This window comes from Alligator mississippiensis, chromosome 3, assembly GCF_030867095.1.
Source record: "Alligator mississippiensis isolate rAllMis1 chromosome 3, rAllMis1, whole genome shotgun sequence".
Lineage (NCBI taxonomy): Eukaryota > Metazoa > Chordata > Crocodylia > Alligatoridae > Alligator > Alligator mississippiensis.
Genome location: NC_081826.1, coordinates 55,151,804 through 55,295,982, shown reverse-complemented (window position 1 = coordinate 55,295,982; position 144,179 = coordinate 55,151,804). Strand labels below are relative to the sequence as shown.

At 44.0% G+C, this 144,179-nt stretch overlaps 1 protein-coding gene across 2 annotated transcripts; it reads left to right on the top strand.

The window, feature by feature from the left end:
* The first annotated feature begins 45,208 nt into the window (after positions 1-45,208).
* Positions 45,209-128,383, top strand: PKIA (cAMP-dependent protein kinase inhibitor alpha). 2 transcript variants are annotated; one of them, XM_014606811.3, is made up of 3 exons: positions 45,209-45,315; positions 118,438-118,615; positions 126,693-128,383. In XM_014606811.3, the coding sequence occupies exons 2-3, from the start codon at positions 118,465-118,467 to the stop codon at positions 126,770-126,772; spliced, it is 231 nt and encodes a 76-aa protein (XP_014462297.1). In that variant the 5' UTR covers positions 45,209-45,315; positions 118,438-118,464; the 3' UTR covers positions 126,773-128,383. The 2 variants fall into 2 exon arrangements, with proteins under 2 accessions (XP_014462297.1, XP_014462296.1); XM_014606810.3 differs by lacking the exon at positions 45,209-45,315 and adding an exon at positions 45,620-45,788.
* The last annotated feature ends 15,796 nt before the right edge of the window (positions 128,384-144,179 follow it).

Genomic DNA, 144,179 nt, shown 5'->3' with positions numbered 1-144,179 from the left:
CAGGTTCAGAAATTTGTCTAGAGAGAAGAGAGAGAGAGAGAGAGAAAGAGTACTGAGATCTCACCAATCCAAGGCACTTGGGTCTCAAAGCTGACAGGTGAAGTTCCTAGCACAATCCTTGAAGGGAGACGATATGTTCTTCCAGCGTCCCGAGAACAACAGCGGATGGTGTCAGCACACGGTTTTTCTTCTTGAAGCACACACACTGCTGCTTTTTACAGATTTTTATACCCTCAGTTCAACTGCTTCGAAGCATTCTCAATAGTGTAAATCATTGTCTTTTCTCTTGACAAGGGGTTATCTGGTTTGGAACATCTCAAGAAATTGATTGATAATCAGGAAACACATACGGTTAGGGAGTAACCAGATACTTGGGAGCCAGCTTGAAATTCCTATGGATAGCAGATATACTGATGGGATATCTTATGGTTTCTTCAGAAACAATAGATAGCTTGCAGCATCAAGATTTTGGATTTTTACTTGTTGTGAACAAGCCTCAGCTTAGCATGACTTTTCCAGATCTTACTATAGTCTTTTAACAGACTTAAGGCAATTATTGGAGTGTTTATAACCTTTGGGCAGGAGGACTTCCACCAGTTGTCCTGGGAAAAGTGTAACAATGCCTGTGGTTAGGGCTCCAATGGGCTGGACACTGTGATGAACCCCTTTACCATTGTTCAAATGTTGCCCATACCCCCTCTGACTCAGTCTCTTGCCTCAGCATTCCCTAACCCGGCAACCGAGTTTTAGTCAATCAAGTTTAAATAGGCCTCCCATAGTGGGACCGGGGAATGTACGGCCCTAGATGCCTATTAAACTTAGAGGTGTGTGTGTGTCTGGGGGGGGAAAGTCCTTTGTAAATCCAGATTAGAACTGGTCTGATAAATGCTGAGCTGGGTGTGTGAACATGGGTTGATTAGCATTTGAAGCACAGATTCCCCATCATGCAGTGCTCCCCTGCTTCTCTGATCCCAGAATTCACTGCAGTCTCTGCTTCAGACTTTCTGTTCTCCATCTCTCATGTAAATGAATGGTCATCTGGTTCCATCTCAGATGCAAATGAGACCTAGGGCAGTTGTTTCACTCTTGTCACCCTTATCTGGAGGGTCTTAGGTGTGTCTCTCACTGCATCTTAATCAGTTTAATTTATGTAGGGGGGGGGGTCAGTCCTTTGTGAGTCAGACAGGCTGTGTCCTGTGCCAGGGTTGCCCAAGAACACCGAGCTGAGATGTAACAACACATATCTGGGATTTCCATTTTTTCTAGGCAATGTGCATTTGTTTTGAATTGAAAGTAGGATACACTCCTTACCAAACTTTTTGAACATCATGCAGGCATAGATGGTAGGTTAGCAAGTCAATGTGAAATCCAGAATAATCAAGATAAAATCACAATTCTCAGGCTTCTGTTTGGTACCTTATGTGATACAAAGGAATTAAATCCACTCCACATCCAAGTTATTACACACTGTGGGCATGGTCTCCTGGTAGTCTCAATTCAAACAGTCTTTATTCCAATAATTTATTATATTAAATATCATGACATAGAGTAGCCCTAGTCTTCATAGTACAATGGCAAACTCCTTTAAGGCATGCTATAAATCTGCCCCTCCCTACTTCTCTCATCTAGTTTTAAATTGCTATTACCAGCTCCACCTTGCAAATACTGTTGCCATTTTCATGCAGAAGTCTTTCCAACAATTGTTCTTGATTCAAGGGTTAATAAGCAAGGTACTATCATATGCAAAGGTCAATATTCTTTCCACTCTTCAGCACCTTTTAAAAATCTTCTGCCATGCTAATTAGGCTGAAAGTTGATTTGCCTAGGAAATAAAAATCACATTTATTGTTCCCTTTCCTTGACTGCTTTGTCTCTCCTTAGAGTATGAGCTCCTCAAGACATAAATACTCCCTGCTTGCATGTGTGAACCTTGCCAAACCAGCAATTATTCATTAACATATTTTTAATTTCCTATAGTCCGAGGTTTGGCATTAAGTTTTTAACCTACAAGTACATCAAATCAATTACTCTTTTGTTAAGTACAAAGCTTACACTTGATCTGAGCCTTCACGAGGTTGAGAAGCGGTTTGAGTGAGGACATGGAAGTGGAGGGCTTTGTGGGGCTGGGGGAACCACATGGGAGGGGTGGGTCCTCTACCCATCCCCTCATGGTATACAGCCCCTGCCACCAGATGCAGCAGCAGACCCTTAGGGCACTCATGGCGCAGAAGCCTCCAGTGGCACCTGGTGCCTCCTGAGACCCAGGGCCTACATGTGGTGCAGAGCCAGCCCAGCTGATGACTATGAAACTCATGCTAAACTGGGGCCTATGCATAAAAGTTAAACTATAAAATAGTGATAATAATTGCATAGTGCAAGAGGATTTGAGTTCATGACTAGGCCATCTGAGAACAAATATTGAGGTATCACTTCCAGCTTATCTTTCTATCTTCATGATAATTTTAAGCAGACTCCTAGTTGCCTAGTATGTAGCTGTGCAAAATGTTTTTCCTTGATTAATTAGTATGGTAAATATTTTCTTTTGCAATTAACTCATGTTTATGTGCAGGAAGAATCATTCTCTATATGTAATAGATGTCTCCTCCAGATTTAGTTTTGTTTTGCTTTAGTGGTTCCCTTGATCTTTCAAGGACAACTCAAAAAATGTGTTTTTCCTGGTTGTTACTCAGTTTCTTGATACATTCCAAACTGAGTAATAATTCATTCTAATTGGAACTTTCTGATAACCAATAATAAACAGTTTGATTAACAGGATTTTCTGCCAATTACTGCTTGGGACTCGCTCATGATTTACATAACTACAAGAATGCTTTGAAGATGCTAAAGGGTATATGAAGAGGAACAAAACAACTAACAGGAAGCACTTCAAAAATGAAGGATCCTTCTGACAAGAACTGCTGCTGCGCCCAGCTTCCTTCTAGGTGAGAGGATCCACACCTAGAGAAGCTGCCAAGAAAACAGACCACCTCTCTGTTGCCTGTTTGGTACGAAATTATCACCTTATAGCTAAATACTGAACTTTGCTTTGGTTTGGGCTCATTGAACCTTGAACACTTTTAGTAAATAAAGCCCTTCTGTCATTTATCAAATGAGGTGTTTTATCAATCTTTCTATATTAGTCTGGAACCCCATTTTATTACTCAACACTGGCCTACTGGCACGCACCTTCGGGCAGGACCAGGCCAGCTCCTGCCACCACCTGGGGCTCCCAGTACTTCAAACAGGAGCCGTGTGCCATCAGGCTGGTCCAGCTCCTGCCTCCACATGGCCCACATACCATCAGACTGGACTGGCTCCTGCATCCGTGTGCCCATCACGTGGAGGCAGGAGCCATTCTGAGTCGATGGTGTTTAGCTCCTGCCTGCAGTGCCAGGAGCCCCGGATGGTGGGCTGGCTCCATGTGCCACATGTGGTCTTGGGTTCTCAGGCAGTGCCATACACCAACATGGGACTCTGCCTGCAGCAGGCCATGAGCACCCCAAGGGCCCACTGATGGATGTTACTGCCTGTGGCAAGGGCTGTACACCATGGGGGGGCACGCAGGTGGGTGTATGGTGGACCCCCTCCACAAAACCCACACCTACAACTCCCCCACTCACCCAACCCACATAACCATCCACAAAGCCCACACCCACGAGCCCCCTCACAATCCACCCACAACTCCCCCACAAGCCTCACACTTATATCTCCCCCACAAACCCCACACCCACCCCTACACCCACCCACAAACCCTCCCCCCCACAAATCCTACACACACTCTCCTGCAAACCCCACATCCCCCAACAAATCTCACTCTCTGAATGCCCAGACACCAGCTGGGACTGGACCTCCTGGTGGAAGCCCTGGATGCAGGGGCAACTGCCACACAACAACTCTGCCTCATGCCCACACCAGTGCTGGGACATGCAACCCTGGCCTGTGGGTGCTGCTGGTCCCAGGAATGACTTGGAGGGTGTGATGGGCTGGGGTGGAGGTGGCAGCAGGGGTGTATGTGACAGAGAAGGGAGGGGGTGATGGGAGGGAGAGCACTCCAGGTAGGAAAGACCACCAGCCTTCCAGTGGGAAGGCCAGCCAGGAAGGGAAGGGGCTTGCCCAGCCCAGTTCCTGAACAGCAGTTGAGGGCTTCCCAGGAATGGCAAGGGGATTGCTGGGCCTGGGCCCAGGCTAGCACTGCTGGCACTACTCAGCACCACAAAGCAGCAGGTGGGACAGCTGCAGCTGGACCCATGCTGCTGCCAGGAGGGAATGAGTAGGGGGCAGGCAGGGACTATGAGTCAGGAGTGAGGGGCACTGCTGTGGCTGTGGATTGGGAGTGAGGGGCACAGGCATGGGCAGGGGCAGGTCATTGGCATATCAGTGCTGCTTAGCACCACAAAGCAGCTGCAGGTCCAGCTGCAGCTGTCCCCACATCCTGGTGAGTGAAGGGAGCAGGGGAAGCTCTGGTTTTTCTATGATAAAAAAGCAAAAAGCAAACATCAAAGTGTACAAATATTTAGAATGTATTTTATTATCATGATAGAGGCACTGGTAGGCTTTCAAATTGCTTTAAAACTGTAAATATATCAATATTGCCCAACTCATCTCTCTCTCTGTGTGTGTATATATATATATATATATATATATATATACTAGTGTTTCATTTCAATTGTGGGAGAACGTGGATTTGGGGTATTTTAATAAGAGAATTGAGGGGGATGGATCAGAGATTTTGTAATTTTAAAACAGGGATCACCAGGATCCCTGCTGGTGAGGCAAGTGGTGGGACCTGGGCAGAGGAGCCTGCCCAGGGCCAGCACCGGAGCCCCAGCTGGAGGGCAGACAAGGTGATTGACCTCCTAGCCATTTGGGGCCAGAAGGATGCAATAGTTCAAAGCAGGCCGCTGCAATGAGCACATCTTCCAGATATCCAGGGGTCAAGAAAACCTACTGAAAAAAAAAAATCCAGCCGAGTACATGCTCAGGCAGCATGCCCTTGCAGCGCAGAAAACACTGGACTGTGCAGCATGTGGCATTACAAACGTGTTTGCAGCACCACATACTGCACTACCGCGCTTGTCTGGATGCACCCTTTGAGTCTGTCAATGCCTAATTGTAGGTTAATAAAAATTAGTTCAATTTTACAGATAGCCTTGGCAAACTTTATATTACAGAAGAGAATTATTAGAATGACTGTCATTACTACCAACAGCATGGATGAGCATTTATCTCTGTTTAGAAGTTTATATGAGATTATTGATATTTTAGATACTGTTATATGAAATACTATGTTTTGCTTATCTGTAAGTGCAAAATAGAAAGATCACTTTTAACTTGAAGAATGAGATGAAGCTAGAAGAAAAGAGGCCTGACTCTAGTAAGATAAAACAAAAAGCAGTTTTGTTGGCAGAACTGAAACATTAACTGTGATAATCTGATAGTCTTTAACAGGCAAGCTGCACCCGTTGAAAGTTCTATTAAAGTTTTATAGGCAAGTAAAGGTCTTTCTCAAATCAGGGAATATTGAAATACATGATAAAACCATTTGAAACCTCATCTAACTACTACATTTACTCAAATATAGGATGACCATGAATATAAGATGACCACCTCCCCCAATAATTAGGTTTTATATATTGAAAATTAATAAATTTGTTATAATTTTCCAGGTACAGAATCTAAGTATTGGAGAATTGTCTTGAATCCCCCATCCCATCCCCCACAGCAGAGAAAGCAGTGGCAGGGCAGGAGGGGGCATGTACCCTCTTGCCCTCTGCCCTGCTTGTTTCTTCCCCCTGAAGCCTTCCTGCCTCCACCGCCTCCACCGCCTACACCGGGGTGGGCAAAATATGTCCCACCAGGTCAGATCCGGCCCACCAGGCACTTTCATCTGGCCCGCAGAGCCCACCAATGAATTGTACCCCACCCAGCCCTTCCGCCCACAAGGGTGAGAGCAAGATGCCTACACCTGCCCCCAACATACCCTATTATGCCTCACTCCCACCCTCATGGGCAGAAGGACCTGGCCCTGTTGGCTTCCCAGCAAACCGCTCCCTCCAGGCAGCAGGTAGGGAAGTGGGGAGATGGGGCTGCAGCTGGGTAGGAGCACAGAGCGTGGGGCTGGGGCTGGCGGCAGTGCCAAGCCTGTGCCCAGGGGGCCAACAGCAGCTCGGAGCTTGGCTGGGCAGGAAATGGATGTGAGGGAGGGTGGGGGGTATGTGAATCCCTCCCACACTCCCCAAATGGCTCACAGCCCTGGCAGGCAGTGGGGGCAGCAACATGCGGGCCCCTTGCCATGCTAGTGCAGGGAGTGCTGGTGATACAGACAGCCCTGAATGGGGCTATGCTCCTTGCTGCAACGTGTAGCACTGGCTGGAGCCAGGCACCAGCACCCTGAACGCCCCCACCTCCTGTTGTGCCATGGGGGGAATGTGGGGGGGAGTGCCCACACCCCTCCCACCCTCCTTCACACACCCCAGAAATGCCACATATCCACACTGCAGTGTTGCAAGTGTTGATTGCAGGAGACTGTAGGACTACAATCTGTTCCAGAAACCAGTGTATTCCACAGCCACGTACCCACCCCCCACAAACACCACCCCACAACATTCCCTATGCCCCCACACACAGCCACACCCCTATGCCCCACACACATGTACACACCCCCCACAGACACCATACACACTCCACCATACACACACACTCCCAACCACACCACCCCCAAAATATAAACGACTAAGAATTCATTTTTGAGTTATTATGCAATGACCTCTATGTACAGTACACAAACACAAATCATGACAGAAATATTTTTGTAATAGACTTAAAATATTTTATAGTAGGTGTTTGACTTTTAGTATATGATTTTTTTTCTGGTTCTAAGATGACACCACCCCTTTTATTTTGGGGGCAAGGGGGGCGACTTCCGGTGGCAAAAGTCAGGGTTTAGGGGTGGGACTTCCAATGTCAAGGGGTGGAGCTATCCATGTGGCCCTTGAAAGCTCAATAAGTGGCCCTCCACCCAAAATAATTGCCTGCCCCTGACCTACACCCTCCTACCCCAGCTCCCCACAGCCTCTACCCCTTCAACCAAACTCCCCCAGTCTCTTCCTTTTCACTATCAACTCCCCAAAGTCTCTGTCCCATTTATCTCCCTGCTCCCCAGTCTATTCCCCTCCCCCTCCCCTGTTCAGGCTGCTCCATCCCAGAACACAGCACATGGAAGCTCAGACCTTACCTCACCATGCAGCAGTGTTAGGACTGCTGATTGGCTGGGTATGGGAAGGAGTTTCCATGTGCTCTCTGCCCGGGAGAGACCCCAGCCTAAGCCAGAGCTAAGCTGCACCCGATGCTAAGGGAAGAGGTGGAGGGGTGGGGATGGAAATGGACATTACAGAGGGGAAGGGGGGTGGGGCAAGTGGCTGCTGTAGGTCTGATTCTGGCTCTGACCTAGGCTCAGAGCCAGTTAGAGCTGCAGCACCTGCAGCTCGCCTCCACTTTATATATGAAAATAAAATGAGGGGCTTCCATTATTTCAGGTAATACAGTTGATTGATTTAAAGCCTCATCTAATGTACAGTAAGCTTATACAGCCCACTACTTTTTACATATGCCTAGTCATTTTAAACCCATCTATACAATGAAGTCATTCTAAATTACTTAAAAGAAAGGTCTCACTTTAGCTATCTGTACATGATTACATGTTTCTTTAAAAAATGAAAATCAAAAACACTAATTTCAATAAGAAAAAATAATGCTTATATCTGTAAGCTTCATAGGTCACAAATTAAAAACCTAGTATGAAATGAAGAACAGTAAAAGAAATAAAATTACTATATTCATTATGCTAAGGTGAAAGTAAAATTATACATCATTATATACTGTAAGAGGCTAATCTATTTTCATGTTTAAATTGCACTCTATGGAAGACATTGTGTCTTTTGGACAAAAGTATAATTGATGTAGGAAAACAAAACAACAAATGACTGCAAGATTTCATAGATTTCATAGACATTAGGGATGGAAATGACCTTGCAGATCATCAAGTCCAGCCCCTTGCCCCAGGGGCAGGAAGTCAGCTAGGGCCAAAGGATCCCAGCAAGATAAACATTCAAACATTTCTTGAATGAATTCAGAGTAGGTGCATGCACCACTTCTGGATGGAGTCTATTCCAGGCCTTGGGGGCTCAGACTGTAAACAGGTTTTTCCTCATGTCCAGCCTAAAACAGTCTTGGAGGAGTTTATGACCGTTGGTCCTGTTCACCAGAGCACCCCAAGGGATAACAAGACGTTCTCCCAGATCCTGATGTACACCCCTTGTGTACTTATAGGCAGCCACCAGGACACTCCTGAGCCTGTGCTCTTCCAGGCTGAAGAGTCCCATGGCTCTCAGCCTCTCATCACAAGGCCTGTTCTCTTGTCCTCTGATCATGCACGTGGCTCTCCTCTGCACTCTGTCAAGCTTCTCAACATCCTTCTTGAATTGTGGAGCCCAGAACTGGATGCAGTCCTCCAGCTGTGGCCTCACCAAGGCCAAGTATAGCGGGAGGACAACATCCTGAGATTTACTTGAGACGCATCTATGGATGCAAGCCAGAGTTTTGTTTGCTTTACCAGCTGTGACATCGCATTGGTGGCTCATGTTCGTCTTGTGGTCAATCATGACCCCCAAGTCTCTTCCAGCCGTGATGCTAGAGAGCATAGCACTACCGAGCCTATAAACGTGCTGTGAGGTTTTTTCCCCCTGAGATGAAGTATCTTGCATTTTTCAGTATTGAACATCATCAGGTTTATATCTGCCCACTTTCTAAGCTTATCCAAGTCAGCCTGGATCACTAACCTGTCCTCAGGTGTGGACGCTATCCCCCAAAGTTTAGTGCCACCAGTGAACTTGGCCAGTGCGCTTCTGACACCAATGTCCATATTGTTGATAAAGATGTCAAAGAGAACCAGTCCAAGCACAGAGCCTTGGGGGACACCACTGGTTATGGAGTGCCATAATGATTCACCTCCATCAACTACTACTTTCTGGGTCCGACCTTGGAGCCAATTTCCCAGCCATCGAACTGTGGTGTAGCCAAGGCCGTGGTTGGCCAATTTTTCCATGAGGAGATCATGGGACACCAGATCAAAGGTTTTTTTAGAGTCCAGATATATGATGTCAATCTCTTCTCCCTTGTCCAGGTGATATGTCACCTGGTCATAGAAGGAGATGAGATTGGTTAGGCGAGACCTGCCCATGACAAACCCATGCTGGCTGTCCCTCAGGATGTTGCTGTCAGCCAGCTTATCAAGAAGGGTCTCTTTGATAATTTTCTTGAGAATCTTACCAGGGATTGAGGTCAAGCTGATTCCTGGGATCTACTTTCTGCCCTTTCTTGAAGACAAGTACCATATTGGCCTTCTTCCAGTCTTCCAGTTATAAATCATATTTTTTTACATTTGCAAATATGCAGTAACTACATGTCAGCTGTCCTGCTTTTTTAAAAAGAATCATAGATACCAATTAAAAGCACTTGCCATATTTAAAAACATGTTTGCATTGTACAGGAGAAATTTGTTTGCCTGGAACATATATACCTCTTGGTGTTAGAGTTAGCTTGGTCCAGTGGCTTCTTTTAAGAGGCTTTACTAGAAGGAAAACCACTGTGCACCAACACACATGGATTTATAGACTGACATCAGTATTTACTGTTTACCAAACCGACAACAATTTTCACAATTCACACAGTTTACTAGAAATACTGCAATCAGTTCTAGGGACAAAGGAGCATCATGACAACCATGACAGGGGGAAAAAAAAACCGGGAGAGTAAATAAATTAATTCAGATTCAGGAAGATTAACACTTTTTCAAACTCTTCCTCCTCTTGAGCTTTTAAAGTCCATACTGCAGCTTTTACTGATGTTGACACTTTGGCAGACTGTTGGTAGGAAACTGCAACACTGTAAAACATACTGGGTGTGTACAGAGGTGCAGGCAGCCTGTTGGGGAGGCACTGTAACCCACAGCGCTTTACACACAGCACCATGAGTTGGAGTGCCATTGAACCCAACAACTGTTTTTCTGTTGCAGGGTGGAAAGGGTCGGAGCTTTCCTGTACTGGTCCTGGCCAGCAGGCAGGGGCACTCCAGCAGCCTCCCAGGAGGCTGTCAGACTGCCCGGCTCCCCAGCCCTGCCCCCCACCCCCCCAGCTACCCCTGCTAGGGTCTTGGGTGGAGCCGGGTTGAGCTGGGCACATGTAGTAGGGGGGGTTCCTTTCCCCCTCCCTGCCCCTTACATGAGTGTCTTGACAGCAACAGAGGCTGCCATGCCTAGAGTTTTAGTGGAGGTGGAAAATGGAGCTCCCCCACCTTGTGGGACCAGCCCAGCTCCTCCCAAGCCTCCAGAAGAGGTAGCCAGCCCAGGCCCATGAGGCAGGTAAGATTCACTTCCCTCCTGCCCCAGCTCCAGGCATAGCATCCACAAGTCTGACATCAAGAGCCTCAGGTGGGAGAAGGAACAGATCCCCCTACTACCCAGGCCAACTACTCCTGCTGGGGTCTTGTGGGAGGCTGGGCCAGGCCCATGATATGGGAGGGCTCTGATTCTCCCTCCTGGCCCCAGCTTCCAGCACAGCAGCCTCTGCTGCTGTCAAAATGCTTGTGGTGAGTGCGGGGGGGGGGAGGGGGGAGAGGGAAGGGAGCCCCCTACCTCACAAGTCCGGCCCAGCCCCCTAAGATCCTAGCAGGGGTAGTTGGGGGTGGGGGAGGGGGGCATTTCTCTACCACTTCTCACTTCCCTGTCACAGAGAGGAGACTGTTTCCTCTCTGTAAGCCCCACAAAACCCCATGGGATGCAGGTGGAATCACCCAAAATTAACTCTACACAGGTTCCCTAAGGCACTCTGCATTAGAGTGCCTGTGTCTGATACTTCATCAGACTAGGGTTACACTTTCAAGTGACTGGTCATTTAAAAAGTGTTCTGTAGCCATGAACATTCATTACATTTTGGCTGTCAAGTGCTTTCAGGGACCTCATCACATGAAAAATGTAATTTCTGTAAGTGCCCACTGTTGTGGTTACAACATGGTATACTGTGTCTGGCATGGTAAAAACCCTTGGCTCTCACAAGGTAGGTCTATATTGCAGGGGCAGAGCATTCAACCATGCAGATGAGGATGCTCCACAAAGTTTGCAATTGTTGTCTGCCATTGAAGATATGTGCAGGATCATTTTCATGAAGGAATGAATTTCTTTTCACTCAGAGCTGGCCTTCAAGAATGATAATAGGATATGGATATTTTCCTTCTGCTTCCACAATGATAAGGGTAGGACGCAAAGCAGGCAAGACAGATTGGCTTGCCAGGACTTAGGAGGGATGGTCAGGAATTGACTTCATTCCATCTTTCTTGCTAAAAAGATGGAGGATAGTGCTGTGCTCCATCACTTAACTGTATTTTATAAAGCATGACAGGCTGCTCACATACTTCACATCTGCCACTATCTAAAGAGAGAATGGATAAGCCCATTAATTGGATGGCTATATTACTCTGATAAGCCCAGGCCAGGGCCTTTGCTTCCTTTCTTACGCTTCAAGTAAATTGTCCAGAAGAGTCAGTCGGTACCAGCTAAAGAAATCAGGTTTCAGATAGCTTGTGAATCAGCTGTCCCTGGGTTTTTCAAAGAGCTATTTTAAAACATAGATAAGACAGGCTTCCTCCCTTTTAAGTCCAACAAGGGGCTTTGACAACACCTCTGCTAGGCAGGAAAAAAATATAAGAAACCCTGTAACTGAAGGGTGGGGGGAAATAAGTATAAGAATATTTCTCTTTTGAGAGACTTGATAGTTACAGACCATTTTATTGGACGCAGCTGAACATGATTTAAGTCTTCGTTGGCTCCAAACTCCTCTCTGAGAGATGACTTTGTCACCTGTCTTTGTATAAAGGACCTATTGCAAGGAAGGCTCTGATAATTAACTTTTACTCAAAGCCTCTGGGGAGAGACTAGTAATAATGAAGCCAATAATTTGCAGATTTTATTTTAGAAATGTGCATGATTTTTTAAGTTCCACACAACATAACTTCATTTAATTTTTAAAAATATAGTCTCAAAATGGTGCATCTTCTGAACTATAAAGGGACCTATCTCCTTTAAAGTCTTTCATTTATTGTTTCAGGGTCTGTCACTGTTGCCTTTTTCATGTTTTATTACTGGAATTAAGTTGGAAACCACAGTAAAGCAGGACAGAGCAACATTTTCCTCTATCCTTCTTCCTCTTCCTATATCACATGACTCCCTCAAGGACATTTTCATTCATAGTTCACAAGACAACTTTGGAATAACTAAGTACATTTTATTAAAGGTTTAAAGGCAGGCTAAGTATGCTATCTGGGGGCTGGTTTCTCAGTAAAACAATAACTAAATAGTATAACTGAGCTGCTTCTGATCTCATTCTTGGTTTAAGTTCGAAGTAAGTTAGAAAAATTCCTTGTCAAAATATATTCCGCACGTTGCTAATGGGTAACAGGATCTGGATTCAATATCATCCACTGTTTTAATGAAATTGTTTTTATAATGAGTCAGTAATAAAAAATAGATTCTTGTACAAGTTAGCTCTTTACAACTTTAAGCCCTTGGCCTGCAGGGTTTAAGACAAAGCATGTACTGTAAGGACATCCATGTAAAGCATTGTGACAATACATACATTGTCAAACAAACAGGGGAGAAAAGAAATATAGCTCCCAACCCATTTAAAAAGGAACCAAACAGAATGGTATTGTTTTATACAACATTACTAGAGACAAAGAATGCTGAGCAAGTGATAAACTTAGTCTTGGCATGATTAAGTGCAACAGCTGCATTTCCAAATTTTGATAGTCAATTGGCTGATTTTCAGTGACCTTTGAATGAAATATTTGCCATAGTCTTTTCAACATGCTGTGGACTTGAATAGCAACCCAGAGCAGCTGTCTAATTTATAACAAGATTTTTCACTTCATACTACTTCCCATCAGTATCATATAATATGAGTCATCAGAATAATGTTGGTGTGACATGACACATCATACGTTAAAGCAAAATATTCATTAAAAAATGTCTACACTCCAAGTCCTGTAACTGTTTGCTTCTGGTAGTGTCCATAATATGCTGAGACTTTCCAGAAATAAAGGAACATAGGCCCCTTCCCAAAGAGCATATTTTCTGAAACATGTAGAGATTGAGGCTGGTATAAATGGAAGCAAAACAATCCTGCACATTGGATAAATAAGGTGACTAGGGAGCGATTCCCCCAAAAAATTCAGGTTACAATAAAAGAGACAGTAAAAGAGATTCAAGGAAGATGGTAACTTGGTAATCATGAGGGGCCAGATCTAAGCTAGTCAAGATGTTCAGCAGTGCTCATCAAGGAGACTGCTTTCTACTATCAGAAGTCAGAAGTCAGAAGCACAGAAGCATGCACATTTTTGTATCATGCTTTGTAAAGACAGTTGTGATCATGGAATTCCTGTTATCCGCAGTCACAGCATCTGTGAGACATCCTGACCCTGAATTCAGTCAGGTGTGCTTTTTAAGAACATGCCTAGTATAGGGTGTTTTTGCACCATCGGGGTGCCCTTCAGTCCCAAGCCCCTTTCTGCCATCAGAGAGAAGAGACTGAGATGCTCTCTGAGAACAGACTGAGATGCTCCAAAGGTCAGCTCCCTTATTCATGGCACCTCCACTTTACCCATCTAACCTAGGTCTTCCTTCCCTTAGCAGAGGGGATTTTGTCAGCTAAAACAATCATATACTTGACCGGTTATTCACTCAGAAATTTTAGATCTCCCCTTCCATAAAAGAGGTCCTGCCTGTGTGGTCAAATGCTTTGAAATCACAGTTATCACTGACAATAAGCATTATAAATACTAAAAAGGATTTATTATAAAAACAAGAGCAAACATAAGAAATCAGTAACCATACACTGAGACAGACAATTATATAAGAATAAAGAAACAAAGAAAATATCAGAATGATAACTTTACCTCATCCCTGTATCTTAGCCCCTAGCCCTAACAGTGAAACTTCTACTTCTCGTTTCAACAGGTTACAAAGCAGCTGCTGCCTCTGACCTTCATGCCAGGGCTCCCGGGAACCTCATTCCCTATGCCTAGAAAAACTGAAGACAAAACACTTGTTTCCATGGCAAGACTTCTGGGAGCCAAGTATGGTTTCTTACGTGACTATTTACATATTTACAATTACATATGTTATCCCTTTGATTCTTGGAGAGCCCATACTATGCATATAGTAGACCCAAGTCCCCCAAGGAGATATATGTTTACCAGACCAGGAGTATTTACATCCTTTCAGACATATCTTTAAGTTCCCCACTGTGAAAAATGGCCTTTCCTGAACAGCCAGGTGTCATTCTCACCCCAGGTCTCTTAATTTAGAATGTAAATTCATCATTGTCTGGAAGGTCTTGGCTCACTTGTCTCAGACCATGACCAAAAGAATATATTTGGCTGATCATTAAAACATACTCAGGTTGGATGCTAATTCTCAGTAACCAGCACTTTCGGCTATTTAGGCTGCTAGCCTCTCCCAGGTTAGAAACCGATTGCTTAGAGAGTGACACCTGAAAATCATTTTCATGTTATGTAATCCTGGCCCTATTATAACATAAGAAATACATTTATATCAAATACCACCATGCAGATAAACAGGAGGAGGACAAGGCTAAATATAGCTTGATAATACTATCTGTAGAGACTACACACATCATGTCAGTAAAACAAATTCAAGAAAACATTCATGTTATTTCACAAACACTACAAAATTCTGTGAGTTTATGACAGCATCTCCTATACTTTCTGTGCTAGTTCTTTCTACATGACTTCAAAGATTTTTGGAAGACCATTTCTTCAACTTTGACTTTCTTTAATGTTGATATTCTCATTTCTTTGTCTAGGTATACACTGCCAGCACTTGTGGGGTATATTTGCATTATGAAATACAGGAAATCAATGTTACATTCCAACAGAAATCATTCTTGAAATCCTTGCTTCATTCTCTGCTACAACTTGGGTAGGGAAGAGTCAATGGAAGCTGGATGAATTCCCCCTTACTAAGATAAGCCCAGGGGAGCACATTTTCACCTTATCTTTACCTCAGTCTCAATTCATGTTAGTAACACAGCTTTAAAGGTTCTATTAAAAGGACCAAATAGTTGGCTGAAGTGTGTGTGAACTTAATTTTATGCATGTCCCAACATTGTGGTAGCTAGGTGCAGTTTAAGGATATAGAGTAAGCCAGAAGACCAAGTTCCCTGGGGCAGTTGAGAACTGATTCAGGCATGTCTGTCTGCCTCCTTGGAAATTTTATTTTAATGTTACAGTGATTTATTTTAGAAACCATAGACATAAGGCTAACCTGAATAACACTTAGATAGCTAAAGTCAGGAGCTGACTTCTGATTTACTGACTGGGTGATGACAGGCAATCATAACACATTTCATAGGAAATTTACTACACTGAATTAAATTATTCACATGTCCAATTCCTAAAAATGTGTGCCTGGAAAAACTCTTATGCAAGTCACAGAATTCCATCAAGGTGGGAAAAAGAAGGAATATAACCTATTTCCAGAATGGAAATAAATAGGACAGTGAGGCCTATTAATAGTGATCGCTAAAATGCCTGTTATTTTATCTTTCTTTACACTGTAAGTTACAGAAAATCTCCCAGCCACTGGGATGTGACTTGCTTATAAAGAGATGACCACAGTAACTGAAAGTTTCACAGTTCTTAAGTAGAAGATGGCTAAGGATTTACAGCAGTGAACTTGGATCAGAATATTGGAGACTTGAGCCAAGGGGAGCTTAAAAAAAAAAGAAAAAGAAAAAGGAATATAAGATTCAGAAACTGTTATCTCTTAGAAATTAACATCCTAAACAACCAGGAAGAGCCAAGGCTGTGTGGCAGTGCTGGGAGCGGAGCGGCAGTGAAATTTAGGGTGGATGCAGCATCCTCCCAGTGCTGCTGACGCCCACTACAAGCCCAGCCCCCTGCCAAAAAGAGCCCCGCTCAGCCCCGGCTGCAGCCCGCCCCACCCCACGCAGATCTGCAAGGCACATGCCCCCCATGCCTTCCCGGGGTACAAGCAGTGGCGAAAGCAACCCACTCCATGAGCCATGGCTCTGCCCCCCCCAACCCACCTGGGCAGTGCCTGCCTCCTCCCTTACACCCTCCACATCCCTTCCCTCCCCCCGCTCCCCTCCCCTTCCACCACACCGGACTTACCAGCTGGAGGCAGCTTTCCATGCTGCCAGCTGTGCTCCTCGCTGCCTGAGTGCTGCACTGTGGCTGTGCACAATGCAGGCATTTATAGGACAAATTATTGGCCCGTCGGGCTGATATCTGATAGAAACAATTTTCTTTATATCGGTACCAATCTGATATCAGACCGATGTATCAGTGAACCTCTAATTTAAAGTCATAAGATATTTTAATCATTTTGGTGTCATGTAGCACAACTGAAAGTTTGAAATGTAATCAGTTATCATTCGCAGCAGTATATACGCCAGTTAAGAAGCAGAGTGATAAAACAAGCATTAGTGTGCTAAATGCAAGGGGGGAAAGGTAGAAACAGAAGGAAGTGAAATACTTAAAGCATTAGGATAGCACTCAAAAAATCAAGCTTCGGCTGTCACAGACTTCCTCTGAGACTTTGGACAAGTCAGGTAATTGTACTGTACCGTAGTTCTTCATCTGTAAAGCAGAAATATACTTTCCCGTTCTTTGTCCCTTTTCCCAGCATTATCCAACTAGATTAAAAGGTCTTTAAAGTACAGCCTGTACATTACAACATGTCTGTACATCTAATACAATTGGTGCAAACCTGCTGGTGCTTCTCAGTTTTACCATAACACAAATAAATAACTCACAATGCTAATATAAACTTATTGAAAGGAGCCTTCTGATGCATGTTTACTTCAGTCTATGTGATTTTTGTAGCATTTGGTTGAATATATGATATTTTAATGCATGCATCAAATATTTTAAGAACCAATGCAGCTTCCTAACATTCTGGTAACAGTCAATATCAGAACCAGATAAGAATGGAATCTGTATGACTTATACATCTTTTACACTCTCTTTTCTGTAACACTGCAGCTATTATACAAGATTTCTAGGTTTTAATAACCTTAGCTGGTGAAAATTCATGACATAACTTTTAGAATATGATATTGGAAGAGATAGGCAACCATCTGGTAACACTAAAGAAATGAAACATCACTGCATAATTAGTTATAAATGTATCTATAAACCCTTTAAAGTGTCAAAATTAGTTACATCAGTTTGAGAGACCAAAAAAAGATAAATAGCTGATGATAAAAAGATATAACTAAAATGGAGGTGACTTTGAGAATAGTAACTATGAAGGCAGAGAGAGCAGGGTAATATTCAAAAAAGACTAGGTAGGATATTTAACTTTCTACAAGTTTTTGAACAATGTTAATGCTGAAAAGGTATAGCTAGTAGTAATAGAATAGACTGAAATGAATAACAGTACGCTATTGGCTGAATATAAGGAAAATACTGACTCCAAATAAAGCCAGTTCCCTGGAGGGTCTAAGCAGAATTGACTTTATTGTTGTGGAATGCATTTTAAGAAGATACAGACTTGAAATCGAGATTCAAGATGTTTCATTAACAAGTAGTGTATTGGACTCAATTTTAAAACTTCATCAAGTGAAAGGTATCAATAAGATGGATGAGTTAGCAGTGTGCCCTTACTGCCAAGAAGGTTAACAGCATACTGGGCTGCATTAGTAGAAGCATTGCCAGCAGAATGAGGGAAGTAATTATTCTGCTCAATGCTGCACTTGTGAGGCCACATCTGGAGTACCATGTCCAGTTTTGGGCTCCAGTTCTGGGGTGCGTGAAATCCCCAGAGCTGGGGATCATGGCTGCCATGATCCCTAGGGCTCAGGGGTTCATGAAACCCCCAAACCTTAGTCATCGAGGCAGGCATGATCCCTAAAGTTCAGGGGTTTCACACTGGGCATGATGCACCACTGCAGCTGACAGGGCTTCCAGCCACAGGGGAGACCCTGCTGTGTGTGCAAATTAAAGCTGGATAGCAGCCAGCTATAAAGTTAGTGCACACTTTCAGGGTCTAACTTTATAGCTGGTTGGAGCTTTTTATTGTGATAGTTATTTTGCACATGTAGCTGGTCTTAAGGTGACTGTACAACTAACCAGTTAATTGCACAATACCTGTAATATGTAGAGGGGCCCTATGACTTAATTAAAGAAATTCTTTGTTTAGTGATCAACAACTCTAATATGAGATAAAGTTCCAAAAAGTGACTTTCATTGCATGTGAATAATTGATAGACTTTATCATCATAAGCTTACAGTTTACAGCTACCAAACTACAAATAAATGTAAATGTTATCAATTTTAAGCAGGCACTATTGCCAAAATAAGAACTAGGATAAATCATTACAATATAATTTTGGCTTACTAAGTTTAGTGTAGCTGTTGCTAACTTTGAGAGAGGTTTTATATATTTCTCCAAGTGTGTCCACCAAAGACAGAATTCCATGAGAGAGAACTCTACCTGGAGCAGCTTGTAGCTTCTCTGGTCCTGGTAAGTCTTCTCTCTTGTAGACCTCTAAAAAGAGCACTTACAGAGTAGCCCAGAGAGTCAATCATTTTTATGCAAAGAATATTCTACCAGCGTGAATACTGAAGAGATTTGGAACTCAGCCTCTCCATGGATGTTATGCCATGTTTTGAATCAAATCTCAGTTCAGGCAAAAATGAATAAAGAGTGAAATGAGAAGATGGCTTTAATCAGCACATTCCATCTCTTATGTGCCTGGTTATATTTTAGAAATGTTTATACTCCACTTAAATATTGCTTCTGTGCTTTGCTGAGGAAGTAGTTTTATAGAAAATTGTATTCAGAGACTGAACGATCGCCATATTATATTTGGTCAAGTAGCACTATAACCTGGATAACCTAGGGAACATAATTGGTATATTTTTGTGTATTTCACTTTTTAAAATATTTTATTTTTAAAATGATATAAAATTACTTATAGTTTAGTTTGGAGAATAATCAGGTGGAGGAGGGGAGGGGAGAAGGTTATTTGTTCTGATTGATCTCCTCAGACTGATGAACAGTCCTCATCCCAGTGAATTCTACATTTCCAACAGGGCCAAGTGAAATGCTAGCAGTAGTAGAAAAGGCTGGAGATGGAAACACCAAAGGTGACATCCTCTTTGATGGTCTTTTTGAATAGGGATTTGCCATTAAGTGGAGTGATTCCAGGATTTTATAGAATGAGGTCGGAAGGGTTCTCAAAGGCTATTTAGTCCAACCACCTCCATTGATGCAGGATTCACTATTCCTAAATGATTTGGCCTCTTCTTGAAAAACTCCAATGAAGGTTCTGTAACTTCCCAAGGCAGCTTATTCTGTTGGGCTACTGTTCTTAGAGAATAGTTTTCCTGAGATTGGATCTAAATCTGCTTTTAAAGCCAGATAGCTATTCAATATAGAGGGCATATTATTGACTGCCTTACTTCAACTTTGTTTTTATTAAACACATAATAATGGAGTAGTAATTTCTCAATGGTGCTGATTAAGTATGTTCATAGGACCTTAACAGTGATCATTAGAGTTCCAAAATTAACAAAAGCACATAAACTGTATAAAACTGTCTATTGAAGGGACCAGATGATTGCCATTATTAAATACTTACGGAACTTGTTTAAATAATCTCTTTTTAAAAGAATTTTTTAAAATATTTGTTGCCATATAGTGCAGCATGAAAGAAGTTACAATGCAATTAACTGGCTTTATGTTCTGAAATGAAATGATTTATGATATTAATAACAACCAAAATACCAGGAAAGAGGTCATTTTGGAATATCTGCACCAACTGGATTCTATGCAAAGTGGGATGAAAATAGCAGCTGCTTATAATGCCAAAACGAGCAGAACTGTTAGCTTGGCATCAGAGCCTCAGCTGCCTGCATTAGTAAAAACAAGTAGTCTAGAACACTTGGCTCAGAAATTGCAGGCTCCAAGTCGGAGCCATCCAGTTGTCTACCAATTAATTACTCTTTTGTTGCCTTAAGATAGCTTATATATACTGTCCAAAGGCTCTTTGGAAATATTGTACGCTCTATGTTCTGCTGCTTCACTGACAAGCAATTAGAAAGCAAAGGGCTCACCTCTAGAAGACAAGTTCTGAGAACACACAAGAGGTTCATTTGTCTGTGTGCTTGTCTGTTTGGTATGACAGCGTATATTATATAGCTGAATGTTTATCATATTTTTATATTGACTCCATTAAAAGAACAATGAAGTTGTCAAACAAATACCGAAGTTTGACCTATCTTAGGCTTTCACATTGCCGGCCATTACTGTAGCTTCTAAGCTCCTGCCACATCAAACGAGGCAAAGACTCTACTCTTCTTTCTCTGGCACATCTTCCTTTTTACTTCAGAAAAATCTGTTTGGGATAGGATTTCTTTTTCCCCTAAAAACAATTTTTTCTTTGAGCTGTATAATGGAAGGTGCTGGAATTCTAAATATCATTCTGGTTATGCTGGGAAGGCATTTTAGGAGAAGAAGTTTTAAATTATGTGATCACATGCTGGTTCAAACAATGATGCATCACACAGTGTTTCCTATAAAAGCTCAGATATCCACTATCATATATGCCAAGTAGATTCAATGAAAAAGCCCTTTACATGAAAATTAAGGAGTTTACAGAACTCACCTTGTATGCAAGAGGCTTCCTAATGATTAGGAAGCTCATGTTATGACCATAGTTCATTGTACTGACTGATATTGCCTCATTGTGTCCTTGTTTCTCCAACAGCTTACCCTCTTATAAAAGCTGTGTGACAGAAAAAAACCAAGGTAGCAATCCCAGCACAAAAGATGAGACAGAGATTGCTGAGTTGGTCAGGCCCTAAAGAGATGTACAACTATAGAGGAAGGTTTCAGATACCTGTTACTTGAGTCAGCCCCCGGCTCCCACCCCCCTCCCCAGCCCTACCAGCACTCCCCAGCCATGACCTGCAACCCCCCAGCCCTGCCCAAGGCAGATCCCAGCCCCCTGCAAGCCCCACTTACCTCACAGGCTCCAGGAAGAATAGTGAGCCTGTGCTAAGCCTTGGCTGAATGCGAGCCTCAGGCCTCGCCTTTCCCCCTCTCCCTCCTCCTCGGGACACGGTTGGGGCTTTCTCGCCCTCTCTGCAATCAGTTCTTGCAAGCTGGAACTCTGCCACCTGCAGAGCTCTTTGCAAAAGTGGGGAATCCACAGGTATCTCTGCTAAAAGGGAAAATATGTTTTTTCTCTGATAAAATCAGGAAATCTGTGGTTTTCTCTCTTTTTCTTTGGGAAATGGAAAAGCTGCAACTCAGGCAATCTGCTGATAGGAAGGGGGCAGGGCCCTGGGAAGATACAAGCCCAGAGCCTGTACTGGCAAGCTAGTCTCTCCCTGGCAGCCACAAGGGAAGAAGCTCCTGCCCAGGAGAGCTACCCAGGGATGCTAGGATAACTGCTATGCTGCCTGTGGGAACAGTGAGGCACAGCTGATCGGTACAGGCCCAGTGAGGGGCCTGGGACCAGTAGAGGTCCAGTGGGGTACTGAGGGACCCTAGTGAAGGGTCCAGTTGGACTGGGGCTACATGAAGGCCCTGGGGCAGCCTCCCTTTTAGAATCAAAGGAAACATCAAGGCACGGTAGGTGAGACAGAAGGGAGGGCACCGTATGGGCAGAGCAAGGCGCAGTCTCAGAGCCACCAGGAGCATCACAGCTGCCCCTGAGACCCCAACGTGTTACAGAGGGACAGACACAAACGATGTCATCTCAAGCAAATAAAATACAGCAGAGACAACATCAATATTGAACATGAACACTAGGCTAACCAACCATGGTGCAAAAATCACTTAGTATCTGGAATTAAGTCATTAAAGGGGATAGGGGGAGGATGTAGAGCAGCAGGGAAAAGAGGTGTGTTTTTTCCAGTCACACCCTCCTATCCCTCCCCACCAGAAGTATATATTCTGTGAACATTCATGACAGCAGGCAAAGCAAAAATAGTTGCTCTTTACATGTTATTTGAAAACTATGGTGCCAGCAGCACTGAAGAGGTGTTCCAAGTACATGTTTGATGACAGGAAAGAGGTGGGTGACAGCAAGCTGAAGCACTGTTGGCCACATATATTTCTCTAGCTGTCAGAAGAGAAAACAAAAAGGATCTGAGTCAGCAAACCCCAGGATCCTCTCTCTCCACTGTAGCAGGTGAGAGAAGAGGTAAAGGTGAGAAGAGATAACATCAGGGCTAGCCCATCCTACACTGTGAAACCTGCAGCCACAGGGACCCCACAGCTAAGGGGCCCCCTGCATCTGGCTGTTCACCACCCCCCTGCCCCCTGACAGCACCGGCTTCTTTGGCCGCTTGCCATCTTCCCCTCCCTCCCCCCCCCCCCGCCACTGCTGCCACTGGCTTATTGGGGGAGGGGGGCTCAAAACTACTGCTTGCAGGGGGGCCCAAAAAATTATGGGCCAGCCGTGGATAATGTGCATCAATCCATAGCCCTCTTTCCTGTGACAACCTTGTGCTTTCCTCCTGGTAAAACAGCACCAAAATTGCCAAGACCCTGCTGCTGCAGCACTGCCATCCAGTGAGGCTGTTGTCTTGAATAGATCTGACAGTGACAGTTAAGACAGATACAACTATGCCATGGCAGCAGCATGCCACAGCTGGACTATTTCTAGGTACAGCCCACCTACTTACTCACTGACACATACATACACACACCCCCCTACCAAATTTGAGAGTCCACTGATGAAACCACTATGAGGTATCAAATACCCTGGGTACTTCCAGGTATGAAGAATTAGAGTTCAAGAAAGTGAGTGCAGTGGGAATGGGAATAATCCAACTGGGACATGCTGCTGTTGCAGAACAGGTGTGCCATGAATCTGTTTCTTATTCAAGTGGATTATCCTTGCCTTGCTGCTCCCTGCTGTGAGAAAGGAAGTCTTTGTTCTTTTGAAATGTCACCTTCCAGTCACAAGAAGGTCTTTTATAAGAAAAGCAGAGAGCATGACTCACACAAGGGATTCCATCCACCATGTTTCTCAGAGTGCACCTGTTTGTTTCTCAGTTTTGTCTCCAAGAGATGCAGCAAGGGAATTACATGAATCATCCTTGCTATAGGATGTTGATTAGCTTTTTATGATCACTGAGTAGGTGTAGTTTGGAAGGTGATGTCTCACTGTCCTTGATTGCATCCACCAAATGGTAAAGCTGCATTTCTCTGTTCATACATGTTTCCAGAAGTAAAAGGTGGAGTTTTACCTGCTTGTCACCTCCAGTTTCATCTGGGAGTATGGTAATTTCTTACAGGATTTAATCTGCCCAGGGCCTACTGAAGATGTTCAGATGTTCCTGGTCATGCTCAGCAGTGCCTGCATGTCTGCCATAATTCAGAAATACTCTGACAGCTAGACCAATGCAGTAAGTGAGATAAAAGATATGCTGGAAGTGATCATCATACACTGCCTTCATAACATCTGCTCTCATCTTCTTGTCCCAAATGCAGCAATGAGTGTTAAGGGTCATAGCCCCCACTTCAGAATATTTTGTCCAAAATGCTGTTATTTGTTGAGGCTGTGCTATACTGATGGAAGCTTCTAAATCACTGAACCTAATTTTCATGAGGCACTTTAATTATTGGGACATACGCTACGAGGGAAACACATCAGTGCAAAAGCAGTCCAGCAAATTCTTGGAGTGTGTTGGGGATAACTTTTCATTATGGTTGGTAGAGGCCAACTTGGAGGGAACATCAGGCTGAACTGATGGCTTGGGTTCAAATGGAGGCTGCTTCGCTCCCTCAGGCAATCCCAGGGTCCTCCTAGGGTCATGTGCTAGCCTTGATGAGGCTAGCACCCACCTGCTGGCTGTTCCACTGCCAACTTGAAACCTTGAACTGGCAGACACCACAGGTGTCGTGTCACACACGTCCATGCAATACTCTCATACTCACTCTTCCCTAAAATATGAAAAATTTTCCACTTTTTGTAGAATTTCTTTTTGAGTTTCAGCTCATTGAAGAAATTGCTGATGAGCCAGGCTAGTCTCCTGTTGCACTTCCATTCTTCTGTCACATTGGCATAGCTTGCTCCAGTGCCCTAAAAAGGGCATCTTTAAACTACAGCCAGCTCTCCTGGACTCCTTTTCCCCTTAGACTTGCCTCCTAGGAGATCCTACCCATCCATTCCTTGAGCAGCAATGATGTGGCTACATAAAGTCTTGACACTCATTCAGTATCTACAGTCTAGCATTTACCAGTTATTCAGCCAGAACTCCTGAGCTTGGAAAGGTAGATCTTCCACCCAAACCCAACACTGTGTAGTTACCAAGATCAGATGAGCAGGGAAAAAAGTGTATTTAGTCCAGTCTGGCTGCTCCCAAAACTGAAAATTCCTCAAACTAACCTGCAAATCAGTTAATATTCTAAGGATTAATTCCATCCTCACAGTCACAGAGTTGAATAGGAATTACACTCTTCTAAATGAGGGTGAGAGCAGGTACCAAGGCCAAAAATTTCATATCGGTCCCCAAAGTTGGGCACCTAAATCAAAATTATGAATATCTGTAAATTCCAGAAAAAACAGTTGAATTTTTTATTATCAATCCTTCTGGAGAAAAAAAAAAAAAGACTCTTCTTTAGAAACCTAATTTTAGCCACTCAGTTTGAATGTTTTCATCTTATACACTTAATTATAAATTATCGTTCTAGAAAAGAATTTATCAAAAGAAAGCAAAGCTAATATCTAAAACCAAAATACATACTTCACTTATTTCAGTGTTTTACCATCCATTACTCAGGGGCATGAGAACAAGCAGATAGAAAGTGAAGGAAGACTATTAAAAAAAAATCAATACTACATTTAAATAAATCTGTGTGTGACCTGTATAAGAATGGAAGTCTATCCAAAGAAAGATGTACGGTAAGGCGTGAATACATGAATCAGAACAGAGCTCCTGGGAATATGAAAAATGGTGAAAGAAACACATTTAAAGATAAAACAGAGTTAGTTGTATACTCACGGGCATTATAGGCAGAACTGGCACTACCAACTGTTATTAAAATAGCCAGCACTTCCCAGAGTAACATCCTCTTTTCCAATTGCTTTCAATTTTGCCAAGCTTTAATCATAGAATCACAGAATTATAAAAAATGAGGGTTGAAAGAGACCTCAGGTGGTCATCTAATTCAACCCCTGCTCAAAGCAGGACCATACTCAGCTAAGTGCATTCCACCCAAGGCTTTGTCTAGCTGGGTCTTATAAACCTCCATGGAGATTCCATCACCTCTCTGGATAGCCTGTTCCAGTCCTTTACTACCCTCCATGTGAGAGAGTTTTTCCTAATATCTAGCCCATGCTGCAACTTGAGACCATTGCTCCTTGTTCTATCATTTGCCACCACTGAGAACAGTCTAACTCCATCTTCTTTGGAACCTCCCTTCAGGTAGTTGAAGGCTGCTATTAAATCCCCTCTCAGTCTTCTCTTCTCTAAACCAGCTTTTCCCAACTGGTGTCCGGCACATCCAGGTGTGGTGCAAAATCTTGGGAGGACGTGGCTCCTAGTGGGGAATGGCTACAGGCAGTGATGCCACTGCTGCCCCGCACCGTCACCACACCCTGGCTGGCCCTGCACTGATACCACCCCCCACCCCACGCACACACACAACGTTCAGCTACTCGCCACCCTCCTGTTCCGCTTGGCGTTCGGCTGATCACCAGCCCCCGCCATTCCCGCATTCAGCTCGGTGTGCTATGGGCCAGAGAAGGCCAGGTAAGTGTGCCATGGGGCAGAAAAGGTTGGGAAACTGAACTAGAGACTAAATAAGCCCAGTTCCCTTTGCCTCTCCTCAGAAGTCATGTGCCCTAGCCCCCAAACCACAATAATGTACACTGAACATTTTCATGCTTGTCATCTGTCTCAGGAAGATTATTTAAAAAAAAAATGAAAAATTAACTCAAAGTAGATTTTCATGTCCAGGAGTAAAGTTAGGAGAAAATCTGTTGGGGGCCTGAAGGACTGAAAGATAAGAATCCACCTTCCCTCCCTCCATTCCAGGCCCCTGGGGCTCATCCGTTCACACTGCCTTCCCCCCCCGCTTACTTGTGATTGCCCTCACTGTCTGTCTGTGTTACAAGGTTCTTACACAAAGGAACTGCAAACTATTGGGCAAGGAGACCAAAAGGGGAAGTCTGGACAGTGAGACTAGAGCTTGCCAGGCACAAACCTTTGGGAAAACAGGGGTGGTAAAGAGTCAGGACTGGGACAGGCTACAGGGAAATCTTTCAGTTGCCATTCTTCTTCTGTCAGCAAACAATGGCAAAAACCACTTGCAAAGTCCTTCCCTGCCCCCCCCCCCCTGCAGCCACCTTGCTTATCCATATAGGCTGTTGCTCTCCAACAGTTACATCACTAGCTCAAGAGCCAGACATCTATATGGTGAATCCAAACCCCCAAATACACCAGTACCATGTGAAAGTCATTAGGATGTCACAGGATGGAAGTTTTTTTCTTTTTTTTTTTAAAGAAAGCCTATACCACATATTACACACACGCACACACACACAATACTCAAAAGTCAGGAAATGCCTTAATGCATAAGCACAAGGCAAGCTGAATCATGATAGCACAGGACCCTAGCCTTATTCTCTGAATAGAATGGATGGCGCTCACTTAATGGACTATTCAATATATTGTTTTCTCCTTACTTTTTAGTGTGTGGCTCCATATCTTATTTTACCACCAACTATTCCAGTTCTAATTTAGAGAGACAAGTATTAATACCCCCCTGGGCTTTTCTCTGGTACTCATATATATTATATTATATAAAATTTCATAACAAACCATGACAGATCAGGGCATGATATTATTTCTGCTTTACAGATGGAAAACAGACATATAGAATGAAGTCAAAAGTATCTACTAGCTTTGGATGCCCACTTAGAGACACATGTGACTTGATTTTTCAGAGAACAGTAGAAACCAGATATTTGGAGCACCAAATAAAAACAGTTTGGAGATAAAGAACACAATGCCAAGAGACTGATTTTTCCCAGCTGCATAGCATATGATATAAACATGCCCTAGAAGCATATATTCATCCTCGAAGCACACCCTAGAAGCACATATTTTGACCTTTGTCATCATCGCAACTTAATGTCCAAAGCCAGCTGAGTCACTGTATTTTATTCACAAAATTATTCACTTTATTAGTTGTAAAAAGCACAAAAATAGCTGGCTACATCTACAGCTTCATAGTTCTATGCGATTCTACAGTTTACACCGTGATTATGTTTCTTTGAAAACTCCTGTTGCTGAAGCTTAGATTCTTAGATTACTTAGAAGCTTAGATTACTTTTGCATGCCTTTCCCCCCCTTTTTGGTAGTTTAAGAACTGGTTCTTATCAATCTAGTCCATACAACGGGAATAGTGTGACAAACTTCCTTCCATTAACTATTAAGAAAATAAAGCAACCAGAAAAAGCCACCATTATTCAAAACTTCTGTTTGAAAAGCTGATTTGAACATTCTTTTTTTTCTATGGACTACATTTCTTAATCCAATAAGGTTTTTCTGTAGGTTGAGTATTTTTAATAATTAAAATTAATCCACTAAGACTGTTCAGAACAAACTCCTGGTACAAGGACTCAGGGAGAATCTCACAAAGGAAAGAACATGTATGTACAAAGACATTTCTTTATTGATTTAGAGCTATATGTAAATCACATTTCTGATAGCTTTATAACATACCCTTAATCAGAACAAATATAAAACTGGCTTGGTTCTAATCCATCAATAATAATGTGTGTAGGTTCAATTACAACTCCTTTTATGATTAATTTCCTTTCAAATGGTCTGGAGTCCCATACAGACTCCAAAAAATCGTTCAAGTGCTTCCCGAAACTACTCCTTTGTACAGGTGCCAATGCTCGGATGGAACCAGGATGGGTTCCTCTGTGCCCGAGGATTCACTGCCTCCTCCATGCCCACCAAGCCAGTGCCAAGATCCTAGCTGAAGCCTCTTCCCCTACAGCCTAGAGGGCTCCAGTCCCTGGTGAGGAGTAGCTAAGCCCTTGTTGCTGCAGGGGAAGGGGCTTCAGCCAGGAACTTGGCATTAGGTCTGGGGGGAGGAAATCCTCTGAACCCTTCCTGGAGATGCTCCAGAGCATGGTCCCAGGGCTCAGACAGAACTGGGATAGAGGAGGGACACTGTATTGTGCCAGCCTGGACTGGGAATGCAGGATATGCCATTGGCACCGCCCCCCGCCCCAGCAGTTTATGAGCCCTGCTGCTTCCCACCCCCCACCTCTGTCCTATCCAGAGCCAGGTTAACGCATAGGCAAACTAGGCATATGCCTGTGACCATAAATGAAGAAGGGACCCTGTTGTGCTTGTTTTACATATTATAATTATTGAGTGAAAAAAAGTAGGGATGCATGCGTTTGCTTCGCTAGGGCCCATTAAAGGGTTAATCCGGCTCTAGTCCTGCCTGAAGCTGACAGCTAGAGAGCTTGGGGTTGGGGCCTGCTGGGCACTTGGTTGAAGCAATTGAGCCTGAGCCAAGTTCCAGTGTGGGGGGCGGGGGCAGCAGGAAGGCTACAAAGCAGCCAGGGATGCCAGAGGACAACCACCTAAGTTGAGTCAGGAGAGGTTCTGGTACAAAAATTAGATAGATCGATCTAACCTAAACCAATTAAGTCTGATACTACATCCATCCAGGTGCACCTGAGACTGGGTTCCACCATTTTTAAACTAGCCTATGTGCACTGAACTTCTATTCTATTACAGGTTTAGATCACTTATACTGGTTTGTGTGTAATGCCTGTACCTGGTCTATAAATGCAAGCATTCAAGAACTAAAACAAATTTGTCCCTCTCAAAAGTCTGTACCTTTTATCCAGATTGTATTGTATTTCCTCATATTTGACCTTTATATAATAGGTAGCTTCTTCCATAGTTCCATCAAAGAGCTAGAATTTAACAAAAGGAGCCAACTTTCTCATCAAGCTCAAGGCAAGTCTATACTTGGCAGTTGACAGCAATGAAAGAACTTGCATGCATTAAAAAATATTTTTAAACAAGTGGCCATGGAGACAGAGCTGAGTCTAGTCTACTGTTAAAAAAAGAAAAAGAAAAAAACCCCCAAACTGCAACTACAATATTTTCAAATACTTAAAGTAATTATTATTGTTAATACCCTTTTGTGTTTGCTTTGGGCATGCCGTTTTCTTTGAAGGGGCAAACATAATTTAATCAAAAAGGTAGCAAAAGGAAAAGATAAACTTAAGTCCATCCTAATGCTTTCTATTTCCATCATAAACTGTCTGCATAACACAATGCTTGTGTGAGTTCAAGAAGGAAAGGATGCATGTCAAATGAGCAAAATAAGTCAATTAATGAGCATCAACAATTTGGCACTGAATGAAAATTCTCATTCAGATTGTGACAAATATTCTATGGGTACTGTCAAAAACACATCTTGATATTATCCTGCCATCAATTCCAGCATTTCAGGGAGTGACATTTAATTGACTCAAACTGTCACCACAGAGAAGAATTTGATACAGACTAAAACTAAAAAAAAGAACATATTCCACAAATGGAAAATGACATTTAAAAGGGTTAATAAGAGGGGGGTTTTTTAATAAGAGACGATGTACTCTTCACACCACTAATTTTAAATATCACTGCAACCATGTTTTTCTAACATAAATTCCATTTATTATATAGCCCTTGGGAATTGTCTTATGCTATACTGCAAAATGACACTTGGGCTTTGTTTACCTGCTGTGTCACACGAACTTGTATAAGATTTTGTAAGGATTTTTTTAACTCAAGGACTGCCTGTGCTTTAGTTATCTACTGTTGAGGAAAATGGAAAAGTACATTTTTATTGAATATGCATAAGTATTTAGTTTATTATTAAATGGAAAAGAAATTAAAAGCATTTTATAGAAAAAGCTAGCTTTGCTGGGGGATGGGGCCACAGCAGGACATGAGGACACCTCCCAGCCAAGACAGGTGATGTGCACAAGGAGTACCCAGGTAAGTGATGGAGGTCTGGATAGTCCTAAGAATCAGGGGGTGGTGCATGCACCAATACAAGGCCTTAAATGCCTCTATACTAATGCTTATAGCATGGGAAATAAGCAGGAGGAACTCACCCTCCAGATAGCTAGTACAAACCCAGACATAGTAGGGCTCACAGAAACCTGGTGGGATTCATCCCATGACGGGGAGGTAAACATTAGGGGATACACACTGTACAGGCGGGATAGAATGGGGAGGAAAGGCAGGGGTGTGGCGCTCTACGTCAAAGACCAATACATGTCCTCAACTAACAGGATGGGGTCAGAGGAGGGGCAGGCTGAAGTGCTCTGGGTCAGAACACAGCGGGGTCGTGGGGAAAGGGACTTAATGGTGGGGGTCTACTACAGACCCCCCCCCAACCAAGGGGAAGAGCTGGACCACGAATTCTCAGGTCAACTTGTGGAGGCACTTAAGGCAAGGGATGTAGTCATCATGGGTAATCTAAATTACCTGGACATCTGCTGGGAGGAGCAGTGAGCCAGGTCTGACCGCTCACGAAAGTTCCTTGCTGAGATACAGGACCTCCACTTAACCCAGGAGATGCACAGTCCCACCAGGCAGAATGCCCTCCTGGACCTGGTCCTGGTGACAGGTGAGGACCTGGTGAGGGGACTCCAGGTGCTTGACCACCTGGGCAACAGTGATCATTGCCTAGTGGAATTCACCATCCAGCGCAGGGTGTCAAGGGCCTGCAGCAAGGCAGTAGCCCTTGTCTTCAAGAGGGCCAACTTCAATAAGTTGAGGAGATTGGTAAGAGAGGCACTGGGATCCTGGAGGGTAGGGGAACTGGGTGTCCAAGACGGGTAGTAGTTCCTTAAGGAGACGATCCTCCAAACCCAAGGGGTGACAGTCCCAATGAGAATCAAAGGGGCCAAGAGTGCTCAAAAGCTCCCATGTCTCACCAAAGGCATTCAGGAATGCCTGAAAGCCAAAAGGAGGCATACACCCAATGGAAGGGAGGGGCTAACACCAACGAGGAGTATACCTCCATTGCTCGGGTTTGTAGGAGGGTTGTTAGGAAAGCTAAGGCAGATACGGAACTAGGGCTAGCATCAAGGATCAAGGACAACAAAAAGTCCTTTTTTAAATGCATAGGGAGTATGAAGAAAGCACTGGGTAACATGGGGCCCCTGCAGAATATACTTGGCAATCTGGTGGTTGAACCAGAGGAAAAGACAGACCTTTTTAATAATTTCTTTGCCTCCATTTTTTTGTGCAGGGACCGCGACTCCCACACCAAGAGTCAGGAGGGACTCAGGAGAAACTCCGCCAGGCCTAGGGTCAGGGAGGACCAAGTTAGGGAACTTCTTGAGGGGCTGGACATGTTCAAATGAGCAGGTCCAGATGCTCTCCACCCCAGGGGTTCTGAGGGAATTGGCAGAGGTTATCGAGGGGCCCCGACACGACTTTACAAGCACTCTTGGTGCTCTGGCCAGGTGCCAGATCACTGGAAGAAGGCCAATGTGGTCCCCATTTTCAAAAAAGGGAAGAGGGAGGACCCAGGCAACTATAGGCTCGTTAGTCTTACTTCGATCCAGGGGAAGCTCTTTGAGAAGATTATCCAGGAGCACATCTGGGAAGGACCAGCAGGGGGGATGATGCTCGGGGCAACCAGCATGAGTTCATTAGGGGCAGGTCCTGTCAGACTAAACTAATTGCCTTCTACGATCAGGTCACAAAATCATTGGACGCAGGTTTTGCGGTGGATGTAGTCTTTCTGGACTTCAGGAAGGCCTTTGACACAGTCTCCCACTACATTCTCGTTAAAAAGCTAGGCGACTGTGACATTGATGCCTACGCAGATGGGTCACAAATTGGCTGAGGGGCCACACCCAGAGCGTAGTGGTGGACAGGTCATATTCAACCTGGAGGGATGTGGGCAGTGGAGTCTCCCAGGGCTCGGTCCTCTGGCCCACACTGTTCAATTTCTTTATTAGCGACTTGGACAAGGGGGTGAAAAGCACCCTGTTCAAGTTCACTGATCACACCAAGATTTGGGGCGAGGTGGGCACACTAGAAAGTAGGGACAGGATACAGCTGGACCTGGACAGGTTAGAGGGGTGGGCAAATGAGAATAGGATAGGATTCAGTACTGACAAGTGCAGGGTACTGCACTTGGGCAGAAAGAGCCAGCAGCATACTTACAGGCTGGGGAACTCTCTTCTTGAAAGCATAGTGGCAAAAAGAAATCTTGGAGTCATTATCGATTCCAAGATGAACATGGGCCGCCAATGTGAGGGTGCAGTCAATAAGGCCAACCGCACCTTGTCATGCATCCACAGATGCATCACAAGCAGGGCCAAGGAGGTGATTCTCCCCCTCTATGCAACACTAGTCAGGCCACAGCTGGAGTACTGCATCCAGTTCTGGGCACTGCACTTTAGGAGAGATGTGGCCAGCATAGAGAGAGTCCAGAGGAGAGCCACTCACATGATCCAGGGACAGCAGGGCTGACCCTATAAGGAGAGGCTACAGGACCTGAAGCTCTTCAGCCTTCACAAGAGAAGGCTGAGAAGGGACCTGGTGGCCGTCTATAAACTTACCAGGGGGGACCAGCGGGGAATGGGAGACCCTGTTCACCTGAGCACCTCCCGGAGTAACAAGGAATAACAGCCATAAGTTGTTTGAGAGTAGGTTCAGGCTGGACATTAGAGGGTACTACTTCACAGTCAGGGAGGCTAGGATCTGGAACCAACTTTTAAGGGAAGTGGTGCTGGCTCCAACCTTGAGGGTCTTTAAGAGGAGGCTTGACAATTACCAAGTTGGGTCATATGAGCCAAGTATTCTTTCCTGCCCATGGCAGGGGGTTGGACTTGAAGATCTACTTAGGTCCCTTCCAAGCCTACATCTATGAATCTACGAATCTATGGATGTTTTTTGTTTCATTTCTATTTTACTGTTTCAAGCTCAAAACATGTCAAAACAGCTTTGAAACGAAACACTCAGCGAAATTTCGCACAGCCCTACATGTTACTGTTGGCTACAAAGCACCAACTCACAGGATCATCATAAAATTCTAGTTTATTGGACAGATGCAAAAGTCAGACCATAAACCTTGGTGCTGATCCCCTCAAACACACACACATTCAGGAACACGCACACACTCACAGTAGCTAGCTCTGAACACTAAGCACCGGTGTCAAGATATACCTATCCCCAAGTGCTGGAGCCTGCCATCGATGGCCAGTCAAGGCTTCTTTCAGTGTGATGTTGCTGCAGAAGGGGGTTGCTGGCTGGTCCTTCTGGCTGGACAGACAGGGTGCTGGTCATGTCAAAGAGGGCGTTATTGGGGGTCATTCTTTGCTGACTTTTATCCCTCTCTGGCAGACTTTGGTGACTCCCCAATTCTCAGGCTTACGCAATCCAGGGGTCATTGACCTTGAAAGAGATCCCTCTTGGTAGGTGCTGGATGGCAGCTGTCAGCCCCAGGGGTCATGTCCACACGTACATGCAGTCTCAGGAGTCCGTTGATGAATTTTGATTGATTCACTGCCATGATGAATAGAACTCTGGAAGTGGTTGATCAGGGGGTATTTCAGCCCTAGCCCCAGCCCCAGCATTGATTAGTTCAAACAGGGGCTTCTGTACCTTTAACAATGATGTTTCCAGGAATTCCTGGCTCTTTATTGATTCTTTCTTCTCCTTGGTCTCTGACTTTGTAGGTGTTAATTGCCACTCATTAACATACATATCCAGACTAGCTACTGTGTTACACAATCAACCATAATTCATTCAGGGACCTGCTCCATACAGAGATTCCTGCCCTTGCTAACATTGTTACATGGTACAACTTACTTTTAAACTTAAAGTACATTTGTAAAAGCATCTACAAGCTCTATTTTCACTACAAATACACCTTATATAAAAATAATAATAATATTATAAAAGAAAAAAGAGAGAGGAAGGAAGAAAAGGTAGAAAAGAGAAAGCGTCCCCAAAAGGGGGCAAATACTAAAAGAGGGGCTTTTGCCATATGGAGGAGCTTCACATTTGAGAGGGGGGCAGACAAAATAGTTTCTTGCTACATTACCATATATAATCTCCATGATAATATTATCATGCTCAGTTACAAAAGTAGTTACTTTTTTTCCACAACTATTCTTTTTGGAAAGATCTTACTCTTCTGATGGTTTGAAACCTTCTTCTAATTGCCAACTCAAATTTATTATCATGCACATTATGCCCTGTATTTATTTATAGACAGCCAATACAGGAGAGGGAGATGTCATATCCCAACTTATCCTTTATTTGTCAGCCTAAGCAAGACAAGTGTTTTTAGCCTCCTCTCATAAAAGAGGCTCTTGATTCTGTTGCTCATCCCATAACCCTTTTCTGCATCACTCCCAATTTGAATTGTTTGAATTCTTCTTTCCTAAAAGAAAGTAAATAGAGCTGAACACAGGATTCAAGATGAGGTCCCACCAGTGCTTTGTACAAAAACATTGATATATCCTATAGCAGGTATAGTTTTCATAAGCCCCACTCATAGTGAAATAGATAACTTACTGCTCTCACTACCTCAGCATCTTCAATGCTCAGGTACAGGATGACATGTCAGAACAGTAGCAAAACTTGGGGTGGATGATTGGGGCACTAACCCCAGACACTGACTTACAGGAAGCACCAAAATGGCACTTCCCCAGGGAGTCCACAGCATAGCAGTAGCTATAGGAATAGTGTATTGCCAGGTGCAAGGATACTGCACCACTGCAGTAGCAGCAGCAACAACCATGGGAAGACAGAGCACACCATTGCAGGTAAAACTGATACACTTCCAACACATACTTCTTTGGCACTCAGCATCCCTCCCCCACTGCTCTCTGACCAAGTATGCTAGCTATTCCTCTGTATCAGGGGATCTAATGCCCTGGGACTTATGCCGGCCAAGCAAAACATTTTCTTATTCCACTCCTTCTTGTGTACAAATCCCCCAAAATAAGAGAAAATAAATTTAAAATAGAGTCACCCAAGTAGTCTTTGCCTTTTTATTCAATAAATGTTATCAAACCAGCAGCTACAAATTTGTTCAATATCCCAGGGCCCAGTGATCCCATCAACAATAAGGCTTAACCAGCCAGAAAGCTCCGGGTAAGAAGTATAGATCTTCTTTGTTCTAGTCCTTCTTTCATATAGCTGACTTGAAGCAACAATTATAAGTCCAGTTTAAGATTAATTAACCAGTCTAATGCTCTTGAGGAAAGGGACTGTATCTCTGCAAGTTGTATAGAGGACAGAGTGTTGTTATGCGGTCCATAGCTTGATCAGGGTTGCCACAGTCACATTCTGTAGAACTCCTAATACACCATCTGGGCATTAAGTGGCTGCAGCAGAAAGGGGGGTGGGGGGGTTGCACTTTATGTCAGTGAGCAATATACATCAACCCTCATCAAGACAGAATCCGAGGTTGAGGAAGTAGAAGGATTGTGGGTTAGGCTACATGGGGGGCAGGGAGAAAAGGATTTGGTGGTAGGGGTCTGCTACAGACCCCCACACCAAGGGGAAGAAATAGATGCGGGGCTCCTGAGGCAACTCTCGGAGACCATAAAAGCTAAAGAGGCGGTAGTCATGGGGGACCTAAACTACCCGGACATCTGCTGGGAGACGCAGACAGCAAGGTCCCATCGCTCACGCAGGTTTCTAACCTGTGTACAGGACCTCCACCTGACACAGGAGGTGCATGGTCCCACTAGGGGGAATGCCATACTGGATCTGGTATTGGCAACAGGGGATGACATGATAGGGGACCTCCAGATCGGTAGCCATTTGGGAGACAGTGATCACCTAATAATAGAATTCAACATAAGACGGCGAGTGGGTAAGGTAACTAGTAGGGTGAAAGTGCTAGACTTTAGGAAAGCTGATCTCAATGCACTCAGGCGATTAGTCAAGGAAGCACTGCAGAGTAGGAGTTTTGAAGGGATGGGAGCCCAAGAAGGGTGGCTGTGCCTAAAGGAAACGATACTTCGGGCACAAAGCAAGACGATCCCTGAGCGAGGCAAAAAAGGGAAAGGAGCCAGGAGGCTTCCCTGGCTGACCAGAGAAATCCAGGGCAGCCTAAGGGCCAAAAGGGGAGCACATAAAAAGTGGATACAGGGTGAGATCACTAATGATGAATATACCTCCTCTGCTCGTGCTTGTAGGGAGGCAGTTAGGCGGGCCAAAGCTACCATGGAGCTGAGGATGGCAACCCAAGTAAAAGACAACAAGAAATTGTTTTATAGATATATTGGGAGTAAAAGGAAGGCCCAGGGAGGAATAGGACCAGTGCTAAATGGGCAGAAACAATTGGTGACAGATAGGGGGGACAAGGCTGAACTCCTCAATGAGTTCTTTGCCTCAGTGTTCCTAAGTGAGGGGCATGACAAGTCTCTCACTGGGGTTGTAGAGAGGCAGCAGCAAGGCGCCAGACTTCCATGCGTAGACCCTGAGATAGTGCAGAGTCACTTGGAAGAACTGGATGCCTTTAAGTCGGCAGGCCCGGATGAGCTCCATCCAAGGGTGCTGAAGGCACTGGCCGACATCATTGCAGAGCCACTGGCGGGAATATTTGAAAGCTTGTGGCGCACGGGCCAAGTCCCGGAGAACTGGAAAAGGGCTAATGTGGTCCCCATTATCAAAAAGGGGAGGAAGGAGGACCCGGGCAACTATAGGCCAGTCAGTCTCACCTCCATCCTTGGTAAAGTCTTTGAAAAAATTATCAAGGCTCACATTTGTGAGAGCCCGGCAGGGCAAATTATGCTGAGGGGAAACCAGCACGGGTTTGTGGCGGGCAGATCGTGCCTGACCAATCTAGTCTCTTTCTGTGACCAGGTTACGAAACACCTGGACACAGGAGGAGGGGTGGATGTCATATACTTAGACTTCAGGAAGGCCTTCGATACGGTATCCCACCCCATACTGGTGAACAAGCTAAGAGGCTGTGATGTGGATGACTGCACAGTCCGGTGGGTGGCAAATTGGCTAGAGGGTCGCACCCAAAGAGTCGTGGTGGATGGGTTGGTTTCGACCTGGAAGGGTGTGGGCAGTGGGGTCCCGCAGGGCTTGGTCCTTGGACCGATACTCTTTAATGTCTTCATCAGTGACTTGGACAAGGGAGTGAAATGTACTCTGTCCAAGTTTGCAGATGACACAAAGCTATGGGGAGAAGTGGACACGCCAGAGGGCAGGGAACAGCTGGAGGCAGACCTGGATAGGTTGGACAAGTGGGCAGAAAACAACAGGATGCAGTTCAACAAGGAGAAATGCAAAGTGCTGCACCTAGGGAGGAAAAATGTCCAGCACACCTACAGCCTAGGGAATGACCTGCTGGGTGGCACAGAGGTGGAAAGGGATCTCGGAGTCCTAGTGGACTCCAAGATGAACATGAGCCGGCAGTGTGACGAAGCCATCAGAAAAGCCAATGGCACTTTATCGTGCATCAGCAGATGCATGACGAATAGGTCCAGGGAAGTGATACTTCCCCTCTATCGGGCGCTGGTCAGACCGCAGTTGGAGTACTGCGTGCAATTCTGGGCGCCGCACTTCAAGAAGGATGCGGATAACCTGGAGAGGGTCCAGAGAAGGGCAACTCGTATGGTCAAGGGCCTGCAGACCAAGACCTACGAGGAGAGACTAGAGAAACTGGACCTTTTCAGCCTCCGCAAGAGAAGGTTGAGAGGCGACCTTGTGGCTGCCTATAAGTTCATCACGGGGGTACAGAAGGGAATTGGTGAGGATTTATTCACCAAGGCGCCCCCGGGGGTTACAAGAAACAATGGCCACAAGCTAGCAGAGAGCAGATTTAGATTGGACATTAGGAAGAACTTCTTCACAGTTCGAGTGGCCAAGGTCTGGAATGGGCTCCCAAGGGAGGTGGTGCTCTCCCCTACCCTGGGGGTCTTCAAGAGGAGGTTAGATGAGTATCTAGCTGGGGTCATCTAGACCCAGCACTCTTTCCTGCTTATGCAGGGGGTCGGACTCGATGATCTACTGAGGTCCCTTCCGACCCTAACATCTATGAATCTATGAATCTATGCCTAGTTCAGATTTAGAAACTTCCATATTTTTTGAGGAAAGTCAAAACCAGGAGGCTTTATTGTTGGGTTGGAAATTAGATGTTTATTCCGAATGGTGGTTTCATTCCATGCTTTCCTCCAAGCTCCTTCATTGTTGTGTCCTCTGTAGGCTTGTACACATGCCCACAAAGGTTTCTGGGAGACCAAGCAGTGAGCTGGGAGGTTCTTTAGATCTCTATGGATGGGGAGGTCTGGGCTGTCATTCATGCAGATGACATCCCTTTGTCACAGCAAATGTTTGGAGAAGCAATATTGGCCAGTACCAGTAACCACTGAGTTGTGTAGATTTCAGGGTTCTGGTGATGGCATGCATTGCAGAATTTAACTGGACATCCATGCATTTGGTATGAATGTTAACTGGTTAAAATGCAGTGCAGCTAAGCCCTCTCCTTTTAAACACTGTCCCACACCTGCTGCAGATGAAGCTGAATGGGGTAAACTGAGCCTACAAATCCACATTAAATTCAGCAAAACCTATATGCCCCTACCACTTACTGGGGCCGGAGCCTGTCAGTAAGTGGCAGATGTGGAGGCTGCAGGTGTGGAGGCAGAGGCTGCAGGGCAGAGAGGAGACAGCAGAGGAGGGCCAAGGCTGTAGGGCGTGAGGATTATGGCTGGAAGAGGGAACTAGTAGCTACTGGCTTCCCAACCACTGCCTCCTGCACCCCTCCCCCTGCTACCTTGTACTTAAATCCAAGATGAGGGGTTTCCCCTCCACACACACACATTAAATGTAAGCAAGAAACCTCATTTTGGATTTGAGTAAATACAGTACTACCCACAATTTGCTACATTCATTTTTTAAAATTGCTGTTGGATTAGCTATGTGCCAGCTCTTTAAGTATTCTTAGATGGAAATTATATGATACCTCTGTTTTAACTCATTAAACTTTTCCACCTGAGACAGAATTGGAAATTGCACTATACACTCATTCTCATTAGATTCCTGTCACCTGCCCCACCCTCCAAACCCCAGCCAGCATTTTCTGCATCATTCTTCTTATTGAAAACTGAGGTAAAGCATTCATGTAATTCTGAGACCATACCTAGATGACTATTTTTTAAATTACAGATTGACCTTATTTCTCCTAAAAAAAAAAACCTATAAAAATTACAGTTGACTAGTACGGATGTCAGTCTATATTCAGAACAATATATTACTACTGTAAGAGCAAATAGCCCTGCATGACTCCATAGGCCATGAGTAGGCCTGTGCAGCATGGGCTATAGGTAGGCTGCCCTTATGGAAATCCCAGAAATCTAAAACATCATCCAGGACATTGCCCCCCACCCTCCTCCAAATTGGTGGGGGTGGGGGTTGAGTGGGACTGCATGCTAGGCAGGCAGCAGTGCCTGCCTGCCCACCTGCAAGGCACTTCTTTCTGCTCCAACTCCCAACCAGAATACATCTGTGCCCTTGCGTTTCCAGGGGGCTTATTATAATTCCTAACAGCCGGCTAGGACTAGCCTCTGACATCCGGGACGGTTGGAGCTAAAACCGGACATACGGTCACCCTAGCTTTGGGTAACAGGTTGTGTCATGTTACAGCCTGATCTAAGCTTGACCTATGTAGCAATGATGTAAATTAAACATGCATAGTAATAAAGTGCATTAACATAATACAAGAAGGTGAAAAAGGGATTGATGTAACCAAATGTATTAGATATTAGTTTGCTATGATAAATACATTTTTGTTAAGATGCTTAGATAGTTAGTAAAAAAACAAAACAGCCTTATCAGAGAAGGCCATAAAGTAAGGTAAAGAAGAAACAGGCCAGTGTTGACAATGAACAGCATTCCACAATGGGGAAGAAAAGGAGATAAAAACCCCTCCCTTTTACTTCCCAAGGGTATAAATCCCAACAATTGACACCTTCCAAGTTCATAAGAGATCTGGTTCAATTCAGTTCCAAAAGTTTCAGTGAAACAAATACATTTAAATAAAACCAATCATTTATTAGAATATTAAAACCAGCTATAGATACTGGGCATAAGCTGGAGGAAACTTCAGACTTCAGAGAGGAACAAAGAGGAACCAAATCAGCAAAAATTCCCAAGTGAACAAAGAAGCCTAGCAAGTGGACCTTTTCCCCTTGAAATCCAAGGCTATATAAGCATTGTCTTTATTAATACGAATAAGTCTTTGCTCTTATATATCCTAATAAAGTTTTTGAGTTGTGACCAGAACAGTCTCATTGGTTATCAATCTGACTCTAAACCCCACTTAACATTTGAAGTAATAACTCCTTAAAGAGGCAGTTAGTATGTCCCTTAAGGGTGTGCACAGGGTCATCTGCTCCACCATGGGGACTGACTGCTCCATGGTGTCACATATTACAAGGAAAAAGGCCCCAAAGACTGGCTGACCCAGATCATGACGGCCCCTAATTTCCCAGGATGTCCCTGGAGTGAAAGACAGGCAAGCTAGGTGAGCAAAAATCCTAACAGGGGGAAATCTTGGGTCCACAGCTTTAGGACAATCCATGTAACTGCTAATCACATCTGCCACAGAGCTATTGCCCACAAGGTTTGTTGACATGACACCATAAAGAGCTGGATACATTTTAGAAGTGTGGATAAAAAAATAAAATGGGTTTTAAATGATTTTTTTGTGGACTATGAACTTATTATTCAGAAAAATCAGTGATCCTAAAAATTTCTTGAACTAAATTCAAGTCTAAAGTTAAATTTAAAATATTCAAAAGATAACAATTGGCAGTGTCATTCTTCCAAAATACAAATTAATTGAACTGATCCAAAACTTGGACATAATAATTGTGTTAATACAACTACTTGCTTTATCTTTCTCCATAACATAACCTCCCCCAAAACCAGGAACATTTGAATTCTAAACCCCTAAAACCAGGTCTGTTTGGATCCAGAGTTTCATCTCTGAATGTCATATGAGGTTTTAATCTAGAACTGAAGTTCAAATCCAATGATTTCATAAAGTCCTGTCTTTTTAAACCGGTTTTAGTTTCCATTTAACTATTTTGTTATATTGACATAGAATTTTAAGCTGAAGACTATATGGTGAGCCTTGAGCAGAATTATTTTTGGCAGGGAGGCTTTTTTGTGGGTCATTTTAGCCTTTTTAGTATATTTAACCTTTAGGGTTCTTTCCTTGATTATCTGCTTCCCCTCTAGGATTTTTATCAAGCTAATAATAATTCAAGGACTTTCTCTGTCATTATCAGCTTATATTAGGGGAAAAAGCTGTTTTTCCTAAAACTGAAACTGACAGTGTGAGGTCAAGTTATAGGGACAGACTATTTAAAGTCAGACCAGTATATTATATTTAATTTCAATCCTATCCTTAGCGCATAAATTCTCCACTTTTTTTCTTTCTTGGTTTTGTTTTATTTATAAGGCTACAATTTGTTTTTTAACATTTATTTTCATTTCCTTTAAATAGTCTAACTCATCCTTATTTTTAGCTCATCTTCACTTTATTCCTGCATTTTGTGATCTTAGGGATGTAACTTCTTTTGCTTATCAATCACTATTTTCCTTTCTTTAGGCTTTTGCAATGGTTATTTATTGAGATAGATCTAGAGCCCTTCCCTGCAATAATTTTGTCCTCTTGCTTTTACAAACTCCAGAGAGGTTTAGACCCTGTGGCTACATGAAATTTCCAGTCTCCTCCATCCCTAAGATCTTCAGTTCAGCTGATTTAACTTATATTCTCAAGCCTGCCTTTTGAAATTTCAAACCTTCATTACTAACACATTATTGTTTATCTTTTAATTTAAACTGAATTAATTCATGATCATTTGCTACAAGGGTATTTTCTCTGAATGGGAAAGGATCTCTGGGTATAATATAATATAATACTAATAAATATACTCCCCAGTAAATAACATAAAATTAGATAGATCTCCATTTTGGAAAATGATGCCTTTTGACTATTATGTTTAGGCTGGGAACTTTTACTTGTTTTCTTTTATTTCAGTGAAAAATTACAAAACCAAAAGATTCTGTCCAAGCTCAATACTACGTCAGAGTAGCGTAGTTAAGGTACATCAGTACAACAGCACAAAGATGTTATGTTATGGCTCACACCTTATTTGAGCATATTTGTCTCCCCAACCAAAATGACCAGTTATAGCAGGGCTGACTGGGGCAGCCTTAGGTGCAACTTCTGAGCAAGATGTCAGTTCATATCTCTAGAGCTATAGCAAGACACCTTAACTATGCCACCACAACTTAGCAAGACTTTGTGCCAGTGGAAAAATAATACTAATGACAAACGCAGGCTTTTTATATGCCCAAACCCACTCACTTATAGTAACCCAAAGTACTTAATAAACTGTAAATAGTAAGATCACTTGCCCAACACTGAAATGCAGCCACTTTCAGGCTGGAGTCAAGCAGCCATTCTGCCCTGGGGTGACTTAAAATATGCAACAGTTTTGAGGTAAGGACTGAAGAATAACGGCCCTGATTAGAACAACAGTAGGAATTTGGGAGAATTTCTTGCTGTGAATGCAAGAGACTGGCCTCAGTGGTCCAGGAGACCCTCCTTCTGAAGTTCCCCTCTTGTTTCCAAGCTTGGAGTGGAAGCACTTCTTCATAAATTCCCCCTCCTGTCTCAATCCATTTTAAACATTGTGAAGGATATCACCGTCAGTAGCATACTGCCTCCCCAACACTTCCTGCAAATACAGAAGATTGGACTCAGTGCTCAAAAGACCCCTTCCATTCATATGTTCCTAAAGCTCCCAGATATACCATAATTCTGGCCTGATTTGAAAAGAAAAATCAAAGTACTGTTTGGCTACTGAGTAGGTGTGTGCGCTCGATCTCTGTCCTGCAGGCCAAATGTAGCCCATTGAGTTGTGGCATCCAGTCCCCGGGACTCCCCAAAGGTTGGGAAATTTGGCTGTGGGGGAGGGGGTGGTAATTAATATGGCCACCTTTCCCCATTGCCAAATTCCCAAACCCAACCCCCAAGCCCTGTGGCTGCGGCTGCCACAAGCCCCATCCCCAAAATGGGATTACGTTGGAGCTGGGCCATGTCCCACCCAACTCCTTACTGGATTGGTTTGGGGCTGTGTGAAGCCCCCTTACCCCCTCTACAGGGCCAGGTTGAGGCACCCTTCCCCTCTGCAGGGCTGGGTTGGGGTCACATGAAGCCCTTTTCTCCCTGCGAGGCCAGGATGCCCCTCATCTCCACTCTGCATGTGCTAGAACAACTGCATTGGCAGTCCTTGAGCCTTCTTGAAAGCTTTTCCATTAACATAACTAGATGTGACCCTGCTTAGCTTATGAAATACAAAGCGCTCCCAATGATATGGCCGCCTGCATATTTGGAGAAGGCAAGAAGGCTATTATTTATATAGCACCACAGTGAACTGTTTTGTGTACAGCAGTGGTTTTCAACCTGTGGTCCATGGACCCCTGGAGGTCTACAAACTATGTCTAAGGGGTCTGCAAAAGATGACTATGACCAATCAAATATATGTGAATATCCACACTTACAATTCAAAGGGCTCCGCACGTCCATTTGAAATTTCCAAAGGGCTCCACATCTCCATGCAAATTTGTATAGGGGTCCACAAAAAAAAAAATGGTTGAAAACCACTGGTGTACAGGACCCTTTCATGTGACCCTCAGCTGTGCCTGGCACAAACCTGGGGAGTGGAATTGAGCCTCATTTGCCCTGTACCTGCCCAGGGCTCCAGGAGACCTGGCTGCTTGTGAATCTTAAAAAATTGCCAGGGTACTTTTCCAAAGACAAGACTTTGGCTTGGTGACCTGTGACACAGGGCCTGCCCTTGCTCTCTACCCTACCTGTACAACATGCTGGACAAGGCCTAGAGGGAAACCAGAGATGCTCCACATTCAGAAACAGCGGGGAGGCTTGGGGCAGGTTGACTGAGCATGGCTGGGGGTGATGAGCTCTGATGTTGGCAAAGCCCAGAAGCAATGAAGTCTTAAGCCCCCAAGAGATGAGGTTTTTTGGTAAATCTGATTATTTTTTATTACACCAGCTCAAAAAGTTGGATAATTTCTTCTTTGCAAGCTTTTGGATACAAAAGCCCTTCATCAGGCTGAGGCAGCATCTGCAGATGGTCTGTGGTCTTCCTGGATGAAGTGGTAAAGCAGCCAGAGGCCAGCAGTATGCAAGAAAGCCAGTCAGTGAAAATGTACATTGAGGTGGTTGGTAGGTGAGACAGATTGTTTTTTTTAACATAAATTTCCAATATCCCAAGCCAAATTAGCCAAAACAAATTCCAAATCCATGAGTCAGTCCAGAACCACAAGTGGCCCTACTACCGGCAATCATCCTCCAACTCCATCTGGGGCTTCAGATGTTTCCAAAACCATTGGTGATGCATAGGGGGTGCATGTGCACCCCCTGGAAGCACCATCCGTGAAAGTAGAAGTGTACACGCTCACAGATCGGCTGCTGGGGGATCCCCCTCCCCCCTGGTGTGCGATCAGCCATGGGGGACACTCGCCCCCTCGGCGATCTGGTGCCCCCCAGACTTGGGAAGCACCAATCGCTCATGCCAAAACCTTTGCCGGGCATCCTATATGCAGGCCCAAGCCTGGCGGTTTGGCATTCAGATGCCCAGGCCCATCCCAGGGGTAGGGGTGAATCGGGGCATCTGCCCCAGGCCCTGCATTTTGGGGGTCCCAGCAGAGCCAGGCAGAGTGGCTGTGGTGATTCTGTGCTGTTGTGGGCTTCACGTCGACCCTCTCAGCCCCCCGCAGCCCCCCCCGTCGAATGTGCCGCTGGCTTCCTTGCGTCGGGGGGCAAGGCCCCACACAAGCCGATTTGCCCCAGGCCCCGCACCCTGCTCAGGTCGCCTCTGCCGATGCCCCTGAGTTTCGCTTGCCCTCATCCATAAGGCCGCAGGAGCAAGCAGGGAGGAGTCTCCCCTTTCCACAAAGTGGGCATGAAGCCAAGACCTTCCCACTCCAGCAGCCAAGTGGGAGGTTCACTATACATCACCCTGGCAGGTGCTAGTACTATCCCCGCGCCAGGATAGCCGTCCTCCCCGGGTGCCACCGCCTCAGCGGACACCCGCTAAGCACAGGACTAGGCTGGATCTGAGCCCGCCAGAGGTAGGTGAGACACAGGTGGGGGGAATGAAAGTAGCCGGTAAAAACCCCGGAGAGGAAGCTGGGAGCGGTGGCACACAGCTGTGTCCGGCTCTCCCCGAGCTCAGGGCAAGCAGCGCCCGCCGGTAGGGCTGGGTAGGGGGCGGTGCTCAGCACGGAGCTCCCGCGGCAGCGAGGAAGGGGGAGCCCGGGCCGCAGCGCATCCCCTGGCGGCGCCTGCGGCGGGCGGAGCCGGGGAGGAGGCGGAGGCGGAGGTGGAGGGGATGACTTCATGCAGCCGGAGCGCGGCGCACGCAGGGGCGGGAGCGGGAGCGGCAGCTGCAGCCGGAATGCGGGCGGGCGAGTGAGCGAGCGCGCGCGGGGGCTGCAGGCGGCCGAGGGGCTGCGCCGGGCCGGCACGTCCCGCCGCTCCTCCCCGCGCCGGCGGCAGCAGCGCGAGGGGCAGAGGACGATGCGCTGAGCTGGTCGCTGCGAAGGTGAGTCCGCAGGGGCGGGTCCCGGGGCTGCCTCTGCTGCAAGCGGGGAGGCCTCCTCCAGGCCATAGCCCCCCGCCGGGTTTGCGCGGGGCGGGGGTCTCTTTAAAACCCTCCCGTGCCTGCATGGGGGGCAGTGCCCGGGTCGCCGCCCAGGGGTGCTGGCAGCACGTGTGGGGAGGGGCGCCCGGAGCTATGTCGGTGGATGTGGCACTTCCCTCCCGAGACAGAAAACGGGGAGCGGGGTGGTCCCGTTTTCTGCCGGCCCCGAGGCTGGTTCCTCCGTGGCTGTCATAAGCAGCCTGCGGGGAGGGGGAGGAGGTTGTGTCTCATGAACACAATCCTAGAGGCCTCCTGGGTCCATGGTTGCTACAGGTGCGGCAGGATGGTTCCCCCTAGGTATGTTTCCCTAGGGCTTGCTTCAATCTGCTTCAGCTTTGCAAGCAGCCAGGACTTCTCCTTTGGAGGTAGCAAGGGGCTGAGTGAAAGGAGCTACCATTGATAGACAGGAGCCTCCTTGCTGCACTTCTCACGACCCCTTAAGGGCGGCAGAGGAGCTCCAAAGGATTAGCCCTGGTAGTGGCAGAGACAACTGGTACCTGGACCAGGGAAGAGCTGGGACATCTCTGTGAGCTGCTGTTTTGATCCTCAAGCTCAAAGCTGAAAATATGGGGTACCAGTATTCGGTGGTGGCAAGAGTCTTTCTCTCGGAGGGTGATCTCTGCTATGGCTGGTTGATGGGCCTTGAGGTGACTTAAGAGTCCAGTAATTGTTTGCCAGTATTGCCATTATTCCTAGTTGCAGCAGAACAGAAACCTTGGGGAGCTGCAGCTTCAACCTCTTTCCAACTGGGGGATAAAGGAGCCAAGAGAGAGGAGGTAGTCCTGGGTTTTTTAATCCAACTTGGTGGCTGATGCTGAATCTTGTGTATGGAATATACCCAGGAGCTTATTTTCACGTGAGACATCTTAAGGATTGAGCTGAGAAACAGACATACAGCAGGTGGACTTCCTCTTTGAGGGGATGTGGTTCTTTTATTTTTTTTTTTCCTTGTTCTCGTCTAATGAAAATGTGCCCTGAGCTAGCATGTCTGCACAAGATGGGGATTGGCATGTAGAGACGGATCATTAGAGAGAGAGAAATGATTGTATGAACTACTGGTTAGCAGCTTTTAAGTGGCTTGAAGTGAAAACAAAAAGACAGTGCCTTGGGACAAGGGAGGGGTATTAGTTTATCATGAATGTCTAATAAAGAAAAGCCAAGTAGAAGAAAGCTGGAGGTTTAAATTCCCTGTGTGTGTATTTAGTTCTGTGTTTATCCAATAGGACCCTGGTATAGCCTGTTTCCTGTGTATTTGTACTGGTATGATATGATTGGAGCCCCAGTCTTGTTTGAGGCACGCCCAGCATTGTGTAACATCTCAAATACGTATATTGTGAATAGTTTGTTGAGCCGTGGCTGCTTCTTTCTGGGAAGAGGTGCAAAAGGATGTGCGTCTGCCCCAGCATTGTTGCTTAGCCCAAAAAGAAGGCCATGGACTGAATGCAGGAGATGTATTACAAGAAATGCTGGTTTGAAAACAAAAGGCGATTCGTTAATAGCTTTATTAAAAATGAAAAATTCACTAACAAGAGTTGTTGCTTCAAGAAATCTCTACTAAATGCAGTCCATTAATGTAGCTTCAAAACCTTCTTTTTTAAAACATTCCATAATAATAGAATACTGTTTTTATCTCTTAATTTCATATAAAAGAATTTTCGTATATTTTCTTCCATCAAACTGGTTTTTTTTTTTAAACACTTAAAAAGTGTGCATTTTGACATTTCTACAGGTCATCTGGCTATCAGTGATTGTCAGCTGATGTCAAAAATGTTTTCACTGTGATTGTGTTATTTTGCAAAAGGAAGCAAGCAGGTATGCTTGTACTTTTTTCATGATAGCTCATATGGTCTGTATATTTATGGTCATTTCTCTGCTGAAGAGATGCATCGTAATAGCCTTCCATTTTATTTCTATGTAGTGTAGAATGGCATAAGTACTTATTTATGTTGACGCTGCATTAGTGCAATAAATGGAGTCGTGTGTGCTAGGAAAACTAAACACGACTGACGAGTAGTGTTTAACTTGCAGCTAATAAAGCAAGGGTAGTGGAAAAGGAAGAATACCAGTAACAGAGAGATGCCTATAAATTCACCTCTAAGGCAGTAAATACCACTGGTTTAAAAGTGAAACTTTTTTACATGCCGTTCTTTGGATCTCTGCACCTTGCAGATGAACAGTCAGTGTAATAAAATAAAGTTCCCAGAGGAAGAAGTGGTATTTAAATATTAACTTTGATTTCAGTTGTGGCTGCCAAAATGTCATTTTATTTGTTAAGTGTCCTAGAAGTGAAGCACATTTGTCATTTACTACATTATCTTTTTTTTTTTTTTTTTTTTTTTAATGAAACTCTCTCTTCAATCATTTAAGTATGGCTTGAAATAACTGAAGTGGGCATGTTTTAGACTAAGCATATAATCTTTCAATCACATGATTTTTCTCAAGCACACCTCCAGTACACAGCTCATGAACTCTGGGAAAGAAAGGGTTGAGCTAGCTGGAGTGGACAGGAAGGAAAAACAAATGCTTTTAACATCTCTGTAAATGTTTCCTTTAGCACATGTAAATATTTTTTGTTTTGCAAATGTTTATTATACATTGGAAAATAATATGTGAAGATGATCTTGATTGTTTGCATGGTCTAAGGGCAGCAGTGTTATAGTCCCAAAAGAACAGAGCACTTCAAATACCTAATTTTTTAATTTATGTATAGTAAAAGCATGTGGTATTTAAAGGCATTAGAGGAAAATCTCTTGAGATTCAAATAGCAGCTGTTAGTTTGAATAGCTTCCTTACTCTATGTAAGAGGAATTCCCATCTAAATCTTTTATTAATGATTGCCAGTGGGTGTATGAGCACAGACAGCAGACTGCCCAAGTTGAGTACATCCATGGACACCCAAGATGAGAATTCTGATGATTTTGAATAAACAGCATTTGGGACAGGATACAGAAATTCAGTATGGCTTGGTACCCACAGCCAGTCCAGTAAATGCCTTTCCTTTCAGGGTCTGCGTGTTCAGCCTTTATATCTAATACATAGGGGTCTACTGAACTCAAGACAGTGGCCAGCCAATTTCACGTGCAAATCGCGGGGCTGGCAGCCATATACGTGGGGAAATCTTGGACATGGTGACTGAAGTCCATCGAGCTGCCCATCATGGAGAGAGTGGTTCCAAAATGAAGTATTGCTTAGAAAAGATATTGATTTAGCATGGCCTATAGTGACAGTGCCATGAGCACAAGACTGCCAAGTTGACAGTAAGGTTTAAACAAAATTCTTCCAAATATGCCAAAACTCAGCCTATGATTATGTGCAGCCTGAGACCAAGAAGAAGCTTCTGTCTTGAATCTTTTTGGTAATTTAGATGTCCTCAGTTAGTAAAACTCAGAAATGACACACTTCTTAACAGAGTTGGGTTTGTGTTCATGGTCCAAAATGTGATGACAGCAAAATAGAAAGTGGAGCAAGGGTTCATAATTCATGTAAGCATTGGAAAACGCATGGAAATTTTCATAGGTTTCAAAGATATTTGGGCTGCAAGGGACCCCAAAGGATCATCGAGTTCAGCCCCCTGCCCCAGGGGCAGGAAGTCAGCAGGGATCATAGGACCTCGGCAAGATAAACATCCAACTGCATCTTGAAGGCGTTCAAAGTGGGTGCTTGAACCACCTCTGGGTGCAGTCTATTCCAAACCTTGGGGGCTCAGACAGGAAAGGAGGTCTTCCTTATGTCCAGCCTGAATCGGTCGCGGCGGAGTTTGTGACCATTTGATCTTGTCATCTCTTGGGGCGCTCTGGTGAACAGACGTTCCCCCAGATCCTGGTGAACACCCCTGATAAACTTATAGGTGGCCACCAGATCGCCCCTGAGCCTGTGCTTTTCTAGACTGAAGAGTCCCAGGGCTCTCAGCCTCTCATCATAAGGTCTGTTTTCCTGACCTCTGATCATGCGCGTGGCTCTCCTCTGCACTCTCTCAAGCTTCTCCACATCCTTTTTGAAATGTGGAGCCCAAAACTGGACACAGTACTCCAGCTGTGGCCTCACCAAGGCTGAGTGCAACGGGAGAATGACGTCCCGAGATTTGCTTGAGAAGCAGCTACGGATGCAAGCCAGCGTTTTGCTCGCTTTACTAGCCGCAGCATCACATTGAAGGCTCATGTTCATCTTGTAGTCAATCGTGGCCCCCAAGTACCTTTCATCTGTAGTGCTAGCCAGCGTAGCACTGCCGAGCCTATAAGGATGCTGCAGGTTTTTCCTCCCAAGTTGGAGAACCTTGCATTTTTTCAGTGTTAAACACCATCAGGTTCTTGTCCACCCATTTCATGAGCATTTTAGACTCTTAAAAAAAGTCGCCTTAATGTGTAACACTGAAAAGGAAGCATCAAGTCTAAACATAGAAGCTGAATTTTAAATAACATTTATTTATAAGATTTTGCTGAGCCAGAGTCTAGAATGAGATGTGCATAAATTACAAAGGTTACATTGCATGAGAATTGAGCGCAGTTCATATAAAAATGGACATGACATGCATCAAAAGCTTAAGGGTACCACACTTGTTCATCACCTAGGAAAATATGATTATGTGCATCATAGAATATGGCTGATTTATGTTAACCTATAAAGTAGTTAAAATACTGCCTGTTTTAATTTGTAACCTCAGAGACAAGCGACAGCATTTCTTGTTGCTATTTTTACATTCAAGGTGCTCAGATACCGTGGGAGTGAATAGCAGTGTAAACTCATAAGATGCTGAAAAAACTGCAAGATGTTGGTGTCATGTATAAATAGCCAATGATATATACAGACTATCTAGATGATTTTCCACATGTTGGAAACCTCCAGTGGTGTGACTAGGACAGGGGCGGGCAATCATTTTGGGGAGAGGACCACTTACTGAGTTTGGGCAAGCTGTCGAGGGCTGCATGGGTAGCCCTACCCCTTGACAGGTTCCCCGCCCCCTTGTTGCCATCTTTTGACCGGAAGTCCTGCCCCCTCACCCCTGACCCTTGCCACCAGAAGTCCCTCCTCTTGCCCCAGGAAGTACTCCTTTCAGCAAGAGGTTTTGCCATCTCGGAACCAGAAAAATGCCAAATCATATTCTAAAAGGAAACATCTACGACACTGATTAATTTGATTTCAAAAACTATTTTTGTCCATATTTACATGTGTTTGTGTAGTATACATAGAGGTGATTGCACAATAGCTTAAAATGAAGTCTTACTCTTGTATGTTGTGGGGTGTGGCTATAGGTTTGTGAGGGGCTGTGGGTATGTGGGGTGTGAGGGAGCATGTGGGTGTGTCTGTTGGGATGGATAGGTGTGGGGTGAGGGAGCATGTGGATGTGTGTGTGGATATGGGGTATGAGTAGGTACAGGGTTTGTGAGGGGCTGCCTGTGGGGGGAGAGTGGCTAGGGTGTGTGAGGGGTTGTAGGTATCTGTGTATGGCAGTGCGAGGGGGGGGCTGTGGGTTTCATAGTTCATAGTTGGTAGGGTCGGAAGGGACCTGAGCAGATCATCAAGTCCGACCCCCTGCCATGGGCAGGAAAGGATGCTGGGGTCAAATGACCCCGGTTAGGTGATTATCTAGCCTCCTTTTGAAGGCCCCCAGGGTAGGAGCCAACCACTTCTCTTGGAAGTTGGTTCCAGATCCTAGCCACCCTGACTGCAGTAGTGCCTCCTGATATCTAGCCTGAATCTACTCTCCGTCAATTTTATGGCCGTTATTCCTTGTTACTCCCATAGTGCTCAGGGGAACAGGGACTCTCCCATTGCCTGCTGGTCTCTCTTGTCCAGTTTATAGATGGCCACCAGATCCCCTCTTAGCCTTCTCTTGTGGAGGCTGAACAGGTTCAAGTCCCGTAGCCTCTCCGCGTAGGGCTTGCCCTGCTGCCCCCTGATCATGCGAGTGGCCCTCCTCTGGACCCTCTCCATGTTGTCCACATTCCTTCTGAAGTGCGGCACCCAGAACTGGATGCAGTACTCCAACAGCGGCCTGACCAGTGTCACATAGAGGGGGATGATCACCTCCTTGGACCTGCTTGTGATGCATCTGTGTATGCATGACAAGGTGCGGTTACCCTTCCTGACTGTGTCCCCACATTGGCAGCCCATGTTCTTCTTGGAGTCTCCAAGATCCTTTTCTGCCTCTGTGCTGACAGGAAGGGAGTTCCCCAGCCTGTAGGTATGCTGCTGGTTCTTTCTCCCTAGGTGCAGTACCCTGCACTTGTCAGTATTGAATACCATCTTATTCTCATCCACCCACCCCTGTAACCTATCCAGATCCAATTGCAGCCTGTCCCTCCCTTCTAGTGTGCCCACTTCTCCCCACATCTTAGTGTCATTTTCAAATTTGAACAAGGTGCTTTTCACCCCCTCATCAAAGTTGCTGATGAAGATGTTGAACAGTGTGGGCCCGAGGACCGAGCCCTGGGGAACCCCACTGCCCACATCCCTCCAAGTTGAAAATGACCCATCCACCACCACTCTCTGGGTGTGGCCTTCCAGCCAATTGGTGACCCATCTGACTGTGTAGGCATTGACACCGCAGTCTCCTAATTTTTTAATGAGAAGGGTGAGAGACAGTGTTGAAGGGTGCATATGTATAGTGGGGTGTGCATGTGGGACTCGCTCTACGAACATGCACACACCCTCTGCCCCTGCCTACATAGACATCCCTCCCACTCCTGGCCCCAAGGGTAACGGAATGGCCCGTACTCCCCTGTCTAGCGATGCAGCCTGGGGCCACGTGGTGCTGGAGCAGTGCAAGGGCAGGAAGGCAGGGAAAAGGCTGGGGGTGGAGCGGAGCTGGGCTCCTCGGTCCTTCCGGCTCCCCCTGCATCCTACTGCCCCAGTTCCTGTCATCTTTGACAGGCAGCTAGGAGCAAATAAATATTAATTTAATAAATTTTTTAAGGGCCCTTTGAGCCAGATAGAATGGCCTGATGGGCTGGATGCAGCCCGCGGGCCATGTTTTGCCCTCCCCTGAACTAGTATTTATAAGGAACATGAGAGAGAGGCTTAACACGGATGCTGTATGTGGTGCTATATACTGGCTGATGTATTTCAATTGTATTGTCTATATATGGTATGTAATCACTTGAGAGAATGAAGATCAAGAAGAAATATTGTTATCTTCCTGTTTCCAAATTTTGAAAATTCATTATTTATACACCACCTTTCATCTTGAAACATCTCAAAACACTTTACAGCATGTTTAGTTCAGGGATGAAAGTTGCTATTTCAATATTTTCTCACAGAGAGACAGCCAGTAACATAAATAGACTCCTTGATCTGTAGTGCTAATATTGAGTAAAAGGCATTGCTGCCTTAAGACTGCTGCAGTGTACTGAGCCATACTATTCTTATGCAAGCAGAAAATTCTCTCATCCATGTTGTGCCTCAGAAAGGCTATCCTTTAAGGCTTTTCATCTGTTCCAGAATGCAACTGTCGGCCCCTTAAGGAATGTTTCCAGTGAGGAGCACACTACATAAATGTGTTATGCCCTACACTGACTACCAGTTCATATCTAAATTAGGTTTAAAGTAATGGCTCCAAATAATTTGTTCTTGACCTCCCTTAGAAATTGCCTCACTGCTTTCATGGTAAACTAATGTTTGAAATAATTGCACTCATCATAAAAGAAGAAACGAGACTAGCAGCATCATGTTTGCATTGGCTTTGGAATTTACTTTCTCTTCCCTTCTCACCAGCACCGACCCTCATACTTGGTCTTGGGGTTTCCAGGAATGCTGGTACTCTTGGATGCTGGTCCTCTAGCACCCCCTCCTGAGAGCTAGAACGCATGCAACAACTGCCGGTTCCCTAGTTATAGTGCTGACCTTTCAGACTTCCCTCTAACTGAAATGCACCTTCTCTCAAATTCTGTGGGAATTCTGGATAGCATTAACTGTTGCAGGAGTGTATTAGCAGGTGTAAGCAAACGCACAGAAAAGGTCTCTGACTCTGCCATTAACAGCATTAGGAAACTAAAATAAATGAAGATAATTTTGAAAACAAATGTTCTGAATGCAAGATGCTCAGTCTAGCTCTCCAATCTCTGGGATACTGTCTGTTCAGGCGAGCAAATTCATCCTCCCTAATTCATCAAGCTCCAGGAACTGGGGAAACTGATGGGGAAGCTTCCTGTGCCTTGCTTCAAGCTTCTTCCTCATCTCCACGAGGCTTTCTTCTCACTCCAGTCTCTTTCTTTAAAACCCTAACTTTTGTCATCTCTATTCCCCAAATCCTGTCATGAAGAAACCCCTCCTGAGCATGTCAATTGTTGGTCAAAACTTAGTCTTGGAAGTGCTCTCCATTTATCTCTAGTTTCATAAATCCATAGATTGTCAGGCCGGAAGGGACCTCGGCAGATCGTTGGGTCCAACCCCCTGCACCAAGCAGGAAAAATAACTGGGGGTCAGGTGACCCCAGCAAGGTGACTGTCTAGTCTCGTCTTGAAGATTTCCAGGGTAGGTGATTGCACCACCTCTGGAGAGAGCTTATTCCACAGTCTAGACACCCTGACTGTGAAGTTTTTCCTAATGTTGAGCCTGAATTGATCTTTCAGGAGTTTGTGGCCATTACTCCTGGTTTTCCCCTCTGGTGCCCTGGTGAACAGTTGCTCACCGAGCCCTTGATGTACTCCCCTGATGTAGCGGTAAGCTGCTAACAGGTCCCCTTTCAGCTGCCTTTTCCTCAGGCTGAAGAATCCCAGATCCCTCAGCCTTTCCTTGTATGCTTTGCCTTTTAAGACTCTGATTATATGGGTGGCTCTTCTTTGGACTCTCTCAAGCTTGTCCACATCATTGTTAGGGCGGTGCCCAGAACTGGACACAGTACTCCAGCTGCAGTCTCACCAGTGCTAAGTAGAGTGGAAGAATCACCTCCTTGGTTTTGTTGGAGATGCATGGATTGATGCACTCCAGAGTGTTATTTGCCCTACTGGCTACAGCATTGCACTGCCGGCTCATATTCATACTGTGGTCTATTATTACCCCCAGGTCCCTTTTATTCATAGTGCTAGTCAGTTTGGTGCTGCAAAGCCTGTAGGTGTGTTGGGGGTTGCTCATCCTGAGGTGGAGCACTTTACATTTCTCAGTGTTGAACTTCATCAGGTTCCAATCTGCCCAACTTGCTGGCCTGTCTAGGTCCACCTGTATCTGTAGCCTATCTTCAAGTGTAACCATGCTCCCCTATAACTTGGTGTTGTCTGTGAACTTGGCCAGTGAGCTCTTTACCCCCACATCCAAATCATTAATAAAGATGTTGAAAAGTACTGTTCCAAGCACCGACCTTTGCAGGACACTACTACCCACTCCTTGCCAGAATGACACAGATCCCATTCACTATGACTCTCTGGGTTCTATCCTACAGCCAGTTTCTTACCCACCTGCCTTGGAGTTAAGCCCACAATCCTCCAATTTTTTTCACGAGGACATTGTGGAATACTAGATCGAAGGTCTTTTGGAATTCTAGGTATACAATGTCAACCTGCTCTCTCATGTCCAGGTGGCGAGTTACCTGATCATAGAAGGAGATGAGGTTGGTAAGGCAAGACTTGCCTGTGACAAAGCTGTGCTGTCTGTCATTTAGAATCTTACCTTCTGCAAGCTTATCGCAGATAGGTTACTTGATGAACTTTTCTAGGATTTTCCCTAGGATGGAAGTTAGGCTGATTGGCCTATAGTTATCCAGGTCCTCCCTCCTGCCGTTCTGAATGGGCACAACATTAGCCTTCTTCCAGTCCTCAGGGACTTCTCCAGAGTGCCACAAGGGGTTCCGCAATGACTTTGGCCAGCTCCTTCAGCGCTCTTGGATGAAAATCATTCGGTCCCGTTGACTTGTATATGTTTAATTTTTTTAATTGGTCAGACATCAATTCTACAGCAATAGTAGGAAGGCGATTATTCCTACTGTGCTCATCCTCTACTCTACTTGGCATGGTTTTCCTCTTGGTCCAGTGAAAGATCGAGGCAAAGTAGTCATTCAGTTCAGCTTTCTCCTAGGTACTGGTAACCAGCTCTCCTGAGCTGTTGAGTAATGGCCCACACTCCCGTTTATTTTCCTCCTGTTCCCTATATACCTAAAGAAGGACTTCTTGTTGTCCTTGATTCCTGTTGCTAATCTAAGTTCGGTCACTGCTTTAGCCTGTCTTATCTGTTACCTGCAAATGTGGGCCATCGTGGAATAGTTTTCTTTGGGGCCTGCCCCGAGCTTCCATTGTTTATAAGCCTCCTTCTTAAGAGGGCCATGGTTTCCCTGTTTAGCCAAGAGGGCTTCCCAGCCCTTTTTGTTACCTTTTCTCCATGTCAGAATGGACTTCTGTGCTTCAAGGATCATGTTCTTAAGGAACAACCAATCTTTGTGCACATCTTTCCCCTTTGGTCCCTGGTCCTGCAGCACTTGCCCTACTAGTGACCTAAGCTTGTTGAAATTTGCATTTTTGAAGTCCAAGTCTTCAATCCTGCTATCCAATTTGTCTGCCTTGTGTCGGACAGTGAACATGATGGTTGCTGTTGCCCAGACTTCCCTCTATATTTAAGTCGGTCATGAGGTCGTCTCCTTTGGCCAGGACCAAATCTAGCCGAGGCGTCACTTCTGGTTGGCCCATGTACCTCCTGAGTCAGGAAGAGCTCCTCGACACAGGTCAGGAAGGATCGCAACCGATCCGACTTGGCTGAGTGTTCCTCCCAGGAGATGCCTGGATAATTAAAATTGCCCATGATGACTTTGTCATGTGCATGTGTGGTCTCAGTCAATTCTCAGGTGAACTCCAGATCAAGTTCCTCCCCCGGTTTGGTTGTCTGTAGTATACATCTACAGTTAGGTCTCTTTCACTGGGCCCCTCCCAGCTCCCCAACTTGACCCACAGGGTTTCAAGCTGTCCATTTTTGGAGCTGATGTCAGCTTCCAAGGAGGTGTACTGCTCGTTAACATAGAGCAATATCTCCACCTTTCTTCCCAACCCGGTCCCTTCTATGCAGGGTGTAGCCCTCTATAGCTGCACTCCAGTCATGTGAGGAGTCCCAAATTTAGAGACCTTGTCAGCAGAGTTAGACATATATAGAGGTTTTATGCAGGTTTCAGAATAGCAGTGGTATATATAACTTCATGATATAAAACATTGTTTCATAAGTTGATGAGAGTTTTCAAAGTTGTCATGGGGATAGAGAAATTTTGGGGTCACAATTTGTGCTTCCCTTCCTGGACGGTATGTCTATACAGCTCCAGACAGTGCAGTGATAAGATCAGAGTTACCTTAGTACTCGCTCTGAAACCAGAAGCAATATGCCTACATAAGTAACTAACCCAAGTTAATTACTTCTGCCTATCTCAGTGGCATGCCATGCTAATGTGTACAGATTGCTCCTGTTTGTGGAGCTAGTAAGCACAGAGCTCACACAGGGTATCTCTGCATGGTGCTGTCTTGTACCAGGTAGATGTACCCTAAATGTGCAGAGCAGGGCTGTCAGCTTAGTGTGCGAGCATGGTTGGAGCAGATTTAAGGCATCTTCACATCCTTCTGATCCTGGATTGCTGCAGGCACTACAGTGTTCCCTGGCATAACTTGATTGGGAGAGGTAGTCCAAATTATGGTAGCCTCTCCAGGCTGATTTATGGTGCCCAATACTTCTTGGACTCTCCACATATTCTGCAGTCCTAAATATTCTGCATGTCATAACTGTGCCTCCAATATATCCCACCATGTCCCTGTACCAAGCTTCAGAGGAAGTCTTTGGCTGGGAACTTCACAACTGTCTTATTCTGCACCTCTCCCCAAATGGATATGGGAATTTTGGGGCTCTTTATGTCATTCTGGCCCTTTTATTTTCCGTATAAAGCTGAAAATCTTGTCTAAGATTTCTAGCGTACTTTCTGAGCTTCATTTTACAACTTTTACCTGACACCATTTTTATGTGGTTATAATCCACATTATAGGCTTTCTTTAGAAAACAGGTCAAGTTGGCAGATCCCAGTGCTGTTACACCTGAACCACCTAATAGCAGGTATCTCTACTTGGATAAGGATAAAAATCTCAAATATTTCTCCTTAACCATATATGTATTTGCATCTTAGGATCTATTTAAAATCTGATAAGAAGATGAAGGAGGGCATTTTCAGTACATATATTTTATTGGTTCAACAAAACCTAGGATGTATACTATTTGTCATAGTCATTTTTTTTTTTTTACTGTTACTCAGTAAATATAAATGATAGAGCATTTCTGTAACAGTTGCCAAAATGGCCTATGCTCTGTCCTAACTTTCAATAAGGGATAGTCATTGGCCTCAGGAGTCTAATGAAAAACAGAAGAAGACTGGTGAGACGAAAGGAAACTACCAATGAGAGATCCTTCTGGAATTCAAGTAGATTTACTGTAGGCAGCTCAGTAGAAGTGTACATAGTGTTGGGGTGCTTCTGAAAGAGTCACAGGTTTTACTTCATCCAGTTAGCATATATGTACATGTTAAGTTGCATTTAATGGTATGTCTGGTATTTTTTTAATCTATCTTTGTTTGAAATAAATGAGAGGTGAATGTATTTTTACTTTTCTTTTAGGTTCAGCCTGTTTAGTGGTGATGATAGACTTTGAATAATTAAAATAAGCATAGCTGGTGTCTTGGTGATTATTAAATGCTTCTTGAACAAGCTCAGTGTGGGTACTCTCTTCAGCTTTCTTGTGGTTCATTTGTCTTTTGGGATTTTTTGTCTTAAATGAGGAATGTAGTTGGGAGGCGGGGGGGACAAAAAGCTAACTCTGTATGAAGGCTTCTTGAGTATACTGTAACTGAGCAGAAGATGTAAATACCCCTCAATGAAAAAGGAACCAGAGAGATGTGAGAAACTGTTAAGTTGAAGTGACAAAATACAAAAGTTTATTCAAGCCACAGTGATTCTTCAAGAAGCTCAAAGCAAGCCAAGAAAAAGGGATACTAATTGAGGAAGCAAAAGGGAAACATGTAAATTAGGATAGCTAAAAGGAAATTTGGGTAGCAAAGTACTGAAGACAAAATGGAAAGGCTTCAATTTTAGTAGGAATAAACAAAATGGCAAGAAATAATGACACTGAATCATCAAGAGAACATTCTCTAATTTCCAGCCAATTACAGCAGTGCAAATCCACTGAAGGGTGCACAGATGTATTATTGTCAACTCTTGAAATTTTTATTGTAAGTCTCCGGAGGTTTTTTATTCCCCCTTAAAATCCCAGCTGCCTGAGTAATGTAATTCTAAAAGTCGGTTTTAGCTGTCTTTTTCATTTTCATTTTCCCTTTTTGTGCTACTGGTATTGTATAAAACTTAAACTGGATACACACACTTGCACCCTATAAAGTTCAAAAACAAAGCTTTGTGGTTGTTTTGAGGTTTTTTAAAAATATTGCTTAATTTTTAGGTGGGGTAGGCTAACTGATTTTGTTTTTTAAATGCATGGTGGACAGTACTGCACATAACAAAAAGGGCATAAACTTGAACTTTAGTTCCCTTGTTTTTTAATAAATGTTGTCTGTCCAGGGTTCTCAACCCTGAGCTTCTTAACCCCTTTTAATATAAAATGAGCATGGCTGTAAATCCCTGGCTTCTAATGGGTTTGTGTATATATGATTAGTCCAATGTGACAAATTGCATTCAGAACAGCAATTGAGAAACTGGTATACTGACTGACTGGTTTATGCTTCTCCTGTATATAGTGTTACCTTTTCATATTTTATGGCTATCCTAATACGAGGTGTTATGCAGTGGCGATTATTAGGGGGTGTACAGGGGTGCATGTGCACCCCCTGACAGTGCTGGTGCACCCCCTGACAAGCTGTGCTCCCTGCTTAGGCAACGGGCTGGGGGGACAGGTGAGAGTGCTGGTGCCCCCCCTGCAAGTACCAGCCGGGAAGTGGAAGCGCCGGAATAATTGCTGTGGCCACTTCCAGGATTGCTGTGGCCGCTTTCCAGCCGGCGTGATTGGCCATGGGGAGACCCCCTCCCCCCCACTGGTGAGATGTGGCTCGCCCCACGGACAGTGGCCCTCCCTTCCTCCCCCCCCCAACTAAGGTGGCACCAGTCACCCATGGTGTTATGGGTTTCATAGATTCAATGATTCATAGATGTAGGGTCGGAAGGGACCTAAGTAGATCTTCAAATCTGACCCCCTGCCCTGGACAGGAGAGAATACTGGGATCATATTGCCCAACCCCATGGTTGTTTCCATGGGTTGTTTCCATGCAAGCAAACTGGTGGGATTGTGAGTTGATTGATGCAATCTGTTATATTTACAAAACTTTCAGAGTACATGTTGACTTATGGCTTGCCTTTCTGACCCAGAAAGGATTGACCCTATTCCCAGGGATGGGGTTAGGCCCTCATTCTCTGACCTCCTTTTATTTTTTTAATTCGCACACAAAACAGAGGTAACTCATGATCAGAGCAGGGTATAGGGACTTGGAGGCTTTTTCTTTGCATCTCTTCCTTGCAGGTGACTACTTGCTTTCCATACGTCTTCCTAAAAGTCAGCAAATAGATCATTTAAAATAACTTAGTATCAACCAGGAAGTAGCTGGTCAACAGGGATTCAGGTTTTCTATTCTCCACAAAAAAAAGGGTACTTTTTCCTTTTTAAAGGGGAAAAATGCAGAAACAGGAAACAGCAGGTTTCCCCTTGCAGGCTAGAAGAGTTCCAGCCTGCAAAGGAATACTTGGGGCTGTGGGGAGTGGGAGGAAGGTGATTAGGCAGGGCATGCACAACCACGTGCACATGGCAGCCAGGCAGCATGAAGAGCAGCTCCCCCACAGGTAAGCCTATGGGAGGGCAGATTGTAGCCCCCACGGAGCAGGAGGGAGTGAGGCTGGGGATGCTGCCTAGCCGGGATGGTGCATGGGGCCTAGGGCTGGGGTGGGAATGTGCAGCCGGGGAGCAGGAGGAAGCCTGAATAAAGGGCAGTAAAAAATAATGTAACAACATGCAAGTGACACGGTTTTAGCAATTTGAAGTGTCTGTCAGGCCACTTTATATCAGCAACCTAAATCAGTTTTACTTCCAAATCTCCTTGGAGTCTTTCTTTCCTTGCCCACTTTTTCTTCTTGATACTTGAATAAATTCCTTTACAATAAATCTCTGAAAAATATCTCTTCCAATAGAATTTACTGGTTGAAACAAATCTTGCCTGTTTGGTTTTAATATTTTAATGCCGTTTGGGCATCACCTCTGACTCCTATGGTCTCTGTTTCAGCAGCTATATTTGCAGTGTTGGCAGCAATGATACTGAAATCCCGTGTCCTGACACTTTCTCAAGTATTCCTTATGGATACGAAGATCTCTTAACCGTGCCCTTCCTCCCCACTTCCAAAAAAAGAAAAAAATTTACTGTGTCATCTACACACATTTCATCAGTTCAGCACTGTAGAGCCCCTCCCAAAACTTATCCAGCTTAGAGTTCCTCCCTGTTTTTCTTCTAGACTTGTGGAGCAAAGCCAGATCCCTCCCTAAGTTTTCCACATGACTGCAATGTCATAGGTGTTTTTCTTTTTGCCAGTGTCATCCCCTAATTTTCCCTAGCAAAGGTGTGTGGATTTGTAGGAGGCTTTACCGTAGTCCAGATTTATTTTGTTTCTGTTCAGGAACCCCATACAACAGGTTTACTGGGGGTCTCGGTTCCTGCCTAAACAATGAGAATCACTCGGGTGTGCTTATTATCATTGACTAATTGACGCTAAAGGGATGTGCTTGTCTCAGTCGTTGTTTGATGTTCAGCCAAGTAGCCATGAGATCCAGCAAAGTCCATCTGATCCCTTCCACATATCATCACATTTTAGGTGTGCTAGAATACTGTGGCCTTTGTGGATCTCTGAATTTAATCAAATCTGCTGAAATACTCTGGATTCCAAGTTTCTCCCTTGACCTTTTGCATAAGTAATTTTTTCTCCCTCTAATCTCAGTAAGTCTTGGAAGTTCCCTTGTCTTCTAGAACATGAGAAGAAAGGTAATTATAGTGCCAATGTTTAAGAAGGATGAGCAGAATAAGTAGCTAGCTATGTCTGCCAAGCTGATGTTGATCCCTGGCAAAACAATGGATTGTTATTGTAGCTATGTGCAAAAGAGATTCTGTAATATTAATTTTAATATTTTTGAGAGTTTGGCTGATGTAATCGTGTTGATTTTGTGAAAGTGTTTGACTTGGTACCACATGACACTTTAAGAAACTAGAGCAATATGAAATCAGCATGGCATACACTAAATAGATTATAAGAAATGGTAGGTCTCAAAATGTAATTGCGAAAGGTGGCTTCATCACTGAACTGGTATGTTTCTAGCGGGACCAGTTCACAGCCCTGTAGTATCTAACAATTTGTCAAAGACCTGGAAGAAAATGCAAAATTATTGATAAAATTTGTAAATGGCTCAAATCAAAGGAAAGGTAAATAGTGAAGAGGGTATGCCCCCTCTTCACTATTGATGCAAAACAATCTAGATTACTTACTTGCATCTAGTTTACCAGACAATCTGGGGCTTTTTGTTTATTTTTTTAAATAGTGCTGAATTAGTAATAAATCTAGAAACAACAATTGTATAACATGCATGTAGAATAGGGGATCTTGGTGGGTAATAAAGACAATGTGCATTTATGGTGTGATACTGTGACTAGCAGTGCAAATGTGACCACTTTATACAAGAGGAGGATATTGAGTAGGAATAAAGGAGTTGCATTTCTTCCGAATTTGGCAATGGTGCAACTGTTCTGGTGCTGAATTCAAGGAGAAAGCTGAGAATAAATAAGGATCGGAAAAAGTACCTTCCCATTGAGAGACTGTAAGATCGCCATCTTTGGAACACAGGGATAAGATCAGCCTTTAAGACTTTGATGAAAGAGGACTTGCTTATTCCAGCAAAGATAGCAGTGTTATGTGATCCAGTGGCTAGAAGCCTAGACTTAGACAAATTCAGATTGACTCAGGTTTCCAAATAGAGTTGTGATGCTCAACATGATAACACCTAACCCCTATGTGCCTGATCCTTGTAGCAATATCTTCAATCCTGAGTTACCTGCGTAGGCTTCTATGCACAGGACAGTTAGTTGCCTCAGAATGGGAGTAATGCAAACTGGGACACTGAGCAGGCAGCTGTGTAGAATAGCCACCAAGAAATGTCCAGGACAGGATGCATCTTAAATTTCATCCTATACCAGGATTTCAAAATTTTATTTGGTATCATCCAAACGTGCCTCCCTCCACTTGGTATTTCCTGTAAAGTATTTTCATTCTCTGCTGAAGATAAACTTTTTTTTTTAAGGGGTTTCTCTGTCTGGTTTTCATCTAAATTGGAGGAAGATGTAGCGGTGCAACTCCTCCCCCACATCCCTTTACAGACAATAACTTGATGGTTAAAGCACTTGCCAGGATGTGGGAGGCACAGATTTAATTCTTCCTCCTGACTGAGGAAATTCAAACCCACATCTCTCGTTGCCTCCCTGAGTGCTCTAACAACTAGGATACAGGGTATATTTCAGTGGGCGGGCACTTTCAGTGTCCCCTCTTCAAACTGTTCCACTTTAATTGCAGCAAAGATCAATTGAGCCAAAGACAGCAAAAACAAAAAGAAAAGGGAAAGAAAAGGAGAGGGTGGGCTCCATACTAGAGGCTAGCTGCTCACCCACACCTGTAAGGTAGAAGTACTGCTTTACTTACATATTCTCTCCAATGAGTGTTTTATGTAGGCTGGATAGTGGCTTAAACCCAGGACTCTGCTGTCAGGCAGTTTAATCACTAGCAGAGTTCTTTTATTTAGGGCCATAAATTCCCTCCTGTAACTCATCAGTAAGGACCTACCAAATTTGTGGCGTAAGTGGGGTGCACAGCAGCTCCTTCAATCTTTCATGTTCCCCCTTGTGCCCCTCTCCGCCCTGCTATGGATTAGCAGAGGGGCCCCACCACTCCTTCCTGATCGGCAGGGAAGCAAAGACCACGGTTTAAAACATGGGGTGATTTTTGTCTTCTCACTAGTCAGCAACAGGAGTCAGGGCTGCCAGGGCACCTCAGCCAATCAGCAATGGGAGGCAAAAATGGTGCCATATTTAAAACCACAGTCTTCGTCTCCCTGCCGATCACAAGTGAGCTGCAAGTGTGGACTCTTCACCAATCAGCAGTGGAGGGGTGCGCAGGGCACCCTGCAAGATTTAAAGGAGCTGCAGCGCACTCCACTCCTGCCGTGAATTCATTAGGTCCCTACTCATCAATGATAATCAGTTTCCATGTAGCCCTATGCGAATGTGGCTGCACTGTTTTCAGGTTAAGAAGCTAACCTTCAATATTTGAGGGTGCTATTGTCTGGCATGGTAAGCTTACTGAGTAGATGTGGCCTATAAATTGCTTTGTTCCTTATTTAAATGTTTTCATGAAGTTCTGTACAAGCCCAGTAGGAGTTCTGGGAGCTCACCTTCACCTCCTTTCCCCTTATAGTTTTCTTTTGTACTGGCTTCTACCAGATCTATTGACTCATTCTGCAACAGTTAGGCTGTTCAAAATTTGCGGTTTATCAAAAAATTCAGGAACTTCACAGGTATACATCCTTACTTCAGATTCATAACAGTTTTAGTAGCTGAATTCTCCTGAAGTTTCAACCACTTACTCTCTCCTATGTTGAAAAGTTACTATAGCATGTTAGTCTTGAAGGTAACTGCAAACAAATTGACTACAAAGTATGTGTAATCTGTCTACAGTTTATAAGGAAGCTTCCTAGATTGAGTTTTTAAGACCTGTTCCTGGCATTGACTCCCACTGTTAGCCATAATGGAATCCATACTGATTGTTCATTCATCTACTGCTTTCACTACCTAGACCTCCTGCTCAGATTTACGAGGTCCACTTTTCAAGTTCAGTTTTAAATGGGTGCCTGTGCTTCAGTTGCACTGTTTCATAGGAGGTTCAATTTTGAATCCCCTATTTCCTAGCCTTTTCAGCTTGTCTTGCTAATAACATGTGCTTCGTCCATCTTCCCTCAGCTTTGAACATTTCACAAATTCTATTACACAATTACCAGCCAAAGTCCCAGTACTGCTGTTTAACTTCCTGGACCAGGGGTGGGCAACATTTTTTGGCAGAGTGCCAAAAACACTTGCAACCTTGACTTGTAATATAAGATGTTGGAATGCCAGGGATGGACAGTGTGGGGGAGCTGCAAGGAGCCCGATCCTTGTTGTGGCAGTACAGCACCAGCCCCTTCCCCACCATCTGCCCTGAGGCATGCATGCCTAGCAAAATGCCTTTGTATGCCACGCTCTGGCACCTGTCCCGCGGTTGCCTACCCCTGGCCTAGACCTAATCCAGTGTGTAGGGCTGATTCATGTACCTCCTTGTAGTGCTTCCTTAACTTGGTCTCTCATTTTCCTCCATTCCACTCTCACTATATCCCAAATGGGGGAAAGGGACTTTTAGGCTTGCAATCAATCTTTTTCACAGTATTAGAATTTAACACAACTGCTTTCCTTACCTTTTTATTACAAATCTCCCTTCCTTAAAAAAAAAAAAAAAAAAAAAAGGCTTTCTTTACAAGTTTGCATTAAACTCAGAAACTGACTCCTTCCATGTTGTTAAAGAAAGTAGGGAAAAGATTTCTGCAGCCTCCTGTTACCAGGCTTACATGGGAGTTGACCGTTCAGAGGGAAAAAGAACAAAGAAACACTACAACTGCTGGACTCTGTATAAGTTAATAGGGTCCTGGCAAAGCTATTGAAAACTTGTTTCAAACCATAATTTCCTTAGGAAATTATAGTTTAGATTAGGATGCTTTTCCTGGCTGAAATTACCTTGGCCCACAGAATAAGGAACCTGTAGTGACAGAGCCACTTTAAAATCAAGTTATTTGAGATGTTAGTTGGTACAAAGATATCATCAGATGTATGTACCAAAAACATGAATTTCTTGCTCATAAGCTGTCAAAGCTGTTGAAATAGTCAAACTGTGTAATTCTTCATTTTGGGGGTGTCTTTGTGGTATGGCTCATCACTTTTCTTGTGTCATTTAAACCTTTTACACCTTTATTATAATCACAGAATTTAATTTGTCTTTGTTTTTTCATCTCCACTCTTCTGCCTTTCTGTACTGGGATAGTAGGCGTGTTTGTTTTCTCCCGTTTTTATAGTCTGTGTGGACAAATTAGATTCTGATGTTCCATTCTGAGTTGAGTACTATTTTTCTAGCATACATCATGTCCCCATATATAACGTGCACCTGTTTTTTCAAAGGCAGCATGACAGGAAAAAAAAATCTTCCGTGTAGAAAGCAGTTAGGGAGCCAAGCCTGTTCCTGAAACGGCTTCCAGACCCTCTCACACAGACCAAACTGGTTTTGCTGGGCCCAGGGCTGCACACTAGGTATGACTGGGCAAGCAGCCTGGTTTTTGAGCTGTAATCTATAGCCAGTCTCTCCACAGCATGAAATCAACTTTGGTGAAAGGAATCTTGTAAGTATAGTTCTGTAGTATTTATGACAAAAATCAAATTTTCCTGATCACTGAAAGTCATTAATCACATTAGAAAAAACCAAAAACAAGCATCAAAACATAGATATTCAGAATGTATTTTATGATGATAGACACTGGTAGGCTTCCAAACTACTTTAAAATTGTAAATATATCAATAAAACATTGCCCATCTGATATCTCTCTCTTATGCATGTATGTGGTCTTTTGTTTTAACTGTGGAAGAACATGGATTTTGGGGTATTTTAAAGAGTGAATTTGTGATTTTTTTTTTTTTTAATTTATTTTTTTTTTATCAGAGCTTTTGCAGTTTTTAAATGGGGAACACCAGAATTCCTGCTAGTGAGGCAAGTGGCAGAACCCAGGCAGAGGAGCCTGCTCAGGGCTGGCACCTGGGACCCAGCTAGAGGTAACTGCCCTCCTGGCCATTTGGGGCCAGGAGGACATGCTTTGACAGTTCAAAGCAGGCCACCATACTTCCAGGCAATTGCTGCCCAGATAGCAGGGTGGCGGCACATATGGCAGTAGTGCTGCACAGAGGCCAAATGTACAGCCACAGTCTACTGGCTGCTGGCCCGGAGGTGCAGATTCCTCTGCTGTATCCGTGTAGTGCCCATCCGGGTCTGGCAGGCACGCAGCACAGGTCAAGTTTTTATACTGGTGCAGCCAGCACAGGTGCTGGACCCAGGCTCTAGCTCCCCCTGGCTGCAGATCTGAGAGGAGATGGTCAGGGTTATTTTGCCCCAAGTGGCACAACTTGCCCCACACATGCACTGAGGCAAAAATTCCTGGCTCAAATTTGTGCCACTCCTATTTGAGCTGCAGCAAGTGGATGTGCCTGCATGTGTGGATGCAACCACGGGGATCTGTTTTTCTCACATATAATGCATACTGCAATCTTCACCATCTGGTTTTGTAGTGAAGGGTACAGGTTATATGCAAGAAAATATGGTATTTCACAAAAGTTCCAGTACAGTCTGCTATTCCATACTCATGTGTATAATGAACTTTTGGCAGAGGCATAACTACATGGTCGGGTGCTTGGGGCAGCAGCCACACACAGGACAGCTTCCGGTTTTCTACTACACAATTGTGATTGCACAGCTGCAGCACCAGGCTTTATTCTTTTTTTCCTACCTCCCATGCCTTTTCCCTCAAATAAGCACCTGAGGCAGCTACCCCAGTTGCTCCATCCTAATTATACCACTGCCTTTTGGCCGCTTTTTCAGTAATGCCAGAAATCCAGTCTTCTTTCAGTACAGAGGATTTTGTACCACTGAAATTTGTCTTGCTTCAAAGCTCCAATTTGAATGCATGCGTGCTGTCTTTGCAAGTATAAAAAATATATCTTGTGGGATGCAGTCAGAAGTATAGCTAGTTTTTTTTATCTTCTAATCTTATGTTTCACTGTTGGGTCATACAAGCAGTATGTCATAAGAACATGCAGTGTCCACTCTCTCTCACCTTGCACACAGAAAAAATGCCATATAGGTTAGGGACAGAACTTACACACAGACCGGTTTAAGTGAACAGAAACTGGTTTAATCCTGTAACAGAATAGAAGTTCAGTGCAAATAAACTAGTTTCAAAATGGCTGAAACTGGTTTAAGGTAAATCTGGTTGAATATAGTATCATACTTAACTGATTTGGGTCAAGCTGGTTTATGAAACTTCTGTCCCAGCCCCTTCCTGGTTTAAGTTAAATGATAGTTCATTTCATAGATTTCATAGACATTTGTGCTGGAAGGGACCCCAAATGATCATTGAGTCCAGCCCCCTGCCGCAGGGGTAGAAAGTCAGCAGGGATCATAGGATCCCAACAAGATAAACATCCAAATGTGTCTTGAAGGCATTCAAAGTGGGTGCTTGAACCACCTCCGGTGGCAGTCTATTCCAAATCTTGGGGGCTCGGACAAGAAAGAAGTTCTTCCTTATGTCCAGCCTGAATCGGTCGCGGCGGAGTTTGTGACTGTTCGACCTTGTCATCCCTTGGGGCGCTCTGGTGAACAGACATTCCCCCAGATCCTGGTGAACACCCCTGATAAACTTATAGGTGGCCACCAGATCACCCCTGAGCCTGCGCTTTTCCAGGCTGAAGAGTCCCATGGCTCTCAGCCTCTCATCATAAGGTCTGTTTTCCTGACCTCTGATCATGTGTGTGGCTCTCCTCTACGCTCTCTCAAGCTTCTCCACATCTTTTTTGAATTGTGGAGCCCAAAACTGGACGCAGTACTCCAGCTGTGGCCTCACCAAGGCCGAGTACAATGGGAGAATGATGTCCCGGGATTTGTTTGAGTTGCCCTGCATCCCAGCAGGGCTTCCAGCCCTGGGCAGGGCTATGCTGTCTGCTCCAACAGAGAAGGATTTGGTGGGGGTGGGGGAGGGGATGGAAGCAGGAACTGGTCTCCCTAGGCAAATGCTGTCTGGGGCCAGGGAGGGGGGTTAAACCCCCTTTGCCCTGAGTACAGAACTGACCTGCTCTGCTAAACTTACTGAAAGTTACTGCTGGCCACAACTATGGACTACAAATCCCAGAGGCACCTGGAAGCAGGAAGAGGAAATGGTGAGCAACCCTGCAGAGTCCTGTTTTTGTGATTCTGGACTGCAGATTCCAGAAAACTTGGGGGCAGGAGGAAGAGGAAATGAACACATAGCCCATGCTGGCTGCATGCCAGACAGACGTGCACTAGCGCCCACCCCCAGCTTCTGGCCTGAACCATTGCAGGCATGTGGCTGCATTTCCTGAATCAAAAATGAATGTCTGTGCAGTTGTTTCTCCATTTAATCTGCCGTTTAGACTAACCTGCAAAGACTGAATTGATTCAGCCTCAGGCTTTTAGACTCTCTGTACTTAGCATCAGGCTACTGGTGGCTATAGCCAGGTGGGCCCAGTGCCATTCAAACAAGCATGCACAAGCCTGAGAGGCAGCAATAGATATACCGTGGCTTTGCACCGAAACCAGCTACATGACTTATTTTTTCTATCACATTCAGCACATAGGAGTGAGTAGACTGATTCTGATTTCACAGTGCCACTCCTTTGCACACTCCAGCATGGTATAAATATACCCACCAACTTGAACCAGAAAATATGAGAAATGCAAGATAAACGTGGGACAAATGGCAACAAATATACTAGATAGATACTCAAAAGATTCGCTGTAGTGTAGTTATCCAAAAATATTAACAATTTAGAAAGTTATTTTATGCAACATCATAGTCATGATTGTGTATTGAGGACTAACAAATGCATTGATCTTCCATAAAGAGGAACCTTTACAATTCTCTTGTTTTCAGCTTTTAACTCCTCTGGCTCAGCCTCTTTTCTCCATCCTATGACTTTTTCCCATGGGGGCTGAGATGATGGTCTGTCAGCTCTTTGCCATCGGTAGTCATCCTAATATGTGTGCACTATACACTATGCATTGATGGCCTGATTTCTTTATTTCTTTTCAAAACGATTTTGAACCACACTACAAAGGCTGTACTAGTTTGTAATTGAAATTGGCTACAGAGATCCCCATCCCAATGCAAAGCATTGATTTTCAGTTAGTTCTGTCTGAAAAGCTAGATGGAGCGGGGGTATTTTGACTGCTGTTGCATCTCTCTCTCATATATTTTGGATCAACTTTCATTTGGGAACACTTCGGTTAGATAAGTCCGCAGCCCAATACTAGCTTTTAAAAATGAATACAAAAATACCCCTCCCCCCCCCCCCCAAAAAAAAACCCCGAATCCCAAAAACCTTTCCCATATTTAAATTGCCTCACATCACCATGTCTCAATTCATTGCTCATCTACCAGACAGAGTATGTTTTGGCAGCAAGCTGCATAGGGATGCATGTGCCTCCATTAGAAGTCAGGCTTAAAGCCAAGCATTTTCTTTGTTAAAAGGAGTTAAATATGCAAAGCCTTTTTTTTTCCCTAAAAATTGAATGCTTGCTTTACTTTGTGGTTCAAATCTAATGAGAATTCAAATTCTGATCTTCCTGCAGTAAAGTTAATTAAAAGCAGTGTTCTGAGAAAAGGCAGAAAGCCTAACAGTTTTTTTTACTTTACATTAGACTTTTCTCTCTGGTATCCTGAGAAACCATAGTTTATCAAACATTAATGATCGCTAAATCTCTGGAACCCCTTTTTGAGGGAAAAAAAAAAAAGTTAATTAAAATGTGTCTCATGTATACTCTAGTCCCCGAACACATAAAATGTAAAAAAAGAAAAAAACCCACTTGATTCTGGTTTCTTACTCCAGAATAATTACACTGAAGTTACTGCATTTATGTTAATTTAAAACCAGTGCGAAACATAACAGAATCCAAATGTATATCCATAGGGAGGAAGTAAGGAAAGGGGGATTAATCAACTAGCATCCCATTAATGGAAAAGATGGGTTTTTCTCAGTCTCAGAGGCTTGCACAAAGGGGCAAGCAAAGATCCAGTTAGGTCCTAACATGCACTACAACCTCAGGAACATGAGCATATTAAACTATCATTTGGAATTTTAGGTGGATAATGCAGATAACTGCCTTCTTAAGCCCCTCTTGTTTTCATGCAAAGCCAGCTAACTCAAAGCAAGTCCAGGATAAGTAGCCAAAAACTACCACTTCATCCTTGACCTATGAAATCTGACAATGGTGAGGATGCTTTGTTTTAAGGCTATTTCCATTGCTTGCTCTAATATATAGTGTGAGCTGGGGTCAAGGATCATCCCCTACTTACGCACAAACCAACAGTTCAATTTGAAATAAAATACCACCATATCCATCATGGGGTGTTTTTTTTGTAACAGACCCAAATATCACAAAATGCAAACTTCTGTCAAAAGTTATCTTGAATCCAACTTTTCCTTCATCAGCTCCCACCACTTGCAAAACACCAGTAAATGGAGGGTCTATGAAATTATTTATCTGTCAGTCTGTCTCTAGAATAAACCAAAGGAATTCAGTTACAGCTAGAATCTGTTCACCACCAATAGCTTTGTCCTCTTCTCATGCAAGAAAGAAAAGGAGGGGAGAAACTGAGGGTCTGAGAGAGGGAAGAAGTTGGTGCAGGTGTCCATGACAGTGATGGCTTCAAGAGGAGGTTTTTATCAGCAGTTGTTTTTAGTATAGTTGCTTTCCTGAAAGCTGATAACAAGTCTTTTTAACAGCAGAGCAGCCAAGTTTACCACACTACTTTGTTTACAGGAAACAGTATAAATACCTGCTTCATTTTCCCAATGGCTAGAGACAGAAGTTACATATCAACTAGTTTAAATGATCAGAAACTGGTTTAAACCTGTAACAGAGCAGAAGTTCAGTGCACATAAACTGGTTTGAAAATGGCCAAAACCGGTTTGAGATAAACTTGGTTGAATGTAGTATCAGACTTAACTGATTTGGGTCAAACTGTTTTATGAAACTTCTGTCCCAGATCCCTTCCTGGTTCAAGTTAAATCAAAGTCTCCCAGCATGCTTGTCTGGGCTGGGCTGGGCTGTCTAGCTAGAGCAGTGAGGGCTGGCTGAAAAGGGGATGGGGATGCATCCCAGTCTACAGTGGGGTACAGCCTTCCCTACCCCCTGGCAAACATCAGCTAGGGGCTGGAACTAAGCGGGGGGAGTTAAACACCCCTTCTCCCATGCAAACTTATTGCTGGCTATAGCTGTGGACTACAAATCCCAGAGGCACCTGAAAGCAGGAAGAGGAAGTAATGAACAAACCTGCAGAGTCCTGCTGATGTACGTCTAGACTGCAAGTCCCAGAGACCATGGGAGCAGCAGGAAGAGGAAGTGAATACATAGCTGGAGAGCTGTGCTATAACACCTTCTGGCTTCTGGCCTGAACCACTGCAGGCATGTGGCTGCCTTTGCTCAATCAAAGTAAATGTCTGTTCACTTCTGTTTTAATTTAATCTGTGCAGTTTAGACTAACCTGCAAAGACTGAATCAATTTAGCCTCAGGCTTTTTGAATGTCTGTACATAGCCAGCCTGTTTAACATGACTGAGGACCAGAAAGACCCACACTCCTGATCTCATAGATTCCTATAGAATCATAGAAAATTAGGGTTGGAAAGGACCTCAGGAAGTCATCTAGTCCAACCCCATGTTCAAAGGATGATTATCCCTAATTGGATCATTCTAGCTAGGGTTTGTCAAGCTGGGCTTTAAAAAACTTCCTTCTTAGTATCAAGTTACTGTGCAATTGCTTTATATTGAGCACAGTTCTTTAAAAGTAGACCTGTGTGATCTTGCTGCATTATGATACTTAGATATCCACCCAACGCACATACACACCTTCCCCCAACTGCCAAGAATGTTGGGTTTGTGTTGTTTATGCGTGTTAACTTTAGTATTTTCAGTATTCCTCTGTGGTTTCCTCTGGGAGGGCTAAGCCAAGATAGGGTTATCAACCAGCTCTTATTGTTAATAAATGTTAACCATCTTACCAATATATACGTAACCCTGGGTTTTTCTATCATTCCATTTTCTAGAACTACAGCTATCTTGTAATAGGTTCAAAATCAGGTTTTTAGGGGAAAAGATAAGCATTTCATCTAGTCGAGTAATGGTACGCTGAAAAGCCCTTTTGCTTTATGGGCTAAGCCATCTTTTAAGCTTATTTTCTTTTGACTTGTATCTTACTGGCTTTTTGCAGTCTTGATTTGTTAAACCCCTTAGGGCAAGGGCTGTTTTCTGAGTACATGTGTCTGTGTGCATTCTACATCAGGGTTTTTTCTTAGTGCTACTACAATGCAAGTAATACACTAGAAAAACAGGTAAGATGTAAAGGAGAAAATAACAACATTTATAATCAAAAGCTAAATAGAGAGAAAAATAATTAAAAAAATTATCTCCACCAATGCAGCACCAGTACAGTCAGGTATATGAAATGTATTGTTTCTGGCATTATACAGTTTCCCTCTCCCTCTGTAAATGCAGATGGTGCTCAGGTTGCCAGTGGTGCTGGCCGGATGGGTTGGAGGTGAGGAATAGGGTGCTTTTTTCTTTAACTCCACAAAATAAACTGTAACCAGAAATGTCTTAAATGCTTCCCAAAGCAAAAAACTGTTGTCTTTTATTGGAGTTTATCATTGGTTGGTTGGTTGGTTGGTTGTTTGGAGGAGAGGGGGATTATCATCTACTCAGAGAGCCATTATATTCAGTCAAGCCACCTGTTTTAATATAAACGAATAGTGGAGGCATTAAAATGGTATTCCTTTCCGGACTTAACCTTTTATTCAGAAAAAGTCTTTGGATTCTATTAAAACCTGAACACTTGTACACCCCCAGCTACTGTGGTTGTCTTCAGAAAACAAAGAAGAATTTCCATCGTTGTGTTACTAGGAAAACCTAAATCAAGCTTTAAATCCTACTTCTGTCTTTTAGACAGCTGGTTTATGCTCTTTAAATGGTATACTAAAGTGGTGCCAAGTGGGGAAGCTGTCACCTTGACCTAAAAATAGCTTTATGTTGTATATTACTTAACAAAAATGAAATCCTAAACCTGTTGAAGCTAGTGGTAAAAACCCCACTGCTTCAGCTGAGCAGAGATTTCATTTTTAAAGTCAGGTTTTTGAAAACACTTAGTGATGGTGGCCATCGAACACAAATGGTTTTTCTTCAACATTTCTGTGTGTACTGCTTCATTCCATTTAATATTGGCAGAGTTCTGTAAGAGGTATCTTTTGTATATTTAATTGTGGGGCATAAGGGATAGAGGATTAAGCATGTCAAGTATGTGCTTGTTTGTTGTTAGGCCATCGGTGAAGTGTTCAATGTTGTGGGAATCTTCAACTGGCAGTGGCACTGGATAACTAGCCTCCTACTTCATACAGACTTCAGAGCTCTTTCACTTATTTCTTTTCTTCTTTTTAATGAACCAACTGGTGTTCGAGTGTTGGGGCATGGTAAGAATGCCAGAATACAAGAGAGAAAGTGTTGCCAAACTCTGACAGTCATAAAAAGCTATCCCAAATTAAAATATTAATATTAATGTAGCATTAAAGTTACATCCCTTTAGTGATGAGGGTAGGTTTTTTAGGGAGAGGGAGTGTCTGTGCCTTTTTGAGTGTTACCTTGAGACATTGTTAATGGACTTGATTTTAGAGGGCAGAACCTTAACAGCATGCTAGTTCATGGTTTTAACCATCTAAAAACAATGTGCATGTTTCAAAACATGGAACTGCGAATATACATTCATTCAATTAAATTCATCATACAAACACAGTAGTATCCATGTCTTTCTACCTAGTATTCTTGCAAAGCATTCACTTGTAAAACAAGCTAATCAATGCTTTTATTAACAGACAGGCAAACAAAGGCACTTGCAAAGCACTGCCTCCTGTCTCAGTTAACAGGACTTTAACTAAACAGAATAAGAACTAACCTGGTATGATGTGAAAGACCTTACAATTTCTTTGCTCTAATGTATAAACTGTTTTAGATGTAGCTTTTGTGGTTTGCAAAGCTGGTAAGCCTTTCCTTTGTGTTTACTACTTTTGTAAGAGTTAAGAATCCTAGAAACATTAAGCCTGACCTCTGTTGTTTTAATAAACAACCCCCCCCCCCAAAAAAAAGATGATTTTTTTTTTTATGCTTTCCTATATATAGAGATCACTGAAGTGTAAAGCAAGGGTTGTAACTTTTGATCAGCCACCAACAGCTTCTTTCTGGTGTCTGTTAAACCTATGATCACAGGTCCCTCCATCATTGGAAGAATGCCAGGTCCTCTTTGTGATTATGATGATTAGTGCCATACAGGCTACCTTGATAGCTGGAATACCAAAGTGTCCCTTCCCTGGAATAACAGTGACACGTTTGTCCTCAACCTTGTACAGCTGACATGTGATATACTTGGCTGCAGGATGTCTGATCTTCCCATCTGAAATGCTTGTCAACTGGACAGTTAGATGATGGTGCTTTTGGAAGAAGTGTTTGTAATTATGATGAATTAAAGGGAAAAGGGGGCAGGTATGGAAGGGAGCACCATTCCCACTTATCTGCTAAAAACAGATAGATAGTCTTCCTTGTTCTTTCCTTGGCTCAGTGTTGCAGAACTTTCTCATAGCTCTCGCTCCTGCTTGATAGGTGTTATGAAAGCCCCCCCACTCACCCCACTCAGCCACCTGCATTCCTGCTACTGCTTTCCTGCTGTGGTAGTAGGGGGAATTAATTTAAGACGATCATCTGATAACTAGAGTCTATACCTGGCAAATTGCAACAAATTTATACATTTTTCTCTATATAGGATATAATTTTCGGGAAATTGTTTTAAATTCAAAGTAATCTTGAATTCAAGTAAATACAGTAATTTCATTGAGTGAAAGTGTCACTTGGAGAAGTGTATAAGAGCAGCTAGATACTAGGGCCTTCACATCTTGGCGCCCTGTAGGCTGACTCCAGCTCTTCCCTTAACCAGGCAGTTTGACCTCTAACCATGATTTGGGGGTAGGAAAATAGCTTGTTATTTTTAATAGAGAACTTTTTATGGATGTCAATAAGCAGGTGGATCAGGGCAACCCAGTTGACATGACATATTTGGATTTCCAAAAAGCCTTTGACAAGATCCCCTGTCAGAAGCTCTTAACCAAATAAGGTACAGGTGTCCTTTGCTTTATGTAGCTTGTGTGAATTCACTCTTATGCGATGACCCTTTTAATACCAAAGTTTTGTTATATGCAAGGTAAATTCACTCTTATGCGATCTATGTGGTAGAAGCCCGCAGTCAGCTGCTTTGTGCGGTCCATTGTAGGAGTGACGCGCACCAAAATATAGTCTCCTGTGTGAATCTGTGCTCCTCACTCTTTTTCTGTGACATGTATTTCTGTAGTTGCCATCCCCCATATAGTAACATTCACCACCACCCTGTACTTGTGTGTACTGTCTGCTGTTAGTGAGTACCAAAATTGTTTTGTAAAAGTGGTAGAAATGGGTCTGGGGGTCAGTACAGTCAAGGTCTTCAAATGTATCCATGTTTGTTACATTGTAAAGTGGGTTCCCTTTACGTGAATTCGAGTTGCGCACCATTTTCCAGAAATGCATGTACAGCATAAAGTGAGGGAAACCTGTAGTCATGAAATTACAGGGGATGTCCAGTTGTGGATTAGAAATTGGTTTAAAGATAGAAAACAAGAATGAGTATAAATGGTTTTTCAGGATGGAAAGAACAGTTTTATGCTGACCTTGATGAAATCCTGTCATCCTGAAACAGGACAAGAACATCCTTCTTGGAGACTTCAATGCGAGAGCTGGCTAGGACTTTAACATGTGGAGGGGCACCATTGGGAAGGAAGGAGTGGGCAAGGCCAATTCCAACAGTATCTTTTTACTTGGTGCTAGTAACGCTCTGCACACTTACTATCTTTAGACAATGTGACAAGTACAAAACTGCATGGCAACACCCCTATTTGAAACAGTGGTACCTCCTTGACTACATCATTGTAAGAGTGCGTGATCTAAAAGATGTTCATATAGTGTTATGAGGGGAGATGACGACTTCTGGACTGATCAGCACTTAGTGAAATCAATTATGTTCATCGGGGTTGCATTGAAACATCAAAAGCAACCCAGATTGGTCCAAAGAGGGTACAATATCAAATGCCTTCAGACCCCTAAACACCATGAGACCTTCCAAACACAACTCAGTAAAAAACTTGCCAATCTTAGGACTGAAAATGATAACACATGTGTGGAGGAAGACTGGCAAGCTCTAAAAGATACCATCCATGAGGCTTGCACAGAATCAGTTGGCTTTATCATCCAATGCCATCAGGACTTGTTTGATAAAGTCCTTCCTTCTCAATCTGAATAGAAAATTTTTGTGACTGACAAAACCATGTTATGTCTGGACAGAAGCATGGAACTTTTTGATGACTTAAAGCTGACGCCTGGAGAAAAATATGAGAAATCAGAAACAAATGCTAGGAAGAGAAGGTGAAAGAAATCCAACAATTGGTTGACAGTCATGACATGCAGAGCTTCTTCAGTGTAATCAAGGCTGTGTATGGATCAAGTTCTTGTGGACTCACCTGTGTAGATCAGAAGACAGCCTCAAAGACAAGTCCACCAAAAAACCACTGGAAGGAGCACTACCAAAACCTCTTGAGCAGAATCAATGGTGAATGATGAACCCATCGAATCCATCCTGCATCATCCAGTAAGGGAATCACTTGCCAGTTCACCAACCTTTGAAGAAATCCACCAGGTGATAAGATATTTGAAGAACAACAAAGTGTCTGTCCCTGATGACATACCAGCTGAGGTCTTCAAAGTTGGTGGGGAAATTTATGACCAACAAGCTTCACACATCATTTCTCAAAATCTGGAACCCTGAGGAAATTCCTGCTGATCTGAGGAATGCCAATATTGTCACCAGTTTTAAAAGGGAGATAAGTCAAACTGTGGAAACTATTAAGGTACTGCCTTCCTTTCCATTTCTGAAAAGATCCTCACTCAAATTCTGCTGAATCGACTGTTCCCTCTTGCACTGAGACTTGGAAAGGATTTCCTTGGCATCTTCAGACCATTGAGAGACACCATGGACATGATTTTTTGCAGCCCAGCAGATCCAGGAAAATGCCAAGAACAACACGAAGAGCTGTGTATAGCTTTTACTGATTTGACCAAAGCCTGCGACTTTTAACTGTGAGGCTTTATGGAAGATCTTATCGAAGTTTGACTGCTCAGGGAAATTTATCATCATAAGATGCCTTCATGACCAGATGACTGCCTGTACAAAATGAGTTTTCAAAATCCCATCAACTAACCCCTAAAACTGTGTGAACTTTCTTTTCATAGATGTAGCAGACTAGAATAGAGAGCCTGGTTTTACAGTGTGTTTTGCCTGGGTATCTGTTTCCTTGGCATGGTACAACATGTTTGTTGCATTCGTATGCATTTTTAATAGACAATCATTTGAAATGATTGGCCTCTTCCAAGCATGACATAATTGCTCATTGTATCATGAGTAAATTGAGGTTTTACCCAGTTTTTGGCATTTTGGAGAGAATGGGTTGGTTATTTATATACTAGCTGATTGCCTATCAAGAATAATGGATTTCAGAGAGTGTTACATGGCACTCCTCTTGCCCCCTGCTCACCCTTCAGGGCCAGCCATGTAAAGACATCCTCCGCCACCTCCTCTGGCGCGAGGCTTCCCACCACCTACCCCTCCCTGCTGGCTGTTGTTGGGACCGAGTGATAAAGGGTTGCTGCCACCATGACACCCTTCTCCCCTTCCTTTCTTCCTTCCTCCCTGGGCCCTCACCAGGCTGCTTTTTGCTTTTTCCTTTGTGTAGGAAGTTTAACGTGTTGTCACGTGTATGACTGGATAGAGCAGGGTTGGAATCATTTGTTTATAGAGGGCTTTGGTCTATACGACTGTATGGCTGGTGTCCCGACTATATAACAGCATGTATTACAGTGATTTAATATGTGTAATACAGCGAAGGTGTCTGTCACGGTGTAATGTTATGATTGTAATTACAGGGTACTCTTGGTTTGATGGTAATTTGTTTGTCTTTGTTTGTATATTGGACCTGGACCCTGGAGAGGCCAACTCTCTGTACCCCGAAGCCCTGAATATAATAGTTAAAAAGCAAAAGTCCTTCCTTCCTTCCTTCCCAGCCCTGACAATAGTCACCACCATGACCACCCCCGCTTTACCTTCCCCCCCCCCCCCCCCCGCTGTATGGGTCTGCCCAGGCCCACACAGCCTCCCTCCTTCCCTGCCACCTCCCCCTCCCTGCTGTCTGTTTTCAAGGCACCCTTCCTCTTCCCCTCCCTCCCCGCTGCCCAGCCCGGAAAATAGCCACCACCATGACCCCCCCCCCCCATTTTGCCTCCCCCTCCCTGCTGACTGTTCTGGGAGGCATAGGGTGTGAGTGGAAGGGGGGCACCACCACGCTGACCCCCCCCCCTTCGCCCTCAGGCAGGGAGGCATAGGGAAGCCCCACTGCTTGGGCGGCCGGGACGTATTCACTGCTTCACAAACTTCCCCGTGAGTGACTCAAACTTGGGCCCACACAGCCAATTGGTACCCACCCTCTCAGCAGCGCATGTGCAGTTGGCCAAAAGTGTGACAGACAGACAGACTAAGCCCTTTATTATATTAGAATATATATATATATATATATATATATATATATATATATAATCTCCTTCTTTTCATGCTTCTTCCCTCCCCTTTGTGTTTAGATTAAATAGTAGAAAAAAAATCCTACTTCAGAAGATTTGTATTTTGAACTTTTGCTGAGATTTGAGACAATAGAAGCACTTAAGTCTCAAACTAGAACAGCTAGACCCTCTATACATGTGCTGGTTAAAGGTGCAATGGGGCTTTTCAGCTGAGGGGCTCCCAGTCATGGGGATGCCCCATGTACCCCCAGGGCTACAGGATTATGGCAGCCATGATATCCCCATCTTAGGGATGTATGAAACCTCTGAGCCCTGGGCATCTCAGCTGCTTCAATCCCTAGGACTCAGGGATGCGTGAAACCCCTGGGCCCTAGGGATCAAGGCAAGTTTCACGCACCCCTGAGTCCTGAGGATCACAGCTGCCATGATCCCTATGACCCCGGGGGTTTCATGCTGGGCATAGTGAACCCATAGTGGGTTTCAGCTGACAGGGCTCCTGGCCGCAGGAGTAACTCTGAAGCACACGCACATTAAAGCTGTACAGCATCTATCTATGAAGTTAGTACACATTTTTGAGGCCTAACTTTATAGGTGGTTGGAGCTTTATATTGTCTGATAGCTACTTTGCACAAGTAGCTGGTCTTAAGGTAAAGGCACAGTTAACCAGTTAATTGCACAATACCCGGAACTTGTAGAGGGGGCCTTAAATTCCCTGTTGTTATCCTCTAGTATTCATACAAGCTGTTTGTAGTGGATGGTGGGAGTCTTCTTCCCATAAATAATACACTGATATGCAGGGATCCTGTTTTTTCCTGAAGAAAAAAAAAATCTCACATTTTCTAATACCCCCCCCCCCAAATCCATGATTAAAATGAAAGCCCCCTGCCCCACAGCATCCCAGCCATGCTCCTGCCCCACACCCACCACCTACAGCTCCTTCTCCCCCAGCCCTCCTGGAGGGGGCTCACAGGTGCCAGAGCCACAGGGCCAGCGACTCGGGTCCTCACCTCCCTACCCCTGGCAGGAGGCGGTGCCTGCTGCAGCCTAGTGGAGCCCGGCTCTTCCCCGTCCCCCTCCCCCACTGCCTGCCTACTGCAGACTGAGCGGGGAGTAGGGCAGGGGGCTCCCTGCCATGGCTCGCACTCCTGGTGGGCAGGGGGACCCATTCCCCCCACATCTGTATGTAGGTGCCGAGCTGTGCACTGCCAACTGCAGGCTCTTGCCCTGCTGCCCTCCCTCAGCACCTCCGCAGCCCGACATGTGTGACCCGGTGCTGCAAAGAACAGCAGAGCTGCACAGGAAGTTCCCTGCCACTACAAGCTCTATGTTGCCTTGCCTGCACAGCTGTAGCTGGGGCAGCAGTATGGGGTTGTGCGCAGGGAACGCAGGCAGCTTCCTGCGTGGTTCCACTGTTCCCTGAAGCACCAGGTCGCACCCACTGGGCTGTGGAGGCCCCAGGAGAGGGCAGCAGGGTGGGGAGCATGAACCGACAGCGTGCAGTCCCTACCCTGCACACAGATCTGGGGAGCACAGATCCCCCCGCACTCCGGGAGTGCATGCTGCAGTGCGGAGCTGGCTCTGCCTCCGCCCCCCCGACTACCTAAACCAGCTACCCGTGGCCCCATCCCGCTCCCCACCAGGGCCCTACAGCTGCGCACTGAAGCCTCAGGCCCTAAGCCTCAGGCACTGTCCAGCTGGCAGCAGCCCCAGCCCTGCCCAATTCCCTGCCAACCTGTAGAGGGCTCATCACAAAACTGCAAAATCCATTGGCTTCTCCAGTAAAATCCATGTTTGCCTCCGGTAAATGGTAAAACTCACAGTTAACTCTGTTTTTACATGGGGAACAGAAAACCCAGATTCCTGCTAATTATATGGGTACTTATGTTTGCACATTGAAACATCTCTATGTGCAGGAGTAAAATCTGTGGACTCACTGTTGTACACCACAACTGCTAATTAAATAGTTGTATATGCAAGCCACTTCTTGGTTTCCATCTGTTAACAGCACACAGATATTTGTCATTATTGTTAACAAGACAGCTTGGCTGTTAGTATCATTTCTAAAATTCAGGACTGTTAATCCCAACTGTTCAAACACATGTCAGGCTTCCTAAATCAAGAAATTGGCTTATTTAAAAATAATTGGGGGGTTCTTACTTGTCTTGTGGGTTTTCAGCCTTCAGGAGGTCCTGCTTTACATTTTCTCTTGCCAAATGTGAGGGCTTACCTTTTTTCAATTAAAAGTGGAATTTTTTCTGTGATAGCACTACTCTAGGACTTGGAGCTTTATAGAAGAGCAGCATACTTCACACAAACTGCAACAACATGGTGGGAGTCGATTAATGCTGAAAATGTCTCCTGTAAAAGCTGTGATTTGACTGGCTAACTGAAAAGAATTCCAAGTTACGCAAGCTGAAAGGGAACTTTGTCTCTCAAAGAAGACAAGGTTCTTTGGGTGAATCTGTTATCTTTTATTAGGCCAACTTAAATAGTTGGGGAAAAAAAATTAGCAAGCTTTTGGGTTTAAAAACTCTTCATCAGGCTGAGGAAGTCTCTGTAGTTGGTGTGTGCTCTTCCTGGATGGAATGAATAGTAAAGAAGCCAGAGGCTGGGCTGGTATGCATGTAAGAAACCTGAAAGCTTGCTAAAAAAAAATTTCCAACTATTTAAGTTGGTTTAATAAAAGATATCAGATTCACACAAAGAACCTTGTCTGAATATGTCCTTAGACCAACACAGCTACAACCTACTACCCTGTTTCTCAAAGAATGCATTTGTCTGGATTTTAAAAGCTGCTTCTCTAGTCACTACACAATGCTCAGAGGTCCAGCCCAGCTGGGCAAAGGAGACTGCTTCACCACTCCCCATTCTTCCATCCCCTCCATTTCCCAAATGCTTTGGAGACACAGCTCAAAGAAAACTAGTCTTGTTCAATTGCATGATAACTGAAGGATGCCACCATGATGATCTACCACCATGATGATCTACAGGGAGAAGAAGTTTAAATAACAAACTAAAAGATAGTTTCTTTTTTTAAACAGTAATTACAGTACTTTGAGGGTGGTGGATTCCTGTAAGAGCATTTTCAAACTCCTTTTGGGAACAGATTGTATATCCTGTGGAACTAGCACTTGCTGAGACAGCTCACTCAGTTAATTTAAGGTACCTATAGAAAACTCCTCTAATATCAGGAGCTCCATCACAAGCCCACTTTCATTTGGCAGAAGCAGCTCACTGTGCTCAGTTATGGCTCTTTCTATGGATGGCCTAACACTTCAGATCTTGCAGACTGTGTGAAAAACAGTACTTACTTCTGGCCTTTGGCAGACTGCAGGCAGGTGGACCACAGCAGGCAACTTTAAATACAACTAGAATGGCTGAGCTTGCCAAAGCATTTTGCTCCCTTTGGCTGTGGAAATCTCTGCCACCTCCATTCTGGTCTCCACAAAAACAACTGCTGGTGGCAAATTCTGAAAGGAATGATAAAATAGTTACCAACTTCCTAATAGATATGAAGGGAATGTCCGTGGTATTAAAAATAAAAATAAATATAATAAAAATAATATAAAATAAAAATAAAATATTTTGGGCCTCCTCAGTTTCTGATATAGCACAATAAGGTAAGTTGACAAAGGAGCCCTGTGCTTCTATTGTCCTGAATATTGTTATGGCATTGAGTTTACTTAGAATATGGAAGAAAACTAACTCATACACCTCTACCTTTCCAAATGACAGCACTAGAACAATGAGCAATGCCCTGAGTGCTTGCAGGGCAAGGTCTCTTGGGGGCAGAAGAAGGTATTGGCCTAAAAAAACCCCAACTAGAAATGATTTAATAATACCTTTTTGCTTTTCAGTGGAAGGACATAAAAGATGCAGCTCCATGTCTCAGAGTGCTGAAACTGGCATGTTCTGTGAAGACTGACAATGGGGAATGTCTTCAGAAAGACTTTCTGCCTAGCAACTAGATTATTTCTTTAGCCTTCAAATTGAGGGGTCTCTTCTAATGGTGTTATAATTATCAACTAGGCAATGTTTCCTGCTCCACTGAATAAAAGAGGAAAAGGAACAACGAACTATAACCTCTGTCTATATATAGTAACACATGCATGTGTGTTACTGTATATAGACAGATTAACACACGTGTGTGTATGTATATGTGTGTGTATAAAAAATAAATAAATAAATGAGGCTATGGTTTGTTCTCTCTCCTCTCTCTAGATATATATAGACACAGAGAGCGTGTGCACATAATCAAGAACTCCATCCATAGGGTAACCGGACAGCTTATCAGATAGCCTGGATAAAGCAATGAGGAACACACCATAATATATATAAAGAAGATATTTGGGCTTGTTCCTTTATATCAGTGATCACACACTTAAAGGAAGACTCGGTACTCGGATGCATGCATGCTTCTCTGCACTTAATGTTAAGAGAATGCCTTGAATTTAGCATGTATCAAAGTTATTATTTAATCAAAGATTACTAACAAGCCTGGGGTCATGGCTACCTAATCTTATGGTGAAAACCTTAATGGTACATTATAAAAAAGTATAAAGTATTCCTGCTGGAAATGGATCTAAAAAGGCATTTACAAGACAATTATTATTTCATCAGGAAGTCCTAACTAGGCTGCACTGTTGCTTAGCAACACAACCAGGCAGCCTTTAGAATCTAAAGCAGCCAGTAAACACAGGGGAACAAAAAGCAAATATGATTGAAACCTTGACGTGTAGGACTTCAGCTAACAGAAATCTGAGTGAGAGCGTGCACAGTATATAGAGTATGTATTTATCATAAGGTAGTGGATTGAAGTGATTTTACTGAGGCACATAAAGCTAAAATGCTGTCAGATAAATAGTCCTATAACTGCTAAATATTCTTTAAAAGGTAGGCAAATTGTTTAGTGGCTGGGAAAACTAATTAAATATAAAGTAGAAGTTAAATGCCTGCCATTATTGGTGATCTATATATTATCATGAAATACTGATGAAAGTGTGCTAAAGGACCCTGGCTTAAATATTTTTACTGATGATCATGTTTTTGGTTTTGGTTTTTCAAAATCTACTTGACTCTGTTCATCAGAGTTCTAATATATAGGAAAATACTAATTTCTTGGATTTCAAAACTGGCCAAATAGCATTTATCTTTGCAAATGCTGAAAATATGCAGCCTTATGTATATTTTTGAACTCCATTGGTTGCATGACAAATAGCAAATATAAGGAAAAGAAACTCCTGGTGTCCATGTGAAGCAATAGAGAATTTCCTTACCTGACTAGTAATCTGTTGTTGTTAAAATCAAATGAAGAGCCCTCTGAGTAGCCTGCGGCTGCTGATTTCTCTTACTGTCAACAAGCAAATTCCCTCCAATGTTGGTGGTTCTTGCCACTGCTTCTTTTGATGCTTGTGCAGCCTTAAGCTCTTCTGGTCTGGATGCTGCTACACATTTTGGATGATGAGTTAGAGGGCTGATTTGTATTTTCAAAAAGGTCACCAAATGTTATCAGTTGCTTTATGGAACCGTGACCTGCTTAAGAGAGACTTGGCATGAAGCATATCCAGTACTTCTGTAATGGCCTAATGAAATAAGGGAGCACTTGATAAAAAAACAAACAAACAAGTAGTTATTGGACAAGAATGGAGAAGATCTGCTGTACTGGGCAACTGCACAAGATTGCCACCTGCTACGTGTTGCCAAGCAGCCTGGAACACTTGGATAAGCGTGGTGGAGGAGGTCCTACAATCCAGATCTCTGCTTCATCTCCCATGATGAAAACAGCATTCTTCTCCAAGAATTGTACTTTCCAAATTTCCCTATACACAACATAGGCCCATTGTCATAAATATAGGACTTCAGCTTCCCATAACCAAATCCAAGCCAAAAAGTTGCTGGAACTTTTGGAAGGTGCATTGCACAGCTTTTATACAGCGTATATTGAGGCAAGCACAGTTGTATCCAACCTTTGGCCTCAAACTACAGCCATTTTGTCAGCCTGGTGATGAAAACAAAAAAGAATGGTATACCTTGCAGCTTCTTAAAAAAGTACGTGCCATGTTGGTCATCAGAAACTAAAAGCCTCTTCAAACAATACTAAAAGGACAAAAAATAGGCCTTGGCAACAGCTCTCGTAAAGTCGTTGAACTCAAGAGTGGCGAGAGCAGTGGCATGAAACAGCCAAGAACCTTGACTTTACAAAGTCAGATCACCGTACCTGAAAGCATCCTTGGTCTCTTGGTGCCACTACCCTGCCAACATACCAACCACACCAAGTGACACCTGATTCCATCGCTTCTGTCTTTGTCGCTAATTCAAAAGTGCCGGTAATCAAAACAGTCAGGCAGCATGTCCACAAAGAGCTGCAGCAAATTAATTCAGCCTGCTAACCTTCGTCCATTTTCTCCATCTCTTTCACACTGGATGAAGTAGACAAAGGGCTTGCAGCCACCAAGTTTGGAAAAGCAGCTGGCTCTGACGTAGTATTCCGAGGGTTCCTTAGGAACCTGGGACTGCTCTCATTGAGGTAACTTGCAAATCTTTTCAGCAATATACTTTTCACTGGTCGACTCCGTAAAGAGTGAAAAGAGGCACAAGTCATTGCAGTCAGAAAGCCTGGAAAGCTTGCTGATGACTCAAAAGGCTACAGCCAATCTCTCTTCTATCTATGGCATCTAAACTTATGGAGTAACTAATCCTCACCCATCTGAAACCCATCCTGGCAGCCATCATACTCAAAGAGCAAGCCAGCTTTCAGAAGCTGCTGTAATCGGATTTTAGCACTGACCAGTCAATTGAGGCCAAATTTCAGCGCAAATTTAAAAAAAAAAGTGCAACATTTATAGACCTTTCCTCTGCATATGACATTGTGTGGAGAAAAGGACTTTTGCTAAAGTTGGTGTATGTCATCTAGTGCAGACCAGCTCTCGCACTTATAAACGTGTTCCTATCAAACCGTAGATTCCAGGTACATCTCGGTGAGGATTTGAACCACTGGCAAGTGCTAAATGACAGTCTCTCTTGTGGGTCTGTTCTTTTCAACCTATACACCAGTGACTTCCCGCCAAAAGCATTATGTAAATTTATTTACACTGATGATATTTCATTAGCCACACAAGGTGATTTTTTTGGACGCAATAGAAAAAGTCCTAAAAAACTATCAGCGCACCCTTGAGGGCTATTTTCAAACTTGGCACTTGAAATCTAATGCAACTAAAATGGCAGCATCCTCATTCCACTCTCAGGCCAATAAAATCCTAAATGTACAGTTTTTTGTGGAATTAAAATAATGCACAAAAAACATCCATGGTACCTTGGAGCCACTCTAGATCAAACTTTTGCCTCTGGCACGTTGAAATTACTGGCAAAAAGACAGTGACAGTAAACATTAGAGAAGCTTGGTGGAACATCCTGGAGAAGCGATGCTCCTATGCTCTGTAGATTGACCCAGGCCCTGGTAGCCTCTACAGCTGAATACCATCTGGTGCCAAAGCCCTCATACCCATTATATCGACACATAGGTGAATATTGCCATACGAGTAGTAAGTGGTGCTCTAAAATCCACTCCACTTCCATGGCTTCTGGTGTTATCAAATATCTCTCCGTCCACAATGAGAAGGGACTCAACCATACTTCAATACTAGGAGAAGATCATGGCTGATCCTGAATTCCCATTGTATAAAGATATTGCCCACCCACCAACATCTAGACTTAAGTCAAGGAAACCTTTCTAGTTGCACATGCTCCAACTTCCATCGTACAGTCTGGATGCTGAGAGCCACTGGCATGAAATCTGGTCTGCAGCAACAGTGTGAAACAAATTTGGTAGTACATCCAACCATCCATCTTCTAGGTTTCTGCTTGCAACATAAATATTGAACTGTGTTGAACCACATTCATATGGGACATGGAAGGTGTGCCTATTTAGTGAACAAATGAGACATCAAGAACTCGCCAAACTGCATATGTGGCGAGTGCAGTGTGAGATGCATTGCAAACTCCTGCCCTGAACTAACTCGTAAAGCATGGAGGGATTTAAGCAATCCACTTAGTCAGTCCAGTTGTCATCTACTTACTGTCAGACTTCAACATACAACTTTAATTAACCTGCACCTTCTGTGCTATTGCTTGCCCTAACCATATGAAAGAAGAAGAACTTAAAGCAGGGGTTTTCAACATTTTTTAAGGAGTGTACCCCTTCTGGTGGCAGCAGCCAGATGTGGAGTAGGGGGGCAGGGCTTGCATACGACGGCAGCACGGGGTGAGGGATGGCAGTGGTGGCTAGCCAGGCAGTGCCTTTGTGGCTGGCAGAGGGGACCCACTGCCCTCACCCTCCCCTTGGCCCTGCTCCTGGGAGGCAGCGGCAAAGGGTGGTGGGTAGCAGCGCTTCATCCCCACCTGGCCACCTGCGCATACCCCCAGCACCCTTCAAAGTACTCCTGGGGTACATGTACCCCCAGTTGAAAGCCCCTGACTTAAAGTACAGAGGCAAAGTAAAAATTCCAGACCACTCACAGCACCCGGGACCATTTTCATGGTCTTTTGGCAGTGAGTCCCCTCCCCCTGCTGCTGATTGACCAAGGGGTCCCAGTGGGCCTGCCCCTTGGCACTGATTAGCAGAGTGGGCTGCTTTTCATACAGCCCTGCCTCTTGCCACTGATTGATGGAGATGGATGGGGCCACATAAAAGCAGCCCTGTTGGCCAACTAGTGGTGGAGGGAGGAGGGGAGTAGCTGCCATCTTGGCTCCTCCTCTTGGTGTGAGCAGCCCCTCCCTCCCTACCACTGGGGAGCCAGCATATTATTTTTTGTAAGGTTATTTTTTTTTTTCCAGCGATTCCATGCAAAATTATGGAGAATACTAGTTTTCTTGGTAATTGTGGAAAACCACCTTTTTGTGGTTTCCATGAAAATTGCAAATTGAGTAGATCCCCAGCTATAGCGCAGTTGTCGAACTTGGCAGTGATCTATCACAGTTTTTCCAGTTTGTTGTCTGAACATTATCTTGGTGTTCTACTGTTGGTGCTACAATAGGACCTATAATTGGCTGTTCTGGCTTGCATGTCATTGTCCCTCTGCCACATCTCCCCTTTCTGAAGTGCATTTGTTTACAAGGTGATGCTTTAGGTGATGCAAACCTATAGCCCACTTTGCACCATTTTATTGGCATGTGCTTCTATGTGACTTGGCCTATGACTAGTCAGAAAATGGGGCAATCTCTATAGACTGCAGACATTTTTTACTGAATTTAATGTAGCTGTGAGAGTTGGCCAAGTGTGATCCCAGTATAAGGAAGAAGAAAGCTGGGCCACTATATTTATAGAAATAGTACATTATGGTGGCTTTAGAATTCTTTGTGTATAATCAGGGAAAATGAGGGAAAGCAAAATAGTCACTTATGCCAAATCTTGATCCCACAATAGTTGGTAAGGGGTGGAAAAAACCTGCTAATCTCATTGGCAACAAGATTTGGCTTTTGGGAATAAAATGCCTTTAAGGTAAAGCAGAGTCCCATATTGAGAAAGAAAGTGTTTTTTTTTCTTGGTTTTTTTTAATTAATTATTATAACTAGGGTCCAGAATGTTTGCAGTAACCTCTTTCTTGTAAATGCAGAGATGCATAGCTTCTTAAAATGACTTTCTACACTGTTAGACTTCTAAGTGAGTCCTGCACAGCTTTCCACCTCTCTGTTATGATGAATTGTTAAGAAATGAGTGCTTGCAGTGCTGGCTAATTTCTTTTCGTTAGCTGTTAGCTTTATCGACATTTTAAAATCAATAATGAACAACAGCAAGACTTACTGTCATACTAATGAAGTAAAATCTACACAATTAATGCATGCTAAATCTGTTAAGGCAAATTGGTTTTTACAAGGGTAAGAGAATGAAAGTGATTGTAAACATTGCTTGTGTTTTCAGCAGTTAAAAGATCCTGGATTGGAAATCTTCATTGGAGATGTATTTGTCTCTGTTAGAACCTATAGTATATGGCATCCTTTCATCTGTGAGAGAGGTGGATGTTGCAGCCTAGAAACTGTGGCAAATACAATACATTGCTTAATGAGTTTCAGCTAGTCAGATCTCCAGTTCAGCTGAACAGTTCTTCCCTCATAAATATGAATCAAAGTTGTCCTGCACTACAGAATTGGTTCATAAGAAAACATGGTTGGTTCCCATTTAACGACAAAAAGTACATCACAAAATATGCTACATATCTCCAGTCTCCTGTCTTTGTTTTGAGCTGCTCTTTTATTTATTTGCTTGAGGCTTATATTGCCGCCATCACCACTGTTCCCTGTTGTCTAAAGTAAATGTCAAGGAACATGTGTCTTTTTTTGTTTGTTTGTTGTTTAAACACTGTTGCATTATAACAGAGCAGTGTGCATCCAGAAAAATTAAGAGTGGGGGTGAAGGGTAAGGAAGAGAAATAGCTACTTGTGCATAAGCATCCATGTGGCTGAAGAGAAACCCAAAACAGGCAAGAGGAAAAAAAATCTGAGAAGAATAGAAAATTCAAGTGTTAGTACATGATTCAGGCAGCTGTTCAGACATTGCCACTCTCCAACCATGTCAGCAGCACTGCTGCAAGCAGAGGCAGGCAGGGGCATAGGACACAGTCCAGCAGAGAGGTGGAGCAGCATGGTGTGTTCCCATTCTGGCTCCTCTTGAGTAGTGGCTGGAGGTGGAGGGCAGGGTGGGCTAGGCACCACTCCAGTCAGCTTGCCTTGCTCCTACACAGCACTAGCAGTACTTTGCTTGGCACACATGCCGCTCCACCTCCCTGCCAGACTGCCCTGTGCTCCTGCCCACCTGCCTGTGCCTCTGCTTCCAGGATTTTTTACCACCCGGCTGGGACCAGCCTACAAAATCTGGGACTGTCCCAGCCAAACCGGGACATATTGTCACCCTATTTATAAATGTATTTTAAAAGTGCCCTGTATGGTGGTAGCCAAATCCTTTCTGCCAGTTCTATACTCGGTATATACCTGTGAAGCTTTGAAAGGTGGGGATGGTTGGGGGTCAGTGTCTGTCCGGTGATTCTCAACCAAGGTGCCCTTCAGATCTTTCCAGGTGTGCCATGGGGTGCCACACTATGTTAGTACTGTTAGGATCGCAAACACAATTCACAAGATAAACCCAGAGATTTCAAATAGGAATCCGTAGTATTAAAAACACGCTGGTGTGCTGTGGTCTTTGAGTTCCTTGCAGCAGAAAATTGCTCTTATTTTTTCTTAGTCAAAAAAATGAGTGAAAACTAAGACCTGGCATTTTCCAAGGGTTGCCTTCAGCCTAATGAGGGATACCTTGAGTCCAAAAAAGGTTGAGAGCCACTGAGATAAACATCACTCGTGGACCTCTGGCAGGGGCAGGCAATTATTTTGGGCGGAGGGCCACTTACCCAATTTTGGCAGGCTGTTGAGGGCTGCATGGGTAGCCCCGCCCCTTGACAGGTACCTCGCCCCCTGGTCACCATCTTGGGACCAATGTCCCAGGGCCAGCACTGGCAGAGAGAGGTAGGGAGCTGGCCCAGCTCCATAGAGCCCCTGCCGGCTGGGACCCCGCGCTCCTGCCACCCTGCTCTGGGCCCCGCCGGCACTGACCCCGGGGCACCGGTGCAGGCCTCGTGCTCCCACTGGCTCTCCACCCACTCACACCCAGTACCTCCCAGCCCCACGGTACAGGTGGGGGGCAGTGCACAGCCCTGACCCCCTGCTTGCTGGCAGAGAAGAAGCTGGTACTGAATGCGGAGAAAAGTGGCCCCTTGCTGGCCCCATGGCCGGTGCTCCCTGCTGTAGGCACTCGTAGCCCGCGTAGGGCTGTCCTGAGCAGGCACAGGCAGCCCCATGCAGGTTGCAAGCAGCTACAGTACAGGGTGCTGGCCACGCGGCGAGCGAGGGGCCACTTTTCCCTGCACTCAGCACCAGCCTGTAACCCACCCCGCTGCCAGCCTGGTCCCTGTGCTGGCTCTGGGCTCACCTGTCGGCGGCAGCAGCTGTGGCCCCCTGCTTGCTGCACCGGGCAGTGTTTGCTGCTGCTGCCCTCCTGGTGTGCACGCTGGGCAGCCAAGAGGCGGCAGTGGCAAACACTGCCCGGCGCGGCAAGCAGGGGGGCTGCAGCTCCTATCGCCACGTGCAGCCCCAACAGGCAAGCCTGGAGCCGGCATGGGGCCCAGCCTGGCAGTGGGGGCAGGTTACAAGATGGTGCTGAGCGTGGGGTTGGGGGGGAAAGTAGCCTCTCCCCGCCCCGTGCCTGGTACCTGGCACTGCAGCTGCTCGCAGTCTGCCTGAGGCTGCCTGTGCCTGCTCCAGACAGCCCCGCAGGCTGCAAACGGCTGCAGCAGGGAGCACCAGCCACAGGGTGGGCGAAGGGCCACTTCCGCCCCACCATGCGCTCAGCTTTTCCCACCCTCCACCCCATGCTCCTTCCCTGCCAGGGGTCCCCCCCTTGCCCCTTACCTGAGGTTCTGGCATGGGGCAGCCACGTGCTCCCAGGCCAGAAGCTACAGCTGGGGCTTACAGCTGGGTGGGGTGGGGCTGGGCTGGCCCTGCTGTTGTAGGAGCCCGCTGGGCTTCCCCTGGGTCCTGCTGCCCTTGGTTCCTGTCATTTTTGACAGGAACCAAGAGCAGATGAATGTTTATTTTCTACGTTTTTAGGGGCCCCACAGGCCAGATAGAATGGCCTCGCAGGCCAGATCCAGCCCGCGGGCTGTATTTTGCCCACCCCTGACCTATGGCTTTAGGAGGACTCGGGTACTTGCCTGAAAAACATGATTCTAATAAGAATTCTCAGGGTGTTGTCGGGACCCAGAGCAGTCGGCCAGCAGCTCTCCCTGACTCCCACCCGGGCAGATAAGGGTCCGGGGCCTTAGAAGGCCGTCAGGCGGGTATTTGTGACGCGTGGAGTGGAATTAATTAGGCAGACGCTTATCGGTTGCAAAGCAAGATTGTTTATTTACGTCAAGGTGGTGTAAGACGGAGGTCAGAGATAGTTAGTTACAGCTTAGAGATCGTCGTTCAGTTATTTTGTAGATATATATATACGGGCCGGCGGTCGGCTTATCGGGCATGCGGGGCAAGGGTACGCCAGGGAAGTCGCGGTGGGAAGACGCTGACAACTGATCAAATTGTCAGATTTACTCCAAGGTGTGGGCAGAGTTGTCTTCGACTTTGCGAAAAATGTAAGCAGGTTTTGTTTGTATGATAGCCAATTGTTTTTTGCCATGTCATAAATTTAATTAGAATCGCCAATTATCTAGCGGTCTTTGCTAGGGTGTTATTTTTACAGGGTTACTCTTTGTTTTCTTTGACCAATTATAATGATTTATATAAAGCAAAGAAGGCAAAAGTTTTTATCTCTGTTAGTGGCGCAGCAATACATTTTTTTTTTGACATGCGCAGAAAAAAGCGGTTACTATCATTATTGTTAACCCTTAGTTAACCTAGTGCAGAAAAAACTGTTTTAAATGGTTATTACTTGTTTGTGACATGGGCACTACTTAATTTGGTTGTGACAGGTGTGACCTTAACTTCTTACATAGGCTTGCCTTTCCACAGAGTTCTTCCAAGCCTTTAAAATTTAATCTCAAGGCTTTGGTGGAATGGACATATCATAGTGTCCGAGAGCTTAACCAACAAAGAAGCATTCCCTGGTCACTGAAAAGGGTCTTGCCACATTCCTGATAGGTAAGAGTGGGAGACAAGACACTTTTGAGTAGTGCTGCTGGGTCACCTAATAAGAACCAGGATGAAGTGATTTCTTCTCCCTCTATCCCTACCCCTCTGCCCCAGTCTAGAGTTATATTTCTTTTTGAACAAACAACATTGTTATGATCTTGACTCTAGGATATGCAAATCACTCTATTCTAAGTAAATAGTTACTAGTACTACCTACACTGCCTCTTTTTCATAGCCCTATATCAATTATCCTACAGCACAACTGGTGGTGAAAATACTTGACAGGGCTCTGCCCGCTGCATATCACTTAATGCCTGGGACTGCCAAGCTTTGTACTCCTGACTACTGTGCCTAACACCCTGAGCCTTGATTAGGGGCTTTTTGTGTTACCCAATGGAAATGCAGTTATCAGTCAGTAAAGGTTATCAGAAGTCATAAGCTGGAAAGTGGTATCTTAAAAGCTCCCTGTAAGCCATGGAATAGAAAAACTGCCTTGGCTTTCAGAGTTTTTCCAGAGTTTGCTTTTTTTCATCAAATAGCCTTTTTCAAGGAGGAGTAAAGAGACTCCTTATCCTATACCTGTGTACCATCCTCCTCCTTTTTTTTCTATTACTATGACTAGCTCTGCAATGTAATGGGGACAGGAAGTCCTCACTTTTAGAGCTTGTCACACTTTCCTATTTAAATTACAGGCTCTCAAACTTGAAATGTTTCCCCTCCTGCCCTTCTCCCAAGGTAAAGGCTCTTGGTATGGTTAATTGGAACCCAATTTAAATGTAACAATCATTGCCTGTAACAGCTTACCAATTTAAGACCACAAACAAGTTAACATAGAGAAATATTATGCATTAGGGACCTCTTTGTGAACAAGAGTGCTCAAGTATTGTATCTTTATGAAGAACCAGGGCCCACTACAGTGTATGTTGCTTTAGTGGTTCTGCCATTTTCTTCTCCCTATTCCCAAACTCTAAAGTAGAACTGGTAGAAAAATGGGTGGATTGGGCAGCGGCGGGGGGGGGGGGGGGGAGGAGGAGTGGTTAAAAACTATAATGACTCATCCCAATTTAATGTGGGAAAACCCTATTTCCATCTATGGAAAATGCAACTACTGAATACAGTCTCTAAAAACTAGAATATTTTAATTTGGAAATGTAGCTATGTTTCCTTATGGAGGTTTCTGTTTGGATGCTTCAGTCTTCTCTGGACCAGGCTTCCTGTCAGACAGAGAGAGACTCATTCAAGGTCAAATTTGCCATGCCAGTAGCATTTATACTCGGACATGCTGGGTGTGTCAACACATACATTTATGCCATCTTCAATTTACTGTGCAGTAATTTACTGCACAGTAAGTGGGAATAGGCTGGTGTGTACACATGCAGGTGACCTGGGACTAACTTTAGTCCCAAGTTGAAGCCAGAAGAGGCGGCCAGCTAGGAGTCCCAGGGCTGGGCTCAGGTCAGTACCCTAGTAGCTGGGCAGACCCAGCAGGGAGGCCCCCTGGGTTACTGCAGTAACGCATCTACACGTGTGTTACTGCACAGTAACTAATCAGGCATAAATTTGATACCTGCATGGTGCGGGTGTCAAATTTATGCTCAAGTTGGCATAAGTCATCATATTTATTAAGCAGTATGGCCATACACGTGTGGACACGCACCCTTACTGTGCAGTAATGTTGGTTACTGCTCAATAAATGCACATGTGCAGATGCGCTCACTGTGAGGTAGTTAAGAGATGCTTTCCAAGAGGTACTATGGCAATATTTTTTTTTTTAATTCATCCAAAATCAAAGTATTTTTAAGTTTTCACTCTCTCTATTTTTTCCCCTCAAACCTAATTTTATTTTTTTGGTTGAAAATTTTCAGCAAATTTTATTATACAATCATGAATCATACCACATTCTTAGAGAAAATATATTAACTACCTAATAATACATTAAGAAAATATTCTTGGCATCCAGTTAAAATATCTGAACATTCAGCTATAGCAGTGTGTTTGGTTTGGAAATAAAAATGAAAGTTTTTATTTAAATGAAATATAGTAGCTAAACTTCATTAAATGCAAATCTAAAATACGATCTGAGAATTCTTCGGTGACGAAGCACATGAAACACAAAAACAAACGGACCGAATGGCTGAATCAAATTGCTGGGTAGATCAGCAAACTTGCAATTTATTTTGTAAGCAATAGATAAAAATGCTCCAAGGGTAAGTAGGAGTTAAGCATTATAAAAGAGTAAGAAGGGAGTTGTCATAAAATTCAGGGCTCGATCCATTTGACTTCTGAAGAGCACTGTCTTATTTTCAGAATTTAACTAGAGCATGTTGGCTTGCTCTAACATCCTACCTTTTGAAGGCTGGTAGCTAAGGGATTGTTGCGCCCCTTGTTGCTTATAGCAACACAAGGGCAACTACGTAGATTTGTAGCGTGTGGGGAAACACTGCAGAGAGGCTGGAAAGCTCTGTGATTATGTATTCCAAAGATGTAGTTGCCAAGCGATCAGCAATTACATAATTTGTGTAGTTAGGGAAAAAAGTAGCTTTAAGCCTAGATGAGTAGTGACAGTTTTGCCAGTGTAAGCTGTTTTCACATTACGGTGTTCTGTGGGGTTTGTTAGTTGGGTGTTTTTGCGAGGGTGGATAACCCCACACCAATGTAAATGTAGATGAGAGAGGGGAATGAAGCAAGAATCAAGGACAGCAGCATATATGTGTGTCCACAGTTATACTGGGGTAGCCATTTGCTCAATGGAAAGAGGCTCCCTTGCTCTCTTTGGCCCAATGCTGTAATAGTAGCCACTGCAGCAGTTACCCAATGGTAGCTCATCTATCCATTCTGTGTCCTGCTGTAACTTGCATTTGCTGCTAGATCCTATTTCACTTTAAGTGCCTAGACGTCAGTTGTATGGCCATGGAAGTGCTACTTCTGGCACACATGCATAGCCTGCAGCTTTTCTTTCAGGTACCCTGTGGATGCATAGCCATCCACAAGGCTACTGAGCATGCTCAGTAGGGCTGCACTTTAGACAGGCAAGCATGTGGCACCATATGCTCACCTACCTATTCACCTAAATACTCAAATTGTAACAGGGCCAGAACAGAGAGAGAGTGGCCCTCTTATGTTTTAGGTCAGTATCCTTGTGGTTAACGCTCTCAAACAAGGAACGAGAGATCCAGGTTCTAGGCCTCCCTCGCCCCAAGGGGGCTTGAACCTGCGTGTTATGGTTTCCAGCAGTAGCATGGAGGGGAGTGAGCAGGGCACTACCCCCAGGTGTGGACTGTCAAGGTGTGCCAGAGTACCTCCCTGAAAGTCTTTGCCATGGCAGGGGCAGCCCTGCACTGCCTGGCCATAGCACCCAGCAACATATCTGGGGGTTGAGTGGAGCAAGAAGGATGGTGTGCGTGTGCCCTGCCCATCACCTCCCCCAGGAGTGTGTCACAGCAAGTACAGCCCTGCATCCTGTGCGGGTCAGGAGCGGTTCGAGGCCCTTTTTTTCGCGCGGCGGGCTGTGGCCAGCAGCCCGGACACGCCGGGTCTGGGAAGGCAGGCGGCACGCTAGAATTAGGCACAGACGCTTAATAGTTGATTTAAGATTGTTTACTTACACCGTAGATGGTCGCGGTGTAGGCTGGAAAACTTCCAGGAAAACTTCACTTAAGTCCCAGTTTAAGGACTCGGACAGAGCTCTGGATTCACTCACATGAAGTTTGCTAGGCTCCGTGGAACTTGTGCGCGCAGGGAAGGATACGTCGAGGGATCGTTCGGCGACGGGGAGAGGCTAGAGGCTGATCAGACGCCTATAGCCTTCTTGAAATACACGCTGGGTCCGATAGGCTCCGCAGCGCTTGGAGATCTTCACAAGACGTGAAGTCTCCTCCTCCTGATGTTTGTGGAATCCTCCAACTTGGGCGGAAACCACTCAAGCCTCTTATACGGCTAGCAAGCCAATCGCTAGCCGCCACATAGGAATAATTTAGAACTAGCCAATAGTGGGGCACAAATTTGAATACAAATGGCGGGAACTCCTTGCAACGTGCACTTCTTTTCTGCAGCTAAGAAATGCACCCTGCAAAGAAAACTACAAGTGGCGGGAAATAATTCAGCAGTGCTGAAGCGCACACAAACAAAAAATCACACCCTTGGGTTGTGATACATCCAAGAGAATATCTGGGGTGTGGGAGAGCAACTGTGGCACCAGATATAGCTCCCAGGGAGCCTACAAGTGGCTAAGCTCACCTTGCTAGTGCAGCTGCAGCAACAGCAGTTGCTGTCACTGTGCAGAGAGCCTGAGCAGATGAGACTTGCCTTCCCTTCCTCCCTGCCTACAGTGGTTAACTTACCCTTACCCCCAGGTGCTGAAGGAGTTCACTATGCCTCCTTTTTTCCCCAGCACAGTACTCTAACCACCAGGATCCATGTCAAGTATTGCACACAACCCCTTCCAGATCTCCTCTTGAAGCTCACCCACTGCATCTTGCATTTAACCTTTATTAGATAACATGGGTGGAAAGCAGTGGGGAAGCTTCTGTCCTATTGGGAAGCTTCAATAAAGATCCATTCCTACACGTTACTGAAATCTGTTTGGCGCTACCTGACTGGGAGGGCCTGTGTGTAGGGAGGTGGAAGAGCGGGGGCTGGATGCTCCAGAGCTACTAGACCTTTTGTGGGTTTCAAAGAGCGCCTTCCAAGCTGCTCTTCACTTTACTTCAATTCCTGGAAACTGGCCTGGATTTGGTGCATCCTAAGCTGATTTGGTGGTGAAGGGCTGGCCAGGCAGGGTGGGGTGGGGGGGCTACCTGGATGCTTGCTTCTGTGTGCCTAGAGCCTGGGGGCTCAGAGGGCAGCTGTCTGCTACTTTTAAAGGATGTGCAATTTCCTTCTGCTGGTGGCAGTGGAGTCTTCTTGGCAGCTCCTACCCCATCCCACAGAAGCCCTTTGCCTCCAAAAGCAGGGGGCCAGGTGGCCCCTCCCTTTCTCCTCCACAAATAAGTCTGGGATGCATGGAGTTGTGGTCAGTTGCCACCAACAGAAGGAAATTGAAAAGCTCTTTAAAAACACTGGAAAACTGCTCCCAGAACCCCCAGGCAGGGACACACTACTGTCAAGTACAGGCAACAGAGGCTGGGTCAATGGGGGCATTTATACACATAGCTTTTCATGTTTCAGCATGCTAGAGATCTGATGCATTGGAGCAGACTCGATTAATCAAGTCTGCTCCGCACGTGAGCTGATGCACACTGTGCTGCATTGTGTGCAGTTGTATAAGTGGTGAAATGTGCGTCAACATGCAGAAAATGGCAGCAGTGCACTTTTGAACTAAAACACCTTCAATATGTTTTGGTTCAAAAGCACACTGTTGCCATTTTCTCAGCGCTGATGCGCATTTTGCCATTTTATACAAACGCATGCACCGCACCGCTGGGTGCTTTTAAAACTGCCCAGCATTGCGATGCAAACATGTACAAATGCTTTGGAGTTCTGGCTGCGTATCAAAGCAGCCAGTTGTTGTGTGGGGATTGGGCTGGGGGAGTGATGAAGAGTCTTGTTGTTCCTCTAGGCATCCCACTAGTCAGGGAAAGCTTGGTGTCTGCACCAAAGCATTGAACTAGGTCATGGAGAACTAGATCAAACTAATCCTTGATTACCCAGGTATACTTCTAAAATGATTCAGGAAGTTTAAATCATTTTACATTGCCTTGTAATCTTGGCGCTTGATGTTTTAACCAACTACTGACAGTGTTAGGTCTGTCCCACCCTTTAGCAGGCCACACCCTAGTTTGTCAGCTACTTGATCCTCATGAAACATCTAACATGTAGACTATTCCCTGCTAACGTTCATGATTCTCTGAACCAGTTAGATGTGTTAGTCTTACACCAGGGAGAAGGTGGGGCTGAGTGACGCCTTAGTGCATTTATACATGTGTTTCGGGAGTGGGGCAGATACTTTAATTAGAGCAGTTCGTGGAGCTGCTCTAATTGAGCTGCCTGGAGCGTCCTCTGCACTTAAAAATGGTGGCAGGGGCACCATTTTTTAGCACGGGGACACTGATACATGAAACGCTGAAGTCTGCTGGAGTGCAGTAATTACCATACTCCAGCAGACTGGGTTAATCAAGCTTGCTCTGACATGCTGTAATTACAGCATCAGAGCAGCCTTGATACTTGTATATAGATGCCCTTAGAGGCTAACCACCTCTGTATTCAGATGCATTAACGTCTGCCATCAGTTTCCTCACCCAGCATGTGTAAGCAAACTATTTATTCATTCTGTACCACAGTACTGTTGAGCCCCAGCTCAAGTCTGGGATCGTGCCCGGTATGCAAAGGCCAATAAAGATACCAGGGGTGAAAGTATAAAGAGGGTTTATTGCTAGCAATAAAAGGTGCGAGCGGAATAATTTCACGTAACAAGCACACCAGGTTACTATTTCTAAGCATCTTTTATACAGGAGTTTTTGAACCTCCATAAGCATCCTTGTTTGCTGATTGATTATAAAGGAGTGATGCAAGGAGTTCTTTACTGAGCATGTCTCTATACCTGTGTTTTAGCCATGTATCTCATTTGCATACATGTATGTTTCATTAGCATACTTTTTCCCCACCTAGGGGCATGATTTTTAGTATTTTAATGAGCTCTTTAACCCAGTACCCTGGCTTCTACTTTTGTTTTCAAGCCCCCTTTATCTAGGACTGTCTCCTCCTTATCATCGCAGATGGGCATTCGTCTCATAACATTCTCTTTTGCTTCGTCTCTGAGTAGTGGTTTCTAGGTCACTCCTTACATTCCCCCCTCTGGAGCATTTTTAATTATTATTATTATTATGATTGCTCCATTCAATTTGGCTTAACACAAATCTAGTATCATCAGCTTTCTTTGTTTGTAAAATCATTTGATTTACCTTAGGCCTGAAGATAGATAAAAAAACAGGTAAACATTGGATACAGCAACAAACCATAATCCCTATAACACAAAACAAGACAACCATACTAAATAACTGTCTCAACCATCTAAAATTGGGAAGCCAGGAATTTAACCAGGAAAAGTCTAAGCCAGATGATTCTTTCAAAGTCTGTGCCAATTGTTGTAAGGCACCAATTTTGTCTTCAATTAGCACAGAATTATCAGTGAAGTTGAAACAACACATTCCTTTTAAAGTTTCACACCCAAGATTGTGTCATAATAAGAGATAATCAATAGCGGCTCTATTCTCTAAGACAGCGTCCCTTAATTGTTTTTGTTCAGCATTCAGGGCTGAAAGCGCTCGAGATGTAGCATTTAGTCCTTTTGCTAGAACACAGGCCACTGCATTAAGATTTCTGCTATTACTTACAGCGAGACCTGGAATCCCCACCATAGATGCAGCTAATGCTACGTATTCAGCCTTAGACAATAGTCCAGGGGAATCATTCTCATCACAATCGGCGGTGAGAATAGTGTATGCTCGTTTAAACCTCCCACCGAGAGGGGTTTGTTCAGTGTGCATTAGGTCAGATTTCCTTGGAAGAGCTGCAGTTACCCGGGCAATGGTGCATGGTCCCCCAGTAGCATTCGCTGGAAGGTATGAATATATTATTCTCCCACAGGCTAGAAACCATCCTCGAGGAAGGACGGTATGTGTGTATACATAGGATATTTGACTGGTCTTATTACAGAGGATTTTTTTACCTTGGTTCAATTTAAAGCAATTATTAGTACAATTAACCATTAGAAAACATTCGGAAGCATTAGCTGTTGCCTGAACCCGTACGGAAAACATGTTTCTGCTTTTCTCTTTTACAGTAGTCCCCCACTTATATATATCCTGATATGTACTTTCCTTCTCTACATCTTTCAGCATAGTATAATTTTGTAAAATTTTCAAAGGGGTTGGTACTGCGATTAAGCATGAGGTAAAAACCAGATGAGCATTGATCCCTCCCGCTAAGCAGAAGTCCGTTCTATTTAAAATTTCCCGGGCCAGATAAATCCAGACATTTTCCTGACGGTCAAATTTTTGTTGTAAAAGGTTTTCCCCTCCTATGAGAAGGAGTGGACAGATCAGGGCGCCCCACAATAAAACCTTGAACAAGTTCATGATAAGGCCTGTAAAACTTGATCAAAGATTGACAAATTATTTAAAGTTCCTTTCTTTTGAATAGGAATTTTAAGTCTCTTATTGGCTCCACCTTCCACTGTTCTCTGCCTCCAGTCCCGGAGTCTGCAGGGGTTCCTTCTTGTTCTGGTCCAGCCACCGGCTTTAGGCAACTGGAATGTATCCAAGTCTTGATTCCTTCGAGCTTTGCTGCCGTCGGGGTCGTCAAAAGCACCCTATATGGGCCCTTCCATCTGGCTCGAAGTGGTTCCTCGTTCCAGTCTTTCACAAGGGCGTAACTCCCAGGTACTAGTCGGTTTTCTGGGGCAGGAGACTGATCCTGTGTCTGCAACACGTCCCGTACCTGCTGATGGATGGAAGACAAAACAGAAACCAAGGACCATACATATTCTCTAATCATTCCCTCTCCTAAAACATGCAACTGTTGTTCAGTACCCATGGGCAGACTCAGAGGGTAAGGCTTACCATACATTATTTCAAACGGGCTTAATCCCAATTTAGAATGTGGTGCGACCCTTACTCGTAACAGGGCCAAGGGTAGGGCCTCTGGCCATTTGAGTCGAGCTTCTTGGCAAATCTTTGCAAGGTGTCTTTTTAAGGTCTGATTCATACGTTCCACCTTTCCACTGGACTGGGGTCTCCAAGGGGTGTGTAAATTCCAGCTGATTCCCAGGAACTCAGAAACCTTCTGAGTAATTTGTGCAATGAAATGTGGGCCATTGTCTGACCCTATTCCTTTTGGAAGTCCGAAGTGCGGTATGATTTCTCGTAGGAGCGCCTTAATCACCTCTCGGGCTTGGGCAGTCCGACATGGGAAGCACTCAACCCAATTAGAGAAAGTGTCCACAAAGACAAGGAGATATCTCATCCCTTGTTGCCGGGGCAACTCGGTAAAATCCACCTGCCATTCTTCTCCTGGCCCATTGCCTATTCTCTGATGTCCTGGAGTTTCTTTTCTCCCTCCTTTTGGGTTATTTCTCTGGCAGACCTCACATGTTTCTGATACCTTCTTGGCAGCCTCTTTTAATCCCACTCCAGTTACATAGTGACTGATCCACCTTACCAGGGCCCTGGCTCCGTAGTGGGTGCCATGATGAGCGCTCTTTACTATCGCATGAACCCAGGCAGCTGGGATGATAATGCGGCCATCCTTTGCTACTAACCACCCGTGCTCCCCCTTCTTTGCTTGAAACTCTTTTATCAATAGTTTGTCTCTTTCCCCATACTGTGGTGTCACAGGCTGGTATAAGTCTGGGAGGAGAGGTAACAGATTACTTACTTCAGGCAGCAAGTCTGTCTGAGGTCTTTTAGCTGCTCTCTTTGCTGTAGCATCAGCAAATCGATTACCTTTTGTGGAGGGGTCGTTCCCTTTCTGATGTGCTTTACAATGCATTACCGCTACCTCCTTTGGTTCCCAGACTGCCTTGAGGAGAGCTTTTATTTGCTTGCTGTGCTTAATGCTTGCTCCTTTAGCATCAAGTAGACCCCGCTCTTTCCACAGCGCTCCGTGAACATGTAAAACAAGGAAAACATATTTAGAATCAGTGTAAATATTGACAGTTTTGTTGGCCGCCAATTGCAAAGCCCAAGTCATAGCAATGAGTTCAGCCTTTTGAGCTGAAACAGATGGGTTTAAAGGTCCTGCTTCTATCACATTCTGTGTAGTCACGATAGCGTATCCGGATTTTCGAATTCCATTCTCCATACTCGAGCTGCCATCCGTGTAGAATTCCAGTTCAACATTTTCAAGAGGTCGGTCTCTCAGGTTTGGTCTTGAGGAGTAAACAGCTTCCAATGTTTGCAGGCAATCATGTACAAGATCTGGTGTGTCAGCCATAGGTGGTAACAGTGTTGCTGGATTTACAGTGCGAGAAATGGCCAATTTTATTTCAGGCTTATCTAGGAGGATGGCCTGATATCGAGCCATTCGTCCCGGGGTTAACCAGTTCCCTCCTTTCTGCTTCAGGACTGTAAGCACTGCGTGAGGTACATATACAGTCATTTCATGGCCTAGGATTAACTTTTCAGCTTCTTGTATTAGCAGACAGGTGGCAGCAACAGCCCGGAGACAAGCAGGCCATCCGGATGACACGAGGTCTAATTGTTTAGAAAAATATGCCACTGGTCGTTGCCAGCTACCCAATTTCTGTGTTAAAACCCCCACGGCTACCCCTCTTCGGTCATGCACAAAAAGGGAAAAAGGCTTACTCATGTCCGGTAGTCCTAAGGCGGGTGCTTCAATAAGAGCCTGCTTTAACTGGCAGAATGCTTGCTCATACTCTTCAGTCCATTCAAGCACCTTTTAATCACCTTGTGTAGCTCCATACAGAGGTTTTGCAATAACCCCAAAATTTGGAATCCAAATCCTGCAAAAACCTACTGTACCTAAGAAGCCCTGTAGTTGTTTCTTTGTTTTTGGGGGTGCTAGCCGGCATATAGCTTCTTTTCTTTCAGGCAACAGGGCTCTCTGACCAGGCTGTAGTTCAAATCCCAAATATGTTACCTTCTGGGACATTGATTGCATCTTATTTCTGGACACTCGGTATCCTTCCTGTCCCAGAAAATTAAGGAGGCAAATTGTTCCCTCCAGGCAGCTTGCTTCAGTGGTGGCTGTTAAAAGCAAGTCATCCACATATTGCAAAAGAGCACAGGACAGTGGCAGTTTTAGCCTATGTAAATCCTTGCTTAATGCAGTGCCGAATAGGGTTGGGCTGTTTTTAAACCCTTGGGGTAAGACAGTCCAGCAAAACTGAGCCTTAATGCTAGTATCTGGGTCTTCCCATTCAAATGCAAATATTTCCTGAGATCCCCTCTCTACCGGTATACAGAAGAAAGCATCTTTTAAATCAATAACCATAAACCAGTTATGAGCTGGGTTCAAGGCAGACAGCAGGGTGTATGGGTTGGGAACAACCAGGTGTATACTCATGACCACCTTATTTACAGCTCTCAGGTCTTGGACAAACCGATATTCATCACTCTTAGGCTTCTTCACAGGCAAGATGGGGGTGTTAAAAGCTGATGTGCATTCACGGAAAAGGCCATACTCCAGGAACCGTTCAACTAACGGCTTCAGTCCTTTCCTGGCTTCCATCCGCATTGGATATTGTTTCACACATGGAAGCTGGGCCCCTGACAAAAGTTGAATCTTTACAGGGTCAGCATTTTTAGCCTTCCCGGGTCGGTGACCTGCCCATACCCATGGAACAACAGCATCGAGCAGGGTTTGAGGAATATCCGGTGTACTTTCCTCTCGGAGAAGGCAAGCCTACAAACGCCACCCCTTTTCAGGAGGCACCGTTAGGAACATTTGCCCATCCTGAAATGACAACGTAGCTTGCAGTTTACAGAGGAGGCCTCTCCCTAAAAGGGGAACGGGGCAGTCTGGCATATACAAGAATTGATGGGTGACTTCAGCCTGCCCAAGATTACAGGTCATTGGCTGTAGGAAGGGTCGTGTTAGTGCCTTCCCTGTGACCCCTACCACCGGCACAGTCTTTTTACTTAAAGGTTTCAGTTTTTGAGTTAAGACGGAATGAGTAGCACCTGTATCGATGAGAAATTCTACCAATTCATCTCTGTCCCCTAGTTGCATTTTAACCAGAGGCTCATCAGGGGACAGTGGGATCTGGGTTATCTTTCCCTCCCAGGCCTCCGGTCCCCTTCAATCTGAATCCCTTCCAAAAGCAAACAGTCCAGTGCTCTCCTCTCTTTTCTTTTCACCTTCACCTACTTTCCGATAGGGGCATTCCCGCTTCCAGTGTCCCTTTTGTTTGCAATAGGCACACTGATCTTTCTCTAATGGACCCCGCCTCTGAGGCTGTCTCCGGGATCCCTCATTTCTGGGTTTTCCCGTGATTGCAGCTGCCACTAGGGCTGCCTGCATTTTCATCTTTCTCTCCTCTTTCTTGTCCTGTTGCTTTTCCTGAACACTTTCTCGGTTAGTAAATACTCGGTAAGCAATGTCTACTAGTTGGGAAATAGGCATACCTGTTGCTCCGTCTGTCTTCTGCAATTTCTTTCTAATGTCCGGTGCACTCTGACCTATGAAGATCATATTTACCATGCGAGCGTTTGATGCATCCTCCGGGTCCTCGCGGGTGTATTGTCTGAAAGTAGTGTAAATTCTTTCCAAGAAAGCACTCGGGGTCTCATTCATCTCCTGTCGAACCTCATACACCTTACTGAGATTCTGAGGTTTTTTCACAGCATCTCTCAATCCTCAGAGGATATAGTCTCGATAGGCATGGATGGAGGTCATATCTTGGTCTGGTTTCCAATCTGGCTCCTGGGTGGGGACATGATCGTCCCTATTTCCTTGCAGGTGCCTTGCGGTAATTTCCTTTTCCACGTACTCACGGGCTTTGTTTACTACCATCCTCGTTTCCTCTGGTGTCAACAGGACATCTAAAAGAGACTGAACGTCTGCCCAAGTTGGGTTATGGGTTTTGAAAATCATTTCAAACAGGTTTCGTACCTTTTCAGGATTCTCTCTCAAGCTGGGGGTATTGTTCCGCCAGTTATACAAATCTGAGGTAGTGAAAGGAATGTGCACAAAGGTTCGACGGTAGGTTGGCTCACCGTCATCTTCGAGAGGCCCAGGTACCACTTGTTTTCTTAGGGGAAATACCCCATTTCCCTTCCCACGGCCAGGATCAGATTCCCTGCGGTGTTTTCCCTTAACCCCAGAGTCTGCTTCTAACTGTACTCTCCACCCACCTCCCGGGGTTATATCAGGAGAAGTCGGGGATTCTGGAGATTGCCAAGCACCTGACGGCCATGGTTGGTGCTGTTCCAGATCCCTGGGTCGGGGAGTGTTCTCAACCTCCGCCTCGGGGGGGGGGGGAAGAAGCAGGAAGAGCAGATGCCAACGAGGAATCAGATGAATCAGGAGGAGGAGGGGGAAGAGGAAGAGAATAAGGTAAAGGCAGCAAAGGGAGGGGAGCCTCTGGCTCCGGACAGTCCAGGACAGGATTTGCAGTTGGTCGAGCCACGGCCATCTCACAGATCCCAACCCCCTCCCCCAATCCACATTCCTCCAAAACCTTTCTATCTCTACAAAGAGACATAAACGCTTGCGCATACATCAATTCCTCCCATTTACCATTCTGCCGGCAGAACAAAATCAATTGTAAGATGGTATTATAATTAACACTTCCCTCCGGAGGCCAGTGTTCTTGATCATCTAGCTTATAGCGTGGCCATGCAGTTTCACAGAAGAATTTGGCTTTCTTCTTAGTCATAGGATCCCCACCAAACTCTGCCCAATGTCCCAATACACAAGAGTGGGGGGTACATTTCCTAACCTTACTGTTAATAGTACCCATCTCAGGGCTGCCTTCCTGGTTCTGACTGTCCGACTTACCTGGGATCCAGGGATCTGTTCTTAGTCCTCGTCCTCACAGGGGAACAATCACTGATCTTGGACTCGGGCCAGACAGAATACTTACAGCGATAATCCCAGGCAGGCGTACTAACGGTAGGCCTTATGCCCTTTCTACCCTCTCACCCAGGTGCCTGTTACTGGTACTTTCACTCTATGGCGTTGCACCATTAGGCTACTGCTGCCTCAGTGATCCAGCTCCCCCTGAAGCAAAAGTCTCACCGGGAAAAGAGATCCCGGGGTGCGCCTGACATTCGCTTTGGAGGTGTGGCTCTCCGGTCGTCACTTAGTCCGGGCAAAGCTTTATCTAAGGCAGTCCAATCTGGGTCGCCAAAAACTGTTGAGCCCCAGCTCAAGTCTGGGATCGTGCCTGGTATGCAAAGGCCAATAAAGATACCAGGGGTGAAAGTATAAAGAAGGTTTATTGCTAGCAATAAAAGGTGCGAGTGGAATAATTTCACGTAACAAGCACACCAGGTTACTATTTCTAAGCATCTTTTATACAGGAGTTTTTGAACCTCCATAAGCATCCTTGTTTGCTGATTGATTATAAAAGAGTGACGCAAGGAGTTCTTTACTGAGCATGTCTCTATATCTGTGTTTTAGCCATGTATCTCATTTACATACATGTATGTTTCATTAGCATACTTTTTCCCCACCTAGGGGCATGATTTTTAGTATTTTAATGAGCTCTTTAACCCAGTACCCTGGCTTCTACTTTTGTTTTCAAGCCCCCTTTATCTAGGACTGTCTCCTCCTTATCATCGCAGATGGGCATTCGTCTCATAACATTCTCTTTTGCTTCGTCTCTGAGTAGTGGTTTCTAGGTCACTCCTTACAGTACGAGGCCTGAACAAATGACCTGTTAACTCCCAAGTAATTTTATTCAGCTTTGTACATCAAGGGCTACTTCCCATTTCACTTTACATGCCTAAATTGCAGTTATCTAGCAACATGTGTGCTAGTTTTGGCACAAATACAGTTTACATTTTCACCTCTGATGAAGTAGAAATAACTTGGCTTGCCTATGTGGGTGTCAGTGGAAAAAAACATAGGAAAGACATGCCCTTCCATTTTTAGCCCAATAGCTAGTGGTTAGGGTACCCGTCCAAGGAGTATAGGCTCTTTCACCCTCCAGGGTGGAGGTTAGGCATTATTCAAATTTTTCAGACTCTCACCCTACAAAGAATTCAGGTCAAGCCAGCTGTTGATGGCTGAATTAACTTTCTTATGAAAGGAACTATTGAGAGAGTCAAAGATGGCCCTTTCCCCTGCCATGCCCCTGCCAGCTTGCTTGCCTGTGGCTATTAGTAAAGGGTACCAGAAGGGTTTAATAAAGGAGTATTTTCCATAGGGGGCTCAAGTTCTGTTACAACTGCGCTCTCTTGAATGTAGCACTGGAGTATAACCAGTGAACTTCCTGCAGTCATCTCGCTTGGTTCCAATGTATAGGTGAAACAAGGGCCCTAAATTAAAATGGTGCATTTTAAAAAACACTGCTTCAATTTAGGGCTGATTAAACTCCAATGTCATGCAAACACCCTGCTGACTTACCTGCCTCTCCAGCAGGAAGGGGAGGGTGAGCTGCCGGCAGGCAGAACGGTCCCTGGCAGGGGGGTGGGGAACAGCATGGCCTGGTGCTTCTTTCCATAGCAGCTGCAGCACCCCCCACCAGGTGGCACCTGGCCACTGGCACCAGGCTCAGACGGTCTCATGGCACCACAGCTGTGGAGGGAAGCACCGGGCCCTATGCAGCTCAGGCAGGCAGGCTCCAGGGGAGGAAGGAAAAAAAAAAAGGATCAGGCTCGCTGCTTTTCTTGGGCAGAACTGCTTTCCCAGGCTGCTGCCAGGTTGCCTGCAGGGCTTCCTGCAGAGCCGTGGAGCTGCACGGAGCCCAGTGCTTTGCTCCGCAGGTGTAGGGGTAACAAACCAGAACTCCTCGTATGAGTTTTAGTTTCCTGCGCCCCAAGTCATTTAAGGTGTATTACGCCACCGAATTTTCTACAGCGGCTGGAATTAATGCACAATACGCTGCCGAGGCGTGCAAGCACCAACACCATTAAAGCGGCGCAAAAGCATTTGGCCTGTTTTAAAGTGTCGTGCAAACACACCTCTCATTTCGTCTACACACAGCCTTTTAGTCCAACTAGATCTCTCTCATGCTTTCACCTTGCTGAACCTTTGCAGAAAAAGAGATTATAAATTCGCAACATTTTGGAGCTGTGGTTAAGCCAAAAGCTGAACTTTCTTTTCTGGCTCATGCCAATATCTATTTCATGTTTAACCCCTTATCCTATTGCTCCTCAAATATGGAGGAAGATAATCTGGGTACTGATGGTCCCCAGTTTTGGCTGAATTTAAACTTGCAGGACCTGTTAGTTCTTGTTTCAAACTCATATTCATCATTAAACAGCTGCTGTTTTCTACTCTAGATGTAATTGAATATCAGTAGTTGGTAAACGATATAGAAAGGCCCAAATTATGAATCAGTTGCACAGCATGAGAGTAGAAGGCCTCTTGAATCTTTTGTCTAAATAAGACTATACAGACTGCTTATCATTTTGTAAACTTCTGCTTCCTTTGACTTGCAAGATACTGCACATAAATATGGCAGGGAGGGCAGGTGTCTTCTTTGCCAAGAAAGGGGTATTCGTGTACTGAGCAGGGGACAGGGTGTAAAGAAATGTTAATGGAAAGAGTGCCTGTACAATGGTAGGGCACTATACCCTGGTGCTGAGGACTGGCAAACCCAGTTTAAGTTGGCTTTCATTACACAGAGATTTGGTTACAGCAGTGTTTTGTTTTGATTTATTCCGTTAAAAGGCTTGTTTCTAAAAAAAAAAATAAAAAAAAAAAATCCAAAACAACAAAAACCAAAGCCAAACTCCTAGCTTATTCTATGCTGCTTTGTTTCTGCTGGTTCACCCAGAAGCACATAATAAAATACCAGCAAGGGTGCTCTGTAATTTTAAACCTGCTATTTCCAGTAGCAAAAATAAACCACCAACCTTAATTAAGGGAAACAACCTGTTCTGCTACATGTAGATTTTATAGTGTTGGCCACTTTAAATGACCTGTGAATAGAAGTATTATTGATGGATAAATCTAAAGTACATATACCAGTGGTAATGAGATAACTTTACAGTTCACACAAAAGAATAGTTCCCTTTCAAGAGACTTATTTTTCACTTCCTTCACATTGTTTTCTGTTCTGCAAAGTTGTCAGTATTTTAGAAATAAGTGATTGTCTGTTGCGAAAGTATGGTATGTTTGTTGAAATGTTTTGCTTTCTTGGCAGAAAAGGTGGAAACAGGAATGCCTGTGACACACAAATTAATTGCCAGCTTATATATTATTTGGTTCATGCAGAAAACATAGTCACAGGGGACTTTTCTTTTTGATTGAAAAGAAACCTGTCTGCAAGCTGAGGTTGAATCTGATTTTGGTTTTAAAATAACATTTTACACCTTCTGGAACGCATGCACAATTTGAAGAGATGGGACTTTTCTTCCCATATGAAGTCTGTGTGTGTTAATTTAACATCTTAAATAACACTTGGATTGCGATGCAACCATTACAAGCCAAAGTTTGGGAAATTCTTCTTTAAAGGCAGAAAAATCCATTGTTAATTCTCCATTGAGTATGTAGGTGGAAAAGCATGGTCTTTCTCAATGCAGTAATCTTTAGAGCAAATTAAACTACCTTGTACTCCAGTGAGTAATATGTGCTAAATACCAGAGTAAACTGCTTGTCATGGGCTTTTCTGTCTCCGTTTTGGTGTTCCTTCTTTCTCTTCTGAAGGGAAGGCAAGCAGTAAGAAACTGCATATGTGAGTCAAAGACCAATTAAAAACCTCAGTAGATTTACCAGTTCCTTGAACAGACTGAATTCCAGAGCCATGTGAACTACTAACCTGTGTTGTCTATGAGCAGCAATTTCAACGGGTCTTAGTATGGAGCATGTATTTTCATGTATTTTCTCTCACTTCAGATTACAGGTTTCCCTCACTTTATGCTGCACATGCGTTTCTTTGAAAATGGCACATAACTTGAATTTGCATAAAGGGAACCCACTTTACAATGTAACAAATAGGGATACGTTCCAAGACCTCGACTGTACTAACCGCCCCCATTTCTACCACTTTTACCAGACAATTTTGGTATTTGCCAATAGTAGACAGTACACACAAGCATGGGGTGGTAGTGAATGTTACCATACTGGGGATGGCAACTACAGAAACATGTCACAGACAACGAGCAAGGAGCACAGATTCACACAGGAGACTATGTTTGGGTGCGCATCACTCCCACAATGCACTGCACAAAGCAGCTGACTGCCACATCAATTGCATAAGAGTGAATTTACCCCGCGTATGACAATTTTTTTGTTATAAAAAGGGTCATCACATAAAAGTGAATTCACACATACAGTACCCGCATAAAGCGAGGGAAACCTGTATTTGAGGGTTGCCCTAAACTCACTGGTTAAAGAACTCTTCCAGTAAAATAAAGGGAGAATTGTGTCACTGCTTCAAGTGACATTAAATAGCCAAACTCGACTCAACTTGACAAGAAATAAGAATAGACCCTTTTCACGTGTGGAAGTCATTAGAAATTCTGGACAACCATATATGTATATCGCTTCCTCTTAAGTTGGAGTCCATTATGCTTATTCAACAGTGCCAACTTAATGACCTTTATTTCGCTGGTAGTGTTAGAATGATGTTTGTAGCTGTGAAGTTCCAGTTCCGTGGTAAGCAACAGATTTCAATATTGTCTGTTATGGTAGTGTTAAAGTGATAATCCAGTTTTATTTCACTAACTTCTAAGCAATACAAATAGCTGTAATCTGCCGTTGTTATAGTTTGAAGTGTAATTTGATTGTATTATGAAGAAATAAGAATGGAAGAAAGGATACAAATCTAATATAGTTTCAAAGCAGTAATTTTAAACCTAACATTTTGTAATTTAGTGTATTGAAGAGGCATGAAAGAAATTGATTAAAATATTTTCCTATAAAACCAGATTTTCAAAAATTTTACTCTGTATTCAGCCTGGATTTGATTTAAATCAAATCAGTTTAAATCGTGATTTAAATTGCTGGTCAGGAAGCCTCAATTTAATCATTGTTTTCTACAAAAAGTGCATTCTTGTTGTTTGATATCCTTTATTCATTTAACTTCTTGAAACTTTGCACTTTTAGAGAAAGGCGAGGGCTTGACTGTGTGTACACAAACTTGCAGAGACAACAGGGATGGTGGGTGGGTAATCAGGTCTGTTATCTCTCATCTCCATATACTGCTGTTAACAAGGATGTTATCTCTGGAGACAACAAATCCTCCCTATGCCTAAAGAAGGGTGTTTGTGCCTGAAAGTTTGCAAAGAACAATTTTTCCAACATTTAGTTGGTCTAGTAAAAGATACCACATTTACCCAAAGAACCTTGTCTGCCTATGATCTCTGGAGAGACAAATCCACAGTTTGAGAACTGAAACTAAATATCACAGAGATGCTTAATGGGCTCTTCTAGACAGAGCACTGAATCCCATTGGGTAGAGGGGTTTTCTTTAATCTTTACTGATCTATAAAGGAGCCTCTGGGAACCCCATAAGATTGGGCCCCAATATAGTCCACAGCCTGTTGTGACCTATTCATAAAACTTCTAAAATGATTACATGTATGTATTGTCTCAAATGTATACAATTAGAAGTTATAATCCCAACTCCATAATGATATCTTTGAGCTTTAACGTATGTTAAATTAAAACTATCGTTATATACTTTTTTTAAAGCATCTTAGACAACCAAAAAATACAATTTAAATTTAAAAAAAATCTGATTTCATGAAAAAATCTATTTTATTATTATTTATTATTTTTTAAATCATTGATTTTTTTTATCCACCCTGCTTGTATTTGAAATGTTGGTCTTGGAAACTAGAGTTCATTCAAACATAGTGATTGTCATGATCACTCTTTCTGTAATAATATTCATGCTTATTAAATTAAAGAAGAATTAAAATGTGTATGTTTATGGAAATTCAGTATTGTGTGATGCTTGCTTCTCTGCAGCTATCTAATAAGGTGATTTCTGGTAAACTATCAGATTAGTCCCAGAATGTCAGAGCAAATGCCAGCCCAGCCAGCCTCAGTACAAATCAGTGGGCAGGACCTTGTTGATCAGGTGAAAAATCAGAAAATAAAAGCATGGTGTACACAAAATTCAAGTTTCCATACATGCTCACTTCATGCTGCCAGGAGAAGAAGCACCAAAAGCTTGCAGAGAACAATTTTTCCAGCCATTCAGTTGCTCTAATAAAAGATATCAAATTTACCAAAAGAACCTGTTCTGCTGCTGGATACATTATCACAGCAACAGCTAGTAGCATAACTGAGGTAGAATGACCAGGGCAGGAGCCCTGGGTGCCACTTTTGTTGGTAAAGGGGAGGAAAGGGGGACAAAAATAACCATGGCTGTAGCTGCTCTGCAATACCTCTGGTGGCAGCTTATTAGAGCACCAGTCAGACCTTTTAAGGCTGCAGGCTAGTCAGAAGCAGGCAGGCAGATGCCAGGACCCAGCTGCCTCCACTGCCTTTCCCACAGCAGCAGAGGAAAAGTGCTTTTTCCTGTGATGGTAGGGGAAGGATGCCCACAGCCAGAGTCCCTCACCACTGAGTGCCACCAAAGGCCCATGTCTGTGGGCCAGATCAAACGGCTCTTCGGACCAGATTCAGGCTATGGGCAATAGGTTGGCAACCTTCTGTGTTAGAAGACCATACAATTGTTTGCTCATGTAGGACTATATATTATACAATTATTAAGCAAAAACGGGGGTCAGGCTGTGGAGTGATGAGGGATCCAGTGGGGCAGGGGGCTGGCTAGGCTGGCATGGTGATGGGTCAGACTAGGTGTATAACTTGGCCTACATGAGTAAAAAGTAGACACGCCTCATTTTTAATTCAACCGTGCAGGAAATTGTATTTGGTCATTTTTATATTGCTTAACCATACTTAGTTTTAACATCTCAGTGTTAAGAGATGCAATTCTGGTACCTGCAGGAGTCGATCCAGAGAGTCAGAAGTTGTCCCTCTCCTCCCCTGAGGAGTCTGTTATTGCAATTAAGTGTGAAATTCATGTAAGAGAGTGAAGAAGAGGCTTTTTGTAAGGGAATAGTGATTTTTTTGAGAGTTGTTTAGATAAATAAAATACATACTTCTGGGCATCAGGCCATCACATTGGAAGGGGATTTCTGTGGTGATTTCAAGGAAGTTCCATGTGTATGGAGTAATGTCTCAAGATAATACTAAGACAAAACAAAATTGTATTAGATATTTAGGAGACAATGCGTACAAGAATGCTTGAAGTTCTCAATAAATGTTGCAGCTGAGTTGTCCTTAAATGTTGGGCAATACTAGCCTTTTCATGTATTCAGTACTACATCGTTACATGTATATTTTTCTTTTATAGGCTTAAAAGAATATTCTGAGAGCGCTTCCTCCTCTTGTGACATATTTTATTTTACATGTGCATTTTCAAACAAGTTTTGCAAAATTAAAGTTTCAAAATATTTTCCATGTTTTTCTGGAGCATCTGAGAAGTAAATATAATCTGAGGAGGGCTTCATGGATTCATGGTCTGCGTAAAATACTCCAGAATAACAAGAAAAATGCTTCAGAACGTTCCGTGTGTGTCTGCCTGAATCCTAAGCAGCCCACCTTCTACAGCCTGCAGCCCTTTGGAGATCTTGATCATGGGATCGCTAAACCTGGAAGAATAATATCTTGCTGTTGAGGGGATGAATTCTGGGAACACAAATAAACTTAAATTTTGGAAACAGAGTAGCTTAACAAAGCAGGCCTCCAAGAAGGGGAATTATTTAAAAAAACAAACAAACCCTCTTGAGTTGACTCAGGAGGCTGGGATGACAGCTGCCAGACTTGGATTGTGGCCTAATCTGGACTGGGCAATGCAAAAGGCTTGATATTTCAGGGTTACTGAATGCCAACAACTTCAATAACTTATAAAGTAATGGATCAAGAAACTCAGCCCCTCTGAGTTTCTCATTCATTTTATCATTATTATTTTAATGTGGACACAACAGGCAAGGCTAATCTAAGGACAGGTATAACTTGGACATTGAGGGTAGGGATATGTGCCAGTTACAAAAGCAAGACTGCATGTACAGGTGTCATTTGACAACTAATTCAGAAGAGCAGGACAGGAATTCAGACCGGAGCAGACCACCCATTCTTCACTGTCTTCCAATAATCGTGGTAGATGAGGGCCTGCTAAAAGACACTGGTGGAGTTTCCTGGATTCTGCCAGTGAACACCTTGCATCAGAAGCCTGGTATTTGGAGGCTTGCTTTGTAGTGGCACCACCACAAATCTTGTCTCCACCAATCTCTTCTCCTGACAGAGGAGGATAATCTAACCTGTTTTATGGAGAAAGCTTTATAGAGATCCCATTATTTATTAATCCTGTTAACTCTGGAAATTAGGCAGAAGGCAGAGTAGATTTGTTGGAAAGGTACAGCATAACTTTCATAAGCAGAGGCCTTACTTCATAAGCGACTGCAGGAAGCTAAGCTGCTAAATAGGAAGCAATGGTTAGAATACAAAGGGTAGAAAAGAGGACAGGAAAAGGGAAGGGGTCCTAGAAACTGCCATTATTGTTATGAAGGATGGGAAGCAGTGTAGCATTAATGTGGAAAGTAAAAGAAACATGACAAGTGACTATAATTAGCTGTGATGTTGGGAGATTTCTTTCCCCTGCCCCCCTTGCTCCTCATCAAGTTGCTAGCAAACCCACTCCAATCAGCAACTCGGTGTGTAGTTTTCCATGAATGGAAAGATAATTCCTTATTTAGAGTACTGCTGCATTTAATTTAAGGCAGCATCCTGGAAGGGAGTTATACTGGGTAGATTTCAGATTGATTTGTTGACATCAAAATCCAAGCTCCTTGCAGTTGCAACTTTGAATTACTCCTTGGCTTTATGTTTAGTGTTCTAGAAGCCAGCCTTAAACAAAGGGACCAAACACACATTATACAAGTATGTTTCATTAAAATGAGAGAGTAGATTTGTCAAAAAGATGACTAAGAAGTCATGTCAAGTTTGCTTCTTTGGAAGACAGGACAGATAATTGTGAAGTTTTGTTTTGCTTTCTATTGTGGCCCAGGAGGATAATGTTAGCTGCCTCTTCTCTTCTCCCACTTCCACTTTATTTGCCTTGAATTGATTTTTTTTGTTTGTTTGTTTAATTAAATATTTGCAGTTGGAGGCTATACAGAAGAGTAAATGACTCAACTGTGTCACTTCCACACTGTTATGAAGAGAGAACATTCTGCAGGAAGCAATAAATACTCTGTGCTGTGGATTATTGTGGCGCCTACGAAAGCTTTCAATAACTGAAAGGCACAAGACAATTCTGTGTACATCGACAGGCTTTCAGTCATCATTGACCTCTTTCCGTTCTGTTTTTCTCCCAAGCTGGTTTCTTGTTTCATGGCTCTCGTTTATAGGAATAAAATTAGCATGTCAGCCATTCAGCATTTGGCGCATGTCACTACTTCATTCTCAGAAGCTTTGTAGCCCCAAACTTCTCTTCAGAGAAGTGACTCTTGCAATGATATTTGATACAGCTATATTTAGCCTTTATAAAGTACTATACATAATCCCTTTTCCCTGGCCTCTCAAACAACTCATCCTTATGCTTCAGTAAGTGTGCAAGGCTGACTTGACTGACTGACCCTGACTGTGCTGCCAGTGAGGGAGATGAAGAAATGGGATCAGACAGGAATTGACAAGATTTGTGAAGATAATGGCTTGTTTAGGAGTAAATGAAGACAGTTTGTTAGAGGAAAAAGGGTTGAATGTCTCTTAAATACTCCAAATCCATTGCATAAAAATGTTGTTGACTTTAAGGGTGTATTTCATAGTGCACAGATGAATTCAGTTAACAGTGATATGTAAAGATTTTAAAATAAAACTTGGAAACTTTGCTTTAGTTATTCCAGAAATGCCAATAGCTAAATATGACTACTGGGTGGATTGGTAGGTATGGATTGGTTTAAAAACGGCATGTGTGATATCACCCTTCTGCCAGTGCCATTTTCTGCACTGTTTACACATAGCATCTGTTCATCAAAGTCTTGTAGGGAGAAGGCAATCATGTGAAATGCCTCTGGTTACAAAGTTGATAGTATTCCACATCTTCAACATATCTTTCTCAAAGCCTTTGAAACTCTCTTTTAGCATGGTTCAGTCTGAGTTTCATGTATGAGTCAGCTGTTGGGGTAGAACAAGTAAATGAAGAGAATCCATATCATTGCACAGAGGAAGAAAAAAACCCACTTATTTTCAGCAGTAATAGAGACACAAGCTTCTCTATGTTTTAGTCTAAATGGGCAAGAGTTGGGCTTCAATTGCAAGGCAGATCTAGATATTAGGAAAAGTGTTCTAATTCTAAGCATGTTTAAGCTCTGGGCTCGGGTATCTCAGGACAGCGTGGAGTCTGCATCACTGGAGGAGTCTAAGGAGAGTTTGGACAAACTGGACAGGAGTGGTTGACCCTGCCTGGGGGAAGTGTTTTATCTGTAAGGCATTATTAACAAAAAAAGAAGGGAATAATTCTTTTTGCTGCTGTTGTAAGTGATCCTTCTGAGAGGCCTGTGCAGCTTCTGTAGCTGACTTGTGTGGAACTATCAACATAACTCTGACCCACTGAGAATTTTGACCTTCAGGAACCCACTTCTTCCTGGATGACTGCTTGTGTGTAGAACTAGTGATTAAGGGCAGAATCTGGCCCTCCATGTGCTTTTTGATGGTACATTTCTTCCCTTTTATTTGGATCCTGGTGCTCCCTTTTCCTGTAGCAGCAGACTGGACTCTTCTGGAATTTTTCAAAGCCATTTTTTGTTTGTTTGTTTTGCTTTTTAAACCTAGCAATGTGACTGTAGTCAAGGGGTTGTAGAGAAAGCCTAAGTACAGACAAACAGCCCAAGGCTGAATTGATTCAGTCTTTGCAGGTTAGTCTAAGCTGCAAAGTTTGCACCAATAAGCAAATGAACAGATGGTCACATTTGATTTGGGAAATACAGCTACGTGCCTGCAGTGGCTCAAGCCAGAAGCCTGAGGGTGCTAGAGCATGGCTCGGGTTCACAGCCAGCATGGGCTGTGTGTTTGCTTCCTCTTCCTGTTGCCCCTGTGGTCTCTGGGATTTGCAGACCACACTCACAGCAGTAAGATTCTACAGGGTTGCTCATCACTTCTTCTTCCTGCTTCCAAGTGCCTCTGGGATTTGTAGTCCACAGTCACAGCCAGCACTAAGTAGGGCAGGGCATACTCGGGGGAAGGGAAATTTAACCCCCCTCCCTGGCCCCAGACCCCAACAGGGGGTTTCCTGGGGAGCCAGTGAGCCAGCCCTCACTGCTTCAGCTAGGGAGCAGAAGGGCAGAGCCAGCCCTGCTCTCTGGAGCAGACAGCCCAGCCCATGGCTGCAAAATGCTAGGATGCTAGGGGACATTGATTTAACTTGAACCAGGAAGGGGTGTGGGTCAGAAGTTTCATTAACCCGTTTGATGTAAATCAGTTAAGTCTGATACTACATTCAACCAGGTTTATCTTTATACCAGTTTCAGCCATTTTGAAACTGGCATATGTGCACTGAGCGTCTGTTCTGTTACAGGTTTAAACCAGTTCCTGATCACTTAAAACAATTATGTGTAACTTCTGTCCCTAGACAGCAAGCTTGAAATGCCTTATCTTCATGAAGAGAAGTCTTTGTCATTTTGGTGTTCTAAATATTTGTCTTCCTTTCTTGCCGTAGGTACTGCTATGTGGATATTTGTTAGCAATGACTGATGTGGAATCTACATATGCAGATTTTATTGCTTCAGGAAGAACAGGTAGAAGAAATGCACTACATGATATCCTTGTGTCCTCCACAGGAGGGAACTCTAGTGAACTAGCTCTAAAGTTAGCAGAGCTTGATATAAACAAAACAGGTAAGTGCTTTTCTTTTATTCTGCTTGTTGGTTTTAGAAAGGAAAATTTAAAAAGCTAGTAACTTAGTAAACAGAGAACAGAGCTTGCTTGCACATTCTTCCTGTCCTCTCTCCCAAAAAAACTCCCAAACTCTGAAGTAAATGCATAAATTCAAACACTTCATCTACTATTACAGATGTAACGAGTTAATACAGATACAGAAACCCACATTTGAAGGGTTTTCTATTTCCATACTTCAGCCCTTCTGATTCCTCGAGTATATTGTTTATAGCAATGGGGAATAGAAAAATCCATGTAAGAAAGGTCCCTTGGGGAAAATCGGATGCGCTCTCCATGGCTGAAGGAAAAAAAAAGTTGATTCACAAAGTCATTGCAAAAATAAAACCCTTTAATGCAGCACAGGCATGCGTGGGCTTTAATAATCATGGCTTGCATAAAGTTGGACAAAGTGATGGTAATGTGATTGTTATTAATATGAATAGTCACTTCATATTGACTTGTAGTAAATGTTGATGCTCTTCTTTCTTGATTTGAATTGTCATGGCCATACATCTAGTTCTTAATGTTTACTAGTTGCTCCAGCGTTTTATTACAACAAGCTCCCAGCAAGTTTAATGACCCTTAATGTAAGAAGTAGAGCATGAAAAACCAGGCAAGTGGCAAGCAACTATCACGCGTACTCGTGCACACATACACACACTTCTAGTGGAGAGGGAAAAAGGGGTTTGAGAGCTCATCTCTGAACAGATCAGGGCAGAGAATTTCTGGATTTGGGTGACTAGATTTGTTTATCTTCATGCAACAGACCAACCTGGAAACTAAGTAGGTCTGTCTGTGGTGAACTAGCCACATAGAGCCTCCTGGGACTTCCCTTTTCAGGAAAGTTAAAAGTTTGGGGTTTTTTTTTAATGGGACAGGACTCTCGCATCATATACAGTAAAAAAATTTGTATACCGATATTTTAAGAGATGAAGACCTGAGTTCCTACATGATACTTGAGATGCAGTCAAAAGGTATAGCATCAGTATTCAACATATCCTGCTTCTATCTTTATATTTACCTATTACAAAATTCAGTTAGAATGAAACTTAAATTATTTTGATTGGAAACATACTGTATATTGACTTGCAGGTAAACGTCAAATGCAGAGAAAGAAATTAGTAGCTGGATCTAGATCTTGTGCTCATGAAAGGGAATTTGATTTAGTACCAATAGTTTGTGTTCCTATATTTATTAGAATGCTGCAGCTGTTGTGATGAGAGGGATCCTTAATCTTAAATCCAAGGAATGGTTAAACAATTATGAACCTAAATTTGTAACACAATTCAGGATTATATTTCATTTGTTTCAGACCTCTCTCTTGCTGCTCAAATGATTCTAAGAGCAGTTCATAAAAAAACATATCAGGTCACCGGCTATATGAAAAATGTCTTCCATATCCTCTTAAACTGCATGGTTAAATACAGACATTCCTGTTGCAGAATGCCTTTTTGTGTTGTTTTGGTTTCAGTTTTTGCTTATTTTGCAAATTTCAGTCCTGTTAGAAGTGTCAGATTGATAGCAGCTAAAGCGAACATCTTCCCTAATAACAGATCCTAAATTTGATACTCAGTGTCAGAACAAGTTGTCATGAACCACTGCTCCCTCAAAGTTTTGCCAGGGTAAGGTAATAATTCACTCTCTTCATGCCAATCCAATACTTGGCACTACACAGCATGGTACAAATGATTTTCTGTCTGTCATTTTGGAAACTTTATGATGGAGACACCTGTTTGTAAGGAACAGGAATAACCTTTCCAGTATGTGTGCTACCAAAAAGTGGGGGAAAATAAAATAAATCATTTTATAGAAATGTAAGACTTTAAATGTATATTCCCATAGAGAAATTAGTAGCTCAGTGAGCTGAGTGTTTTCCTTTACAATAGATACAAACTATTTTCTGTCTAGACTACCGTACAGACTATTGCAATGAAATAATATAGCAAGGTGAAAAAGTATAAGAACAGGAGGTGGCTTTGAAATGAGACTAATATAAATTGGCTGAGAGAAGAATAGTTCAGATATCTGTAGCTGTATTGCAGAGAGGATAGAGTGGAATCATACATGAACAGTTGAGAGGAATGGCTCTTCATGAAAAACTTGAGATGGACCAGATTTGTAGAATAAATCAAGAACAGGTAATGGTGCTGACATGTAGAGCATATGATTAAGAAAGAGGTGGTCATAGCTGAAGCATGGATCAGTAAAAGTGAACAGAAGAAAAGATAGGCATTCAAGCTTATGTGGTATGTTTGAGAGGATTAAGTCAGTGGTGTGGCCTCTGGGAGCTGATAGACCCTGAAAGGCCAAGAGTAATTAGATAGAAAAGTAAGATGGAATTTGAACAGAAATCATTAGCAGGGATGTCTAATCTACCTCCAGTTTTTCTAAGTCTTTAAATATTTTGTCTCTGTTTTAAAACCCTATCTACTAGAATAAGCACATTATGTGAGATTGTTAGCTTTATTTTTTTTAAAGATTTGTAGCCATCCTAGTCGTGGGAAAGAAAGTTTGAGAACACTATCTACGTGCATTCTGATGCTACAGAAACCAGGAGGGAAAAAATTATTTTAAAGGATTTTTTTAGCCAAACTAATTATTTTGGGAGGCCTGCACCTCTATTTTTGAATGTTGGCCATACATTGTATCTTAAGCATTAACCGATAAAGGATCTTAAAGGAGAGCAAAAGTAATAGTTAAACCAAGTAAACTAGTTTAATGGAAATTAGACAGGACTGCTTCTTTTTAAAGATGAGTTGAGAAGAATCCTTAAAGAACTAGTATGCTTCTGTAGCAAAGATAAGAATCACAGGACACTTTGTAGAAAGGGTAGAGTTCAGTGGGCACAGTTAGCCAAGGCTTGACCATTAAATAGGAGGCCTGTATACCAGTTGATTGATCAAGAAGCCTGTAGGGCAGTGGTCTCCAACCTCTTTAAGGTGAAGGTCACTTTTACTTTTTGAAGAAAAAGGCCAATCCAGGATCTACTGTGTGCCTACCCACCCTTTCTCCCCCCACCCAGCAGGTCAGTCGGGGCTCGGGGCGCAAAGCCCAGCGTGCAGCAGCAGCCACCTCACCCCGAGCACATATCAGGGGGGCACGTGCCTCCCAGGCCTCCACTGGGGTGTGTGCAGCAGTGGGAGCCCGCTGCATGCCTGGACAAGCTGCCCAGGCTCCGACCATTCCTGGCCCAACTGGGGCCCCACTCACCCAGTGGCAGGGGGTGCAGAGAGGGATTGTCCCACTCACCTGGCCTGGCCCCAGAGGAAGGGGGCGCAATTCAGCCCAGCCATGTGTGTCCTTCCACTCCCAGACTGCATCCTGGACACTCCCCATGTGCATCCCACTGTTCCCAATCTCAGAGCCTCTGACAGTTGATCTAAGATTGACTCTCAGGGGCTCCCTGATTGACCAGTCAGTCAGGATCAACTGGTTGGTGACCACTAGGGTTTTGGGCATTGAACTGTAGAAGATCTGATAATTTTGCTTGAAGTAGCTGTCACCTCTTTTATTTTTCTTCTTGTTTTGTTTTCTTTTCTTTTACAAGTCAGTCTGTTATGAATAGAATAAGCATTATTACCTGGAAAAGTGTGCATGTTTCAGCTGCCCTTGCTGGTTCTTGGTCAGGTCATGATTGTTACAATTTTTAGAACTTATTTTTTATGAGACCATAGCTTACACTGCATATGTGTATAGCCATGTGTGATGATAGTTACAGATGCGTAGTATGTAATTTGAAAAAGGAAAATAATTTGGATATACATTTTGATGGCAATACATACACACTTAATCCTACTGAAAACCTAGATTCTAGTAGTAGAGTGGGCTACAAACCAATGTTTAGATTTTTAGGAATAGCAGGATTGATTTGGCAGATTGCGAACCTGGTTATATCATCTCTGAATAGTATAAGCAGATTCAAAAAAAGCAGATTAGACAAATTCATTAGACCTATGCTAATGCAGCTAATATTCACTTCAGATTCAGGGGACAGTGATTCGATTCAGTGATTCAAATCACTGTCCCAAATCGATTTGGCTGAATCTTATTCGGAGATTCGGCCACCGTTGAGTTGGCCAAATCTCCAAATCAAACAGGCCCTATCCCCCTCTCACTCTCCCAGATCAGTCAGTGGCTGCCCCACCCAGCCCTAGCATCCTGGCTTTTTTTTAAAAAAGAGCCAAAAAAAAAAAAAAGCCCCACACTCACCAGCTGTTACCAACTGGGGGGGCAATCCCTGCTGCCCCCACCCCCACTGCCCTGTGCTGAGTGGGGGGCTCTGCCATGAGCCACCAGATGCCCTGACGGCCCCCCACTGGCCCCTACTTACCGGCACAGAGTCCGGGTCCACCTGCCTGCAGCGGTGAATGGGGACTGCCAAATCTCTCCGAATCTTTTCTGAATTGATTCAGAGAGTTTTGAATCGATTCGGACCTTTTTATTGGTCTCCTGATTTGATTTGGATTCGGCTGCCGAATTGGGCCAAATCTCCTCCAAATGAATCAGCACCTAAAGCTTTACACAGCCCTAAAATTCATGGAAGACAGGCTGCTTGAGAGCTATTAAATAGAAGATTCTGGGGTATATCCTTTGACATTTCTTAAATCAATGATGATTAATGCCAGGGAGGGGGTATGGCAGGGGATGGATTACATTAAACATCTAAAAAGGTGGTGCTTGACCTTTTTGACCCTGCGAGCCAGGTGAATGGGGTAGAGTCAGTCCTCAGGCCAGCTCAAGGCCCCAGAGCCCAATCCTGGCATGTGGGGCTGGCAGCATCCCCTCCTGCACTTGCATGCTGGGATTTGGCCCTGGGGCCCTGGCGCCATCCCCTCCCAGCCCTCCATGCCAGGATTGCATCCTGAGTCCTAGCACTGCTCCCGCATACTGGGATCAGGCTCTCAATCCAGCATACAGGGCCCAGGCTCCCCATGGGTCTGGAAATTTGGTGGTGGGGGAGCATTGCCACCTCTCTCCTGCTGCCAAATTTTCAGGTCCATGGGAAGCACTGCAGGCTGGATGACACAGGGCCAGAGGGGGTTGAGAACCCCTGCTCTGAAACATCTCCCACTTAACTCTGTCAGAGACAGGATACTGAGCTAGACTGGTCTGACCAAGTATGGTACTTTTTATTGAATCAACTGTTGGGAGAGGTGTTAGAGACTTTCATGCACAACATGCCCTTCTTCAGATCTACATTTTTGGGTCGGAATGACCCCTATAAGCATCTCATCTGACCCTCTTCATAAGCCTCCATAGAAACTTTCACCTAGGGCTTCCATTAGAGTGAATTATAGCATAAATTATCTTCAGACTTCCAATCTTCACTAAGTTCAAGTCATGAAGAATTCACCCCATCCCTTTGCAGACAGCTTCAATAGTTAATTACCCTCCTAGTTTAAAAACTGCCTTATTTTCATTTTGTAAATAACCATAAACTATGAACTATTGACTCTTACTAAGTCAGTAGTTTCGAACGGGAATATTCGAATGCTCGTGGCGCACGGGCCAAGTCCCAGAGGACTGGAAAAGGGCTAACGTGGTCCCCATTTTCAAAAAGGGGAAGAAGGAGGACCCGGGCAACTATAGGCCAGTCAGTCTCACCTCCATCCTTGGTAAAGTCTTTGAAAAAATTATCAAGGCTCACATTTGTGAGAGCCCGGCAGGGCAAATTATGCTGAGGGGAAACCAGCACGGGTTTGTGGCGGGCAGATCGTGCCTGACCAATCTAGTCTCTTTCTATGACCAGGTTACAAAACGCCTGGACACAGGAGGAGGGGTGGATGTCGTATACTTAGACTTCAGGAAGGCCTTCGATACGGTATCCCACCCCATACTGGTGAACAAGTTAAGAGGCTGTGACGTGGATGACTACACAGTCCGGTGGGTGGCGAATTGGCTAGAGGGCCGCACCCAGAGAGTCGTGGTGGATGGGTCGGTCTCGACCTGGAAGGGTGTGGGCAGTGGGGTCCCGCAGGGCTTGGTCCTTGGACCGATACTCTTTAATGTCTTCATCAGTGACTTGGACGAGGGAGTGAAATGTACTCTGTCCAAGTTTGCAGATGACACAAAGCTATGGGGAGATGTGGACACGCTGGAGGGCAGGGAACAGCTGCAGGCAGACCTGGATAGGTTGGACAAGTGGGCAGAAAACAACAGAATGCAGTTCAACAAGGAGAAATGCAAAGTGCTGCACCTAGGGAGGAAAAATGTCCAGCACACCTACAGCCTAGGGAATGACCTGCTGGGTGGCACAGAGGTGGAAAGGGATCTTGGAGTCCTAGTGGACTCCAAGGTGAACATGAGCCAGCAGTGTGATGAAGCCATCAAAAAAGCCAATGGCACTTTATCGTGCATCAGCAGATGCATGACGAATAGGTCCAAGGAGGTGATACTTCCCCTCTATCGGGCGCTGGTCAGACCGCAGTTGGAGTACTGCGTGCAATTCTGGGCACCGCACTTCAAGGAGGATGCGGATAACCTGGAAAGGGTCCAGAGAAGGGCAACTCGTATGGTCAAGGGCCTGCAGACCAAGCCCTACGAGGAGAGACTAGAGAAACTGGACCTTTTCAGCCTCCGCAAGAGAAGGTTGAGAGGTGACCTTGTGGCTGCCTTTAAGTTCATCACAGGGGCACAGAAGGGAATTGGTGAGTATTTATTCACCAAGGCGCCCCCAGGGGGTTACAAGAAATAATGGCCACAAGCTAGCAGAGAGCAGATTTAGAATGGACATTAGGAAGAACTTCTTCAAAGTTCGAGTGGCCAAGGTCTGGAACAGGCTCCCAAGGGAGGTGGTGCTCTCCCCTACCCTGGGGGTCTTCAAGAGGAGGTTAGATGAGCATCTAGCTGGGGTCATCTAGACCCAGCACTCTTTCCTGCTTATGCAGGGGGTCAGACTCGGTGATCTATTGAGGTCCCTTCCGACCCTAACATCTATGAATCTAAGTCTGAATCTAGGGGACAAGAGCTTTTGAAGTATGCTATCAGATACTTTCTTCCTGCATAGGTACTTTGAGGCTTTGTCAAGTCTCCTCTTAACCTTCTTCAGGGTAGCAGATGGAATTTCATTTATGACTAAAGACACATTTAAAGACGCATTCTTGTAGCTTACAATGAGAAAACTGAACTGATGGAGAAAGAACTATATTACTACTATTTTTGTCTTCTGCTGTAACAGCTTCTCCCTTGACTGAACTGTATTCACATTCAGTACATTCAAATGTTTTCTTATATTGTCAAATTAATGCACTTAAGATATCTAGTAGGGCTATGTGAAGCTTCATTTGCCAATACGATTTGAAGGAGATTCAGCCTGATTCGGCGGCTAAATCTCCAAATCTGAATCTAATTGGGAGACCCATTAAATGGTCCGAATTGAATCCAAAGCCTCCAAATTGATTCAGAAAAGAGTCGGAGATATTCAGAGATTGGGATCGGCCGGTGAGAGGCAGGCACAGCTGGGAAGCTGTAGGCTCTCCTGCAAGAAACCCCCAAGTCTGCCATGTCTGGCCCCATCCCCTGCCTGGCCCTAGCCTCCCAGCACTCCCATCCTGTGGCTCCCCCACCTGGGGAGAGGCAGGCACAGCCGGAGGAGCTACGGGAGAACCTGCAGCCAAATGTCTGATTCTTATTCAGCCAGATCAAATGGGGATAGTGATTCCAATCACCGAATCAAATCACTGTCCTCCAAATCAGCCGAATCCGAATCGAACACTTCCTTATTTGCACAGGCCTAATATCTAGATGTTTGCAGAAAGACTCTTTATAGTTTTTGTTTTTACTGCTAGTAATCTTAAGTGTTGCCAGAAATGATAGATAACAACAGTTCAGACACATTTGCCTTTTTTTTTAATATGTGTTTTTATATAGTTTTCTATATAACAGAATGTTTTTAAAAATCAGTTCTGATTTTTTTTTTTAACACTTTTCTACTAGGGACAATGTGCAGGGGGAGGGGAAGAGAGGGACAAAACTTATTCTGAGAGAGAAATGCCTTTGTGGAAAGGATCAATCATCCCTCTCGTTTGGTTCTTGCAGAAGGTGAAGGAGATGCACAAAGAAATCCAAACGAACAAACTGGAGAGGCCCAGGGGGAAGCAGCCAAACAAGAAAGCTGACATCCGACTTTGACTGACAGGAGCAGCTGCTGGATGTTTTTCCAGACTCCAAGAAACAAATTTGTTTCCATGAGCAAGCAGATGGAAAAGAAAATGGATGTGTTTCGCTGCTGGAGCCTGCTCACTGTAATGCTAAAAATGAGGGGGCAGGCTATGGCAGCAGACAGAATTCTCTCTACCTCTGTCATTAACAATGGCTGAAACTCCGTTGTTGATCCCGGGACATAGTTGGATGGATCTCTTCAGAACAACCACTTCATGGCACAGCTTGTAGAAAGTAGAACAAACTAGATCATTCTTGTAGCAAAAGTCCTTTGAAACATCGGGGATTCACTTGTGTTCCGTGGCGAAGGTTTGCGTGATCCTCAGAGTTTTAAATTCTCTGGCCAAAGTGTTCACCCACTAAAAGAACTGTAAAGAAAGCGCTGTTTTTAGAACTCTGCATCTGTGTTTTACAGCTGTTATTTACAATGTTTTTGTATTGTACAATTTGGATGCTCCACACTGCCCCTTCAAAATGCTTATGAAGAATATTTCTGTTACTGTGAATTTTTCTACCACTTGTTTGAAAGGGCTGGTTTTTGCATAATGTGGTGGTGCGCACATGATAGATTTCAATGTCAACTGCTAAACTGATCATGCCTAAAACTAACGACTCATCAACACTCCATTTGATTACTAGATGAGCCTTCAGAGTGATTCATTAATGTGAAATAGTTCGGTGTGTTTTGTGTCTGGTACAGTTTTGCCACTTGCCTGTAGTTAGCTGCATATCAGAAATTAGAACTGAATCTTTACATTTTAGTCTTTCCTATCTCATAATTTGTCTCCAATTTATTAATCTTTCTCCAGGCTCTTTCTCTTAAGTCAGTCCAATCAGTTTGTTATCACAGTTTCAAGAATAAAAATCAGCCTATGTGGTTAAAAAACACAAAAACAACAAAAAATGATTTGAAGAATAACTACAACCCCCATGGTGCTAGTGAATCCGTGGTTCCTGCTGTTAAACACACACCTTTTGTTAACTTGTGGGGAAAATGACCAACATAACCATTCTGGTATGATTTTAGCTATTCTAGAATAACTTCCCTATCTGGACACTCTATTCTAGAATAAACTCACTTTTATTCCAGAACGGAGTGTCCATACTGTTAAGTTGATTATGGAATAGCTCATTCTGCTGTAGCTATGCCAGCCTGTCTCCTCCATAAAGACTAGAAATTACACTTGTGGTTTGAACTGAGGTAGTCCTACCTCCTTGTGAACGAGGTATGTGAGAAGAATGACTAATACTGTGGCAATCGCGTAAGCATCAATCACAGAATAAAAAGTGGGGTTTTTTTTTAATTAACAGAGGTGACATTACCTTCTTTTGTTGGTTTAAATTGTTATGCACTTTTTAATGTTTGTAAACTTTTATTAATGACTCGTGTGATTGCTTTCTGATATATTAATAATCAGTTAATGAAACATTATTTACTGTTACAGCCCTGGCTGTTTCTACAATATGTATCATGGTACTTGTCACATGGAATTTTTTTGTGAGATGTGTAAAACTTCTGATCAGTATTATGAGCTCATTTATTAGTGTTAATAAATAACAAACCAGCAGTGTGCTTGTGGTTCATTAGCACAATCTGACTCCTTTTACCTTTTGTTGTCTGTCTGACCTATAGGCTATAAACAGATGTTGCATTTTTCCCAGGAGAAAAGCGTCTTGTCCTGGGATCCAACAGACATTTACACCTATTGTCTTGCCTTCAGTGAAGTGTGCTGGATAAAATTTGCTAACTGTTTTTCTGGGATATTCCTGCATGCTTCTAAGTTAATTGCAGCTCATTTAGTTTAATTGTGGTTCATTTCAGGGACAAGCCTGACAAACTGTGTGTTCTCCCTGGCCTCCTATTGACAGAGGATCAGAATTGCAGCTTGGAAAAGGCTTCTTCCTATTTTCCAGCCCCTCGCTGAATTCAGCAGCAGGATAAGAGGTAGCAGCTGCACTTGCACCCCTGGGATCCTGAGCTGAATGAAAGCAGTAGCTCCAGCCAGAGCTCTCACTGATCAATAGTGATCTCAGAGCTCATGGCACATGCAGAGAACCAGCTCACTGCAAATGCATCACATAGCCAAAAAAGGATGTAACCACACTGTCATGCCCCTTCCTCCAAATCCACCCTTTACTATTCACTCAAGACATTTAAAAGCAAGATACTAAAAGTACCTTTGTATTCCACCCTTATTAGTAAAACTCTCCACTGCTCTGCAGACCTTTCAGTTCACCTCCAACAGATACAAAGACTCAATAAGTAACCCAACTTCATCAAGCTAGCACTTCAATGCAAAACCCTGAGAGTGACCTTGTCTACGGGCACGGCTGTCACACAATCTGTATTTCAAGTTATTTGGTGCTAACACTGAATGTGCGAATATGCATTAATAACTGTGTTTTAGATTTTTTTACTCTAACTACTTCTTTCTAGAAGTTTTATTACTTATGCTTCTAGTGTGCTGGGAGGATGGAGCATGTCCTGTCACACTAGACCATCCCAAAGTGTAGTAGATTTCTCACAAAAAGAGAAACTAAGAACAAGACAATCTCATGGGAAAACCTGCAAAGATGGCCTGTCTAGCAATACATTTTTTCAGCAACATGCAAGGAAGAAAAGTATGTGAAGTTCATATTCTGTCCTGAATTGTATGATTTCAATGGCACTTTTATAAAATCAAGGTTTAAAGTTCTGGTTCAAACTAAACATAGTGATCTAACCTTAATGAAGTTGAAGCAGTAGCTTCACCTTTGTTGCTCTGTATAATGGATCTCCTTTCCTTACCTTAATGTGCTGTTCTAAGCTTTCTCCCCTTTAGCACTTAGCCTACCCTGTTTCTTTTCACATCTATGGTTTCTTCATTTTGATGTTTTCCATCTTTCTCTCAAAAACAGGAAACAAGGGGTGTCTATACATGGCCAGCGAGGCTGTTCTGATGCACTGTAATTACAGCTGGAGCATGGTAATTACTGCAGTCTAGCAGACTCCAGCATAACATGTATCAGCATCCCCACACTGACAAATGGCAGTGACAAATTGATTCCTTACAGCTCCCTAGCACCCCTGGAAAGACTTGTGTCCCTTGATTTCCAGTTCATAGATTTTTTCACATTTTTTCTAAATAATTACGTTCTTTTTGTATCACATGTATTCAGTCCCTTTTGCTATTTGTAATTGCCTGTAACAGTTCAGACACCCAAAACCTAATGTAGATTCATCCTATGTGTATCTTCCAGAGAGCTTCCATGTCCTGTTCTAGGCCAATGTTTGCAGCACCATCATGCCACCATGTAAAGCATATTATCTCAACACTTCTTTGTAAAACATCCTTCATATCAAATGATTCTCTCTGATCCATAAATCAAATCCGTGCTGAGATATACAAATAAAAAACTACTGTTACCAAAAAAAAAGCAGCAGACCACGAAAGGGCTGATCATGTCACATGTATTATCTGCAAAAAGAGGAGAGTCTAGTAAAGAAGGTTAGAAGGAGGTGTGTTGCATCAATGGGCCTAAGTCACGGTGGGTCATCATGAATTTATATTGCACTATTGTCACATCATCCTAGTGAAGAAGGAGGAGATCGTTTTTAGATGTCTGATCTCGCCCACTGAGAGCTTTGCAAATCAGTATCAGGACTTTAAACCTATGTGACATGCAGTTGGTGGGTAGTGCAGTCATCAGAGTTAGGCACTTTTGATGATTATTGTGTTAGCAGGTAAGTTAATTCTGCATCAGCTGAAGTTTCTTTAGTGTCTAAAATTACAGACACATGGATCCCTGGGCTGGTTCTTGAAGGCGAGCAGATAAAATATTAATTTCACACTAGCTGAATGTTTTTGCTCTCTAATATAATAATCCTTACAAAGGCATTTTTCAGAGATTGCTTTCAATATAAAATGAAATGCTAAATCTTTGTTGTTATCAGCATGTTGTTGCTTCCTTACCAGTGTTTCCTCTAAAGGAACGAGTGTAAGCCATACAAAAAAGTGCAACAATTGCATCATTGCATGCTAGCAAAAATGTTTACCTGTCAGTAATGAAGATTCATGAGTAGCTTTTTTCTTTAGTTATTAGTTGCAAACTAAAGTGATATGTATCCTGCCTTCCTGGAAGTGTGTTTTATCATTCATTTTCACCATACCTCATTATATATCCTATTAGCACACCCCTTGCTTGGTAATGTAAAAGTGTTGTGATTTCTGCAGTCCACCTTCTCTCCTATAACAATTCTTCAACTCAGCATCTATTGATTTGAGGTAACATCCTTTGGAAGAAGCAAGTATACCCATTTGTTACATATCTGCTTTATTATCATACTGTCACATGTAGGCAAGAATAGGTTTTAGCTACTTAGCACAAGAAAACTATCAAAACAGAACCCTTCTGGGATTGTCATTTCTGATTCAGATACAAGAGTCCATCTGGCAGAAAAACAGCTTCTCTTTTTAAATCTCCACAGACCAAAAAGGTAAGTAAATATAGGGTGAGAAAACAGTTAAATATAAGTGTAGAAGTAAAATGCCATTGACAACCCTATCCAGCTTGCAGTTACTGAGCTGTACATACTGCATGAGTACAATATTATTTTTCCATAACATGATATAAGCATCATTAGGGTATTAGGTTTGACTGATTGGGTTATATTAATTATAGTGTGAGAAGACCACCCATATGTGACATGTCATATCGAATTTAAAAATCTGTTTCAGTAATGATGTACTCCATACCAAATATGACATGCACACTACTAGGTATATACAATTGTAGGTGCAGGCAGCAGAAGGCAACTGCTGAGAATCGATTTCAACAGAAAATAAAGAAGTAGATTAATGAACACACCTTTATCCCCTTCTAATACAGAAGCAAATATAAGTGTGGAGTCTGGAAGTTCCCAGAATAACTTTACAGTGTTTTATGGTTAGGCTAAAAATGTGGACCCTTAGATACTCCCATCAGATATGCTTAAACATACCTCTAGCAGTATCACATCCCTGGGTCTGACCAATGATACTTATCGTTAACTAGGCATCCTTTCCTATGGACTCTTAAGTGGCATGCAGTACAATGCATATATCCATTATAAAACTGGCTACTAAATGTCATGCTGATATTGGATATTTGCTTCTTTCAATACTTCTTTAAAAACAGCAATTACATCATATTTGTTGGTAAATTCCAATGGGCCACTAAAGGGTCTGTTTTAGATTGTTACATTTTAGATTATAACCACTCCAGGACCAGGATTGAGGGGTTTTTGTCCTAGATTTGTAAATTACCAAGGGCCATCTGCAGCCTTTGGAGGTCGCCATTGGCATATATACTTTTTACTAGTACTATTAATGGTAGTCATAATAATCCCATCATAATGTCAGATGATATTTAACTTGTGATAGTGCTGTTTGCTTACTTTTTCTAATGATGAAAGCTACATATGAGTGTAAATAAGACACTTGCATAATTCAGTGAGCTCTTTGCTTTCAGAGCCCTATATCTGAACCTGCAATGCAATCAGAATATAGACCTAGTAACATCTCATTATATTCATCAATTTCCCTAGCCACCAACTGATGTCTTAAATACATTATAAAATATACTTCAGAGAACAATGCATGCTTTCCGCATGAACGATAATTTCTCTCTTTCTGAGACAGAAGTAAGATTTCACTTCAGGGCACAAACAAAGGAAACTAGGTTATTTGGGAAGGTGATCTATTATGGGTGAGCAAAATATGGCCCTCAGAGGGACTTTGTCCAACCCGCGAGGGGTCCTTCAGTCCTGCCTGGCCCAGCCACCGTCCGACCCAGGGCACATCCCACTGACCCCTGGGCACACAGCAGGGCAGGGGCAGCTTGCATTTGGACTGACTTTTTAGGCAGCCCAGGTGGCGGCAGGTCCTTCTGGTTGCCACCACCACTGGCCCCAGCCCCGTGGTACTGACAGGGACCTGCGCACACAGCCTCAAACCCAGCCCGCCCTGCTCCGGACTCGGCCCAGTGGAGCAGACCAACTCCAGACCAGACGGAACCCACGTGCAAAACCCCGGCCCCGGCACACCTCACACCTGCTCCAGACTTGCCCTCACACACTGAGCAGCAGCAGTAGCAGCAGCAGTCAGGCATGAGCTGCTGCTTAGCACAGGGAAAAAGCGGCACTTCCCCTCCACCACTGCTGGGACTTCCTTGCTGCAGCTGCCCAGAGCCCACACCCAGGCTGCCCTGCAGCTCCTCTGCACTGCCACCACTACCTGCTGGGCAGCCCAGCAGCAGAGAGAAGCCACATGGTAGCTTGGGTGTAGGGTCTGGGTGGTAGCAAGGGGGAGGGCCTGCTTTTCTCCCACAACAAACAGCAGCTTCTGCCCGGCCACTCCCACTGGTCACTGAGTGCTCAGTGTGGGCAGGCAGTCCAGAGCAGGCACAGAGTGGGCTGGGATCAGAACAAGGGGCTGTGCACTGTTGGCGGTGGCAGGGAAGAATTGCAGGGTGTGTGGGCTCCAGGTTGTTGTCGGGGGGAGGGGGGGAGGAGAGGGAAGGGTTTCTGACCAGCCCACGACAGCTCCCTGGAACTGTATATGTGGCCCGTAGGCCCATATAATTGTCCGCCCCTGTGGTATATTAATATCTTGGATAATATCAGGGATAATATTGAAATTTAGGAGCATAAGTGGGTGATATTGATATTGGGAGATGTCAAAATTGGGGTGTAATGAAAAGCATTATTTGGATGAGAAGCCTCTCCTGACATGTTCACCTAAACAGATTTGTCCATCAGATTTGAAAATTATTAATGTGGGTCCTATTGGATGAACAAAGTTTAGGTATTCTAGAAACTACTAATTGATAAGTAAAACACATACACCTCCTGGTGGCCAACTGTATTATTTTAGAAGACAAGAAATTAAATCTACTGTATAGAACATGCTTTTTCTTTAACCCAGGTTTAACTAGTCATCTGAAGTTTTTTCCTTGGTAAGCTAGGTTTTCTGCTTAAAACCATGCCCAAATGTTGTACCTATTTTCTTCAGAGTAAATCTACAATATAGTTTTGTAGGTGTCTTCAATACAGTCCTGGATTCAAGCCTCTTAGCATAGTCAGAAATGGTGTCACTCACTCAAACCATGTTCCATCTTTGCCATTTTCACAGGATCCCAAGATCTGCTATTTGTATATGCTGTGCTGGGTCATCTTCATTGTCAGCAAGTTCTGAGCCGGTTTCTCAGATAAGATGCATGTGAATAATTCAAATAGCTTTTTACTTAAAATATATTTTTTACAATGACAATGATTAAGAATTAATACTTGTGTTTATCAGGTGCCAGGGATGAGGGTAAAAGGGCAAGAGACATTCAGGAGCGCAAGCCTTCAGTAAGATAGGAGTATTAGAAGAGTAGGATTAAAGGGGAAGATAAAAGACTATCTCTGTTTCTTGACTGTAGTCACGTGATCAGGGTCAGGGTTATAAAAAAAATATTCCCCTGTCAAAAGTATAGTTGATATCCAGGGCTGTCGGGGCGGGGTGGGGGGGAGGAGAATCAGGGCGACTGCCCCAGGCCCTGCGCTCTGGGGGCCCCTGCAGTGACAGGCTGTCCTCACATCTGGCTACTCACCACCCCGCTGCACCACCACCACCACTGTCCAGGCCCCACACAGGCTGATTTGCCCCAGGCCCTGCAACCTGCTACAGTCATCTGTTGATATCCATTGACAGTACTGGCCACCATTACAAGCAGGCCAAGAACCTTCCAGGGGAGAAGAAACACAATAAACCACATCTAGAGAAGGCAGAGAAGTAGATAGAGAAGTACATGAGCTGGGAAAATAAATTATTTCATTTTAATCTGCCATTTCATCACAGAGAGGGACAAGTCAATAAGATCCAGAGCCTGCAGCTCTATTAACTAGCTTACAATGCAAGTTGTATCAATAATTACAAACACAACTTAATAAGAGAATAATAACTTGTACTCTCTTACTACTGTGCAATGTAAATGCAGAAGTCTCCATCAAAACAGTTATTTCCCTGGGGCTTAATAATCAACAAAGTCATCCAACCAACACTAATATCTTAATTGGGGCTGTTCCACTTTCTCTACCACTCCTGTCAAAACATATCTGCCACTGACATATCTAGGCTTGCTTTTGCCTCTGCAAAGAAAGACAAAGACATTTATTCTTCTCATGCCAGAAAAAAATGAGGAGGCCTGAGCTTGGATTTCAAATTCAAGTAGGAAAAACCCCAATGAGTGTCTGTTCAGGTATTAATAAAAAGACCAGAACTTTTTATCGCTAGTCTTCAATCACATAATTTTTGAGTTTTTATTGAGTTACATTATATTGTGTTACAACTCATGTCACTCTTTGTCCAGTTGTACACACATTGCTTTGCTTTAAGTTTCTGGCAGGTAACAGAAGCTCTGGAAAAGTCCAGAATATTGGTTGATCACCTCTAAATGACTGTCTAGTCAAGGAAATGTAAATTGTCTCTCTGGCCCATGTAATTATTGCAGCAGTTCTGATGTAGTATTTTAATTGGTTATGTCTAAGTCTTCCTTCTACCAGATGTACTATCAAGAGTTTTGTCTTGCATTTCTGATCTCAGAATTACACTTTATATCTGCAAATCCTCACCTTCTTTTGGACCCCTGCTAAACCAGATGGGACAACTGATGCCCAGGAAAAAGCCAACCCATTAAATGGGTACTTTGTGTCAGTCTTTCATCAGTCCCATGGGACACCCATGCCCACTGTGGAACAGGGAGGTCCAGGTGAGGGAGATCCCCTGCCCTCCCTCAATGCAGACCTTGTGAAGGAACACCTTGAGAGGCTGGATACTTTCAAGTCAGCTGGCCCTGACAATCCACACCCCAGGGTATTCAAGGAGCTGGTGAGCATCATAGCCCAGCCTCTAGCATGGATCTTTGAGAACCCCTGGCACTCTGGTGTAGTGCCCGAAGACTGGAGGAAGGCCAATGTGGAGACTATCTTCAAGAAAGGGAGGAAAGTGGATCCGGCAAACTATAGGCCCATCAGCCTGACCTCTATCCCAGGGAAGGACTTAGAAAGTTTATTAAAGAGGCCATCCTTAATGGACTGGCTGAGACCAACATCCTGTGGGATAGCCAGCATGGGTTTGTTGCAGGTAGGTCTTGCTTGACCAATCTCATTTCCTTCTATGACCAGGTGACCTATCGCCTGGACAAGGGAGAAGAGATTGATGTCATATATCTTGACTTCAAAAAAGCCTTCAATCTGGTATCCCACGATCACCTCTTGTCAAAACTGGCCAATTGTGGCCTTGGGTCCACCACGATCTGCTGGCTGGGGAATTGGCTCTGTGGTCAGACCCAGAGGGTGGTAACTGACAGAAGTCAATCATCATGGTGCCCTGTGACCAGTGGGGTCCCCCAAGGCTCTGTCCTTGGACCCATATTGTTCAACATCTTCATTAATGATGTGGACACTGGAGTCAGAAGCAGACTGGCCAAGTTCTCCGATGACACCAAACTTTGGGGTAAAGCATCCACACCAGAAGACAGGAGGGTGATCCAGGCTGACTTGGACAGGTTCAGCAAATGGGTGGACGAGAACCTGATGGTGTTTAACACCGAAAAATGCAAGGTTCTCCACCTTGGGAGTAAAAAACCTGCAGCATCCTTATAGGATCGGCAGTGCTACGCTGGCTAGTACTATGGAAAAAAGAGACTTGGGGGTCATCATTGACCACAAGATGAACATAAGCCTTCAGTGCAATGCTGCAGCTAGTAAAGCGACCAAAACGCTGGCTTGCTTCCCTAGATGCTTCTCAAGCAAATCCTGGGATGTCGTTCTCCCCTTGTGCTCAGCCCTGGTGAGGCCACAGCTGTGTCCAGTTTTGGGCCCCACAATTCAAAAAGGATGTGGAGAAGCTTGAGAGAGTCTAGAGAAGAGCCACGCGCATGATCAGAGGTCAGGAAAACAGACCTTACGATGACAGGCTGAGAGCCCTGGCGCTCTTTAGCCTGGAAAAGTGCAGGCTCAGGGGTGATCTGATGGCCACCTATACGTTTATCAAGGGTGACCACCAGTATCTGGGGGAAAGTTTGTTCCCCCGAGCGCCCCAAGGGATGACGAGGTCAAACGGTTATAAACTACTGCAAGACTGTTTCAGGCTGGACATAAGGAAGAATTTCTTTACTGTCCAAGCCCCTAAGGTCTGGAGTAGCCTGCCATTGGAGGTGGTTCAAGCACCTACATTGAACACCTTCAAGAAAAAATTGGATGCTTATCTTGCTGAGATCCTATGACCCCAGCTGACTTTGTGCCTTCAGGTGGGGGACTGGACTCGATGATCTTCTGAGGTCCCTTCTAGCCCTAATGTCTATGAAAGTCTATGAAAGTCTATAATCATCTACAAACACATTCTCACTTGTAGGTGTAACTCTGAACTTTGACTGGAGAGTTTTTGCCTCAGCAACATTTTGTAGAGCATATTCTAGCCCTACCTCTTTTTGTGCTCCTATGCTGGGATACAGACAAGGTGTACTTCCTGCTCCTCAGTTCCTCTGTCACCTGGCTTGAGACAGAGATCACCTTCAGAGTGCCTGACCATCTTCCCACCAAAGAAAATTAAGCTTCATCTTTTATCCTCTGTATGTCTCTTAGCAGACCCAGGGTCAAAAGCCTCAGAGTGATACCACAAACCCCCTTGTCCCAGGAATCAGCATCCTCAATGCCAGCAAATCTGGCATCTAATCACCAGTCCCAATTCAATTCTGGACTGGCATTCAGAAGTAGACCTAAGAAATCCCCCTCCTCTTCCTCACAGCATCAAACAGTTTTCTTTGACCTAGGAAAAACCTTGACAAGGAAGAAATGTTCTCTGAGACCTCTTAGCACACGAAGAAGGCTGATAAAGCTTAGAAGACACTGGGAGCTCTGGCCCCAGTGCTGCAACCTGGTCCTAAGACTTCTCAGCCCTGTGTGATTTCAGCACAAGTATGGAGAGGACCAGATCAAGATTTATCAGCACTGTTTAGCATCAAGATAGCCTAGAGCTCAAAAGGTTCCTCTGCATAGACCCATCCTAGGGCCATGATCCACTTATGCCCCAGCTCACTAAAGAGTTTATATCACTGCTGCATTCAGTTATGATGATGGGATCTGGCAGCAAACAGTCAACACCATCAAGTTTATACATGGTGTTGTTTGACTGGCCACATCAAAGTATGCCACACTCAGCATCTTTCACTTTTATGGATCTCTCCTCAATGAAACACTCTTCATCAGAAGGCCTGATATTTTCATCTCCAGATTCCCCACTGTCCCCTGGGAGGGCATCTACACAACATGCTTACTGTGGAGTTTCCTAATTAGCTCCACAGTAAAGCATCACCTTCTACAAATGTGGAATAAACTAATTAACTGTGCCATAGGTTACTACTGCCCGATACAAGTACTATCCTATGGCAGAGTTATTTACTCCACTGCAGTGCATGTGCAGATGGTGACCAGAGCTGACTGAGCCACAAGGGTGCTACAGTGCAGGACTGCCTGCCAAATAGCTCCACACTGTAGCACCCCCGTGCTAGCCAGTCCTCCTGTAGCATGTTGGGCTGGGGTGGAGCAGCATTGGGCTAGCAGGCTGACCCCCCTCCCCCCCCCGGGCCTTCCTTGCCAGCCAGGACCCAGCTCAACGTGCTGCGGTCCTGGGCATATATGTAAATGCTGTGCCCGGGAGCAATAAACTGCAGCATGAACCATGCCAGAATTTATTGTGTTGTACTAATTTCACACATTGATGCACCCTGGCAGGGGCACCCCCTCTCTCCCACATAGCTGTTATCTTTTACATTGGTTGAATCCTCTTTGTCCAAATGATGGTCAAGGTCCTCCTTGGGTACTAGATCATCGACTCCATTGGCATCTGTGCCAAGCAACACTTACCCATCAACATTGAAGGCCTTCACATGGAGACATCTTAGCTGCTATATTTTGTGGTCTATAACTATCATTTAGTGATTATAGCACTCTCCTGAGACAGGGAGTCTTCATTCAGGTACCACCACTGGCCACATTCTGTAGATGTTGTACTCATAGGCACCAGCTCTATGGGTGGTCTGGGGCTCAAGGACCCACTGAAAAAAATAGCAGGTGCTCAGCTCCCACAAGCCACATTGGATGAGCTGGGCTGAAGTAACACACTACCTCTTCTGGGCATGTTTGGGGCTTAAGTGCTAGAACACAAATAAAAAGCACCCACTGGCAAAAACCAAAGTCAGTGCCTATGCTTGTACTTCACACTGAAGTTAATGCTGCTGTAGATTAGGCATCTTGGTTCAAATAGGCACCTTTCTTCTGAGTAATCTTGATCCTGACATGATGGAAATGCCTTCCTCATAGTCCAGAGTCAGCTACCTACGTCACCAAGTAAGAGCAGGAGTTCAGACACACTCTTGGGATTGCCAATTCCTATTGACTGGCTCCAGGCATCACCCTATTGAGTGGCTAAATATTCTTGATCAGTTGGGAAGCACTCAGATTTCTGCATTCACTGTATAAGTAGCATTGGTGTGTAAAATTCTTGATCTGAATCCTCAAATTGGGACCAAATTTAAGGCATTGTAATGGCTAAGCAGAGGGGTTTACAAGGTTGATGTGTATCTGGCCTTATAAGACTCGTACACTTGCATAAAATAGTATTAAAGGTGTCAGAAAGGTCTATGAATATTAGACCTACAAAACTATTTTCTTTTCAGGTACCCAAGAGACCATAAAGAATCATATTAAGTGCTCACAACCTTCAAGGCCCCTTCTCACTCCCATGTTAGTTAATTTTCTGTGGAGCATTGTTTTCTTCCTCTAAAAATACTTCAGTGCATGTTATTTGTGTGCTGTGTAGTCAGAAGGCATTTAGAACATACCATTTTCATGTTCTATATTAGAGCTCAATGCTGGTTTCTCTGAAAACAGCTTTTCCTTCAAAGGCAGCAAAAAGTTATGAATACTTCTTAAGGCATCCCAGTTGATTGGTACAAGCATTGTGACAATGTAGAACTGAACTTAACCAGAAATAGTAATCAGTTAACTTCCAACTTGATGGGTAACTAATTTAATTAAGGACCACACTGTTCTAGGAATACATAAGCATTGAATACTACTATAGAACAAAAAATTAAAGATTAAAAAACACTAGGCCTGATTAACAGAAGTAGTTAAATAGGTATAAGTTGTATATGTATAACCAACATTTAATAATGTTACACTGATGTAAAATTAGTATTAGGCTAGGACAGGGCAGGACTGTCCAGCTGGTGGCCTGGAGGCCAGATAGGGCCTGCAAGGGGTTCAGTTGTGGCCCCTGGGCTCCCACCTAGCTACTGTTCCCTCATTGCTGCAGCTGCAGAAGCAGTCAGGGGCTCTGAGCTTCCTCTCTCACCAGCTTCTCCTCCCCTCTCCCAGCAGGTGCAGCACTGCAACATGGTGTAGTCCACAGTGCTGAGTGATTCCCCTGGCTTGGGATGCCTTAGGGGTATGATAAAACTAGGGAGAGAGCTTTCGTAACGTAATTGTAAAGCCAGTTAATCCTTCAAACGAACAGATTACTCTGTATTAATACTCATTAAGCTCTCTCAAACTATTAGATATGTTTAAAATTTGATTATTGTACTAACTGCTTGATGTCAGTAACAGCTTCTAGATTAGATTAGATGCCAATGTTTTAATTTCGTTTCAAGTATTGATAAAAATACTCATGCATAAATTACCTGTGAGAGACCCTTCTTAACTCCTTGCTATTCTGGAACAGGTTATCAACACAGTACCAAAATACATATAATCTGAATTTCAGGATTCTAAAGACTGCACACGTTCCTCAAGTAAAGTATCTAGAATTTATGCCAGGATATACATTGCATGGAAGTAACTTAAATATTCTAGAATGGAATTTGATTAATGGTACCTGGTAGCAGTTATTTCTGCTACAATTCCACTTTTATATACCTTTCGGGGATGTTTTATATAAGCTGAATGGCATATTCATGAGAATTACTGATTTGGTAGAGATCATAAATGGGTTGGCTATATCTATCATTCACACTGAAGCTAAACAAATAAAGAAAAAGGAAATGGCAGGAGAAAGCTGGGCTGTATTATCACATCTATTCAGTATCACTTTCTTTTCTACTCCTAGCACTATATAACGTTAGGGAGTGAATATAATATGGCAACTGTCATAGTGGATCAGACAATTGGTAATAACTGGAACTGAACACTGCATTCAAGCCTAAGGTTGTACAATCAGTTCCCATGACAACTATCATATTTTTAATAAGTATATTTCTCCCATGCTAATATTGTGGTTTCCTTTTTGGCTGGACCTAAAGAATGATCTGAGGTTTTGATCAAGTATTTCAGCATGAACCCTATTTTTCCCTTGAGTTACTACCACATAAAGAATGTGAATTATTCAAATTCTTCCTTAAAATGCACAGTGACTTGCATTAGTCGGAACTGTTTTATCTTTCTTGTGCTATTTTCCCATTCACTGGTTTATAAGTGAAAAATTCCTAAAAACAAGTTTCTTAAATCTTCTCAAATCTTGCTCAGTCTATTTTTGTCCCATCTGCACTGTTCCAACATAATTTTATTTTATTTTATTTCATTTTGCAGATCACTGTATTAAGCTGATGAAGATATTTTGACTGCTATTCTTGCTGCATGCACAACTGACCATTTCATAGAATCATAAAGAAATAGGGCTGGAAAGGAACTTCAGAGGCCATATAGTCCAACCCCTTGTATGAGACACCTCATCCCTATCCAAACAATCGCATACAAACTACATAAGACTACCATCAACTCTGACACAACATAGACCTGACACCCTGACCTGCTACAGGTAAAGCAGGGGAACCACAGTAGCCAAGGTTCTGCTTCTATAAAATGTTATCAATATATGTTCAAGAGGTCCCGGATAAAGGGCTGCCCCATTCTATAGAGGAAAGCAAAAACCCTTACAGTCCATACCAAAATTCCTTCCTGACCCCAAATATGGTGAATGGTCTGACCTTGAGTGGAGGGGCAAGACCCTCTAACCAGGAACTTCCGGCTTTGGTCCCAGCAGAAGCATTGACACACCCCTGGCAAGGTCCTCAGCCTTGGCTGTAGTCAGCACTCAGTGCCCCTGGGAAGGCTTATAAACACCCTGGCACGCATAGGAGAAAGTGGGGGGTGGGAGCAACCAGCAAAGCCCCCAAACATGGGAAATACCCAGGGTAGAACATACCTATGCCTAGATCAAGTGGCTGTCCAGCCTCTTCTTGACACCCTCCAGGGATGGAGAGAGGGCCACAACTTCCCTAGGCAGTTTATTCCACTGCCTCACTAATCTAACAGTAAAGAAGTTTTTCCAGATATCTAATCTGAACTTACTTTGCTGCAACTTCAAGGCATTGCTCTTCTCTGCAGCAAAAGAGAAAAGATGCCTCAAAGCACTTCAGGTGTTTGAAGATTGCTATCATGTCCCCTTTTAAGCGCCTTTTCCTCAAGCCATACCTAGCTCCTTCAATGTCTCCTCATATGACTTGCCTTCCAAGCCCTTGATCATCTTTATTGCCTGCCTTTGGACCCTCTCTAACTTCTCCAACTCCTTTTGAAAATATGCAGGCCAGAACTGCACACAGTACTCCACATGAGGCCTAGCCAGTGCCAAATAGAGGCATTATCACCTCCCATGTCTTGCACCTAATGAGTTTATTGATGCAGCCAGAAACTGCATTTACCTTTTGTGTGGCTGCATCACACCACTGACTCATATTGGGTCTGTGGTCTGGTAAGACTCCCAAGTCCTTTTCCATAGTGTTGCCATCCAGCCAGGTCTCACCCATTTTATATTTGTGTTTTTGATTATTTCTCCTGAGGTGTAGCACCTTGCAGCTGCCCTTATTAAACTTTATCCTGTTAGCTGTAGCCCAACTTTCCAATCAGTCAAGATTCTTCTGAATTACACTCATAACCTCCAATGTGTTCACAATCTTTCCCAGTTTCATGTCGTCTGAAAACTTGCTCAAGAAACTTTCTATGTCAGCATCCAAATCGTTAATAAACTAATTGAACAGCACAGGGCCAGGACAGACCCCTGTGGGGCTCCACTCAAAACCTGCTGCCCTTCTGACATGGACTCATTAATAATTATCCTTTGCTTGTGGCTATTGATCCAGTTATCTACCCACCTTATAGTAGTTTTATCTGGCCCACAATTCTCAAATACGTTTATGAGAAGGTCATGTGGGACCCTGGCAAAAGCCTGCTAAAGTCTAGATACACTATATCTACAGCATTCCCTTGATCCACCCAAGTAGTTACTCTGTCAAATAAGAAGAACAATTTTAACATGATTTGGTTTTCATAAATCCATGCAGGCTGTTTGCAGTCAATTTTTCCTCCTCTAGATGTTTGCAAATGGCCTTCCTTAGGGTATGTTCCAGTAACTTCCCAGGTATTGAGGCAAGGCTAATCAGTTTGTTATTCCCCAGGTCCTCCTTTTTGCTTTTTTTAAAGAGGGGCACTACATCAGCTGTTTTCCAGTCCTCTGGTACCTGGCCCATCTCCCACAACTTCATGAAGATCATTGCCAAGCACTCTGAAATCTCCTCTGCCAATTCCTTCAGGACCCTGGAATGAAGCTCATCCAGCCCCGCTGACTTGAATTCATCAGACCCAACAAAACTTCTGACCATCTCCTTTGTTGTCTCCTCCCTCAGCGTGGCCTCTTCCTTATCCAGATAATCCCTTTTAGCAGTCTGGCTGCAGCTTCATTTTTTTGTGAAGACTGAGGCAAAGTAGCAGTTGAGCCACCTTCTTTGCATTTTCACTTAGGAGTTTCTCCTGGCTGGTTAACAGAGGACCCACAGATTCCTTGGTCCTTCTTTTCTGGTAACCATACTTATAGAACTTCTTCTTTTTGTCCTTAACCTCCTTTGCCAGGTGCAGCTTGTTCTTTATCTTTGTCTTCCTGATTTTGTGCCTGCAGGTTCTGGCTATTTCCTGGTATGCTTCCTTGGTGACCTGCTCATTCTTCCATTACCTCTTTGCTTTCCTTTTACATTTGAGGCATTTTAGAAACTCCTTGTGCAGCTACTTTGGTCTCTTACTCTTCTTGTGCTTCCATTGTGTTGGGACAGTTTCTTGTCAGGCTTCCAACACTACCTCTTAGAAATTCCCATCCCTCCTAGGCACCTTTGTCCTTCAATCTGTGATGGGCTAGGTGGTAGTGATTTGTCCCTGGGGTTTTGAAAGGGTAAAAAATGATTGTGGGGCTTGGGATTCCCTTTCCTCACCAATCAGGCCCCAGAGACTCACCCTCCATGTCCCCTGATTGA

Bases quoted from the DNA above. Each gene is read 5' to 3' on its own strand.
- PKIA (XM_014606811.3), top strand. From the start codon at position 118,465: ATGACTGATGTGGAATCTACATATGCAGATTTTATTGCTTCAGGAAGA. The intron at 118,616-126,692 runs GTAAGTGCTTTT...TGGTTCTTGCAG, and splicing joins GCTTGATATAAACAAAACAG to AAGGTGAAGGAGATGCACAA.